The sequence below is a fragment of the Eucyclogobius newberryi genome, unplaced genomic scaffold, assembly GCF_026437365.1.
Source record: "Eucyclogobius newberryi isolate DKJ021-1_F unplaced genomic scaffold, fEucNew1.0.hap1 SCAF_2, whole genome shotgun sequence".
Lineage (NCBI taxonomy): Eukaryota > Metazoa > Chordata > Actinopteri > Gobiiformes > Gobiidae > Eucyclogobius > Eucyclogobius newberryi.
The window spans coordinates 15,923,762-16,067,940 of record NW_027315834.1 but is presented as its reverse complement, the minus strand read 5'-3'; the positions used below and the strand labels follow the sequence as shown (position 1 = coordinate 16,067,940).

The 144,179-nt window shown below is 40.6% G+C and overlaps 7 protein-coding genes across 12 annotated transcripts; 3 read left to right on the top strand and 4 right to left on the bottom strand.

Moving 5' to 3' along the window:
* Positions 1-23,932: 23,932 nt before the first annotated feature.
* On the bottom strand, positions 23,933-31,029 carry gata3 (GATA binding protein 3). 3 transcript variants are annotated; one of them, XM_072453760.1, is made up of 6 exons: positions 30,658-31,029; positions 30,182-30,536; positions 29,143-29,673; positions 27,682-27,827; positions 26,152-26,277; positions 23,933-25,211 (listed from the first exon to the last, which is right to left on the bottom strand). In XM_072453760.1, the coding sequence occupies exons 2-6, from the start codon at positions 30,414-30,416 to the stop codon at positions 25,191-25,193; spliced, it is 1,059 nt and encodes a 352-aa protein (XP_072309861.1). In that variant the 5' UTR covers positions 30,417-30,536; positions 30,658-31,029; the 3' UTR covers positions 23,933-25,190. The 3 variants fall into 3 exon arrangements, with proteins under 3 accessions (XP_072309861.1, XP_072309858.1, XP_072309860.1); XM_072453757.1 differs by having other exon boundaries at positions 23,933-25,206; positions 30,658-31,024; XM_072453759.1 differs by having other exon boundaries at positions 23,933-25,206; positions 29,200-29,673; positions 30,658-31,024.
* A 47,902-nt stretch (positions 31,030-78,931) lies between these two features.
* Positions 78,932-82,192, bottom strand: atp5f1c (ATP synthase F1 subunit gamma). Of its 3 annotated transcripts, XM_072453775.1 has the most exons (10): positions 82,069-82,192; positions 81,596-81,630; positions 80,775-80,906; positions 80,498-80,705; positions 80,273-80,416; positions 80,123-80,187; positions 79,863-80,018; positions 79,687-79,783; positions 79,205-79,231; positions 78,932-79,057 (listed from the first exon to the last, which is right to left on the bottom strand). In XM_072453775.1, the coding sequence occupies exons 1-9, from the start codon at positions 82,185-82,187 to the stop codon at positions 79,225-79,227; spliced, it is 963 nt and encodes a 320-aa protein (XP_072309876.1). In that variant the 5' UTR covers positions 82,188-82,192; the 3' UTR covers positions 78,932-79,057; positions 79,205-79,224. The 3 variants fall into 3 exon arrangements, with proteins under 3 accessions (XP_072309876.1, XP_072309878.1, XP_072309877.1); XM_072453777.1 differs by lacking the exon at positions 79,205-79,231; XM_072453776.1 differs by lacking the exons at positions 78,932-79,057; positions 79,205-79,231 and having other exon boundaries at positions 79,644-79,783.
* Positions 82,193-82,416: 224 nt separating this feature from the next.
* On the top strand, positions 82,417-85,040 carry kin (Kin17 DNA and RNA binding protein). Its single transcript, XM_072453749.1, has 12 exons — positions 82,417-82,672; positions 82,748-82,842; positions 82,913-82,956; positions 83,032-83,154; positions 83,222-83,406; positions 83,494-83,542; positions 83,625-83,673; positions 83,763-83,886; positions 83,984-84,112; positions 84,359-84,458; positions 84,538-84,638; positions 84,764-85,040. Exons 1-12 carry the CDS (start codon positions 82,559-82,561, stop codon positions 84,824-84,826), a joined length of 1,176 nt encoding a protein of 391 aa, XP_072309850.1. The 5' UTR covers positions 82,417-82,558; the 3' UTR covers positions 84,827-85,040.
* Positions 84,510-91,283, bottom strand: itih2 (inter-alpha-trypsin inhibitor heavy chain 2). The gene is made up of 21 exons (XM_072453748.1): positions 91,110-91,283; positions 90,967-90,996; positions 90,761-90,799; positions 90,376-90,548; positions 90,204-90,308; positions 89,977-90,139; positions 89,809-89,916; positions 89,614-89,739; positions 89,427-89,543; positions 89,163-89,331; positions 88,957-89,082; positions 88,650-88,831; positions 88,383-88,568; positions 87,979-88,118; positions 87,717-87,889; positions 87,502-87,630; positions 87,323-87,436; positions 87,030-87,228; positions 86,784-86,956; positions 85,450-85,561; positions 84,510-85,368 (listed from the first exon to the last, which is right to left on the bottom strand). Exons 1-21 carry the CDS (start codon positions 91,206-91,208, stop codon positions 85,221-85,223), a joined length of 2,811 nt encoding a protein of 936 aa, XP_072309849.1. The 5' UTR covers positions 91,209-91,283; the 3' UTR covers positions 84,510-85,220.
* Positions 91,284-92,534: 1,251 nt separating this feature from the next.
* On the top strand, positions 92,535-104,149 carry itih5 (inter-alpha-trypsin inhibitor heavy chain 5). Its single transcript, XM_072453747.1, has 14 exons — positions 92,535-92,716; positions 92,791-92,835; positions 93,228-93,391; positions 94,016-94,117; positions 94,958-95,223; positions 97,150-97,319; positions 97,583-97,699; positions 98,759-98,927; positions 99,014-99,323; positions 100,975-101,654; positions 101,731-101,775; positions 102,308-102,424; positions 102,599-102,976; positions 103,286-104,149. The coding sequence occupies exons 1-14, from the start codon at positions 92,609-92,611 to the stop codon at positions 103,537-103,539; spliced, it is 2,925 nt and encodes a 974-aa protein (XP_072309848.1). The 5' UTR covers positions 92,535-92,608; the 3' UTR covers positions 103,540-104,149.
* Positions 104,150-104,309: 160 nt separating this feature from the next.
* On the bottom strand, positions 104,310-108,812 carry tmem110l (transmembrane protein 110, like). The gene is made up of 8 exons (XM_072453745.1): positions 108,593-108,812; positions 107,212-107,260; positions 107,045-107,140; positions 106,316-106,437; positions 105,975-106,087; positions 105,699-105,782; positions 105,453-105,578; positions 104,310-105,042 (listed from the first exon to the last, which is right to left on the bottom strand). The coding sequence occupies exons 1-8, from the start codon at positions 108,768-108,770 to the stop codon at positions 104,923-104,925; spliced, it is 888 nt and encodes a 295-aa protein (XP_072309846.1). The 5' UTR covers positions 108,771-108,812; the 3' UTR covers positions 104,310-104,922.
* A 7,614-nt stretch (positions 108,813-116,426) lies between these two features.
* Positions 116,427-134,852, top strand: sfmbt2 (Scm like with four mbt domains 2). Of its 2 annotated transcripts, XM_072453743.1 has the most exons (20): positions 116,427-116,599; positions 117,133-117,227; positions 118,945-119,185; positions 121,150-121,170; positions 126,849-126,937; positions 127,067-127,316; positions 127,396-127,493; positions 128,185-128,286; positions 128,430-128,660; positions 129,052-129,178; positions 129,302-129,415; positions 129,502-129,544; positions 129,710-129,777; positions 130,412-130,551; positions 130,932-131,041; positions 131,483-131,658; positions 131,807-131,973; positions 132,842-133,102; positions 133,913-134,035; positions 134,116-134,852. In XM_072453743.1, the coding sequence occupies exons 1-20, from the start codon at positions 116,512-116,514 to the stop codon at positions 134,254-134,256; spliced, it is 2,685 nt and encodes an 894-aa protein (XP_072309844.1). In that variant the 5' UTR covers positions 116,427-116,511; the 3' UTR covers positions 134,257-134,852. The 2 variants fall into 2 exon arrangements, with proteins under 2 accessions (XP_072309844.1, XP_072309845.1); XM_072453744.1 differs by lacking the exon at positions 121,150-121,170.
* Positions 134,853-144,179: the final 9,327 nt, after the last annotated feature.

Sequence of the window (144,179 nt, the reverse complement as noted above, 5' to 3'; positions counted from 1 at the left end):
AGGCCCAGTTTTTATGTGTGTACACAGAATGAGGCGGAGAGCGGGCGATGCAGATGTAAACTCATTTCTCTCTATGAATACGTAATGGAAACTGATGAGGCTAATGACTCGTAGAGGTGACCTATTTATTTACGCACAGGCAATTAGAATGAGGGGTACTTTTACTTTGACTTCTCTTCATGTCTTTGTCTGTTGCACTAGTTTAATACTTTAAATTATGCTCGTTTTTCCTCAACGGGGTTTTTGTTGTTGGTTTATGCAAAGGTACTTCGGACATACTTATTTTAATTTGTTTTCCTTTATTTATAACCAGGAAAGTCCCCTTAGGTTCAGACTCTATTGTTCAGTTGAGTCCTGGCCCTGAGGGGAACCGATGTATACTGTACACTTTTTTTAGTGTACAGGAGAAGTTGGAGCAGCAGGAAAATATGCAGACATTGGGAGAAACATGCAAACTCCACCCAGAAAGGGCCCACATCTCCCAGGAGACAAATCCTGTGCTAACCAAGTGCTAACCACTGTGCAACTGCGCAGTTGTGAATTGATGTCTAACTTTATTTTTGTACTCTGTGATGGAGTTATTGCAGTTTGGTATAAAGCAAAGTAAATCAAATTGTAAAACTGGCCTGTAGTTCCACAGCACCAGTCTCCACCTGCTGTCATTTACACAGTATACGTGTTTAGTAGTGTTATCTCTGCAACAACTTCCTTTGTGTGTGTCAGAGATTGCGCTCACTCTCTGCGTAGCTTATGCTTCCTGACCATTACTCCTTTATAACCGCTGCTCCTTTGTCAAGGTCACTTATTGGAGGTCAGAAGTCGTGCCCTCTACAGCCTGTGTGGGTAAACACTGATATGAGAGGCAGCGTTGCTCAACCCCTGCTAATAACATGTAACTATCTCAGCCCAGACACTCCCATTCTAGTCCTAATTTTGTCTCATTAACTCACCAGTCCTCCTCCCCTGCACTGCCCCCCATGTCCCCTATGAAGGAGAGCCATGATCCTATCTGTCCATCATATTGGTCTCCAGAGGCTGCAGTGGGACGCTGGGAACCGCAACTCCCAAACAGTTCTCTAGAGAAACACCAGTGACACAACAGGTTGGAATGATTCAGAGAATGACCCTTTAAATATCTGGATGCATCCTAGATAGCATTGTGTCACAGCCGGCCTTAATTAAAACCCAAACAAGCTGGTTGAGGGTGATAAGGATGATATGCTGTCATCGGTCTAGAAAACGTGTGTGAATGTATAGACCAAAGGTGTGGGAAATATGGGGCAAGCCATAAAGAGTGAATGGGAATGTAGTCTATTCTGTTTGATGCTCGTCTCAGGAGAGGGAGTGCTATTGATGAGCAGGCTGCAGATCCAGACAGATACAGGTGCCAAATAAAACGATTCAGACAATACTGGCAAGTGTAGACAGCAGAATGTTGGCAATGTTCATGTTTAGATGCAATAATGGCTTAATAAAAATTAACATGAAAAAGTAATAGAATAAAGTGTGACCAGTATCTCCTGACTTAGGAGAGGAAGTTGTGGTAGAAATTTTACACCCAGTAACAAGCAAGCTTTTTGATATACAAACTTTAAAATGTTTTCATGGCCTGGGATTACTTAGAAAAACCTGTTCCATGCAGATAAAGCTTTGATTATTTTAGTTGTATCAAGCCTTAACTTTTCTGTGTATCTCCATGAGACTCTGCTGATCAAACTCCAGACAAATAACACCTGAGGGAATGTGCGCCAATGAACAAGCATTAGTGCGAGTCATGATTAACAGTCACGGACTGTAAAAGGCAATTTGCCTTCAAACATTAAAAAATATATACCGGTATATAATTTGGCAATGCAAAAACTTTTGCCCATTAGAGACCTCATCACTGAAGACCCCTAATTATCTATATAAATAGAAAAAGATTATCTGGAACAGAATACACTTTATACACTTATAGGCCCAACTTTATACACTTTAAGGCCCAAAGTCGCTAGGTTAGGCTCCAGTCACCCGCGACCCCTAACGGGAACAAGTGGTAGAAAATGAATGAAAGAAAATGCTTTAAATGCAGCTGTGATTTATGACTGTGTGGCTAGTTAATCAGAAGAATTTAATATAAAGTGATCTATGTATCTTGGCAACAGCCGCTGTTGCTGCACACCTGAGCAGAGTAGGTAAATTTCCATTCATACATCATCCCACCAACCCACATGTCAGTTTTTATTTACTGCTCTGCTCTGCAATAACTTATGCAGCTATCTAGCTGTTTGAAGACGTTCAGGGCTAGACAGTGGCTTAGTACAAAGTTTTGATCCATACTTTCACAATCAGGTTTCCTGAGCAGCCAGTCGCAACTGGATATGATTGGATATGGATTGCATGTATACATGGGTCTGGAATCAGACAATATGAGGGCCTCATGAAAAATGTCTCCAAGCATGGGCCGGTCCAACCACCGCCCCTAATTTGTGTCACGTGTCTCTCAAATGCAGAAGATGTCTCCTCTCAAATATTTTCAGAACATTCAGAACAAAATATAAAACTTAATTTACCTCAGATTTATAGAATTTAGGACTGCAGAAATCTGCAAAGTTTCTCAGTCCTCTGCGTTATTTTCATTTTATTTTTTCCTCATAAGCTGCCATGTTTGTTTAGACACAAACAGACCATGTGTTTCTCTGATTGGTTAATCCGACTGTCAATCATGCCCTGTTGAAATCGGAGCCATTGGATATGATTCCAGACAAAAACGTCTTTGTAAAGTATTTTCAAAGCGTGTGGTCTTGGCTGGGGTGCTCTCCACATTAGCTTTTCCTAGAAAAAAATAGGTTCTCAGAAAAGGCAGCGAATAAATATGAGGATTTTTAGGGAACATATTTTTGTGTGAATGATCTGTGCTGCGTATTTGACTCCCTTGCAAAAACGACTAGTAATCTCAATGTGTCTTTCCTGGTTGAATAAAGGTTGAATAAAAATAAATAAGATAACTTTCTGAATAAATGCTGACCCATAACAAATTACAGTATCATAGCACTCTAGAAGGCTGCATGTTTGACTCTCGGCCGGGCCTTTCTGAGTTGCATGTTCCTCCTCGTGTCTGGGCGGGTTTCCTCCGGGCACTCCGGGTTTCCCCCATCAACTCAAAAAACATGCGACAGGTAAAATCCTCCAAGATCTGGAGATGGGTCCTCCGGGCACTGCACTGCAGTGACCACTGCTCAGCCGCATTGAAGGATGGGTCAAATGCAGAGGAAAATAAAGTGTACCTTAATAACTATTGCTATGTTGTTTTATTCAAATAATGCAACATTTTGTGTATGTTTTTTATGTGTTTCATAGCCAAAAATAGGCTAAAGTTAGCTTTTATCACAACATTGAAACCAAGTGTTTCTGCCCCCTTGATTTTCTTCTGATCCTGGCCCATAAACAGTTTGGTTTTGCTGAGAGCTGAAGTATATCTGCAGCGGAGAGCAATCCACTACATCAGTAGCACAGTATTGCTGCAAGAGAGTGAATGTAACAATGGACCCCTCGATCTACTGCTGACCAAAAGATTGAAGTGATGATGCTCATGTTAGCTCAGCTCTGCTATCATACCACTAAGCCCTTGAGCATATGAAATGGTCGCAAAGTCCCTCCCCCACAACACACAAACCCAGTTAAACAAACATGAAGAGATTACATCTGAGCTGGCTACTGTTGGCCTCCTGCTTTGATGAGCCAAGGAGCCAAGAGTCTGGGTGCTGGATTAAGATGACCGAAATAGATTCACGCTGGGGGCTAAACTGGTCATCGCTCTCATTTACATTGAGTAGCCTTTTTCACTAAATACATGTTACATACAATGGTTAAAAATCCACCTTTGAGATTATCCACAATGAGCAAACACTGTCACCTGAGAGGAGACCTTTAACCTTCCGATCCATCAAACCCAACAAACTAGCCAGTGGTTTAGTCCAGGCCATTAATAAATTATATCCAAGCTGTAAAAAAATATCTATATGATTAGAGTGTGTATGGGCTTGTGTTTCCTAGTTGTTTTAAGTTACAGCACGAGGCTCTTCAGTTCTCACTGTGAGTGACTGTGTATGGAAGATGATGCCAAGACAATCATGGATGGATCGGAAATGCAGATTGATTTACAAAGGCACATTAAAAGTAGGACATGTTGTCTGTGCTCTTACTGGTTGAAAAAAGGGACTACCAGTACAATTACAACTGAACATGTGCCTTAAATAAAGCAGTTTAATTTTCACTCATTATATTGTTATGAATATGCCATATCTCATGTGAAAGCTCAAAACCTTCATAATTCATTGCATTATGTTAGGTTTTGATTCAGATTTCAGATCAGAACGAGTCATTTCAGGTTTGGGCCCAACTGGTTTTAGGCATTGAAACTGGGAACTCAAATGAGAGACTTATGTGAGGCTCATTCTGCTTTCTGCTCGCTCGGTTCGTGTAATTGTCTGCGCTGGAGGTTTTGTCTTTTTGACATTCTACCAAATGTAATTTGTTCTTATAGCAATAATGTTTGTTTAAATCAAAATCTTCTGATTGAGAAGATTGCTATGGGTGTGTACTTGTCCTCTGTCCTTTTCCTTTTTGTGATGTACCCACATTACAAAGCAAATATAATGTGGTGAAGAAAATACAAAAGATGAGACATAAAACCAAGTGCTAAGCTCCTCACACCTCCTCTGCCCCTGAGCACAGATTTATGCCTGTCATTGTGCAGGCATTTCATATACGTATTGTCCTGCTCCCAAAAGATTCATAGTGCAGAGACACATTAGTCAACAGACATCATGAACTCTTTACACTACCACCAGTTTTGACAGTCTATGCCTGCTATTCAACATAAGGCCCAGGGGCAAAATCAGGCCCTCTAAACAATTTAATCTGGCCCGCAACCCATCTTTTAAATATGAAAAAAAAAAAACTTGGTTAAGACTTGGTTTGTACTTGTCTAGTCCTTGCAAAGCCCTATGTATATCATTGTATACCTCCAGCCCAGAGTATATATATATATACTGTGTATATGCAAGAAACAGCACATTGGAAATGTACGTTCTGAACCCTTCCTATTCAAAGGATAGGCAGATTAGAAGTTAAATTGTTGTCACGTGCATCCAACTGTAAAACAAATTAAGTTAAGTAATTGGAAGATAATAAAGCACTTAAACTCTACACAAATATGTCCTTAAGGCACAAAGGTGCCGCAGAAAAATGCAGTCTCATTCATAGATGGTTGGGATAACTTGCGTTCTACCTCAAGGCCACTTTCTCACCAGCATTTATGAATCTTCAAACTGGCCTTCTTCCAAAAGAGCATTCATTTGGAAAGATTGCTACACTGTATTATTGCTGTGAAAAATGCATTATTTATTGTTTGATTACATAATGCAATACAACATTTCACATACCTTTTCACTGTACACACTGCAATTAAATCATTCTCATTACAAAGATAAGGAGACATTTGTGTAGGTGAGTGTGCCTGTGTAGCAGAGCCATGGTTGGGCCTGAGTGGTTTGGATTCATCCATGGCCCACATTCTTATCCTGGCTTCTCTCCGCTGGCGTGCTTGTCTGTGTGTGTGTGTGTGTGTGTGTGTGTGTGCGTGTGCGTGTGCGTGTGCGTGTGCGCGTGTGCGTAGTGTATAGGTATATTTCGGCTCTCGTACCCGAACTGGTTCGCCTGGAAGCTCTTTGGCACAGTTACGTTTATGGGTTTGCTCCAGGTCCAGAAGCAGAAGTCGGCTGCGCAACATAAGACATTTCTTTTTTCATGAATAAAATCTAAATGTCACCTTGATTATACTTTTTGTTGTAAATATTTTTCTGCTTTTATTTTACACCGCATTTGAATTTCTCTTTGCGTAATGCATCGGGTTTGGCTATTGTCAGATGCCTCATGCTTTGGAAATATCATATTGTTGATCCTGATGGAAGTGCTATGTATGGACAAATTGGGAAAAGCTGTTGCTAACATGTGCTAGTTATATTATACTAAGCTCAACATACAAATTACTATCACTGGAAATATGTGGTTTATCACAAGTCCGTGTTTTCTGACATCCCTTTATCTCGGTGCACTCTTCCTTAGCTAAAGCAGACCTGGACCAGAACAGGGCTTGACCTCTTTGGGAGGTAGTACCATGTGCGGGCCACTTAGGACCCCTCAAATGGGCCGATACGGTTCACTTAAGACAGTGGAAATACTTTTGGACAGTACCGCTCCGCTCCATAATGAACGAATGGAAACATGGCTAATGTGTGTGCTGGCAGGAGACTGGCAGTCAGTGGAGCCACAACTGGCACCGGGCCACCCCAAAACCCCTCCACCTCCCCCATCCCGCCCCCGTCTGAGAGCACAATGGCCGATCCAGTAAAACAATACAGGCCCCGGAACAAGGCCCTCCATACAGCCAGTGACATCCTATCCCTGAAAGAGAAACACTCTAAAACTTAGGGAAATACAAAGCCAATTATTGGGCCTCCTCTAAATACAGCTACCTGTTACTGCTAAACCCACGGTGTCTACTTCGACAAATTATTCATCTTAAGATAAATTGTTTCATTTAAAGCAAGAGTCTTGGTTAAAAGACTAAAAATGCCAAATAAGATAAGAGAGCTATAGACCTATCTGCTTTGACAAGTCCCTTCATTTCCATGTGGCTTTTGTTTCAGTAAATCCTATGCAACCTAGACAAATAGGCTTGTTGTTGATGTAGTTATCAAATGCCAATGCATCTTCACCTGCTATATTTTGCAAGACCCAAATGCTTCAAATGCGACAGTATGAATTAGAAGTCAAGTCTAAAAAATAAAATAAAAAAGTCTGATAACAATGTTCTCCTATTTTACCTTTAAATATTGTCTTCTCTGTTGATGTTGTGGAAATCCAGAAGAACAAATGCTGCTCTGTGGTAAACCTGTGGAAATTTGGGAATAGTGTGGTTGACATGCAAATTTCCCAGCATGCAAATCTAACTCCTGTAACAGTTAGGCTTGAGCCTCTACTGATCTAAGATGTACACTCAGCTCCATAGAAACTGTGCTCTGACCTGGTCCTGTAGCTTTGGCAGGGAAAGGAGAAAAGCTGAACAACCTGTCTCTGCAAGTAGAGAAGCATTCCTTATAGTAGCTCCACACAAACACACAACAGACAAAGCTTCAGCCTACAAGAGCAGAATTATAAGTTGTTGTTCTCTGTTCTTCAAATAAGATGGAGCACAAACAAGTAACGTATAACCATTTTAAATACACTAGTTAGGTTAATTACTTTATCTGAATATTTTAATGTATGTATGTGTTTATATGACCTGTAAGTGCCAATTTAGAGACTTATGACTTAACAGAAATCAATACTTTTACCTTCAAAGACACAACCGTCTGACACACTGGCCCTGTAACCAACCCAACAATCTTTGTGTTAGCAGATGAAATCTCTCCATATTTATCCAATACATCTCTTCTTCCCTGTTCTTCCCTGAGGCCAGTGAGCGGATCAAAAATGATTGGCACATCGACACATTTATCACACTTACAGCATCGGCCTCACCATCACTCCAACATGCATCCAAGTTGCCACTTATGACACATTACACAGCTGATAAGATCCCTGTGCTGATATTATCACCTTGCCCCAGAAAAGCTGGACTAAAAGTATTCAGAAAAGTCATCAATGCGCACGCAGGGAGTTTTTACATAATATAATTTGGTTGTGTTGACTGATAATCAAGTGGTAAAGCCGGTGCCTGTATAGCTTACACGTGGAGTTAATTGGAATATCTGAGTTTCTTTTGCCCAATCACAGCTGACACATGTCACTATGAGAGGTGATGAGCAGAGAGGCCCTGGGGCAGAGCTACTTCAACTCTTTACCTTACCCTGTGCGGAGGCCGATGATTAAGAGTGTGAAAAGAGCAACTGCAACACCTTTGAATGGTCTGAACGGTACACAAAAGTTCAAATGTTTCAAGACGAGCCTCTGTCTCTTGGCACTTGTATTTTTCATGTCAAATCTTGTCTCAGTGCTGACACCGCTGCAGGAATGTGAGGAGTGTCTGATATTTGCAATTTTCACACGTTACTTCATGTATTGCATCAAAACTTGTTCACATTTTCAATAGACAATTTGTGAATATTGAGATACACTTGAGTGTGAGTTGTCCTTGATCTCATCTCTAACTTTGAACGAGTCAGGCATTATGTATATTCTGCCTACACGTGTGTGCACCTGCAAACGCCTGTCAGAGCTGAGTCCTTGTCAGAGCTTAAGTATTAAATGAAATTGCACCTTTCAATGTGCAAAGCTCAGTCATATTGGATGAGGAAATACTTCATGAAGCTTGTCCCTGTAATGAATATTTTGTTTATGTATTTGTTTATTGTGGAAATGTTGCTGTGTGGCTCTGAATGGGTGATACCAGTGGTTTTAGTTTTGTTCCAATGCAAAGAAATACTAGAATTAGTATGGTCATATCAATCTGATACCATTCTAAGTGTGAAATAGGGATTTTTTTGCTTTGTTGAGATGGTATGTCATCTTATGCTCCTCGCGGGTTTCTTGGAGTTCATGTCTCAGTCACTAAAAGGTCAAAAGAAGTCACAATGACTAATGCTTTTTCTGCATTATCTTACATGATTCTATCATGTTTGTTGTAGGTTTCAATGACAAGCAGGCTAAAACACAGTGCATAGAAATTACAAAAAAACCCACCTCTTTGGCCCCTCACCTTGGCTATAGAAGAAAGTGTGGACTTGTATGAGTCGTGACTTCCAGCCGGTGGTCACTGCTGCTTTGACCTCTCCACAGTTCTGCGAAGCTGCTTCCAACAAAGATCTTTAAATGAAACCTATTATCTTTAATCACAACCCTTCAAACTCTAGTCCCAAGAGGCGTCACCTTTGGGGCTACATGGGGTGTCCGTTGTGGGTCTTCAGCCAGGAGTTAAAGAGTAGAGGGGCATCTATTACAGCTCTGAGGGATGTAATGTCCAGATGGCCAGGTGCAACAGAGGAACCTGGTCCTTTACCCCAGAACAATCTCAGCTTTCATCCTGAAGTTACCTCTGGCCTACGCTGGCCTGGACCTCCTGGATACACCAGGCCAGTCAAGCAGAAAGAGGGAGAGTGACTCAAAGACCATTTTTATTTACTTATTCTTTCTTTTTTCTTTTTCTTCTTCTTGTTTTTCTTCTAAACAATGCAACTGTGCCATTTTAATATTGACATCCACACATTCCATAATCGTATCGAAAGCTGCATAGTACAATGCAATGTCCTTAGAAACACACAGTTCACCACTCAATCAATCTCAGCACTGTGCTATCCCAAAACACACTCACATATTAAGTGTTCACACAACAAATTTTGTTCATGACAAATGTGGGGAGAGCATGCATTTATGGAGTGCATCACTTTGCCCTTAGGGGACAGGCCACAAAGTGCACATATAGGATTACCAAAATTGACCCTTCAGTCTTTCCATTGTGGATGTGAAAATCCAATGAAGGGGGCTCTAAGTGGATACATTCACACAGAGAGTGTTTTCTAGTTCCACTAATTAAATCCAAACAGTCGCTGACATTGATTTGAGAGACTCACCCATATGGTGACTGAAGAAGGGTTAACAAGTGGGAGGCCAAAGCATCATGGGTAACGTAAGATTCAAATAAAGTTCAAATAAAAGTGGATAAACCTTTGAACACACAGTGACGATAAATGATTTATTGTCGACCATCTCCTGTCAGGTGTGTCACCAATCCATCAGCGTTTACCTCCAACTGCACTTTAACACGAGTCTAACATACCTATAGCGTTGTCATGCCATCAGAGTAATGTCTAACTGAGAAAAGGACCACAGACTCTGAGATGCATGTCAAGAAGCAGAGCAATATATTATTTAAGAAGAAAAGATGTGGAGCTCTAATCACAGGGACAGCCAAACAAACAATCAATTTACTTCATCACTTGATTTGATGTGGAACTAATTCAATTAAACTAATAAACCTATGTTGTATGGCTGTGAAAGCTGAAGGAAAGCAAAAGAGAAAGTATCTGTATGAAATGTTCATAAGTCATAATAGTCCGCCCACCCCCTTCACACTCTTCACCGGGGAGACTGCTGCAAGGCATCAACGTCCGGGTGAAGCAGAGTTCAGAGAGGCCTGTTTTCCCTGACTTACATGTTTTATAGAACACGCTCATATGTGCTATGAGCAAAACGATGATTTATAGATTCATTACTTATCTAGAATGATTTATTTTGTATAGACTCATCAGAAAGTGAGACAATATATGAAGTGAAGGCCGATAAGATTAGATTCGATTTATAATAGATGAGCCTTTATTTGTTACTTTGTCCTCTGCATTTGACCCGTCCTTCACCCAGTGCGGCTGGGGGCAACTAGTCAGGATCGAGGACTCGTCTCCAGATCTTTGTGCTAGGCTTGGTCAGGTCTGCCATAGCTGGAGTATTTTACCTGGGTTTATGGGGAAAACTGGAGCACCCGGAGAGAACCCACCCAGACACGGGGAGAAACACGCAAACCCGACACAGAGAGACCCGGTCTGGCCTGGGAAACGAACCCGCAACCTTCCTGCTGTAAGGAAGCACCCAGTAAAAGGTTTTATCTTAATACGTTGGCTTGAATGTAAAATATTGATGGAGATATTAAGCATGAGGTGCATTTACTTTTTGCACCAAACTTTAGTTTAGTTCAGATTTTACTTTATTTTTTTTATTGTGGAAATCTTATTAAGGAAATTATTACATTATTTTATTGCTTTATTTACAATATACAATTCACTGCTATGGGTAGGTTGAAATATTTAGTTAATTCAGTTTCTTTGTTACATATGTGGGCTCGTAATTTACTGTCACACCCACACCCACAAAAAACAACAACGTTCACCCTTGTGCAATGGCATGCCTGTTACTTGGAAATATTGGATGTTAGCCAACAGGTTCATCTGACAGGTTGGAAAAGCAAGCAGAGAGACGCAATACCTGTAATGGTGAATGAGAGATAGATTATACTTTACATTGTGATATTCAGTGTGTGGTTCAATCATATGATTAATGAGTTACGGTGACTGTTTTCTGTCCCAACACTGACTTGTTTGCTCTCTCCACTTAAGGTTTCTGTTCCCTGGAGGCTCCGCAGCATGTCCAGACGGGCTCGGGCTGGTCCCGGGTAAAACTGGTCATCCGAGTCCTCCTCTGCATGTTCTCCACCTCCAGCTCCCCTTTAGCTCACCTGCCCCGGGGCCACCATCCCCCTCTCTTGTACTGGCACTGAGTGTAAGAACAGGAGAAACCACACTCGCAAAACATCACATAAGACAATGCTCCCACTGTTAGGAGTTTATGAGGAGACTTTTCCACTAGATTTACAGCCACATTGTTGTAAAATCTATAGTAATACTTTACTTAAGTTCAATTTTCCTGTAATTTCTACGTTTACTCAAATAGTATATATGTCGCAATATATCCTATTATTAACCACAACTTTTGTATATTTTAATGTTGTGCAACCCTAGTTTATGTTTTTTCAATATACATTTTCTTTCATGTTTTGTCTACAATCGTCCTAGTTTTAAAAGAGCATTTTTTTGTATTTATTTACCTTTTACATTAGATATTTGTACTTTTACTCAGGTATCAGTACTTTCTACTCGCCAAGAAGTACTTTTACATTGGGTTTGAGAATAAATGAAAGGGCCATGGTGACATCCTGTTGAAAGATTCTGAGTTAAAGACCGGGTTTTGACAAAAAAATATAAATCAAAAATTCTAGATAAATCAAGTTATCTATTCAGTTGCTTCCTTTGACCAAAAATCAGCACAATTCTTTTTCAAGATCGCTGCATTTGAAGTTTTAATAGTTCTGTGTGAAATACTCCGCCACTGCAAGATACAAAGATGTATTTTAAGACATTGGAATAAACAGATGAGTGACTAACATTGAATGAAAGGAATAGAAGCGGAGGGAAAAGCTAATTTCTTCCGACATGGACGGGCTCATACACAGGACAGTGAGCCAGGGCAGTGGAGAGTGACAGAGCTACAATAGGGAACACAATAGAGAGTCTCCTTCCCCAAAGCTTGCCCTCTCTCCGTTGGATTTTCCCCCCACTGTCGCCCCTGCCAGGCACCAGCACACAGCAGCCATGTTCATTCGAGCCGCAATAAGACAACACTAATAAAAGCCAACTTTGGGGGTGGAAGAAATAACAAAAAACAGCTTACACTTTAAAATTTTACACTGAACTAGTCAGGGCTAATTCCTTCACTAATGTTTATAATGCAACCCACACTCACCATTTTGCATTCTCTCTTTCCCCCTCAATCCTGGCCCAACCAGTTCATCCACTGCTGACAATTCAGGGCGGCCGTTGGAGCGAGGCACCTGCCACTTCCTGGTTCACGGCTGGTGATCAGGAGGCGTTCAGATAAACAAACTATGTCTCGTTTGGTCCGCATGTTGACGGAGATACATTCCTGCTTTTCATTGGCTCTTCTTACACAACCCTATCCTGCACTGGTTCCCGGCAATGCTTTCTGACGCTTTCCACGCTAAGGTTAAGCGTTATTGTCTGTGTGTATGTCTGCAAGACTTTACTTTGCTTATTGTGCCATTTCTCTTGATTGTATGGGAACAGTCAGCTCTCCACAGGATTCAGGGCGGATGCAAATGGAAAGTTTAAACCACCATAAGAGGTGCCATGAGGGGGAAATCTTCTAGTTTCATACCATACAAACTTTGTTTCACTGCCACACGAATGATCACAATGACCATAATCCAACTTGAAGAAGAACGTGGACAATGAACAGAACTTTTACTGTGGTTATCTGCTTGCTTTGTGTTACTGTCACCGAATGTCCGTTAGCAGCATTCTTATCTCTTTCAGCGTTTGGAGGACACTTAAGTAAATAAGGCTGGTGATACAAAAGGTAGAGCAGGCTATGTCACATTACAGTGTTTTCTCCTTTTTTATGCTCAAAAGTAAATATTTTACATTGACTGTGCAAATACATCATTTGCAACTGAATTGATGACATAAGCAAATTTTATTTCCACTTTTGGTAATGGTAATACTATGACTTAGAGGTAGATACCATTTGTGAGAAAATACATTTGACATAAAATGACATTTTACGCTTTATAAAATATCAGTTTGTAAAGAGCAAAACAAAAATCTCAGTGATACTGTACCTTATAGTGCAGAGTAGGACATCATCAAGAGAAAATAAAAAACACCAACAACTGTCGGTGTCATTGAACAGTGCAGACAGTTGTCCATATGCATTTTTGTGTTTTTGAATGTTTTTAGACAGTTTCATGTCCCGGACACCATTTTCACTCCGAATCTGGTCTGTAGATGCAGTTTTGAAAAGTAAACACGGAAAACAAAAAAGAGCATTAGCTTCACTGCAACCAACCAGCTAAAGCCTCTGGTATACGAAGATGCACCTTTGTCTTTTTTAACCTCCTGTCTGGCCTCATAGGATGCTGGTCCGGTCCACTTTTACTTTAATTGTTTCTTTCAAAAGGCTTCTGAAGCAGAGATCGTACTGTCACCTTCCCTAACGTCGCCATGATCACGCCTTACCCTTTGTCTGCAGCCTAGCTCTATGGCGTAAACACTATGCTTAAATGGGCGGTGAAGCAAAGTGTCCATTTTTGAAAGTTTTACTGTGGCTTTTACCATAATGATGTTGTTTTTCTTGGGATTTGATTGGCTAAAGATTCCCATTGCTTTTCTAACAGGCTCATGGGCAATTTTCCAATAGCCCACAGCGTCCGTTGAAAAGAGATGCAGGCTGCGTCACGCAGCAGACCGCAGACAATGTATAATATATATAATTGTTTTTTAATTCTTTTAGATATTTAAACTAATTATAAAATAACATAATTCTGAATAAGATATAAGAATAACAATACTTTTCCCCCTAACTAAAGCTTGCATGTGTTAAATATAAACATTTATTGGTCAGAGTCAAATGCTTTAAACACAGATCTGGTCAGTCAGGTAGCAGGGGGTTGTAAACGGGTTGTTAAGTTGGTGTTGGTTTTGATAAGATAAGCTAGCCTTTATTTGTCCCACAATGGGGAAATTACTGTGCAACTTGCAATTTAGATTAGGCCTAGAAGAAGAAGAATAAAAACAAATAATTTAAATAATCATAATCGTGATTAATAATAATAATAACACTCTTATTTACAGCTGTTATATGGATTGAAAATATTGCACAGGGATTATTGACATTATGTCAAAGTATTGCACATCGGTATGAAAGTATTGCACATGATTATGAAGCTGAATGACACATGTTCAGGGCTAACAGTGTTTGTTGTAAAGTCTGACAGCAGCAGGAAGGAAAGACCTGTGAAACCTCTCCTTCACACAGTGAGGGTGGATCAGTCTGTCACTGTGTAATAAGTCCATCCAGTTTGTGGTTCAGATGAACACCCAGGTACTTGTATGAGTCCTCTCTCTGTAGGTGAAGGCTTCTGACCAATTTATCAGACCTATTTTTTTCGAGGCATTTTTGTGCTCAATTTGCATTTGGGTGGGGTCAGTTGAACCCTGCAGAGGTGGCTCAGGCAGTTAAAGTCTTCCAGGATGTGACCTTAACATATTCCTTTGTCAGAAGGAGGACATGATAGTGCCTGTATCGTTCACCATGAGCTATTTGGTGGTACTGCCAATACTGGTCTGAAAATAAAAAAATAAAACACAACGCCCAGAGAGTGAAAGTGATAATAAGAACACAAGCAGACATCAACTAAATATCAATAAAAATCAAGGCACATTTAGATTAACTTCCAAAGTCTGTCAAATTTGTCATTTCCAAATTAAGTCTGAATGTCAGTTCGTCTAATGTCTGTTACTATGTCAGTCCTTGATCGTCGGCTCAGTTTGTGTCAGCCATTTCTTTGAGATGGCCTCTTTTCCTGCTGCCAAAAGTACGCTCCAAAGGTATCCATTTACAGTGTCCATGGCAGGAGTTTTGAGGCCAAAGTACAGGTTCTAAAATGGAGTGGGATGGCAATGTCTGCAGTGCAGTTTCTGTACATTATTTTTGATCAGCAGGACAGTTCCAAAACACATGGTAGTGGATGGCCTCCAGGCTTTTGCAGTTTCTCCAGCCATTAGTTTTTCCTTATGAATAAAGAGCCCTTTGACATGGTGTTGTGAAAAAACATTTTCCCAGCAAAGTTCCCTCCAAACATGTAATTTTGTGGTCCTCCACTGGGATGTACACTCTTCGTCTGTCTTACCTTCTCTTTCCCATTTGTTTTAAAACTATTTTAGTAAAGTAGCTGTCCAGATTAGTAATACATTGATATAATCCCCTTGAAAGTTCTGATTTGTAAGCCTTGATAAAAAGGGGTTATAATTGTTACCATTACTTTGATTGATTAATTGCATGGTTATAATAACTACTTAGTTACTTTGTAAATATCTATAAAAGTCCCATTTCTCCAAGCCAAAGCATTTTAAGTTTCTGACAAATGTACATTTTTCAAGATCTTTTTTTATAGTAATAAAAAGAGCGGTATAATCTTTCTCCAAAACTGCACCTAAATATCTTAGAGATTCTGTTTGCCATTTTTCTAATGTTTCTAATGCTTAGTTCTGCTGTTTTTGTATATGATTAATTATGTGTAAGGATGGTCATATCTTTATCTTTAACTTTTGTTTGTCGTCTATTAATAAATCCAGATCATTGTGAATTAAATTTGGGAGTATTTGTTCTATTCTTTTGAACATAATTGAGGTGTATATATATGATCTTCATTCTAAATAGAAATGGGTCTATATGAGGCTCAATAGGTCCTTCCCTTCTTTAAGTATTTGAGATACAATGGCCTCTTGGGGGGCCAAATTTTAATTATGTTTTTATTTTCTTAAGTATTCCTGTCACCTTGCAGCATTAAATGTATTTATTTGACGTGCATATGGATAGAAGTAATCCTCTCCACTAGGGCTATTTCAAAAGGTTTGTGATCGGATTTTGTCATTCTAACAATATTTAACTTGTTTCAAGTTTAATTTTAACTGATCATTTTGTCATCTTCTCCAAACCACTCAATAGATGCCAATGTATTCAATGCCACCATTGTTCATTATAATTTGATCAGTTTGTCAACATATTTCAAGATATTTCCACTTTTATTGCCAAATTGTGAATATTCTAGGCAAAACTATTATATTTCCATAGAAACAAGCAGGTGTACCACCAAAAGAAACTTATGCCAGTAATTCATATATTGTATTTTGCAGTTGCAATTACTTCTGCACAAGACTGGATTTGCAGACGCTTCAGGGTAAAACACTGAAAATCATTTCAGTCTTTTATCCAATAATTGCTTTCACTTATGGTACATAATTCAACACCATCAAATCCATATTAATAATCTAGTCTCTTGTGTAATGTTATACTATGTGATGACTGTGATGTTTCAAGCATCATAAATATCTGAAGCATGGACCAGCTAGAGCAAAGCAGTTAACACTCTTGCTTCACAGTAAGAAGGTCTTTAGTTCGACTCCCTGGGTTGTGAGGTCTTTGTGTAAAGTTTCCTTTGTCTGCATAGGTTTCCTCTGGGTGGTTCGGTTTCCCCTACCACTAAAAGACATGGACTCAAAAGAACAAACAAAAGAAAGCAACCTGAAGTGAACCCCTTTCAGCTATATAGAGTATTGTTTTATCATGTGTATTGATTTTAAGCTCAAAGTCACACACATGGGGCTGTGGCACTTCTACCCCTCTATGACATAAAATGTAGGCTTTGAATATTTTATACCTGACAATACCCTTTTTCAACCCTGATCAGCAAATTCTGCAAACATTTAAGAATGCCTGGAAAGTTCAGAATGAGTCCAGAATTTCTCTATATTTTCATACAGATTGATATCAATCCGGTCACTGGTTTCATCTCTCTAAGTTCAGATGGCCGTGATTGACAGGTGGATTAGACCAAACATGGTCCAGAAATATCAAAACAAATACTGCTGCTTACGAGTGGAAAAGGCGATACATATTATAGGGGACTATAGGGGACTGAAAGCATTCTGGATGTATGTGGAATCAATGAGCAAAGGACAAAACATTGTTAATCTGAGGGGAGAAGTTTGTTTCATATGCATCATCATAAATGAATACATCTGATTGCTTGGATTTGTTTGAGTTTGGCTTGACAATTATGCAGACGACACTCAGATCTATGTTTCACTATCGGCAGGTGAATATGGACCAGTGGATTCACTCTGTCACTGCATCCAACAGATCAGTTTGTGGATGCAAAACAACTTTCTCCAGCTGAACTCAGACAAGACTGAAATCATCGTTTTTGGCCCACAGAAACAAAGAGAAAGTGTTAGTGGTCACCTCCAGAGTCTCGCTCTAAAACCTAGGATTCAAGTTAGAAATCTGGGGGTAATAATGGACTCAGACTTGAACTTAAACAGCCACGTCAAATCAATAACATCAGCAACTTTTTACCATCCACTCAAAAGTATATTGTCTAAACCAGACTTGGAGAGACTTATCCATGCGTTTGTCTCCAGTAGATCAGACTACTGTAACGGCTGCTCACTGGCCTCGCCAAACGAGTTGTAAAACAGCTGCAGTACATCCAGAACGCTGCTGCTCGGGTCCTGACTAGAACCAGGAAGTTCCATCACATTATTCCTGTTCTCAGGTCTCTGCACTGGCTCCTGTGGCTCAGAGAATAGACTTTAAAGCAGCTCTGCTTGTGTACAAGTCTCTCCATGGCCTAGCACCAAAGTACATCTCAGACATGTTAGTGACATATGAACCATCTCGGACTCTGAGGACCTCAGGGACCGGCCTCCTGCTGGTGCCAGAGTCAGGACTAAACATAAACCGGCCTCCTGCTGGTGCCAGAGTCAGGACTAAACATAAACCGGCCTCCTGCTGGTGCCAGAGTCAGGACTAAACATGGATCGGCCTCCTGCTGGTGCCAGAGTCAGGACTGAACATGGACCGGCCTCCTGCTGGTGCCAGAGTCAGGACTAAACATGGACCGGCCTCCTGCTGGTGCCAGAGTCAGGGCTAAACATGGACCGGCCTCCTGCTGGTGCCAGAGTCAGGACTAAACATGGACCGGCCTCCTGCTGGTGCCAGAGTCAGGACTAAACATAAACCGGCCTCCTGCTGGTGCCAGAGTCAGGACTAAACATGGATCGGCCTCCTGCTGGTGCCAGAGTCAGGACTGAACATGGACCGGCCTCCTGCTGGTGCCAGAGTCAGGACTAAACATGGACCGGCCTCCTGCTGGTGCCAGAGTCAGGACTAAACATGAGGAATCTGCATTTCAGTTTAATGCAGCTAAAATCTGGAACAATCATCTTGAAGATGTGAGACAGGCTTCTACTCTGACAATGTTCAAATCTAAGCTAAAAACAGTTTTGTATATGCATATGACTAAAATGATTTAATGTGCGTTCTTCTCTTTCATGTCTTAAACTGTGATTTGTGATTTCTGTCATGTCTTTGAATTGCCTTGTGTACGAATTGTGCTCTACAAATAAACTTTCCTTGCCTTGCCACTGCAGTTTGAAAGTGTTAAAGGTGTGACTGAATAAAAAGTTCTGTATGTTGTCTTTTTGTTCATCAGTCATTCTCATGGAGCGATATAGCCGATCCACTTTGAGTTTGTATGCCAAAATATTTAAAGCTGTGTAGATAATCCATGCTAGACGCGATATCACACTCTCATCAGCAAGATACAATGACACAAATTATGTCTCATTGAGATATGACATAGATAGTTAGTAGTGGAGATAACATATCAAGCTTCTCATTTCTTCCACTTCCTGAGGTGGTACAGATAATAAGCTTAAATCCAAATGATCTTTTTCACCACTGGCTTTGGCTATAGTGTTTAGCTTATTAATCCACTCTTACTGTTTGCTCCCATACACAAACCAGCAAAACTTTATCTTGCACTGGGACTAAACTAAATTAAATTCAGACTAAACTCAGAAATAAACCTGAACTAGACCCGGACAAAACCAGCACTTGAACGAGACGAAACAGGGCTGAGCGATTCCAACAATTTGCCGAATGTGCTCCCTGCTCTCACCCCCATGTCACGCTACACTGTCCTGTCTATTGAAGGCTATAGGCCCGCACCATCATAGTGACATTTCACCGTAAAAAGCAGCAGATTTTTCTTCACACGTTTTTACTGTTGAAAATGGCCAATGACAGTTTGAATTTTGTTTAATTATCACAAGTTAAAACAGAGGAGCGGGCAGTGACAGGGGGCAGTGACAGGGGCAGTGACAGGGGGAGGCTGGAATCAGAAAATTCCTGAGCACTCAAGCTTTGATATTTGATATTACTCAAACATGTAAAACTTGTTATCGTTATAACATGGCAAAAAATATTATTTACACAATGTCCCCTCCAAACTAATAATTTCTTCTTATACAGTAGTTGGGTTAAAGTTAGTATCTCTTGTCCATATGTAAAGAATATTCTGAAGCAATCATAAAAAATAGGCCATGTATGGTTGTATGTTATGCTAAAGGTTGAGGGGAAAAAACATTGACTCAAAGCAGATGATCTAAGAATAATCCACTCCTGTGTTCAGAAATCATCGTCATTCATCACGGTGATTAAGCAGCCGCATGGTCCAGGAATAGCTCACACCTTAGTTAAAATCATGTCATCAAACTGCTCTAATCCACCGCACTCAGGAGATCACCACAAACGCTTGTCAACTTTACTTCTCTCTGGGAATTTTATAAACAAACCAGTTATGCATCTGTCAGATTGTTTTGTTATTACACAGTTTTAGTCACACTGTTGGGTAAACCCCGTTGACAGTTTGTGGATGCACGCCAATGCAAATAACTTTTACTCTAAAGTTTGACAGGTGATTTTCAGTTTGGCCTATGGGCTAAAGGCCAACTATCCATTACAATTATGGGACAACACAGTTCAACATGTCATTAACGTTGCATTTACTGACTCTCTTGTGGTTGTGTAGTATCCCTCAGTCTTACTTAGCTTGACTTGGTACACCGTTACCTAGATTTTCATGTTTTTACGCTTAGTCTGACCTGGGAGGCTGTACTTTTTTAATACCTGGTTTCAAACAAGCCGAGACTTTCCTAGAGTTCAGTCATGGCCTAGAAGTTATAGAATGTAGTTGTGGAAAAGGCCTTATGTCACAAAGGGGGACAGGAGCCAGTCATTATTTCAATGGCTATTCTAATATCATTGATTAGCATTTAACATTAGAGTCTCAAAAGCATTGGCCATTACATTTTACCCAACCCAGAACTACGGGTGGTTAAAGGGCACGTCTCAATCTTGTTCACTCGGCAATTCCTCAACAGTAAATCCCTCTCACTGAAGGGAAAGGGCCATAGAGGAGAGAGGCCAGTTGTTCCCAGATGGCTCTTCTCAGCCAGCGTTATTGACAGCTTAGGAATCAAGGACTCGAGGGTCCGAGTCAACAAAATGATGTGTACTTTTTGTATCAGCAGTAACACCCATAGAAGTGGTTTATCACTGAATGTGTATTACGAGAATCCATACGGTGATTGTGAGAGTTAAAGCACTAAAAACGTGCACTTGCTTTTAAACTAGTTTGGTAATTAGTGTAATGCTGGCCATCTGTACATTCCCCTCCCTTCCTGCTATCTCCTGATAGGCCTTAAGCACACTGCTTTCTCCCCAGTCATTAATCTTTATGGTATTTTCTGTCACTGTCAATGCATGCTGTACTTCCAAAATGAACTTTTGAACTGACACACCCTTCATAATAAGAATTCAGGAATACGGTTACAAAAAAGGTAAAAAATGTAATGTAAAAAGGTATAATTTTTTTTACCGTGGATATGGAAATGTAGAGTTTTCCCAGTCAGTTTATGTGAGAGACAGAGTGTGTGTGGGATGCGATGGTTTAGGCATGTTGTCTGCAGCGCCGTCCAACAAGCCCCAGGGCACCTCAGTAAAAGAGATAATTATCTTTTATCTGCAATGTTGTGACGGGAGATTACGCTTCAAATTTACGATTGTTAAGGAGACAATGCAACGTGAGGCTTGTTCTTTTCAAAAGTATTGAGGCGGTCTCAAACATGTGTGAGAACCCCCACAATGCAAGAGCAGCTCACCCCCCATGTTCCAAAACAGAAGATGAATTTTATCAATGTATCATTATGTTGTATAGCTGAAATCTAAATAACAGGAGTCACTCTGTAATAAACTAAGGTTAAGGAATACATTTCATAATTATAAGGTATAAATGAATAAATTATCTGCCATTGACCCAAATTAGGGTTGTACAAGTACCTACCCCCAGATCTTAAGCTTGGCTTGGTGCACATGTATAAAAACAAACCCAGCCTCTAAAATTATATCATGAAAGTTTTCTTTGTATTGTTTTACCGTCAAATTACTAGGTGATTTGGCATAGGGGGGTTCTTGTCTTTTTTTTATCTAACACCCAAAAATGTGAAAGAAAAACATTTATCATATAATTTCTTAGAATAAATATTAGAGTAAAAAGTCTCTTGGTGTGTATGAGTTGAGCTTCCAGAGTCTTGTAAAGTAACCCCTAGTCTGACCTGGCCGCTGCCGCTGATGCTTCAAACCAATTACAACCACCGATCTGTCATCACACTCACCTGAAGATGAAGCCAGAGCGGGGGAGACAATGTGTCTGCGACCAAGCCAAAGAAGGGGTGAAGAGGATCGATGACACTACGTCAGTCAGCCCACCACACCTGAGCTAGCCACTGCACATGCACTCACCCCTGGAATACGTCCACAGCAAACACAGGGAGTAGGTCAGCCAGAGGCCATAGGGTCCCAGCACAAGGCAAAGCTCCCCTCAATCCCTATCTATACAAACAGAGCCGCGCACTACTGCCATTCTCATCCATATGCCCCCTTGACCTCATTATTAAAACACAGGAGCAAATCTCCTGATTGGTCGCAGCGGCTCAGAAACAAATGATGCCAAATACCTGACTTCTCTGTGGCCTTTCTGCAGGAAGCCCTCGGACGACTGCTTTGCCTCTTCACTTGAGCAAAAACATTCTCATATTAGTGATGGAGGGGGAGGTAGAAGTGAAAGTGCACTTTAAGGTTACAGTGCTTTGGACAATATTGTGAAAATATGTTTCAATATGTGAGATTCATATTTAAAGATACTCTATAGCCTTTGACAAATGCGCTGAGTCCTCGCCAAGTACTTCTACGTTTGACCAACTGGGTGTGGGTGAAAAGGGGGGGAAAGGGTCCATCACCTTACCTGATCTCCCCCCTCTCAGCCGACACAAGTGCTGTGCAGTGCTCGGGCGCAGCAAGCTAAAGTTGTTGAAGTTTATCAATAATGAGTTGAGTTGGAGCATCAATCCTGCATTATCGAGTGTAAAGCCAGCGACTATATTCACAACTACGATCTGTACATATTACTGTAACTGTTACCTTAGTATGTGCTGATGTCAGGCCGACAGCACCATTGCTGGACAGGCTCAGGCATTCAGGGGCTACGATGCGGCTGGTCGGGGGCGGCATGAGCAGTAGGTGCGTCATAGCACCACCAAATAGCATCTCTGTCATTTGTGCATTGTATATTGTTTTTGTAGAGTGCCTATGACATCAACACATCCCCTTTTTGAAGTTTCTACTTCTGGATGGTTACAGCTCAACTACTACTTCTTTAGCTCTTGCTGTAATTAGGCCTTCTGCTGCTGCCTCTGTGGGCCTATTGGATCATTGTGCACTGTGGCTTATGCTCTTTTGTGATGTGTAATGTCACAAATGTATCATTTTAAACTTAAATTCTAAATAAATGAATAATACTTTTTGTTAAACCACAATGTCTGTCAATGTAACATACCTGTTCATCATGTTTCTTGTATATGGTCTTGGGCCTATACAGGTGGCCTTGTTGGTCTCTTTATTTTATTTAGTATATTTTCAGATAAATATATATTTGTACACAGTTATTTGTACACAATCACACCTACTATTCACACCCAGTTTTCATCTGCATCTGGTGCCAATGAAGTGCACTGTGCGCAAAGCTCCGCACGCTCCACCACATGCTTTTGGTTCACTTACCGGTAGAAAATAGAATTACTGTAGACTTTACTGACATCTATGAACAGCAGAGAATGTGTAACTTACAAGCAGCTGTGGAGAGCGACCCCATTCACAGTTTAGTGTCATATACTGTGGAACATCCCAGGCCAAGCAATAACTTTATGGAAACAAGCAGGTGGAAGTCTCCCCACCAGAATAAGATACACAGAGCACCTGTAAGTTAATGCATTTCTTCTAAATGTGAAATTATTTAAATAAAAAACTTTTACAAACAGTTTAAAGCTTTTCTTCAAAAGGTTGAGGTTGGTTCATTCATATTTTTGACAATTAACCACAATGTGTTATTGCCCTATGTGTTTGTAAAGTCTATGGCGATGGCTAAAAACTCAGTGGAAGTGATATGAAAGTTAGAAACACACATGAATCTGCAATTAAACCTCCCTGCATGTCATTGAACGTCTTAGTGGTTGAAACTACTATTTCCTGCTCATTTCCTCTTTCACAGTGAATTTGATCACAGGGTTGTATACAAATCTCCAGCCCAAAACATTTGTTTTTACCTGATAAATCTTGTACGTTGATTATTGCATGGAGTGGCATGTTTGTCAGTCTCTTTTTGGTTATTGGAGATGGATGAAGGGCTGTGAAGATCTTGGTTATGTGTGTGACTCAACCTTTTGATTTGTTCCCCAATTGCCACTATTTATTTCTGCTCTTCCTGTTTCCTGTGTCTAACTGACCATGACTTTCAAGTGTACAAGAACATATAGTGTCATGTCTAATGACGTTGATAAAAAGGAGGCGCAGCCACAGCACGGACATGTCAACAGAGATTAAACTAGTTTATTTATTTTCAAAGAGGAAACGAATTTACAAAACAAAATGCAGTCATATTTTACACTAGTGATTATTATTAAATTTTTACAACCATTCAGTCTGCATAACATAAAGAAATAATTCTACATCTTTGTTTCTTTCATATTTTTGGTACTCTGATTTATACATACAAATAACAAATACAGGAACCTTTTCACAATGCATATAATCTGTGGGCAGGAAAAAATCTTTCAAGTGATGTGTTTATCTATGTCGGTGTGTGTGTCAGTGTGTGTACATGTTCGCATCAACACAAAGCACCCGCCCAGACCTATACCACATCAGAGACTAAACGTAGAGGGACACTGCGCTCAGAGCTGCCACTTTCAGTTAAATTAATGCATCAGGACAAACTATGAGCCTGTCCTTCTGACAGTCTGATCCACATCTGAGTCCTGTCTCTGTACTTCTTCTGCTTTCTTGTACCTTCCTGGTAATTAGATGCTCAGCAACAAGTTTCCTTTTTTTATGAATTAAAAGTCTTTCTTAAATGTATTGTATTTCATACAATTTGTACAAATATACGTATTCAATGTCTGCTCCTCATCAGAGGCAGAACGAAAGGAGTAGGGGATCCTGTTACACAGGTGCAAGGTGGGGCTGAATTGAAAATCAAAAAAATGTTGTATAGTTGATGGAAAATGGCTTTTTGTACATAAATGAAGGGGGCAGCCTCAGTGTAGGGCAAATGTCTCTCTCCTGGCTGAATGTCCCCAGAGGTCAGTGAGCCATAGTACAGTCTGCAAAGCCATCACATTGCAGAGGTGTACTGTCATACAAAAATAAAATACAACTCATAAAAAGAGCCAAAGTCTGTGGTCGTCCCATCTTAGATGAACAGTGAGACTGTGAGCTTTGTTTGGGTAAGTACACTGTCTTTGCGTCTGTTAGAAAGCAGAGGTACCATTGGGTGTGCTGAAGTTCAGTATGGGACTAGCCCATGGCTGTGACCATACTGGAGTGATGTGGGAACTGGAGACTGGAAGAGGGGTGCATGGGTGTGGGCGTGGTCAACATGTGGCCGGAGTGTGAAAAGGGGGGGAACGACGACATGTGGCGAGACAGGGCTGCGGGGCTGAAGGAGCTCTTGTCCATCAGGCTTTTGGAGAAGTCCTCCATGCTATCTTGAGACTTTTTGCTCTTTTTTGACTTGCTGGACATCTTCCTGTTTCTCGTCTGGATGCCTTCCTTCTTCATGGTCAGAGGTCTGTTGATCTGCTCTCAAAAAAGACAAAAAGATGGCAGATTAGTATTTTCGTCACATCAAAGTAAATGCAAGATACACAACTTCTAAAAGACTCTTAGATGAGGATCTATTTGTTTTACTGACAATTTTAGATTTTAATCTTATTCTTAACAGGCAAAACATAAAACATACAGCTTAATTGCTGACTACACTCAAACGGAAAAGAAAACATAACAGAGATTACTCAGAGACATTGAGAGGTATAGTGAACTTCAGTTATAGGGCAAGTCACCCACCGCATTTGAAAACAACACAACATGCGGCCGGTAGTATATCCTGTGTTCACCAGTGACTATTAATGGTACATTCATTTGAAGCTATTGTGCCAAAAACAAATAAGATGATAAATAATCTTAAAAAGGAAAAACTCTTGTTGTCTTGATTGTTCGTGTAGAGTCACCTACTATGAAGTATCACCTGGTGTGCTTTTGCAAAAGACTGAGAGTGGGTGAGTTTTTATATAATGGGATGTTGATTTTTGTTTTCCACCAACACAATGTAAAAACAAGAAGGAAGGAAGGAAGGCATCAGAACATAAATATATTGTGAAAACTAATTTGTTTTCGGATATACAAAATATCTTGGCCTATTTGGTAAAACACAGGGGGTAGAGCCTCAGTAAAATATATGAGTTTGCCAAAATCACCTAAAGGAATCACAGTGAGTGGTCAGGGACAGGGGTCCCTGGAGCGAATGACAAGGCACAGAAATTACTCAGAATAAATCAATTTTATTTTTTGGGAAATAAATATTAAAAAAATATATTAATTCACATTTTTAAAGTTAGATTTCAAAGTTTCACTCGTTCTTCTCAATGTGGCTCAAAACGCTCTGCACTACATGGAAAGGAAAAATTCAGAGAAACTCATTATCGAGCTTATGGGAGCAAATGTATCATTAGCAGCATTACTTACATTGTGAAGCTTATAGTAGAGGCCGCAGGCGTTGCAAACCGGGTCGCCATTGGCGTTCCTCCGCCACAGCGTCGTAGTGGTCGTCTGACAATTTGCACAGGACGTTCCTGCTCGCCTGGCAGCGGACTAAACACACAAGAGAAATAACATCGTCACGTGAGCTGGCCAACAATCACGACAGTTTTATTTTAGGAGTACGGGTAATTCTGCACCCAAAACATGCGTAGTAATATATAGCCTAATCTCACTTGGCTGAGCGGAAGGGTTTAAATTCACATTTTGACAAAAATAGACCTGGTAATTTAATTCAGTATACGTAGGTCAAAAGATTATGCAGACATGATTGGATAAACAGGCCTTAGGCCAATCATTTGTATGGAGACCAACAAACCCGTAAAAGAAGCCCAGATTTGATTTTGTTTTTTAGTTTGTTCTTATGTCAAAGAAATTCAAATGTGAGCAAGCTAAAATACAAAAATACAGACACAGAGAAAACAGTAGGATATTAAATATTTCTGCACATCATTATACGTGGTTTTGCCTTCGAGAATAATGTGTTTATGGATTTAACATTGTCGAGGTGTCGAGTACCTGTCAGAACTCGGCCATGATTAAAGTCCCAAAACCCGTGAGCGCAAATGACCAGCAAAATGTCCCATTACGCACACGCAGATAAACACATAGGTGGGATATAATAGTGACCAGTGCTGTCCTCGTGGCTGTAGCCAGTGTGTTCACTGCACTCCTTTGTTGCCTTGACATTGATGTTATAATCTCTAAAATAAATCAATAGACAAGTTACCATAGCGGATACAGGGCCACATTATCTTTGAGATTTTCATTTGTTCATGTGTTGGGTCTTGATGACACCCGTCGCTGATCACGCGCACAGAGAATTGCGGCCACATCTCATTAATGTTTGGGATTTGAATTTGGCCCATGTCGTAAAAAAAAGAAATGAAAGAAGCCGGTCTTCTGTTCGTCCATTCTGCTGAGGACAAGGTCAAGTGTGTCATGGCCATTAGCGCGGCGTTGTAAGTGTTTGGAGCGCTAAACAAACGTGAGTTGCGCCTGTGTGCTGGCATGCCTCAGACTCCACCGCCTGCATGTTATGACTGGGGAAGCGGCCGGTGTTGTTAGAAGAGACTTATCTGCACTGCTCAGATATCCGGCAGTCCTTTCCGGGAAAGTCGGCTTTTCACATTAGACAAGCATGGAGTATATTGACTCGTGAGTTTATGGATACTCATATAGCCCTCGAAATAATGAATCGAGAAATCTGACTGATTTTCTTTTGTAAAACATCTGACTTAATGCGCATAGGCCTAAATAAAACACATGGGTTATTTTTCTTGTCTACTTGTGAAACGTAGAGCCAACAGATTTAAAAAAAGACAGCTAGACAGATGAGTGAAAGTCTAATGTTTTGCTCTCTTGTGAAGGGAAAAGGCAGAAATGAATCACAGAGAATATTAAAGAAAAGAGAGGACGTTTGGCGAGTGGTTTGGAAGGTTTTGGATAGAAACGTACCAGTCTCCGCTTGGGTTTGATCAGGGGACGATTTTGCCCGTTCATCTTGTGATAGAGACCACAGGCGTTGCACAGATAGTGCCCCGTGCCGTCCCGCCTCCATAACGGAGTCGACGTGGCTCCGCAGTTCACGCACTCTCTGCCTTCTGCAAGCGCAATAGACACAGCGCAGGTTAGTGGAGAGTGGAAGGGATCGTAATGACACATTTTACTGACTCCATTTGCAGACAAAACAGTGGAGAAAAATATCACTAGTTGCAAAAGTCAGGTGTGATGGAACTCTCTTACCAAACACACATTAGGCCTATTGTTCACTCATGCAATATGAACCAATAACAGCAATAATAGACCTTTGACAACAATACCAACAACAACACATGAGCATGACATAGCCTCTTAGATATATATGTGTTATAGACACAATGGGCAGCATAATAATAATAATAATAATAATAATAATAATAATAATAATAATAATAATAATAATAATAATAATAATAATAATAATAATAATAATAATAATAATAATAATAATGGCAGGGGCTCTTTTGGCTGCACTTCCACAGTGACAGGTGAAAGGCGCGTTGGCTCGTTGACACTGAAACATGTCACACAGATTATTTGAAAGCAGAAATTCACACAGGGTTTTCGTGAAGGGCTGAGTACGTTTGCATTTTAAGCAGCTACACTTCCCCTTTTTGCAAAAGCACAGGCGCGCGCGCGCGTGTGTGTGTGTGTGTGTGTGTGTGTGTTTGCTTTTTTTTCTGTGACATCAAGCTTAGAGTGTGTATATAAGAAAGGGCTTCATGCTTTCTCTAAACATAAATACAAATAATAAAAGGGTTGATTTTGAAAAACGTATCTACTACATATAATAACTATGTGATGGTAATTAATTCTCAACTATTACTATAGGCTACACTGTGTGCGTTGTTTATCACGCAACTATAGCCTAATCCTGTGCCTTTTGTTTCCACCAAATAATCAGTCTCTCCTTTCAAAGACTGCAGCACTTAAACTTTCAAATTATATTTTCGCCTTCTCGGTGCAATTTGGAAATACTTGTGTGCACCCCAACACACCGGCAATTCACAAGCGTTTTCCCCGTGAATGAACGAGCAGCATCCGGCGCTGAGTAAACAAAGCAACTGTGGCGTGCACTGGTCTGACAGTAATAGGATTATGTTAAACATATAAACGAGGCGACACAGCCCAGAGAGCTGGCTTGCCCAATATTACCAATATTACCCTGGTTTGGGTTAAGAGAGCAGTCTATTATTAATATCATTGTTTTTTATTATTATTATCATCATCATCATCATTATTATTATTATTATTATTATTATTATTATTATTGGTGCCAGCTCTAATAGATAGTCTTAATATTGTATGATAGCTCATTTTGAAGGAGCTGGGGAATAATGTTATGTCAAAAGTGAATGTAATAAAGCGCACGCCTACCTGAACAGGACCTTGTTTTTGGTCTTGTTTTGGAACCATAACTAGAAGATGACCCACCTATCAGGCTACTTGGTGGGAAGAGGCCTGGGCCGTATTCGGGGCAATAGGATGGGTATGTGGCGATGGGATGATGGGCAGAGGACCCTGCTCCGAGAGACGACACACTCCGGCTGTGAGCGGACTCCAGCTTCATGCTCTCTGCCAGGGAAACCTGGTACTTTATGCACTCTTTGTCCTCCTGACGACCGGAGCTGTTGGAGCCCGGTGTAGAGAGGCCGGGGTCCGGTGAAACGTCTTTAGGAGGGGTCGGCGGAAACGTAAAGAGGTGCGGACTAGAGTGGCCGTTGGACAGCGAAGATGAGGAGGCCGGGGGATAGACGGAGAGGCCGGCAGGGGAACCATGGTGGAGAGGGTTCTTGGGGAAGGGGCTTAGGTTCCAGGGGGAAGTGCTGTGATGTGGAGCGATGCCTTTGCTCCCCTCCAGCCACGGCAGAGAGCCGTGTAGTAACGAGGGACGACACACCTGGCTACCTAGAGCAAACACAAAAACACATTAGCACTGCATTCAATAATATCACTCACTTTAGTGCGACTGATTCAAAGTGGGCTCCTAACAGCGGGTGAGTGATATATGTAGTGTATGTATGTATCCCACTCAGAAATGTCTTATCAGTGTAAAATATTTCAATCAAGACTCAACAAGAGCACTTCTCTAATTCCCACTGTTCACATAGAATAAGCTTAAAGAACAAAAAAGACAGCTCTCAATGCATTTTGCAATTAAATGCGATGCTGTGCGCAATTTTAGCAGACGCACGCTGACAGAAATGTGTGATGGAACAGGCTTTATTAACATTGGCACACAAAATAAAAATGGCTATATTTGAAAACAAAACTGGGTCAAAATTGACACTTTTTTATGTCGTTGTGCCAACATTCCATAACCCCGGCGCATTTGATCTGCAGAGCTGAATTACGCGCAGACTAAATAGATAATGTGGCCCTGATTAAATAAAGGCCTGAGAGGCCGTTTACTTACTGTGTGGAGGAGGAGGATACCTCTGTACGGCACGGACTGAGTTCCCATAATATGGAGAGACGTGGTTGCCTTGTCCATCGATATTAAAGAGTACATCCACATCGTCAGCGAGCTGATACTGCGAAGGGTCCATATATGAGTGGCCGAGGCCTGGGTGATGTGAGCCGGGATGCTGCTCGTTTAATACAGCTGGATGATGGCTCATCCATCGGGGCTGGTCCGCGCTAACTTCCATTGTGTCGCTTTTAATTTAGTCTATGTTCATGCACGGCAGGCCACTTTATGCAGTTCACAAGAAAGAAAGTCCCAAATCCGTTTGGTTAAATCCACAGGTTCCGTGCGCGCTTCCAATCACCTGGACACAGGAAAAAAGGTGTTAAATTCGGACTTTCCTGTTGAACGCTTCACAATAAATATCTGACAAAAACACAGCGATAAAGTATCAACATACACTATAGATTAAATAGGACACATACCAAGCATTACAAACTCTGTACGATCGTCAATGAAATACGTCCAAAATGAAAGAAGCGCAGTCGCAAAACGTGTTCCTATTTGAAAAGTTTGAGCTGAGCCCAACACTCAGCCTGATACGCGCGGTTCGTTTGCAGTAGTCGGCTTCAGTGCGCTGACCCAGCGGGTTCAAATCACTGTTCAGGCGTGTGTGGGTGCGCTGGAGTTGTTGTGTCCATTAGCTTCTGCTCTCAGTCCTCACTAAAGTTCTGGCTCTCTCGCCCCGTGCTCCTCGCTCACTCCTGCCCTTTTTTTTTTTTTTTTTTTTTTTACAGTGAAGGCATTCTTTCAGGATGGCGCCAGGCAGCTCAATGCTCGCAGACAGCTGTGGCGCGACGCAACTTAAGGAGGGTCTGTCAGTGTCATCAGTTAAGGGGAGGGGCCTGCCCTAATTGAATAGAGCTGCGCCAGGAGAGGTTCCCATCTAAGGTAAGATTTCTTTTTTTTTACTCCATACTGAGTCATCATCAACATATAAAAAATTCGATCATGTGTGATGCTTAGTCACGGGTAAAAGGCAGAAGTAACGAAAACAACAATTTTATTTAGGAAACTCAAATAGCCATTGTTGTTATAATTAGTCAGAGTTCAACAAATTTAATCACATAGTTATTTGGTTCAGTATCTGGTGAACTGCAGAACTGTGCAGGCAGTCAAGCCTGTTGCTCTGGGCACCGCATGTTTCCATTCTTAAAATTGTGACAGTGCGTCCTCTCGTGGTGACAGCAAAATTGAGCAGATTTCCTCCCTCTGTAGCAGGAGTTCAGTGTGCTCGAATCGACTTAACTCTCCTTATGTAGTAGTCTATTACTGTCTGTCATTCAGCGTGTGTTATTTCTGTAATAACCTGCCCTCTGCAGTAACTCAAACAGACAGGCAAAAACGGCTTGTGTCATTATTTATTCAAAACATTGCATTAAATGTAAGACAATATCTCTCAAAGGGCCTGATCATGTTCATATCTTTCATCTTTTTGTATTATTTAAAGAAAGGTCCAGTCAGTATAGGCTATGGCGTGCGTGGAATGGAATGGAGTAAAGATGCGCCTCGCGCACGCTCACGCAGCGGAATTACGCCGCGGAAAAGGGTTTTATTTACTCCCAGTTTGGGTTCATGTTATAGCACTGAATGTAATAGTAGAAAGGGGGTGTGAGCGGATAGACAGCCCTGCCGACGCCACTGGATGTGACGTAATCACGGTGTTAGTAAAATGCGAGGAAATAAACCCAATGGAGCTTATGTGGCTTCTAAATGTGCTGCAGCTTCGTGAGTCAATGGGCTCATGCTCTGTTATCGTCTGCAGCCATCACACGAAATATTGCTGGGCATCAGGCCAAATGTAGGCTACTCTTTAAGATATAGCCTATATTGCATATTTTTAAAGCTCGTTTATAGACCAAAGAGACACGTGATCTTATCAGCTCTGATTCAAATCAAGAAGATGCATGTTTTACGAAAAAAGCTATTGTGGAGAAAGGCTTTTCTATTCTTTCTTTATCAGGCTAATTTGCAGTATCTATTTAGGCTATTTATTATGTAGCATATCTGTGGGCTTATTAAATTATAGCCTGTTTTTAATTGGTTTAATTTATAAACCGTATTTTGTGTCATTTCATACAATGGATTTATAATAGGGCTTTCAATTTACATCTTGGTATGAAATCATTACAAAAGTGCACTTTGTATACACGCACATCACCATGGGTGTTTTGCTACACACTTTCATGTATTGCATTAATTTTCGACAATTTAAAAACGTTCCCTTTCAAAGTGGAGCTTCCTCGGGTCATACACAAAATGCAGGCAGCAAAAAAATAATAATAGGCTAAAATAAAATCGTCAATTTGAAACCACGCACAGAAATGTCGAAAGTTGTATAGTTATTTTTGAAAGTTTACGGCTTGTCCATAAAGCCTTCTTTGTGTGAGTCATTCTTCACTTCTCTAGTCTTTAAAAAAAAAGTGTATTCTACTGTAAACCTACTTGCCTTCTTAGAACTAAACGAGGGCGTAAAATGATGCTGAGTGAAACTCCGTTGCATTACCCTGAATTAAATGTCACCGGTAAATACAACATTAAAATGAGAAAATGAATAGACACGCTATAAAACACTGGCTATAATTATTTACAGCAATAAATGTAAAACAAAACGTTTTTAGAGAATCGTGATCGTTATCTGCGTCACCAGCAGACGCACTGATATAATCTTTGAGGCAGCGTCCTGGGCCTTTTCACCTTTCTTAACACGGGCAAAGCTTCCACCTGCCGGAAATATGAGTGAAAAGAATTTAACAAAATATCATATCAATAAGTGACATTTCAAAATATAAAAAAGGGGATGAGAAACAGCAACAACAAAACAGAATAAAAAAAAATATAATAATTTACCGAAGAATCTGGCACAAGTCTTGTATTTTTATCTAGGCTATATTTTGAAGATCTATACCACAGTGTGCTTTGTCCTGATGGCGCAGGGAGATGCTTTATAACTGCCCCATCCAAACGCGTCCACTCTTATCGACAGTGGTCTAGATGGAGAGAGTTAATACCTGGAGAAGCGCAGTCTCAGCACGCCTGACTCCATCGCCACGAGCCGCGGGCAAGGTAATCACATCAATTTCACGCCGCGTATGAGATTCTGCCTATAGGTCGACCACTAACCTGGGTGGTAATGGGTAGTTAAAACGCATAATCTTGCCATTTTTTTTCAAGCAGAGAAAAGATTGTGAGCTGTTTTAAGACATGTAGTCAGACTCATTTGGAGCTTAATAATTGTGTCATCGCCACTTTTACGCACGAGCCTGCAGTGTGGTGTAAAGACAGCCTATTGTGTTGTTCTTGGTGTTTTGTTTTGTGTGTGTGTGTGTGTGTGTGTGTGTGTGTTGCAAAAAAAATAACAAAAAAATAACCCAGAGTTGTGCGCCAAGGTTGTCCCAGTTCGATCGCGGAATAAGCATTATTTTGTAAGCTCAAGTGCACGCGGACAGAACGGCACGTCTTCTCTCCATCATAAATCATATCAAAAGTGGCAAAGCGCCAAATGGATCGTTTTAGAAGATGCGGTTGAAAAAGGGTTTCTGCCTATCCTGGGCAGATGCTGCTATTGCACACCGCGATCAGGATGTAGGCTTCAGAGTAAATATTTACTGACCTGTAAATGACGCTGGACCAGTTCAGGCTTTTCCCCCACAGATGAAAAGAGAGAGGAGCAAAGAAATGGATGCGCCGTGGGCATTTACAGAACTGGACTGAGGCAGACTGACAGAGGGCGAGCGCGGCGGAAGGAGGGAACGCACTGCTGCTACTGAAGGAGTCGCACTGCGAGAAGAGGCGGCCGCACAGGCGACCGGGCAGGACGCACGCACGCGCACGGGCCAAACAAAGACGACCTCTTTACTGTACTGTACTGTGAAGGCGTCGCGAGCTTCCGGGTGTAAGTGAGGTGTCACAAGCTCACGTAGCCTACTATACAAACACTGTTCAGTTTGATGTTGGCCAGTTTATCCCTCTGCACATCTTTGCACGAGATTTTTAAATTTTAGGTTTAGTTTAGCTTGATTCAATTGTCGTTGGCGTTTTTTTTCTATTGGCCCCTAATTTGTGTTATTTTTAAGACTGTCCCTCTTCTCAATAGCTTATTTTGTTTGGTAAAGAGACTGACATTGAACCAACACGCGCTCTCTCTCTCCCGCTCTCCCTCTCTCTCTATCACACACACACACACACACACACACACACAGTCATTCTCTCTCTCTTGTCAGATGCGGGCTAAACCACTCAAGAATCAGAACGTCTCACTATGAAGAAGGCAATGATTAATTAACTGATGTGTATTATTTTTAGGATCATATTGGATGCATTAAGGCCTGATGGCTTCAGATGTTGTTTTAAGCAGCTAAAGCTTCTAAACAACAGGAGTAAAGGCCTGTAGCCTTTTACTTGCACCACGGTTGATTGAAAGAAGCACCCAGCAAATCCGATCGTTTCCCTGTGGAACGCACTGGTGAGCGGAGCATCTCTCATGTGCCCAATGAGGATGTAAAGTGATCACACCCAAATCTATCTTTGGTTGGGACTGAATTAAGTTATAATATAAAGATACCCCAGATGTGGCCATATAAACCTACTGCATAGACTGCAGCCAAATATAGGTCTTTCTTTTTCATTCCAATGAATATTTTTACTCCTCCAGCAGGATAAGCGCAGATTTTCATTCATGGAATTAATATAATTATTAGCCTATAACACATGGGGCTTGACGGCGCATCAATCTGTTATTGACGAGAACAGAATGTTATTTGTTTGGTTTTATTTTTATTTATTTTTCATGGGAGGGAGGGAAAGGGGGATTAGCCCATTAATTTGATACAAATAGAAAATGAAATGCAATGCACAATGGCATTGATGGATTTGATAGTCTATTAGATAACAAAATTGCGTTTCTAATTAGCGTAATGCACATTAAGAAATCCAAAAGAAAACGAAATAATATTTAAAAAATAGGAGAAGTTAGCAATCTCGTTGTTATTTACATGTATTATCATCCATTTCCGTGTAGAGTCTTAGATGTGAATTACGTCTTTGGGAAGTCGGCATCTTTGTTGTAAAGAAGCAGATTCACATGAACACATGACACTGGATCTCAGAACAGAACTCACGGAATTCCACAGCACATCTGAGCTTGTCCTGCACATCTCATTAATGCAGAGGTTGCGTGCAGGGCTCACGGAGGACTGGGCCAAAAGGAAACATGGAGCCTGTGCGCATGCACAACCTTCTCACTTGAAAATCCACTTATCATATTTTTTTATTTGTCCATAGAATTTTACCAAATAACCAACTGGTGAAATCCCATCTACCGCTTACAGGTTTCCATCCATGCCATTAATCCAATCCCTGGTTTTGCCATATGTAAATAACTTAAACCTAAACGTTCACGTATTTGTAGCAAAAAGCTCAAGTTTTATCCGCCCCTCCCACTCCAAATGGAATAATTGCTGCAGTTGGCTGTATAAAGCCTTCGTCTCAGCCTACACAATTATTTGCTGTAAATGTCATTTAAGATGATCTTAATTTCAAACAAAACGCCTTCAAAATGTATGGGTTGCGTTTTATTTATACCCTGATTTATTTCATCAATGTGTTTTATTATTCACGCCCTGTGCATTCGCCAAGACGATGCGCTTTTTCACTGGTCCTTTCGATTTTATTTTAAAATATTAGGCCGAGGTGGGGAGATTTATAAACGACTGCGCTCTTATCTGCTCTCTTCACGTATCCAGGATCACAGAAGCTGATTAAGAAAGAAGTCACAGCCAACGCTGGATTCATAATGATTTGGAATAATGAATCCTTATCTCTCCTCTGCAGATTATCAGCCTTTCAGCTCGCCATGTTTTGTTACATGGGATAATTTATTGCATCTAATACATTACAATGAATCTGATGGGGGAAAGTGATGGCCATGTTAGGAGAGGCTGCGTTTTTATCCCGGGGCAATGAAATGCCTTTACGATTTTTAATTGGTAAAATATAAAGGCAATCTGATAAAAAAAATGGAGGCACAGAGGTATAATCTTGGCTGTTAGTGTTCCAGCAGCTCTCTGCATATACGCTGTAATTAGTGTGTCAGTTTCAACCTAAAATTAACAGCCTCGACCTGCCATCTCTGTTTACGCTGAGAGTCAGCGAGTTCCTAATTTCGCATGATTTATTTTTCTCCAAGAAGAGATAATTAATCATAAACACTGAAAACAGTGCAAAGAATGGAGATAACCACATATTTGCATCTTTCCTTCCTTGGCCCTCCCAAACCTCCATAAAGCACCTGATTTAGCTACTGTTGCACTTCTACCAAGTTTTTAATTTTCCGTGATTAATCTTGGAGTGTTGCTGTCTCATTAATCATACAAACCAAAGGATGTGGGGGCGGGACAGTGACGTGTGCCTCCCCCTGCAAAGCGCGCGCATCATAAATGTGGAGCAAGAAATTCGGCACTGGCATTGTGTATGTGCCATCGTGCGCTCGTGCGCTCGTGCCACCAATGGGAGGCGAGCCATGTAGTAAAAGGATGTGGTGCCAAGGCACATCATAAAGAAGAACTATTTTGATTTTTTTTTTGTTTGACGTGTATTAATTGATGAATATCAGCTACTAGTGCAATTGTTCTGGATATATGTAATTTTCCTGTGTTTTAATTGCTTAATTGTGTTTAAAGCAGAACACAATGCTTGTGCCTCACGTGTTTGATTGTATTGGGTTGTTTTGTGAATATTTGTTTTTGTATCCTAATAATAATAATCATCATAATGATAATAATAATAAAAAAATCCAACTGATAAGAAATAGGTGATGAAGGCTTCTTTGCTGTTGGTTAATCTCTCCAGTTGAGCTTTGCTAAACGTGTATTCAATAATATTTGTTTATTCTCCTAATCATTCCTTTTTGGACCGTGAAGTCGACTTGGGGTAGAGATATCTTTTGTGAAAAATTAAATTAAATTAAAACGCAACGGCTTCATTGTCTTCACAAACACAAAACAGGTCTACTCCGTGTCTGGCGACACAGTGGCGCTGTCCGGGCCGAGCCGGGTTAGACTGTCCTGAAACCCTTCACAGGGGCATGTCTTCACAGGGGCATGTCCCCCACTATCGGGTTCTACAGATTTCCCTTAAATTACTACTGAATAGGTGGCCGCTATCAAATTGCGCAAAGTCTGAGTTTCCTGCCCTCCCCCGCTGTTTCAATAGTAAAACTCGTCGCTAAAAAAAAAAAAAAAAAAAAAAAACATTTATATGCTTTAGGCCAAGATTCAGTTTCTTTAAAAGTCTAATGCAATGTTATAAAAGCACAATAACGTTCATAAAACTGCAGTAATCCCTCTGAACATTTCAATCAGCTGTTGCTGACAATAATGAAAAAATATATCAAATTATCATAGAGAGCTTATAGCTATTAGGCCAGTCATGTGTCAAAGTTGTGCTGAAATAAAGCCACGTTAAGTCGAAAGTCATTTCTAAGCACAACATTGGCCCAAGGTTTTGCCAGCACCTGTCCACACATTTATCTGGATGCTGGGATAGATTGTGGGCCATTGGTCATTTTATTTGGTGTAAAAGGCCACATAGGCTTTTATACCTTTACTTTCAATTTCACCTCAAAGTTGTGCAAATCAGACATGCAGGCTCTCTTTAGCTGCAACAGCGTTATCTATAAGGCCTTTGCATTGTCATTAATCTTCAGCAGGCTAATTAAATTAATCCATCGCCTCTTGGCATTGGAATGGCGACTATCTTTAAATCTGCTGCAGGAGGGGGCATTTATTTTAAACGCAAATACTTCTCTGTGTTAAAGCTTACACAAACAGGGTCGTTTCCTTCTTCGTTTTGTCATTATTTGGCATAATGAAGGTATACTTCCACAGGACGCGTGAGACGGGTGTGTTATGTGACCGGAACGAGGCGGAGAGTCGGGACTGTGATTGACAGTTGGTCCGCAGGATCATGTTTAATCCGTGCCTCTCTCGAGCCTGTTCAGAACTCATTTCTCCACCGCGAGATGGAGACTCAGATGGTTGCCCGGGTAACGGCGATAGTGCTAAGCCATTTCCATTTTCTCCGAACGAGGGGGAGAAACATTTGCAACAGAGGTCGTCACAAAGTCATTCACAAGCGACTGGAAGAGCTCGGTGTATTGGGAGGATCTGGGCACTCGTTACTGTCTGATGTCTGATTATTTTCAGTAGGCAAGATACACTAGAGAGGTCTGCATCATTGGACAAACACATGGCCTTTTCCACTTGAATATTTAAAAAAAACTCCACTTCATTAAACATAAACTTACCTCAGTGTGTTACCCATGTAAATATTCTTAGGCCTTTAGTGGTGTTATTATTTTATTCTGCTGTTATTTTATGTGTTTTTGTGAAGCACTTTGTGACTTTTGTCTGTGAAAGGTGCTATACAAATAAAATTGACTTACTTACTTACTTACTTACTTACTTACTTACCTTGACCGATCAACCAATTACACAAACTGTGCTTTAAAATGCAGATTAAAAGAAAGATCAAAGCATTTATAGTCTCATAGGCTTTATCTCTAATGCACAGATTGCATACACACAAAACTTTTTTTTTAAATTTAGTATCGGTATTAAAACAGTAATAAAGCATGCTATTACATTTATCTTTCATGCAATTTAATCCATCCCAGAAATGCAAAAAGTAATTCATGGCACAAAGTTATCGTAATTAAACTGTATGTTGACAAGATTTGGTATGTTAAAAAAATATATATATTTATGCATTTCCCCTCTTAACTTGCAAATTGCAGCATTTTTTACAAAAGGCTAAGGTGATCCAGGGTTACAGATGAAAGCTACAGCTCAAGTCTGGGCTTCCTTTGCTGGTCTGTCTTCTTAATTCTCTGTGCGCCAAGCAGATACACTTTACCTTCAGTCACGCAAACCTGCAATCTTTCTTCTTGAAAGTTTGGTGGTACACGTGCATCTGCACCCTTCTCCCCAGTTGGAAGTTATGTGCGTGTGTGTGTTTAACATGTGTGCAGTTAATTTATTTGTAGCCTAACCTTAGATGAGACAGATCAAGGCTGGTTGCTTAAATGAGAAGCACAACAGACTAAATTGCCAGCATTGGCTGCAGCTCTGCCTCTTTCCCGTCACCTGTTCTCATTAATTCACGTGTCTTTGCCTTTCAGTCAAACCACCCCACCTGTCAGAACAGAGCCCACTCCTCACTCAGACCTGGCATCGTCATCCTAATAATTGTATTTTCGCAAGGTTTTTACTAAAGAGGGCCCCTGGTGTCTGTAGAGTTTGTGTAGCCTGTGTTTCTACGATAAACATGTAAAGTTTGGTGAAGGACAACAATCTGGCGGAGGAGTGATCAGGAGCAATAATGATAGTACAAATAATGTATCTGTCTCCAGCACATTGTTTAAAGTATGCATATACTGCCTATGAGGCGGCTTAAATTAAGACAGATCCAGCAGGTTTCCATATACTCAATATTCTAGCAGTTTTAACAATGAGTGGTGTAATTGCAGCTTGTGCTCAAGGCCACAAAAGACGTTCATTTCTCAAATTGTGCTCCTTTCTCAACAAACCCCAAGCCACTTTTGAAAAGAATTGAGAAAGGAACAGAAAAGATCCGGGGGAGGCCAAGATGTGGGTCTGTGAAGAGGGGTAATAATTGAGTAGATTTTCACACTTGTATTTTTACTGAGAATTTTGTATAATTTTAGCCATGCCGTACAAAAGTCACTGTATCACCTGCTCTTATTGGAGCTACGAAAATACACAGATTGTGGTTTAAAACAACTTAATTTGACTCAAAACGGTTTAAATAATCACGTCAATTAATCAAGACTGATCTAAAATGCTAAGATTGAGTAAAATACTACTTTGGATAGTATTTTTCATGTGTATACATACTACTGGCATACAAATTTGGCAGCAGTATTCATCATGCAACTGCACTTTTTTCCACCACTGACTGTGAACACCTCCAACCACCATCTGGAGAAACATTCAGACATTGTTTCATAATGTAATTTCATAATGTAATTTCATTTAGTTGGGCACATTTATTTAAATGACAATAAATTAATGTTAGATGTTCAATGCACAAAAGGAGTAGGAAGACGTGTACTACTATCATTTATTACATACAAATATTATCTAGTTCCGGTTAAATTGTTGTTTTTGTTTATTTTTATGGTAACGTTTACGTCCCAGCGCAATCCATTAGTTAAGTAGTGTGAGATGTATAGTTCCCCTTTTATATTTGATATTATTTCCTCGCAATATCATCATATTTTTAAAATGTATATTGGTTGTTGTATTGTTTGAAGTGAAGTATATTATTGCAACTCTTCATTTTGTCATTTCATCTATTCCATAATTAACCCTTGCAGTGTGTTATAAATATATTTTCATGTAGTGCAAAATGTCTGTTTGACAAAGTTGGATGATACTAGTTTTCTCAGTTTGGACGTCAAGAGCAACGCGTTGTTGTGGTCATAATACAGATCCATCCAGAATTCTTACTGCTTTTTTCTGTATTTGTTTTTCAGTATTTCCCCAAACCTCAGCTCCATAAATTATATATGTCAGTATTGATGGACTATAGATTACATATAAGGATTTGCACTCTAATAGATGTTTTGCTCTGCTCATTATTGCAAAGCTTCATGTTTGTTTTTGCCTTTTTTTTAATTTTCTATTCTGAAAATGATAAACACAGACAGATGGTCAGTTATATTAAGGATGGCGCCCTATTTGAAGTTATCCTGGTAGTTATTTTGGGAAGGATGTAATTACTGTAAAATGTATTTCTGAAGGTTTCTGTTGGTTTGTGTTGATGTTTTTGGAAGGTCAATATTGAAATCTCCCCAGATAAAAACCTTCTTTGTATACATTAGGTCTATGTACTCCTTTCAATGTACAGTTTATGTACAAGGCCACTCCACCACCTTTCTTGTGCTTTCTGTCTTATCTGTACATTTCATATCCTTCAGTTCCAAAATCAGCAGCTTTCTTCATGTTAGTCAGCTAGTTTCTGATATTGCTATAGCTTGAATTGAAAAGTCCAGCTTTAAAGTTAGTATGGAGACTTCTCCCATTGTAGGTGAATTATGGACAAATCATCTATCTTAAGTTGAGATGTCATGTATTCACGATATGTGCACTGTTTTTATGTGATTTTATTTATCATTAAGGATTAACTCTAAATAAATATGAATAACACTGGAGAACAGGGCAATACGTCCCTTTTAGTACTCAGTGTACTCTTATCGCTGCATGTGAGCATTTACACATTAAAACTTATCAAGTTTATCAAGCCTATCAAATGAAAAACTGGTACTAATATGTAGTTTCAATGGAGGAGTTAGCGTTAGCCACCAAACCATGAATAATCACGGCAGTTTGTCCCGACCACACGTGAGTAACACCAAAGTTTGAGTCCAGACAAATTGCTGGCTACGATAGTTCAACAACAAAAAGGTGGTTTTATTTCATCACGTCCACAAATCCTATATTTAAAGCAACAACCAATTGTTTGCACGGCACACAAACTTCAACATTTAGGTTTTTATTTGCTGGCTTATTAATCGAATGGTATAGAATGTTTGTTTCCACACAAGAGCCCTTTTCAGATGTTCACCTGAGCTTTGCCAGGGGGATGTATTGTGCCAAATCGACTTTTAAGAGCTTTTAAGAAAAACAAACTAAAAAGGACCAAACAAAGTAAAGAGCAATGGGCATGTATCTGCGATTGGTGAATTTGAACCAAATAACGATTACTCAAACTTGCATGAATCTCTATAACTTAGAGTGAGGGTATGATTACCAGTATGTGGTTTAACGGTGAAACGGTTATACGCGTACAGGATTGTGCCGTGTTGCACAGCCATTTTGGCACAAATGAACAGTGAAGTGTAACTCTGCTTAAAGGGGCCGTCAGCATGGTCCGGCAGAGCAGTGCTTTTCTGTGATGACCTTTACTGTGCTGTTCCAGTGAAGGGTCAGGTGCAAGTCTGTGGACTTGTTTATTTTATTAAGTTTATTTAAGATCAACATTACTTAAAATGCTCAAAATATAAAATAATTGTTTATGGGTGTCATATAATAGACAAAAGCATAATATGCTTTATTCAATGGGGAAACCCACAAACACAGAGAGAACATGCAAACACAATCTCTTAACTAACCAGAATCAAAACAGGACCTTTTTTGCTGTGAGGTGAAAGTGCTAGTCACTCTGCCAAAATGCTACCAATAAAGATGCAAATAAATGCAACTAAAAGTAAATAAAATGTCTATCTCACATGGTGCAGACACAAAGCAGAAAAAAAAACTGAAAAACTGAAATTTTGCTCACTAAACGGCCTCTTCTTTTATCCATAAACTCTGCCATTAGAACTGAGATCCCTGAACACAGATAATGTTAATACATCTCAGTGACCTGAAAGTATTTCTTCCAACAAAAACAGCAGGTGAGGGCTCAGATCTGTGAAATATGATGGTTTGTAAAAACAATAAAGTGTCTGATGAGGTGTTAACATTTAACCCCATCAAAGCAACCTGTGGCGTCGCAGGGCACCGTCTTCTCCAGGATGTCTTTGCTGATAACAGACAATGGCAGCAGTATTCAGCACTGGGAGCAGGAGCCAAAGTATGATGTATGGTGGTTGTATTATGATGTATATTCAAGCTCAAATGTGACCAACGCAACTAACATAGTGTAGTGTAGTGCTCATCAATAAGTTAAAGCAATGTGGAATTGTCTTTACAATTTGGACTGTTTTAGAACATCATAAAGTGGGCTGTTCTTTGTTTTGTTTTCTGAGACATAAAGTCAGTCAACTTGGATATATGTAGCTGCGCTCCATAGAAACAGAAATGGAGTGGATGTGTTTCGTGGTGAACAAAAGGATTTTAGCTTTTGCTGTGGCCAGTTTATGTGTTTTGGAATCACTTGGAAAAAAACAATGGCCGGAAATAACACAACTATTTTATTATTCCTCCCAATAGCAAGAAACTTTTTAGAACAAGGTCAGTATTTGTCAAAAAGAAAGGGTAAAAAAGGAAATAGCCTATAGATGAAGATAAAACCTAATGCCCTTGGGCACCTGCCACTCATCCTGTAGATCACATCTGATGTGAAGCCCTCATACTTGTTTTATTTGGAGGATGATAAAAAGAAATGTGTTTTTCAGCCTGAGAGCAGCAGCCTGTCAGTCTGTGCACACAGTGAATATGCTAAAAGGCTTTAGGAGCCGCTGGCACAAACACACAGATACACAGCAGATTATGCTTTATTAACTGTTCACGGGGGCTTAATTGGGAGATCAAAGTTAACAGTCTTCCATCGATATGAAGCAGAACTGATTTTATTTGGCTGAGCAATATCAGTGCAATAGTAATATCATCAGAGAAATTCAACCAAAAATAGATTTAGTCATTTTAAAAGTTGTTTGTTTCCATCCTATGCCACAATGTCGATGATACATCCAGTATTCTGGTTAAGCAAATATACATATATAATACATCTAAATCTATCTCTATAACAATGTAATCATGTTCTACCTTTGAACTATATCTTCCCACAATGAATCAATATTTTCATGCAAACAAGCTAAAACCTGATGTGGCACGATGGGTCTACATTTGAGTGGGTTGATTATAAGGTAAACTCCCTTTCATTGAACCTTTTTTTTTTTATTTTCAGCTGGTTACTCTTCATGCGTGCACAACAATGTAACAATGTCCGTCATGAAAGCAAAGGGTCTGCTCTCAATGTGGCTAATGTGTGGTGTGGGGCTTATTGTGCACATGAAATAGGTTCTTAGTTGTGAAGGAAACCAGGAAAATCAAACACTTCCTGGCTTTAAAGTGAAAACAGCAGAGACTTCCTCCCTCATATGCAGGTAGAAGAGCCTGCATCAGGGACGAACAAAGCCGTGGAGTCTAAACAGCAGGCTTTATGTCGTCACATTTCTGTCTTAAAGCACACAGGCAGACGTGTGCATATGTGCGTGTGTGTAAGTGAGCATTTAGTGAGCGCCTCTCTTGGGGTAGTAACACACACCGTGGCGGCAGGAGGGCCAGGGGCTCAGCAGAGATTTCAGTGCAGCTCATTCCTGCAGCGGTCAAAGGGTTAAGTGGCCTAGTCATACACACACACATACACATGCAGACGCTCACATATGAACACTGGAGCCATTGAGTCCAGTGTACACCACCAGAGAAGGGCTCCCGACACACACACTGTCCCAGACGTAAAGTAAGAGAGCGCCTTGACCACACAGGAGGCAGCCATGTCTTTGTATTATGTGCTAAAAACACTCCAGACAGTCCGTCTAAGAGTTTTCTTCATTTCTTTGTGGTTCTGGATTTGATGCATTTTAAAGTCTGTTTTCATTAGCTCTTGTTTACTTTTCAATCAAAATGTCTTTGTTTGTGAGGGCCGTGGTTTTGAAGAAACAAGGATGTCCACTTTAAATAAGATAAGATAAGATAAGATAAGATATTCCTTTATTGTCCCACATGGGGAAATTTCATTGGTGCAATGCAGGTAGATACAGAGGTAGATACAGAAGAACAGATCACTTATAGGAAGTCTGAAAAACACTTTCAGTAGAAGATCTCCTATAAATAAATAAAAACTCCCATAGACAAATAAATAAATAAATACCATTGCATGTGATCCCGACAGTAATTGCACATGAATATGTGTCACGACAGCACATAGATTGCACATGAATTTCACAGTAATTGCACATACGACAGAATTGCACATCAGTATTAGGTTAGGTCAGTATTGCGCCGGGATAACGTGACGATCTCCGGGTAAGACGACTGTTCTCCGCAGTTTCATGAGTTCCTCCTTTGTGGAAACGCGGTACGGCGCCGGCCGGGGGGCGGGGCCGGGGCCGGAGCCGGGGGGCGGGGCCGGAGCCGGGGGGCGGGGCCGGGGGACTCAGAGCCAAGACACATCGCAACGACACGACGAAAACACTCAATCCAGCCGAATAAAGTCAAAACAAGTTAATTTAAAGCGATTCCAGTGCGTGTCCCGATCGTTCGTGAAGTTCCTCTTTCATATAAACGTGTATATAAACGTGTACCGACGACACGCCGTACTTTAGCGCGGCCGGAGGGCGCGGGGGGGGGCCTGGTGGGCTCGCTCGGAGCTAGCTCACGTCTATGAAATACCCTTCACAATGGATGATAATGAAACAGAAACTTGACCACTCAAAATATATTTCAGTTCACGGGTCAAAAACAAAAGCACCAGAACCCCAAAGTCCAAAACACATAAGTGCCATTTGGACAGGCCCTGTCCCCCAGACCGTTTCACTTTGGAGCGTCTCAGCGTCTGTTAATGGTGGTCTGCATTTCCATGCAAAGGTCCTGGACCGCAGGGGTCATACGAGAGCAGCTGACGTCACCCAAACATAACACGTGTTTTCAGAATTAATCAAATCTAAATTGTGCGCCTAATCTGTGTCTCTCTGAAGCGCTTTCATGTGTCTTTATTAAATGCGTTAGATTTGGATAGTTAGATGCATCATGCACTGGAAATACACGTGAGTGCAGCGTGGCGATAAACAGGAAACAGCTGACGGCTCAACAAATAAAGTTATCATCACTGAAAATATGGCAATTTATCATGAGATCAAGATATAACTGTTTTTTTTGTTTTCAGAATCAGAATCAGAATAGGTTTAATGCCATTGTCAGTGAACTTGCTTTGGTGATTCAGTGCAACATACAACAATGAACAACAATAAAGCAAAATACATCAAATAAAGCATACATTAAAGAAAAACTATTTAAATTTACTAATAAGATTTAAAACAATAGACTTAGTATGTACACAAAATGTACAGTTAAATTTACAGGTGTAGTGTTAAGCAGTGTTCATGAGTCCAGCACAGAGGGAAAGAAACTGTTCTGGTCCGGATGGACCATAGCCTCCTGCCTGAGGGGAGTCCGCTGAGTCTGCATTTTCTTTTGTCCAATCATCTCATGCTAAATCGTTCCAGGAGCCGAAAACGAGCCAGCGTGCTCTCCGAGCTTATACCACTCGCAGCCCCAGTTGGACCCCTTAAACAGGCCCCTACGGTTCACAGCAGTGGAGACACTTTTGATCAACCCCAAAGTGAGCCAGTGGAAACATGTCTATAACTTCCAATTGGCTTTCAAATTGCAAAACTCAATGTCCCTTGATGCATTGCAAAGATGGGCAACATCCAAAATGTTATTTATTGAACTGCCCAAAGTTCACTCTGTCAGATTAAGATTGCTCAGAGAAATCGTATATTGAAGTCATGTTGTAATCTCACACAGAAAGGTATTTGGCCCCTCAGCTCACCATGTAGTGTGGTATATTGTTAGTGACCTACAGACATGTGGCTCCGCACTGTTCCAGTCTATCTAGTGTTGTACATGGTTTGGCTGGGCTGCCGAGCATCTGCCTTTGTGTCTTTGTGTCTGGGGTAAACCCCTGCTGCTGTTGGGCCTTTGTCTCATCCTGATCGCTTCTAATTCTGCAGCACTAATTGTTTAACACAGAAACACGTCTTTTCTCTCTTTAATGTTTTTGTTTTGATTGTTATTGATGCATTTATTACAAAACCTTTGTGGATTTTTAGAATACGCCTCTCTCACTCTTGCCGTCATCCTCCTCTCACACTCCCTCTCTCCAAAATGCCCGCCCTCCGAAAGAAAAAGGAATCTGTGAGCATCAGCAGGAAAGAAATGAATGTCTGGCAAGTTGCATCATTTTCAGAAACAAACAGTGTGAAACAGTGTTAGCCAGCCTATTAGCATATATACATAAAGACCGTGTGTGCGTGCCCGTCTCTAAATAAAAAGAAAACACAAAACCAGGCGAACGTTACTCTCGGCTAGCCGTGACGGCGGTTTCTCAAAGAGATAGCACTCTGGGTAAACATGTGATCGCCACAGATCCAATCAGCTCAAACAAAGGGGATAAGCGTCGGTGCCCGCTCAGTGTTATTGTGAGAGAGAGAGAAGTGTAATGTAGGTGTGCATCCCAACCATTATGTGGCGTCTTGTTCACCCAAAAAGTGCATACTAAAATGGAGGCATCTATATTATCATTTGCATCATAATGGTAAACTGATATGAATAGCGCTTTGACAAAGCTAAGCCCTTAACGTGCATGAAAATCGCTTACCTTCCAGAATATATTGGCATGTATTTGTGTTTATGGGTGCATATTGTTTTGCGGTTTCATCATACTTTTCTCACAGCACAAAAAAGTCTTACAAGGTATCGTAGGAGTGCTTTAAATGCGGTGGGGAATGGTGTATTTGTTCACAGATATAGATATCATGTATAAAATGTAGGTGAAGCAAGTTGTATTCTCCAGAGTGAGAACACAAACTAACTTGTGCACAATAGGGTTTTTTTTTTTTTGTATCCCAATTTAGTTATCATCCACACCAGCAATTCAATCTACAAACGAAATGAATATGGATGTTTGTTTTTTTGTTATGTTGTTTAATTTGATGGAAAAATCACATTTGGAACAAGAGAAGAAGGGAACGGGAATATGACGACATCACAAGGATTTTGTCTGTAAGATAAATATTACAATGTGAAAGATTTACATTTACAGTTGCATTGGAGGTACTGAACAACTCTTCCACCCTACTTATCGGTTTGTTACTTCTTATGTCGATAATTTTAACATCACCATGTCCTCTGTTAGTATTAATATATAAAAATACTACAACGCCACGTTCCCGGCGCACCCACCTTTCCCCGTGGCTCTTCAGTCTTCCCCCCAAGAGCCTCTGGAAGCCCTGTGCAGTTCTGATAAGACCTTCTCAGGGGGAGAACCAGGGGGGTGGATGGGTGGAGGAAAGAGGGTGTGGTGGTGGAGGGGCTTTAGGGTCACCCCAATGGCACGCTCCAGATATCAGCTTATGCTAATTACCCTCTAAGTATTTCAGGACAAGAGGGAAAGATGGGGCGCTATCCTAAAACATGCAGCTCCTACTTAACCTGCACCATATCGAGATGAGCCCAAAATCTCTCCAACAGACAGTGACTATAGTGACGGTAAAGAAAGGCAGCGGGCTAAATTGATTAATCAAGTCACAAATTGATGTTAAGCACCATCACAGATATGGCTTCCCCTTTTGGACCAACTTGGTTTTATGTGGCTATTGTTCTTTCAATAATGGTGCGGATGGGAGGGTGTCAGCGGCGCTTTGGATGTCTGACTGGATAGAGTGAATGGCGTAATATATGTAAGACACTATTGTTAGCCGGGCTTACTGTACATGACAGGTGAAAGATAAAGAAGTGAGGAAATCAAGCCCCTCTCAATATATTTCGAGATGAAAAACCGGACTGATGAGACGCCGCTCTGGAGCCAGCGATTTAGATAAAAGTCTCCAGAACGCCTTAGGTTCTGAGCGATGCCTTTACCTGCTGAAAAGAGAGAACGATGACACCTTTGACTCAGACAAGAGGTTCAGATTACCTCTCATTTATATTCAGCTACTTTTATTTGATCATAACTTTTGGGCTCAAATACTTTTTTTAAGAGATGAACTTTTGGAGTGGAGCTTTTTGGCACAGGCACTTAGTCAATCAAAGAGGGCTTCATATCAGTTATATTTCTTCTATGTGGAGTGATTAAATGTGGAATAATCAAAAAGCAAAGTGATAAACATCAGGTTTGCTCAAGCCCTGGTGCTTGTGACGATATATAATAAATGAGTGAACAAATGCGTAGTGAAAATGTGGGCGCACTGTATTTGTCTGTGGTTCAGTATTGTCTAAACCAGGGGTGGGCAAACTACGTCCTGCGGGCCACATGTGGTCCTGTCTTGTCGCTTGTCTTACTTGTATCCTTAATAAATATGGCGTGAAATGAATTAAATAATAGATTCGATAGCCTATATTTGACAGAAAAGTGATATTTTATTTGATATTTAATTTTTTTGATTTTTTTTTTCACACCAATGATCACGGGCCGGCCCTCCACTATTTGCCTGGATTCGAATATGGCCCACGGAGGAAAATAATTGCCCACCCCTGGTCTAAACTCTATTCTATTTCTTTACAAACTATTCTTGGCAAACCTTTCAGTGTAATTCTTTGTCTTCTGCAATATTTGTGGAAAACATTGACACTTGATGAACACTATGTATCTCCTTTGTTTTGACAACTGCACTTTCTAAACTAAAATGAAATTTAAAAAAAAATTATTATCAGGCAAAAAATGCTCAACACAGAATGGCCACAGAAAAAATGGAACTGTGTTGGGAAGTTTGGAGTGACATAATAATGCTCTTTCAGTCTTGTGCCAAGTGGCTTTCTGTAAACTCTGAAATTAAGTTTGGTCTGGAGCCATATCTCCGTGTTGTTCTCTTGTCCATCTGTGTCTCCTCACCTTCGCTTGCTCTCTTCTTGTGTACAGATACAGGACTGGGAGAACCTGGGGATCGAGGTGAGGTCCACAGATAGAGGACCCCATTGTGGTCCGACGGGAAACGCATTGTGGCTGGATTTGTCCAGTTTTATGTAAAAGCAATACTCTTTTCACCTGAACTAATACAAGCTGTAGCGTAAGCCCCTTACTGCCATGTGCTGCATTTTCCCCCTAATCTCACTGGATTCAGCAGCGTCCCCACATACCTCAGGGCACTGGCTGATAAAGCCTTAACTCCGTGCTCATCCCTCGCTCTCCCTTCTCCGCTCTTGTTTGCACACGCTCGACCGTCACATGCCCCTCTCTCCCTCTTTTCTCTTTCCCAAGACACCGACGGAGCAGCCGCGCAAAAAATTAAAGTGATCAAGAGATTTAGAAGAACGAGGAGAAATCACTTTGCGAGTTCCATCTGTTGAAGAAGATGAGAAATTTTGAGAGAGAAATGAACAGAGTCAGACAGGGATTTCACAACTTAGGGCAAATCTACTTCCACATCATCTACCATCAGGTGCATACAGGATTGTGTTGTGCCAGCGACTTGATTCAAACTAAAACAAGTCTATTGCAAACACCAACATTTGAACTAGCTGTGGATACACCCTCAACATTTAACTTGTAATGACTAAAAATATGCATGGAGTTTGTGGGATTAAAAGACAGAATATTACAATCACATAAAATCTTGAGGGTTTGACCATTGTTATTTTATGGCTCAGTGATGAGACCTGGGACCTCAACCACTCATGAGGAGATCAAAGAAAAAAAGGCATAAGAGTTTTTTACCAGATTGTAAAAGAAAATCAAATGAAAAGCTTTGACATGATGAAGAAACAAGACTTTTATAGGTACTTACTAATAAGGAGTTATTACAATCAAGATATTAAACAACGTAATGACCATAATAACCTCCTAATGAATCTTTATTAAGGCCTATAAATCAGAACTTTCAGGGGTAATAATATCTAAAGTATATAAATGTAATAATACACTTGACAGCCAATCTACAAAATATATACAAATTAAATGGGAGAGGTAAGTTTGCAAGGAATTCTGTTGGAAGAACGTGACCAAAATGCTCATTATGCACAGGGAAATGCTGAATGTTGGAGACATTATGGTTGCCAGGACACAAACCATTATCATGTGTTTTGGGACTGTCCTGTTGCACAAAATTATTGGACAGAAATTACCAAGGCGCTGCAGACTGTTTTTAACACCACCAACTCAATAGCAGAACTATGTATTTGGGCCTCAAAACCCCTGTGATGGACACAATGGATTGATATCTTTGGAGCATACTTCAAGGCCATCACAAAAAGTGCCTTAACTTTAAAGGTGCCTTAACTTAACACCTTCCTTAATTCTTATTTAAAAATGTGCCTATTTTTTTTTTCTTTCTGGTCTTGCCTTGTTTGATTTGGTTGTTTTATGTATTTTTAATCTTGAAAACTATATTAAAAGATTATGACAAGTTTTTCGTTGGAGGGACAATGTCTCTCGGCTGGCCTGGGAACGCCTCGGGATCCCCCCGGAGAAGTTGGAAGAAGTGTCTGGGGAGGAGGAAGTCTGTAAGTCCCTGCTTAGACTGCTGCCCCCGCGACCCGGCCCCGGATAAGCGGAAGAAGATGGATGGATGAATGGATGACAAGTTTTTCTTCTAGTGAGGTTTTCACATACAAATTAGGCATTTTATGTGTAAAATTGCCAAAATTGAACCTATTTGAGAAATTTTAATCTGAAAAAATGAACAGAACCAGGTTTAAATTTTGTTTGACATATACTAAACAAATAAATGGGAATTTGGGAATGGGAATTTTATATATTTTTCTGTCAACTTTTCTGTAACATTTTTTAGACTTAAAAAAAGTTTGGTGTAGGTGCTACTTTAAGTGGTGATCTTTATGTCCCTATGAAATGAAAATGCATTTTAAGAAAATGGCCTTTGCAGTTACAATGTTCCATAGAAATCTTGTGAAGTGGACTGACTGAAGTAATTTTTAAAATGTAGGAGCTTTATTTATTTCCACTTGAATGTTGAGAGAAAATCGACCAAAAAACTCTACTTTTGCGTGTAGTGTTGCGCTTTAAATCATTATGTACCGTATAATCAACAGGTCTTACTGACCATTTTTACTGTATAATTAATGTAATAAAATTGAAAGGCCATCTCATTTATTTGTTGATTGTCCTGAATCACTTATCATTCTAATGAATGCAGAGCTTTGGTTTGGTTCGTATTGGTTTGAAGTTTTAAGAGTGTGATCTTTTGCTGGAGAATCACAGGATTCCTCACGATTCAATATGATACACGATACACAACTCACGATACAATGATAGTAAGAATATGGCAAAACATGTAATAATTTATACATGCTGCACATTATATTGTAAAAAATAGAAATCAATAGATACATTTATACATTTAAGAAAAGGAAACGATACATATTTACACATGGACATTTTATTTGGTAAATACACTTCATTTAATAAAGAAGACAGTGCACATGTCAGCTGAATCACATGAATATGTTTACTTCATCTAAATACATTCAGATATTGATACTATCATCAAATGAAGTATCACAGTAATGAGCTTTTGCTTCATCCTTACTTCAAAGATCAAAAAGCACCTGCAATAAGAGCCTGTGACACCCTTCAAGACACCAGTATGTTTTCCCAGAGATTTTCGCAGATTTGAGAGTACGAGCAGGTGTATGAGCAGTCACAGCACTGAGCCGTCTCCCCTTGTCAGCTGTGATTTGTCAACGCACCGAGAGCTGCAGCCAAAGGTAGTGTAGGTCCTCCTCTTCAGCACCAGAAGCACACGGCACTGACATAATCTGTATTCAAATAAGATGCTGTCAGGAGAGATTAACTGTTCACCAGCCCACACACTCAGATCCCTGCCACAAACTGCAGAGATTGTACCTGACACGGCGCGTCCATTCGGGTCTTTCACATCTTTTTGATCGCACTAAAAAGTTTGACGTACCCTTTTATTTTGAGCATTCTCTTAGCTGGTGTAGTCACTTATGTTTGGTGCACCGCCGTCGTAAAGGTCGGGTAACACTCCCTGCAGCTGAAAGGACTTACAAACTGCATTTCTCTCTCTGAAGTTAAGAATGCCGTATCGTTTCTCCTTCACCTCGTCCTTCCTTTGGTCCAGCTCGTCCTGCTCGTTGCCACTCGGCTGTACACTGTTTTATACTGTTTTATCTCAACCTTGGAGCGTCCTCGTTCGCCGCTCTCATATCCTCAAGTGTCCTTTGAAGCGTCCTGCCTTTTCTCCTCTCGCTGTGTTTACATTTAACTTCAGCTATATTATATGTATCAGGCCCAAGCAGGAGGAATAAAATTGGGAAAGAGCAAACAGAGACAAATTATGAAAGAAAAATCACACAAAAAATACAGTCATTGTTTAAATGAAGTGACTAAACAAATAAATCAGGAAATATTTGTCTTTGTGTTATGGTAAAGTTGAACAGTAAAAAATATACTTTGTTGTTATGTAAACTATATACAGTTGTACAGAAATTGAATATTGGTGTGAGGCACTCTCGACTCACAGCATGAAGGTCGCAGGTTCGGTTTCGGAGGCCCCTGGCGAGTGAAGTTTGCATATTCCTCCTCGTTTCCGGGTGCATTTCCTCCGTGCACTCTGCTTTCCCACATCAACCTGCAGGTAAACTGGACCTGTGACCACTGAACGGGTCAAATGCACACAAATGAACTTCCATACAATAAAGTATAATCAAATCTACTAAAATGAATATATCCTTTATGGAAGATTTGACATTTTTCTCATCTCTAAATGAAATAAGCTGAAGCCATAATGTAAGTATTTGAAAAACACTGACAAGGCTCACAAACAGTTGGCTACCTGTTGATGAATTTTCTTCTCCGATATTTATGTGAGGGAGACAGTTAGTTTGAGGTTGCAACTTCCAAACACCAAACGGATATATGTGTGTTTGTGTTGGTAGAAAGCCATGCATCCACCTATCACTGCACTTGATCAAAAGTCGCTATCAGCAGATGCAACAAGGAGGAACAGCACCCCGAACAAGATACACCCACGCTAATCTCCAGCTCTCATCAGTGCTTCCTTCATTTATATCTGCTACACCAATGGCCTTTCCTGTAGCATTGTGTTCATTTTAATCATAGACCACGCGCAGTTACTCTCTCTCTCTCTCTCTCTCTCTCCTTAAACATACGCGCACATGTTCAAATATTATAGCTTGGAGCCGTGGACCCTCCAGAGCAATGTGCCGCTATGTGATACTGACTTGTTAATTCAGCCCATCATAAAGACCAGGTTATAATCTCCTCCTCCTAACGACCCCTCCGCGCGCCGCACCCGCCGCCACGCACATGTCCGCACGCGCGCGCTCCCATTCACGTGCGCGCTCTACCTCTGCACGCAGCGCCTACACACAGACCTACACAGAGACATGGTGACGACTTAAAGCTGCACCCGGGCTGACACGCAGCATTATAAATAGCCTAATCTATATGGTAATAGTGTTGTATTCTACAAGCACAGAATAGGGATAAGATAACATTGTGACTCCGGGGTTTGTACTGCCTCCTATGGTAATTGTTATCAAAGGTTATTTGGGATGACATCGGCAGCTTCTTGTGATTGGCCAGGCCTGGTTATTTACGATATGAATTATGATAACCATGATGTCTCAGTGCTCCTCCACCTCGCTGCTGCTGTGCCGGCCGCCAGATACAATAAATTGCTATCGTTAATCACAGGGCTTTGTTCTGCCATGATTACCCCTCCACCGCAATAAGAGTTTTATTTAAGAGAGAATATGGATTTGTCATCCTTCTGGCGGCAAAATGAAACTGACAATATTTTATGTTCTGACATTTAATTTGTAAAAGCGGACGCAGGCTGCATTTGCATTTTATGACACCCTCGCGCGTGTGCGCGCGCTCTCTCCCTCCGTTGACGTCTTCCTCCCTCTTTATGCGCACAGAGCGAGGCTGACATTTGTGGAGCAGGTCGGGGTTGCAACAAGAGGAGAAGAGAGTAAAAGGTGAAGCTATAAAGGTTTTGAGGCATAGGACATTATTGATTTATTTATTTATTATAACTGTGTTTGTTTTATTAGTTAAATGTTAAAAGAACAGTTTTCTAGAAAATTATCTTCTTTCTTTCTTTTCAGCAAAAATAGTTCCGAGGTAGTAAGTCAATTATTTTCAGTCAAACAATCTGGGATAAAAATAGAAAATCACCCTGAAATGTTTTATATGGATTTCACATGGACTACTTAACTTTATTCCAAGTTCCTAAAACTATTTTTTGTCAACTTAGCTACAGTTTTCAAAGATGAATTGTCAAAACTCAACAAATGCCCAAACTACACTCAATCAGACCATCCTCCAGACACTAGCTTTACTGCTCTTTATACTGCATTTACCAAAGGAAATCTAGGCAGATTTTAACATCTGATATTCCTCTGTACAGACCGTGATCACACTTCAAATCTGAGTAAATCAGACATCAGAGGGCAAAACTACAGAGGGTTAGCTTCAAAAAGAGTTCAGCCTAATGTTTGTACTCCAAAGGGTTCAAGAACAACTTCAGTTTGAAATGGGGCTTGATTCAGTCGGGCGTTTTGGGGAAAAAAGTCTCTATTTGATAAAGGATTTTGACATATTCTGCACAGTCAATTTTAATGCACTTTTATCCTCATCGTTGTATTCTGATGGATTTGTGCATATTTGAGTACTCCTGTATTCCCCTATTCCAGCAAACATACATATACTTTATAATTTGAAAACTGAAGGCACCAAGTGATACATGTAGTGTTCTGAAATATCACAGTGAAAATTCACTGCTTGTAACGGTGAAATGTCATGATGAAAAGGCGGGGCAGATCTGCAGTTTGAACAGGAAGTCACCTGTTTCTATTACAAAGACGTTTTACAACAATTTTGCAGTTTACAATGAAGACAATTTTAAATAATGATATAGGTACGTTACAGTTCAATGCAAATGACCTGAAATAAATGTGACAGGAACTAGTTTTATTGAATTCATTACGTTTACAGTTCTCAGTTGTTTTTTGTTGTTGTCTTTTTTGCATCTTTTTTGTCAGTCTTTTCAATGTTGTTATAGTTATTGTTTATCTGTCTCACTAATAGCACAAAAAAGGGGAAAAAAGAGAGAGAGGGATATGAGCATAAATGGCGATTTCCTCTTCCTGTTTGTTGGCCAGGCAGAAACAGGGGAATGTTGCTAATGCCGCCCCTCGGCCCTAACACAAATACACAACAACGACACAAGCGGACGACGCCCATTCGACTCCACACATGTCAGAGCCGCGGAGAAACAACTTCTCTGAAAACAAAAAGAAGACTTTGAACGACTTTGACCCGGACTTACTTTAACAGTGTCAGTGCTGCAGCTCTGTTCCTGTGAGCTCCACCTTTCCCTCACTGCCTTGACCTTCCCGTCTGCTGGGATAGAGAGGAGACAGCGAGCCCAGTGGAACCTTGGGCTGAGTTATGCAGGAGTGAGCTTTGAATAATTGTCCCGCAATATGAGTGTCTCTGATTAATTGCCTGAGATAAGAACTGCCTCTATCCCCAGCCCACTCCGCCTCCGCCTCCTCCTCCTTTGCCCGCTCGCCGCACCGTCCCGTGTGCACTGTCGCTGGGCTGCCAGAGCACCCGTAATCAGCCACTACACCACCGAGAGAGAAACTGTTTAACTGACCCTGTCATCTCCACCACGGCTGTCCTAATTACTCAACAATAACAAAGGGCCTCATTTAGCTCTGACGCCTGCATGCAATCACCACTTCTATGAATAACTTAACAAATAGGGGGAAAACATATACGGACACAGGGCCTAAAGACAATACTTTCAGCAAGGGATTCAGGTGACAAGCTGGAAATGTATGAACGTGGACATTCGGGCGTGTGGCTGACCGTATTTGTGTGTTCAAATCAGTTCAAGAATTTAAAAAAACAAGCAATAACTGAAAAGGCGTTCAAATATTCAGAGTAATATAAAGTTGGTCGTACTGAATACAATGAGTCCATGCGTTTAGGTCAGAGAAAGACGAGGTTAATAAAGCACTGCAGACATTTTTGACATTTCCCTCCCACTTCAGAGTGTAATTAGACCTCAAAACTCCTGCCATGGACACAATAAATGGATGTATTTGAAGCATACTTCTAGCAGAATGAAGAAAAAGAAAAGAAAGAAGAGACATGTAAAATGGGGGGGGAAATCACATTCAGATAATGGACAAAATAAAATACGTTGCAAAATTGTACAGACTTTGGATCAAATGGAGCATTGGACAACATGCTTAATTATTGTCTTTTATTTTATTTGTATTTTACTTTTTAAATTCTCTCTCTGGACATGTATTTTTTTCCTGTTTTATACATTTAAAACAAAAAAATAAGTTGAAATGATTCTAGCATATACAAATAGCATCAAAAGTTGCTTAACTTGCAGCCTCTGTCATGAAAATGCAGAGAAACATAATTGAAAAGTGACCATTTAATTTGTGACAATGTGTAATATTAGCCCTTTTACATCAGTGCTGTTTGTATTTTGAATGTTGACATGTTATGGACAAAACTACAAACTAGAATTGGTATTCAAGCACAGTTTGAATGTAGATTCTCATCTTTCTTTTGTTTTATGTATGTATGTTCATATTTAAGTTCAAATGACTAAATTGGCAACATGTTAAACTGTAAAACATTATGTGTACTTAAGTTAAACAAAAACTTTTTACTACTGCAGCTGGGAATGTTACAGACGACCCAAAAAAATACCTGTTGGCACTGTCGTGATCTGATTCCATTTATGAATAATCATTTTTTTGACTGTATAAACTATTTCCTGCCTTGAGCTCACCTTGTTTATTGTACACCCGTTTGGCAGAAGCGCAGAAGGAAGTCATCTTCTCCCCAAAGTATCGACTGCAGTGTGCACCGATAGCACCTGCTCTGTCAAACATTTCATTTACATATCAAACACACTGCTGTCTGTTGTTACAGAAAAGAGGGGCATTTTCCTGAAAAAAACAACACAAAAATAAACTCTGAAACATGGCAAAAGGAAAAACAAGAAAGTGGTATAATGGAGGCAGGGACACAGTGGCGCTCTGTTTGCAGATAAATACTGCAGGCCTTTGGAGAGTTACAATACAGAGGCAAACCTGGAAGCACGCGCAGACCAAGGCAGCCGACTACAAAGTTGGACAGGATTTTTCGAGGCGATGGGGAGAATGAGGAGGGACGGAGCTGGTTGTGCTGGGGGGAGGACGAGAGGAGAACCCAGCGTACACTTGACACTCGGCTAATGGTAAATCCTTTGCTTTATACTGTAATTTACTGCTGAGCCTTCGGGCCAAACTGCCTTTGAAGTGCTCCGAAATGTCAAATCAATTATTGCTTAAATAAAAAAGAATTCAATTTAGCCGTTTCATGATAATCTGTAACATTTTTATCAAAGTAGAAAGGCGAGGCAATTTGAGGCGATTTGAGCCCCGACTCTCTCTTTTTTTTGTACCATTCACTATTCACAGATATGCTGATTGGAATATAAATTTGTTGATGATTGCGTCTTCCCTCCGTCTTATCCCTTTTTGTGTCATCGTGATTGCAAAGTAAGAAAAATCAATTTGGTGCAGTAATACTCTTCATCAGTTGTGGCTGTGTCGTACACCTGGACGTGTGCGTGGCGGAGTGAGGAAGAGGAGCGTGGAACAAAACACTCTGTTCATGATTCATTACATCCTAATGTGTCGGTGTGAATGAGGCCTCTCGATGACACCGGGCCCACTCTAATAGCTCTGAATTAGAGGGGAAACCAGCCTCCACGTCCTCACACCGAGCTTTGTTCATTTTGTTCAAGGACAGGTAAAGCAGATGAGGCATGAAGTTTGCACCTCCGCAAAATGTGAAGCCAGTGTGAGTTACATCTGTATTACTGTTCAATGGATGTGGGTGGTGACATCATCATTATCTACAGTGCAGAATACTTCTAATATATTGGGCTTGTAGTATAGTGTGGACTACTGCAATGTGTAACTGCTTAGAGTAAATCAGTAACAACTAATACCATTTAATACTAATATAATACTGTATAAATGAGTTTGCCATACTCTTGTACCACTTTTCATTCAGAAATTTGGAGTTTGAGCTAAAGTATGTCAACCCTACTTCAATCCAGTGAGTTAAATGTAGTGACCTTGTGTGTGTGTGTGTGTGTGTGTGTCAAAATGTTTAAAAGATGCAAAAAAAATATTTAATAATAATTACACACAAATAAGTAAATTAAACTATAAATAAATCTGCAGGAAGACTGACGATTTTAGCTGCATTAAACTGAAACGCAGATTCTCCATGTTTAGTCCTGACTGTGGCACCACCAGGAGGCTGGTCCATGTTTAGTCCTGACTCTGGCACCAGCGGGAGGCCGGTCCATGTTTAGTCCTGACTCTAGCACCAGCAGGAGGCCGGTCCCTGAGGTCCTCAGAATCTGAGATGATCATGTGGCACTAACATGTACACAACACTTTAATGTGATGGTACTTCCTGGTTCTAGTCAGGACCCGAGCAGCAGCGTTCTGGATGTACTGCAGCTGTTTTACAGCTCAGACTGTCTCTCCAAGTCTGGTTTTGACTCTGATGATGAGGCTGTATTTTAAAAAGTTGATCATCGAAGTGTTAAAGTGTTAATAAATAATGAAAAGTATTGTTTGTATCAGACTCAGGCCATTCTTATTTCAAAAAACAAGAAATCTGATCTGGTGGCAAATTTGTTATATATGTGTTATGGAGCTTATTAAATATGTACAGTGAATTAAACTATATTATGCTATTTCTTATGATTATTCTACTTAATATTGTTAAACATTGTGTGGAAGTTGTTTCCTGTGCATTCCTGAAAGCGTCTGCATGCCTATAAATCACCAGATCAGCGTGAATGTTATAATTACCCATTAATGATTCAGTCCTGAGTCAGCAGTGCAGACGCCAGAGTGGAGGAGGTCAGAGTCGTTCAGAGGCAGAGAGGAAAAGGGGCAGACAGACCCTCATGTCGTTCACAGACTGTTCCTCTCTTTTGTGTGGCACCGTGTGGAATAACATACCTTTTATTCCCTCCGCCCTCCCAGTCTTTCTTTCTGTAAAGCGATCAGGGCCCCTGATAGTGATGGCGATTACAAAACCACATAGCAGCCTCCCCACCAAAACAAAGTGTTTTTTGGCTCCTGTTTTTTCAGGGCCTGGCGCCACCCGTAGTGCAGTAAACAATAAACATGGGGCACTGAAGGGCCACGCTGCCTTTACGCCGCACCGGACTCACAGCAGCATCACGGACAGAGAGCAAAGAAATCATCTCAGAACAACTATACAGTGCAGAAGATGTATAGCAGTCATCGAAAGTAAACTAGAAACAAGTTTTTAGACTCAATTTTAAAGTAAACTAATGTACTTCCTCCTATTAGTAGCACATGTCCACTACAAATCCCATTAAAAGGCTGTTGTATATGGATATTGTGAGTGTTTAAAAAGCATTAACGGCATTATCTTTACATCGACCGTAGCTGAGCCCTGTTTGTGTCTGAGCCGTGGAGTTAAAAGGTGGACTTGGAGCAAATTGACTATTACTTCAAAGTGGCCCGTGATTATGTTCTGAGTGATTAGGGGGCTGTTAAAGGAGACCACTTGAGCATTGGCAGTGAACCCGAGAAGGAATGCCGACTGGCGAGGGAGAAATCCACCAGAGACGGCGCAAATCACACAAAGGCAAACGGCCCCGACTCAGGAAACGAAAGATATTTTTACACTGAAATATTCAGAAATGTTCAGAAGAACGAGTCGACGGTGGCAGACGAAATTAGCCGTATTTGAATTGGGTTTTGTTGTTTAAATAAACGTGTGCATGCAGGACAGAGGAGGAGGAAGTCATCAAGATTATGAGAAATATGGAGTGAAAGCTACTATTACTCAAGTCAAGTGTACTTTTACCTATGACTAAAAGTATTCAGAAACACAATGGGCTTTACTCTACTGCTCATGGGACAATAAGCGTGACAATCATAGCACTTCTACTTCTATCTTAGTACTTTTACTGAAATGTACGTTACAATTCACACTTTACTCATATAAAAAAGTCTGTTACAGAAAATGAATCCAAAATAACTTGAACAATGAATTTAATGAAAGTATTTTGTTCTTTTCCTTCAATTTCAGACACAATCATCTGCTGAACGCATTCAGGGGACAAACCAAACCGTGTCACTTCAACTGCTCCCAGATTTCCCAACTTTTTAACATTAACTGTTCTCAGTTGGTCTTTTGCCTTCATCTCCACATCAAACCAACGGAGAGCCGAGGCGTGCTCAGAGAACAGAAGGACTGGCAGAGGAGAGACCCGGGGAGCCAGGCCCCGCGCGGCCCTTTTAATGGGAATAATAAGCTTCTATCTCAGGCAATTAAGTCTGCTTTCGATCCTTATCACAGAGCAGAGGTCCATCTAAAGAAAATGTTTGCGTTTGAAAAACTCCATCACATAAACAAGATAAGAAGGTGAACACGTATGCGCCGCCACATACCGCGTCCACCCTCAGCTTTGTTCTCGGGCGGATGAGTGTAAAGCAGGTTCTTGGACGAGCTAATGTCCTTGATTTCTCTGTGAACAGCAGGCACATGCGGACGATTTACTCAAAGGGAGCTGCAGATGTGCCATGGGAATTGCAACCACACAATCAAAGAATAAACTAATATACATTTAAATTAAAGCACCGTCATGTGTGGCTAAAAAGTTAATGGAAATATGAAACATCATTCGACGAAATGCCACTAATATTGGTCCCGCACACTCATTAAAGCGCATCCAAATAAACTAATGAGATTTAATACAGTTTACTTAACCATTACAAAGAGCAAACTACACTTCCTTTCTTTTTTTCACGACGGGGCTCACACCGCACACAATGGCGGCTTTCAGGTGTGGAAAAGTACAACTGGTCTCATGTTTTAGGTGGCAGACATGAGGAGTTTAGACGATAATGGCTTTGTTTACCGGCACAGACGCCACAATGAGGATGTGCATGCTGCGTGTTTTCATTCCTGGCAGTTGTCCTCCATGCATCGCGGCGTCTCCATCAGTGACCACATCTACAGTCAGGTGTCAACTGCAGGTCATGAACCGCTCAGTCCAGCAGCGGAACATGTGCTCGATGCTGTCCCTTCAGTTCAAGTATAGATACATAGATGCAAAACACTGATGTAAAGTATGTCAAAATCTACTTAAAGTGCGTATGACAGATTTAGACTACATATTTCACTCAAATGTAGTGAACTTGATCATATTTAAGATTTAGCTAAAACGTTTGCCTATTCCAGTTCGACCCTTTTGGTAAAGTTTAAATTGTGACATAGAGGTAATTCCATGACTGATACAAAGCAACCATATTTTAAACAAAGGCAAAAATATAACAACACAATAGTTATGATTTGACAAATAAGAATACAGTGTAACACCTTTATTTTTGCAAAATGATTGTTTATACTGTCAGAAAATTGTGTACGTTAAATTGATTTTTTGACACAAATACAAAGGTATTTTTGACATCATAGAGGGATTCAGCTTTATTTCCCGTGATTCTCAACTTTTATTTAAAAAAAATTCTGTAACAAATTTACTACAGACGCTATCCCACCAAATAAAGTTAGAATTAGAAAAACATGAGACCCTGTCATATGGTCTTTTAGTAAAAGTATTGAAGTACGTGTTTAATTTTAAAAAGAGTGAAAGTATTTTGCTCAGATTTTAGATTAAAGAGTAAAATGTGATGATCTTGATGAAGATCTGTCCTAATTTTTTTGTCAACCAGTTGCTCAGGTTTCTAGACTTTTTATATGTATATTTTTATTTGCCCAGAGCCAAGACTTGAACTCAAAGCCTTTACTCAGTAGGTCAAAAAATAACATATCAAGCAATACAGAAAGTACTATTTATTTTCCAGTCAGTACAGTAGATTGTGTATATGTTATAATTTATAGTGAAGTAAGAGTAAAAAATATCCATTATAAAATGTACTGATACGTAAAAATGTTACATGTTTTGTACTTTACCTTCCAGCCCTGCACAGCGTACACACTAAATGTACTCAGGTCCCTCACGTCACCATTTCAAGTTCAGCCCGTGACAAATGTGACACAGTCACATGTGAAACACTTTGGGCAGCTGCTGTTGTAAATGTGCTATAGAAATATAACTCACAGAACAGCATTATTCATTCTAATCATTAGTTCAATCTTTTCTTTCACAGTGGTGATTTAGGAGCAGTATATTACCAGTGCGTGAAAAATATCAGCTGAGTACACCTGGAATTAAAGTTAAATATAAATATACAATCAATCACAACAAACAAACTTAACAAAAAATATAAATTTCAAAAGCAATGCTTCTGTAGTGGAAATCTTACACTAGATACTTCCATAATGTATCATCAAATTAAATTAAATAACGTTTATAATATTTGCAAGAAACGAATCAAAGAACATTGTTAGTTACGTTCCTATAGCACCACCAGGTGTATGTTTTTCTATAGATCAACACGACACGCCGCAGCTCCGCCGCTTCAGGGTCATGACCCCAGTCAGACTGTTTCAGAGGTCAAGAGGTTAGGTCAAATAGAGGGGAATGTTATCCAAAGCAACAGAGTTTATTTGTTTAATTTTGTGGCGAACCCTGGAGTCTGCCTCTGATCAGCAGAGCTGTGGATTATAAGAGAGCAGAGAGAGTGAGAACTGATGAGAGAAGAGCCGGGCGAGCGCCTACTGCTTCAAATTAGACTGAAAAAATAATCCAGTCATCCTCAACTAAACAACGCACTTTAAACTTATTGTCAAAAGTCAAATAAGCTTTACAAACCACAAAAACACTTTGGGGCCCGCTGCCCTGCACACGGATTGGATTCACATGAAGGTCAGATCAAGTGTCAGGAATATTTCTACTTCACCGCTCAAATCACTATTTCCTTTTTTCTCCATTCGGTCGAGAATGACACTGGCTCTTTGACTTAGACATTAGTAAAGACAATTTTTTATTAATGTGAAGAAGACATTAATAAACACATTCTGTGACTAGAATAATAATCATTATTATTTAAGGTGAACTATAATGTGATGTCAATTTGACTTTTAAGAGCTTTTGATCGTGTGTTATAATTGTTTTCCTTCTCCTTTACTCACTCAAACCTGTAGATCCACCGACACCGTGGTCCGGCAGCACTTTGTTGTGATGATGTTCAAATGCATGCAATTTAAAAATGAAAAAATATAAAACAATGATCCACGAGTGTCATTATAAAGTAGAAAAGGATAACAAGTCTTCTTTAAGTTGCTTATTTTTATATAACTTTAGCATGATTTGTTACATTTATACAGCAGCTGTCCCGAGCTTTTACTCCCATGCCAGCATTGAGGTTAAATCTACCTTTACAATGACCCAGTAATGACTTTTAACCCGAACACCAACGCAACAATGCACGTAATTTCCTTTGTGATACCTGCTCTGCTTTGTATTTGTGAACGTGCGCGTGGACAGCGCTCGAGCCCAAACAGTGCGGCGCCAGCAGTCTGCCCTTCCCTTGAGAACGTAACGGCTCAGTGGCATCGGAAAGAGAGAGCGCCTGGAGGTGGGGTGAGGTGGGGGTGTCAAATCGGGGGTAAGAGTGTTGCTAAATTTCCCGTACCAGGGCAGGTAACAGGTAGAGCACTGCGGGATTAAAAGGTGAAGCTGTCTATGCGGTTTTGTCCTTCCCAGAATTGTGATGATGCAGCGAAAATACTGCAGAGTGACAAAGTGACTCAGGCTGACTAAGACATCCACGACACATTGGCGTTGCTCACGGGATACATGCAAAGTTCATCCTCGCCCCCGCAAGAAATCCTCTAAACACGAGTTTCCTTTTAAAAACAATCAATCAAAACCACCAATCTTTGATCTTCTTTAAGAGAATTTCCAGCGGTTTAAATGAAAAAAAAAAATCAAGCTCACTTTATCTGTGCTTTTGGACTTGAGAAAAACCCTCAGAGCCATACGATAATCCTACTGTGCAATGCGAAGGCAGAAGTGCTGTCTAAATTCTTATTTTAATCTGTGGAAGAGGGAAATGGATGTACGCGGGAATATGAAAATAGGGTGAACTCCAAAGCCCTCTCTGCTTACCCCATCAGAAATACATTCTGCTGCAATCGGCAAAATCCTAATGCCAAAACATTCAAGCTTGCTCTGACTCTTTACAACCCGGCTCCACTTTATTCTTTTTCAATACGAGTCTTTTTATGTTGTGTATCTAGAACAAAAGAAATAAACGAGACGAGAAGTTCAATCCAGAGCACAAGGTAAACAATGACTGAAATTCAGTCTAGTTTTGGGATATGGGCCATTATAACTCCCTCCAAAACAATTTCACTAACTGGGCAACTATGAAATGTATGAAAGAAAATACTACTTAAATGTTGCTGTGCCAGAAGCGTAATTTAAAAGAAGATGCATTCCGTGCATGCTTTATAGAGAGGATGCTGTACAGGGATGACAAATAAGAATTTAGTCTAATTCAAATGGTCTTTGTCCAAACAGTCCATACAAAGTTAAATATTTAGTATTTGTTCATCTTAATTGTTAGTTGGATTATGATTGTGATGGTCTTGCATTACACTGTTAGCAGAGTCTTGAAGACTTCAACGTACAGCATTAAACCTGTGTAACACAGGGCAGTGAGCATTAGAATTATCACTGTCCATGTTATAATGTAGTTTAAAAAAATAATCATAATAATTTTGTTCTTACCAAATATACAACAGTGTCGTACATTTGGAACTTGTCCTGAATTTGGTGCAGAGGCCAATAAAGTAATGGGACTGGAGCTGAGCATTTTGGTAGTAAAAATCAAATAGTGATCGGATCCCTATTTTGACAATTGTCACTTCCATCCGTCTGCCCCAGGGCAGCTGAGGCAATAATAGTTGTGAATGTGGTGAATGACTAATGGACTATAAAGCACTTTTGGTGTCATGAAAGGCACGATATAAATCCAATGATTTATTAATTGATTGATTAATGAATTAATTACTATGGTTATTGGAGCTGTGAACTATGATCTAAAAATGTTGATAGAAAATAGAAAAATATTGTGGTTGTTGTTGTTGTTGTTGTTGTTGTTGTTGTTGTTGTTGTTGTTGTTAAAATGATTATAAACAAATAATTATAATTATTTGTTATTATTACTTTTTATAGTTTGAGTTTAGTCTATGTTCAACTCTTACTGTAATTCCTTTTCGAGAAGGATGTAAAACTAAATAAACCCAACATTGTGCAGTCTGCAGTCAGAGCCAGTCCCACCTAAGGTCATTATGGGCTGTAAACACACTGTTGCAGGGCTAGAAAGTCAACACTGTTTGCCCTTGTTAAGGCACATAATCACCTCATTTACATCTCGTTTCCTCCCGAAAACCGGAAGCCATTAAGCAGCCCCACACTGGACAGCCCCTCCCTCTCTACACTGCAGATGATTACAGTCATCATCCAATCAGCTCCTGAGTTCAATGTTGAGAAAGGACCAGCTCCCAGGAGTCAGAGCAGGAAAAGAGTCAGGGTCATTCAGAATACCATTATAAAGAGATGCTGAGATACGGGTGTAATAGTTATATACCATAAATACAAACACAATAATAACTTTATTTTTAAATCAGAGTATTTGTACAATTAAATAAACTCAACATAACATTTGTAAATGTATTTGTAAGTGCTTTGGAAACTACATCTATGTGACAATTAAAATAATTATATTTATATACTATATAACTATTATTATAAATACAAATATTATTTCCAAAACATCCACTTAAGCACAAGTTAATAATCATCACAGCAATTATAGACGAGTAAAGAAACACGACAGCTTCTACAACATGTGACCTGATCTTTTCATGGGTCCTAAGCGACTCACACAGTCGTTACTACTGCCATCTTGAGGATGAAAGCGACATGTTCACTGTGAGCTTAGCCAACAAAATGTCTCAAAACAAAGAATTTCTCCTCTGTAACATTGCCAAAAACCATGTTGGTCATCAGATATGTATTACTAAGCTTAGATGGAAATGTCCACAAAAGTTTGTTGTGGCAAGTTGTTGCTGCTTTCAAGTGTCAGCCTCCCGCCGCTGAAGATAAGGATCAAAACCCCGAACTTCTGTCTCCATGAAGTATCAAACCTTTTCATTTTCCATGTCATCTTTTTCATGACTATCTAACAGCAGAGATAGGCAACAGCATGCGATTATGTCTTCAAAATGGCGATGACAACAACTAAGTCACGTGACTTGACCCCGTGAATAGGAGCTAAAGACTTAGATGCCTGATCCCAATCGCCTCACTGTAGATTGTGTAAAGACACAGCAGACAAAACATGCTTGAGTTTGTGAACCGTGCAGGGACAGGTCCGTGGAGCTCAATCAGCTGAAGCGATCGCACAGATCACATCGTCGACGGATCCGTGCTCCTCTTTTTAGGGACATCCGATGGCAACATTGACAAAACACAAATAGTCAAAACAATGTCACAAACAAGCATTTTATTTCACCATATTTAGTCTCTGCTTCAGCTTCTCTACTCCTTTACCTCCTTCCTACAAACTCTTGCTTACCGTTATATGGTGGGAGTTGTTGTGTGAATCAGTGTGTACGTGTTCACGCTGTATTATGTGTATGAAAACAGAAGATAAGAGCGGTGGATGATGAAATGTGAAGCAACAACACATGACCCAGCTTAAAGATCTCTGATAAAAACAAACATGCTGTAGACTTGTGCACACAGAAACACAGAAAAAAGCATAAACGATAAGTACACACCGCAGTGGTGCAAATGGACATGCACATTCATGGACAGAAAAGTGTGTAGTTGGCTTGCACCTCTGTAATGAAACATGGAGACCAGAGTAAATGAATGCAGCTGGATAAGATCGCTCAGACAGGACGGGTGACTTGTGGTTTATGGTGGGCCGCTGGGGACTGGGTGGGAGATTTTACGTTTTTTTTAAGGAGATGGACCTCAGGGGTCAAAGATAAGAGTATCTGATTTGCATGGTTATTCTTTTTATATGTTAATCCTCGATTGTGTTCCGCTTTTAATATTGCTTTATGTCTATTGTGTTTTGCTGTACCGCTAATTTCCTCTGAAGTACGTATAGATTTACATGAAGACTACCTGTGCATATGCATATTCAGCACTATCTTCCAGTTACTCTTTAACTCCATATGAAAGTGTGTGAATTGAATGAATTTATTTTTTTACTATAAATCTTTGATTCTTTCAATTGTGCATGGCATTGCCCAATCAAACAATACTGTTACAAAATAACTTTATTTAGATAACCAATTGAACAATGTGCCCAGCACATTATTGGAACCCGCCTCACGGCCCTTGAAGACATCCAGAGCAAGCGCTCTCTACATTATGAAGGACCTTTCCCATCCTGCACACCGACTATTTACCCTCCTGCCCTCAGCAGGCATTACAGGAGCCTCCAGGCGAGGACCAGCAGACTAAGGTTCTCAACCTTTTCAGTCTGGACCGTCATAATAACAACCATTGGTGTTCCCACCCTCAAACACAGAAAATAGACAACCTGCGAGGTGATAAAATAGCCTTATTTCTACTGATTGATTTTAGTTTCAGGACATAGGCCCAGATAAATGAATTTGGCAGCCCAGCAAGAAGGAATCTACATATACCACTGCATTTGAAGGGTAAGACTGCTGCAAGTTGAGAACCACTGGACTAAGGGACCATTTCTTTCCCAGGGCTGTCTCTTGACCTTTCTCTTTGTGTGAGTACTTTAATAGGAACTGTAGTTGTAAAATGTATTTATCACTACAAAATAATGATAAACTGCATTTTGTTGCACAGTACAAGAGTAACAACAACAAAATCAAACTTCTCTCACCTTGGACTAATAGAGTTTTTGTCTTCGGTCATTGATTCTGCAGAAATCCAGGATGTTTTTCATTTATTTATAACATTTTTTCCTTTTAAGCAGATGCTGTTTTGATACAGATAATGTGATATCAAAAAATAGTAGATAATAATAGAGTCCAGTTAACTCTCCGGCCTCTTTTCCAAAACTTTTCTCATTTTTGCATCATTGTTCTTCTTTCCATCATCCTGTAGAGTTCTGTATTCTGTACAGATGTGCTGCTCCGTCTAAAACAATCAGTTCCTCTCGATCTGATAGACACTTGATCACAGAGGCAGAGCCAGGGCCTCCACAGCCTGCACTCACTCATCTCCTCGCTCTGATAACAGCCTTTTGGGCAGAAAAGGGAAGTTGAGGGACAGATATGTTTTTCCGGATGGACAGGTATGGTTTTGGCCACGCTCTGCTACTCTGGTACACCTCTGTGATTGGCATGGAGGCTTGGTCGCCTCCTCCACTGACAGATTATTCATATCGCCTAGTTAGGTTTCATGAAGCAATTATATGTCTTCACACTTCACCAACTTTGGGAATGGCAGACTATAGGGACACACACACTATGTGGTCCTCGATGGCAGGAAATGTCGATCACTGGGGACAAAACTAAAAGACTAAAGGCACCAAAATCATATAATGTTTACAATAGTTAAGATAGTTTGTTTATGCATTGTGCCACTTTAGCCTTTATTGAGATCTTAAATAAGACAACAATAAAGAGCAAGTGACAATTGCTAAGATGAAGTAAGTTGGTGGCCCATATGGTTTACACTTTACCACATGAATGACTGCGGCCTCCCTTATTTCATTCTGTTATACAGTGAATGGTTTGTCCGGTCTGATTGCAACAATAAATTATAAATTCCTTTCAAAACAATGTGACCAAAGTTTTGTTAAACATTGGCTGCTGTATTTGATCCATAATTGCAAATTATTCATAATTTATATATATATATATATATATATATATAGTTCTCTTTAACTGTGAATAGCATGATGATGCTACTTTGAACATTAACATTGTTCTCCATTGCTTAAAATAGGTAAACTAAAGGTAAACACCTAATGATATTTTAATTTTGAGCCCAGAGCATAATTTCTACTTTTAATACCCAGATCATAAGTTGGGTTCATACAGAAGATAATCAGTATTTTTGCAGTGAGGTGTGCGTCTTACAAGCAATGAAATGAACATTTTGTACTGTACATTCTTGATGAACTGTTATACCTTCGTCTAAAAGGTCAAACTCATGTCAGCAGAAGACTGGTTGAACAGAATTTACCGGTGATTACCAAACCACTACTGCACAAAATCAGTGTAGCCTGACTGCCTCTGAAAACAAACCTGCTGAATGACATGCCTTATAGGTGAGCACGTAGGCAGCGGCGCTTTCAGTTTGGAGCTCAAATCAACTCTACATCAACTCCTGACGTGACATCGTGGAAACAACAGCTTTTTGTTTTTGGCCGTGCACCTGCTGGAGACATACACAAGGTGGACAGGGGTGATTTGAGCTCCTTCTGCCGCAGTCACAGCTCACCGTCAGCTGTGACCTGGTTAGCTCTAAGCCTCCGTTTGAGCCTGGCCCTTAGTCGAGGTTGGCTGCTCAGACAGGGCAGCAGTTAGCACACGCCGAGACCTCATACACACTGGTACAGACCACGGTGGCTAATTGAATGGCCAGGGCAGGAGGGCTAAGGCTTTAAGAGCATACCGAGGAGGCTATGAATAACTCAGTTTCATTTGGTGCCTATAACTGGAAAGGAAAAGGTGAGGGAGTGTGGGAACAAAGAGTGGATTTGAATGTTTACCTCAAAAAACAGCGTGGGAACAGCATGTAGTGAGATAGTGAGCAGAGGTGACAGAAACATATTAAGTCTGATCTGATTTTAATTACTCTTTTTTGTCTTTATCGTCTTGACACAATCAACTAAATGATGATCAATTATATTTCAGGGTTATTTTAAATGCAGACTTAATTATCCCTTATCCTGAGTTAGAGGTGTCTATGGTTTGAGGGTTAACCTACTTCAATACTTTATTATGGTCCTAGATATTGATTTATTGTCATTGTTGAAGACTTGGGATTGCTCTGAACAGAGAGTGTTTGAGATGATCATCTTAAATTATTGTTCTCAGAAAAATCTTTGTCCCTATAACCTCATGAACAGCACATATGTGTTATTTGTATGTGTTCTTTCGAGGTAAACTGCTGTAGCTTTCGTGACACACAAAGGCCAGCATAAACAAGCGAAGTGAGCAAGCATCATTAAAGTGGAGCTATGATTGTTTTCCAAGCATGTCCACACAATTACTCACTCTCAACTCTCTAACGCTAAATGGATTTGAAGGTTGGTCTAGTTGAATAGAAATGCAAAATGATTATTAACTAAATAGTGTAACTCATGTATAAGAGATTAATGAAGAAATAAATATAAGGATTTGTTTGTTTTCAAAATATCTCATGGTTAGTACAGAAAATAGTGTTTCCCCGAAGGAAAAGGTAAATTTAGTTCAGCCCTGGCCAAATTTGCCCTCTTGGGTACATTTAACATACTTAACTATAGAGTCCATAAACAAACAATTACATTGGTTTGTGTATTTCCTCATCTCTATTTGTATGTGGGGGAAGGAACCAAAGGAAAAGGATTTTATGTCTCAAAAATTGAGTTACGTGGACCCACAGACACGGAGTCAATGCATGTCCTCGCATGGGCATATGCCGGCCTAAACATAATTTCTTATAACAGTCTAATATGGTTCATTTTCAGCTATCAAAACACACATAAAAAGTGTTAACGCTGTCAACAAGCGAGCACGGCATGTGAAACCATCGTTTTCATTCTCAATATGTCAAGGTTGGGGTGTATTCCAGCGGGGGGAGGGGGAGCGGGTTAGAGGGGAAAAGAGTGTCTTCTCCATCCTCTGCTCTCCAGAGGATCCCATCATGAAACGCCAAAGCACAAAGAGCTCACAGCCTTTCCAAATGAAACCCTGGGACCTTTTATCCCAAATCCGGGAGTATGGTTGGAACAACAGCACCACCCAGCAAACCACTCAAGGTACTGCAACACAGCTCCATCATCTCTCTGAAGTTCCTTTAAAAACAAAAAGAAAAGAGTTTTTTTTTTTCTTCATTTGCTATTAATGCATTGATCAAAATACAACATGTGTGCCAGCTTAAAAGACATCCATCACAGGAAAGGTAATCAAAGCCTAGGTCTTCTTTCTAACCCTTAATAGCTGCACCACTGCCGGAACACACACATGCACACAAAATCAAACTAATTACAATTTGTCCTTTCTCTTTTGTCCTTTTCAGACTGTGCCTTTTTAATTCCAACCAAGAACACATTAAAATGGGGTGTGTGGTGGTGGTGGTGGTGGTGGTGGTGGTGGTGGTGCCTGTGGTGGTGGTGGTGGTGGTGGTGGTGGTGAGGGGGGCACACAGGGATTTTCTAAAGAGGTAAAATAACAGAGTGGAATGTATATCAGCTTCCCATTCTAGCTCATTTAAATAAGCGCCAACACTGATTTTCGAACAAAAATATGGTACTAGTGCAATAACAATGAAATAAGACCCTGTGAAAACTCGCAGCCCGGAGCTAGTATTTAAAATATCATTTAAAAGGGCTGATCTGTAATTCAGAGCGGATACGGTATCAGACAGCGTGCTTGTCATACCCGGCTATAATCTCCAGTGCGCCGGGGAACACACTGTCTGCTGGCATCACTCAGAGATCAGGGAGAAGAGGGAAGGATTTCACCAGATTTTTACCACTGCAATAGGTGTGGTCTCTGTGCTGGTTATCAACTCTGTGGATCTACAACGCTTGAAAGAAAATCACAGGATGGAGACTGTGGAGATGTGGATTTAAAAACCAAAAAGTGGAAGTGATCAGTCCTGAAAATTGCATTTGTTTAAAATCAGTGCAGGTCAATAAATAAATACACTGGCAAATAATCTGTCAAGCGGGGAAATAGCTCCTCAAAACTGTTCAAATATTTAGCAGCCGCAATTCAGAGGCTGATGATGAGGTGAGAGGCAGGAGGACCCATCCCATTCAGCACACAAACTATTCAGACCGATTCCTTTGGTCAGAAGTTATCAAAATGTTGCTCCTGCCAAAGCTCAATGACAGCAATAACTGACCTGGAGCCTCGTGTTACACATAGTAATGTTTTAATAGAAAATACAATTTGACTTCATAAATATGTCTATAGATATTTGCAATCTTTTATTTTGAATCCTGTAATTGTACAAATATTATAAAATGTATTCATGTAAGTTGTTTTGTTTTCTCCTGGGGTCAATAATAATTTAAAGACGGTCACTTTGATCCACTTTTACTCACTTGTGATGAATTTTGTGGTCCTCTGGTTTTTTTCATCCTACATTTTCTATCTATAATTATTATTTTTCTATTTATTGGAGTTTTCTGCTGTAGTTTTCTGTGCAGTACTTTGGAAACTTGTGTTAATAAAATAAAAAAGTGTTAATATCTTAACAATAACTATCCCCATGTACAATTAACTGGCCAATCAAGAATACTCTTCTCCACTATTTGTATAAAGAATATACAGAGAGATCCAGCAGTGTGTACAGCGGGGTAGTTGCAGTTTCTTCACCCTTGCCTTAGTAATACACACATTGGGTTTTGGTTAGCCGTGTGGTCTGGACAGGAAGGGGCTGGGGCCACCACACTCAGCAGGACACACACACACAGATCCGCTGCCAGGCCATCCTCCTGCACCCCCTGTTGCAGCGGGAGTCGGAACTGGCCAGGCGTCCCCCGAATCATAGACATCCTCATATTCCAAACATGCACCCAGCGCACAGACGGAAACTGGCAGTGACATGCTGTCCAGCAGCTCCGTCTCAGGGCGCAAGGTTGGCCTGAGCCATCTATCATACAGCCAGCAACACAGTAACCCAAGACATGAGTGGCAGCAACGCACACAGGCGCACACAGGCGCACACAGGCGTGCACAGGCGCGCACAGGCACACACAGGCGCGCACAGGCGCACACACAGGCGCACACAGGCGCGCACAGGCACACACAGGCGCGCACAGAGGCGCACACAGGCACACACAGGCACACACAGGCGCACACACAGGCACACACAGGCGCACACAGGCACACACAGGCGCGCACAGGCGCACACACAGGCGCACAGAGGCGCACACAGGCACACACAGGCACACACAGGCGCACACACAGGCACACACAGGCGCACACAGGCACACACAGGCGCGCACAGGCGCACACACAGGCGCACACAGGCGCACACACAGGCACACACAGGCGCACACAGGCACACACAGGCGCGCACAGGCGCACACACAGGCGCACACACAGGCACACACAGGCGCACACAGGCGCGCACAGGCGCGCACAGGCGCACACACAGGCGCACACAGGCGCACACACAGGCACACACAGGCGCACACAGGCACACACAGGCACGCGCACAGGCGCACACACAGGCGCACACAGGCGCACACAGGCACACACAGGAAGCACACACAGGCGCACACAGGCGCACACAGGCACACACAGGCGCACACACAGGCGCACACAGGCGCACACAGGCGCACACACAGGCGCACACAGGCGCACACAGGCGCACACAGGCACACACAGGCGCACACACAGGCGCACACAGGCGCACACACAGGCGCACACACAGGCGCACACAGGCGCACACAGGCACACACAGGCGCACACAGGCACACACAGGCACACACAGGCGCACACACAGGCGCACACACAGGCGCACACAGGCACACACAGGCGCACACACAGGCGCACACACAGGCGCAAACAGGCACACACAGGCACACACAGGCGCACACAGGCACACACAGGCGCGCACAGGCACACACAGGCGCACACACAGGCGCACACACAGGCGCAAACAGGCACACACAGGCGCACACAGGCGCACACAGGCACACACAGGCACACACAGGCACACACAGGCGCACACAGGCACACACAGGCGCACACAGGCGCACACAGGCGCACACAGGCACACACAGGCGCACACAGGCACACACAGGCGCGCACAGGCGCACACACAGGCGCACACAGGCGCACACAGGCGCGCACAGGCGCACACACAGGCGCACACAGGCGCACACACAGGCACACACAGGCGCACACAGGCACACACAGGCGCGCACAGGCGCACACACAGGCGCACACAGGCGCACACAGGCACACACAGGCGCACACACAGGCGCACACAGGCGCACACAGGCACACACAGGCGCACACACAGGCGCACACAGGCGCACACAGGCGCACACAGGCGCACACACAGGCGCACACAGGCGCACACAGGCGCACACAGGCACACACAGGCGCACACACAGGCGCACACAGGCGCACACACAGGCGCACACACAGGCGCACACAGGCGCACACAGGCACACACAGGCGCACACAGGCACACACAGGCACACACAGGCGCACACACAGGCGCACACACAGGCGCACACAGGCACACACAGGCGCACACACAGGCGCACACACAGGCGCAAACAGGCACACACAGGCACACACAGGCGCACACAGGCACACACAGGCGCGCACAGGCACACACAGGCGCACACACAGGCGCACACACAGGCGCAAACAGGCACACACAGGCACACACAGGCGCACACAGGCACACACAGGCACACACAGGCACACACAGGCGCACACAGGCGCACACAGGCGCACACAGGCACACACAGGCGCACACAGGCACACACAGGCGCACACAGGCACACACAGGCACACACAGGCACACACAGGCGCACACAGGCACACACAGGCGCACACAGGCACACACAGGCGCACACAGGCACACACAGGCACACACAGGCGCACACAGGCACACACAGGCACAAACAGGCACACACAGGCACACACAGGCGCACACAGGCACACACAGGCACACACAGGCACACACAGGCGCACACAGGCACACACAGGCGCACACAGGCACACACAGGCGCACACAGGCACACACAGGCGCACACAGGCACACACAGGCGCGCACAGGCGCACACACAGGCACACACAGGCGCACACACAGGCGCACACACAGGCGCAAACAGGCACACACAGGCACACACAGGCGCACACAGGCACACACAGGCACACACAGGCACACACAGGCGCACACAGGCACACACAGGCGCACACAGGCGCACACAGGCGCACACAGGCGCACACAGGCGCACACAGGCACACACAGGCGCGCACAGGCGCACACACAGGCGCACACAGGCGCACACAGAGGCGCGCACAAGCTCAAAAGTCTATGTGCAGCATGTGTAAGAATGTGAGGCTATACAGGTATAATATCTATGGAGCAACAGAATTATGGATTCATAGGCTTTTGCATAAAATTTATAAAAACATGATTTGCTGGCACATTACATTAATTAAAAAACATTTAATTAAACCTGTTGATCTACATTAGAGCTATTATTATTTTTAGTTCAAACTATTACAAAAAGCATATAATAATTTCCCAAAGGAAAGAGATTATTTGATAAAAAAAATAAAATTGGGTCTATGTCCATCACAGCAGCAATGATGTTATGTGTTTTGCTAAGTGTACTTTAATGTGCCATTTTTTGTAATAATCAATTATTAATATATAACTCCTAAATATGTCAATGCCCTTCATTCCTGTCATTTATTTCATAGATTGTTATCATTAATCATGTGAAGGTAAATCAGAATCTGATCTGATTCTGATTATATCAAATAGCATTTATTTGTCTTCAACTTCTCTAGCTCCTCTCATGTTTGATCAGAGACAGTTCAGCCTGCAATCCCCCTGTAATATCCAATAGACCCCCTAAGGCTCCCCTTACTCCCTCTGCATGGCTCCCACTGTTCAGGGCCCATCTCACCCGGGTCAGATTGATAGGGCGACGCCTTTCATTTGAAGAAAAGTGGCCAGTTAAGTATTAAATGAGTACAGAGTTATAGGGAAACGAATGCATCCTCCAGCGTCAAAGCCCAAAGAGCACGGGCGGATAAAATGAGGGGATGAAGGAGGAATAAATCTGCGTGTTGGCTGCCATCGATCGTGTCTCCCTCCCTCTGCCCCGCTATCTCATCTGCAGGGGCTGAAGGAGGCCGAACGGTTTAAACGATCCTGACCTTGTCCGACATAAATAGTCAGAAAAGTCCACATTGCAGATAGCTTTGTGTAGGCTTTAAGGGGCGAGATAACAGGAGGGGGTTAGATAATGCCCCGGTGTTACTACATCACAAGACACGCTGCTCCAGTCCTTACAAATACACGCGGAAACATCCCATTGCCAGACTTCCACCTAAAAAGTAGATGATCTTTCTTTCTTTCTTTCTTTCTTTCAAAGCTTTTGCTGCAACTCCCTCAAAGCCGAGAACGGAAGCGCTCAATTGGTTCCCTGTTCTGCGCCCCCGGAGCAGACACGAGTGTTTTAGAGCAAGAAAGGGAAAGGCTCTTTTGTGCGTCTTCTTTTGAGTGTAATGCAGCTGTACCTGACAGTGGCGTTGCCCCCAGGTAAAGCCACAAATCTCTGCCTCCATTGTCACCTGTTCCTCTAATCATTTCCCGCCCGTCATGCCACAATGGAGCGGGGCGATAACGATAACGAGGTGCGGCTAATACAGCGCCGCGCCGGGGCCCGCACAGAGACACTGTTCAGACGTCTTCACCGGCGCCTTCACACAGACGCCAATGCAGAGACTCGCGGGCGCGCGCACATTTGGCCTTTCGCTCAGACGCGCGCTCTTTAATGTTCACTTTTCATTTTATTCTAGGCGTGTGACAAGAAACTGGGCGTAGCTTGTGTAGGCAAAGTGTGTAGGCAATAACAATGACTTTATTGTTGATTTTATTTTATTTTTTTGGTGTTGCGTTGCGTTACAATTTGTGGGGGGGCTTGATTTAAAGAAATGTCTGAGGAGGGGGGAAGTCACCAAACCTGCAACTGAAGACATGAGATATGCCTGGGATCCAGATTGAGTGTCTCTGTATATTCCACGGGCCTAAGACGTCACATCTTTGTAAAGTAGCTATAAAGAAGTGTGCAGAAAGGGGACATTTTAATGTTAAATTGACTTTGATGAGGCGTTAGTTTCCTCAGAGTCGCATTTAGACTGATTTCTGCATGTTTGAAAAAAAATGTCCCGCAACTGAGGCTCGAGTGCTCTGAAAAGCCTGTTTTTAACCTAACCCCTATCCCCGCCCACATCCCTGTTTAAGACCCAGTGATGGAGGGACGAAGCGGTTTTGAACTGGAAATCAATGTTTCCGTTTCTAGCCTATTGGTCCATTTTTGATCAATATTGTAGTTTGCAATAAACAAAAAGGTAAAAATGATAATCTTTGTTGTAATAATTCAACACTAAGTAAACGGCCCTATAGATCTGTGGTCCTCGTGGTCCAAAAATATCTGCCAAAAGTTGTAAGCCTATAAGCTACCTAAAAAAAGGTTAGGTTGGTCTTCAGCCTGGTCCATGAATTGTGGATTGTGTGTCCTCGGCAGAAAGATGGAAATGTGGAGGCTGCATTTATCAGAGTCTGGCATCGCTGTAATTTCAGTGTTCAGATCCAATCGCACTCGCTTCCCTCAGGAGTAAACAATAACAAGCCCAGATACAATAGACAAACAAGGCCTGCAGGACTCGCACAGACTCACAGATGCACGACTATGCACCACGTCCCAACTCTATGGCTAATCAGGACCCATACGTGCATCCTAGGCCTACATTTGGCCCTTTGCAGAAATGTAAAGCCTCGATAGAAATGTGCAAAATGATAGATCCGAGTGCGCCATCTGGTGGATGTAGTGACTATTACATACCAACTGATTCCTTATTTACTTCATAAAATAAATAGAAACACTAGAGCTGCATTATTAAACGCTATCTAAATGGGACACGAGAAGACTTACTGGTCATCAGCCTGGTACAACGATAATCTTGGCTCTTCGTAACCAGGCAGTGTGATATTTATCCTCAATATGGATATGTAATGCTACAGCTACTACAAAGAATTTGATAAACAATTAAATTCATTTGCCATATTGCATTAAAAAAAAAAAAAAAAAGAACTGTCTCAATGAACGCAAGCATCAAGTGAACCTTAAAGTTAACTAATATTTATTAGGACCCAAGTCAACAGATACATGGCAGAGCAAGAGACATTTTTCTGTAAGATTTATTGTCTCTGTATATTTTACAAATAGATGCACATTTGAACATATTTAACTTCTGACAAGTCTGAAGCACAATGGAGAGCACTTGGTACCGGAGATGGCTCCCATTTATCTGCAAAGAAAGACAATATTTGTAAGCTCAAAAAGCAAGGACAGCAATTCACACAATAACTAGACAAACTATACTCTTTACTTTAGACCTCAATCTAAAACTATCCTAAACTTTCTACAAGATCTAGTTTTTATCAACTCGTATTACCTCTTCAGTAAAGACAAGCATCAGGTCCTTTGTTTTGAGCAGAGGATAGTTAACAGATTAGGAAGGGAAACAATAGTTTTTGTAATAAAAAATGTTTTAAGTTGATCAGAAAAGGAGAATGAGAAGTTTTGAAACCAGAAATAAAACGGTCTAAGACACAAACACAGTTGCATGAAAAATCTGAATGTGTAATGACGTAATAGTGCCCATTCAAAAATGCTGGAAATAATTCCTCCTGAACTACTTGCAGATCTGAGCACCACAAAGAACTTGGTTGAGCCGATTAGTGCCAAGGTCCAGTTTAAAGATTAATAATAAAAAAAAATCTTTTGTTTTTGAGAAACGACTGATTTAAGCAGTCGGGGCACATGTTAGTTACATTGTTGATTTGGAAGAAAAAAATGCATACAGAAATTAAAGTGACTTGCACACATTTCTTGCATCTGCATTGATTGTGTTGAATCCATAATGCTGAAACTTACAGAGCAGCAGCTCCAGAGATGATCTCAATGAGTTCCTTGGTGATGACGGCCTGTCTGGTACGGTTGAAGGTCAACGTAAGTTTGTCAATCATTTCAGCTAGAGGAAATAAAAGGCACCATTAGAGGTCAATATACAACAGTTTTACAACAAAAATGGGCAGGTGTGTAATCCTTACAAGCATTCTTGCTGGCACTGTCCATAGCCGTCATACGAGCGCTCTGCTCGGCGCAGGACCCCTCCCTCAGGGCCAGGTAAAGAACGTTGACAAGAGCAAACTCTTGGTAGTTCCTCAGAACATCAGCATCAATGTCATCATAGACGCCCATTGTCTCTACAATATACAGTTAAACATTTTGAGATTTATCCTGAATCAAATGTACATGTAATTCTATATCGGAAAAAGCATCTTCAGATCAGTTCTGAGCATTAACTTACCTGCGTTGGCAACAGTGTCCGTGGAAAATACCGGCTTTTTGTCAGTCTTGTAAGAAATAACAGACCTGTAGAAGTATGTAAATGTCCCTGAGTCCAATCACGTACAATAAGACAAGGTTTAATTTATTTTTGATCAGACTAAAAACCTACCTGAATCGGTTGAAGATAATAGAGCCCTGGTCAAACTCATAGCCAGAGTTAATCAGCTCAGTGGCAATAATGGAGGCATCACCAAAGCTGGGGGGCTTACGACCCACTTCCTTACAGTTCATCATAATGTGCTTTGAATGAGTTCTGGGAACAACAGGTATTATTTAATAGGAGTCAAAATTGATTGTCTTACATTTCATATTTATAGAAGCAAACTGGCTGTACCTGTGCAGAATCCCCCTCAGCTTGTCCCCCACATTCACCACCATGACCTCCTTGCCTTCAGCAGTCAGATTGGCGATTTCATGCTTGATCAACTTGGCCACTCCAGAGTGGATTGCTCCACACAGCCCACGATCAGAGGTCACACCAACGATGAGATGCTTGGCAGTCTTTCCTTCTGGTGCTTTGATCTCAGCCTTCTCGTAGAGGGCTGAAAGTAAGAATTATTGTTTGTACTCCGGTTTATAAAGCAAAATAATCTGCACTAAATGATACATACCCAGAGCACCAGATCCATACACACGAGCTGGCTTCAGCTGCCTCTCAGCACGAGCGTACTTGGCTGCGGCCACCATCTTCATGGATTTTGTGATTTTCTGGATGTTCTTGATGGACTTCAACCGAATGGTGACTAATTTGTGGAAAAAACAATGTTGTTAGTCAACAACAATGACATCAGCATTGAATCATTCAGGTAATTTAGATCTATTATATTTGATCTATTTTGATCACATCGTATTTATAGAACTTATATTTTCTTTTACTGGTCGAATGCATGTATGTAACAAAAGTAATGTCTTATTTTAAAAAGTGATTTGGAAATAATATTTTTAATTGCTAGTTAATATTTATCCTTTTATGTTTTTTGCTCATTTGCAGAAATTAAACTTGTTTAACAAAGTGTATTCAAAGTACTGCAAAAAAAAGTATATTTAGTGGTTTTATATCAGAATTTTTAAAGTCTGCTTTTACTTTAAATAATGCTTCAATATTGCTATAATATGATGGGGTCGGGTTGATGACAGTGAAGTATGTGATCAATATCACAGAATTTCAAGTTCCAGTCTTCACTTAAAATGTAGTTAACTGTACAGTGTACCGTTTTATGGTAAAACATTAAGTCTTCAGAGGCTAAACTGTATAAATGAAGGATTAATATGTCCATGTAAAGACATACACTTAGCCCATAATACCAATGATAACACTAGAGAGACTATAAAGACAGAGCTCTGTAAATGTTGGACCCTGCTGTGCAGAATAACTATATTCTTTACCTTTAAAAATAATTGAGCTAAAACTCAAGCAGAGGAAAGTACTTACTGTCCTTCAGGGTAGCCATGTTCCTGACCTGCCCACTGTGGAAACAAACAAACAATACATATGATTTCACATATGGCAATGTTATGAAATCATGTGAAAAGATGATGTTAATGGACAAACTGCTTTCATTGCTTTATTAAACGTTTTGATTAGACGAAACATTGAACTTAAGGACAATTAGCACATTTAAGTTAATTCTGTATGTTTTCGAGGACAAAAAGTGTGTAATTCAACGTGTCCTGCAAATATCTTCACATTTCATGCCATATAAAGTCTTGGCTCTTAATGTTAGAACAGCTTTGATCGGCTGTCATTCATTAGCATCGGCCTGCATGTTAGCACGTCCTTGTGCCTTTGCACGCTCTACAGTCAACGGCAGCAAGGAAGTCCCTCCATCACCCGACAAATAAAACATCACATTAAAGCATATAAATGAGGACAAGTCAGTATTAGGTTTGTTGATTTGGGTTTACCATTGTGGGGAGAACACCAACGCGCTGGTCCTGGCGAACATAGTTACTCCAATGAAGGTCAGGCGGGCAGCAGTGCGCAGGCGCAAGATTAGAGCAAAATGGACGAAAGGTGCGTTCATGAGAAACCGTATGTACTGTACTGAGTGTTTTTATATTAAGTTATGTACACAGAAACACTAATATTAATGCATATTAATGCATGTTTGAGATATTATATATATATTCATACGAGTTTGCTGTTTTAATTAATTTAGATAATACTTACAATGACAAAATTATCACTGAAAACAAAATCACAAGAATGCGATTCTCGCGAGTTTTGTGGATAATCGCGAGATCCCGTCACGCGGAAACGCGGATGGTCGTGGACTAAAGACTAAAAACGGTAAACAAGTGTCTTAAAAAATCAATAAGATTTGTGGTTTATGTCCACAAATATCCCTCTTTAGACACTTATTGATTTAAAAGTGTTATTGTGTGATTAGTCGAGATGGGAAAGGCGGATTTCCTCTCTCCAAAAGCTATTAGTAACCGAATAAAAGCTAAGGGTCTACAGAAGCTAAGATGGTATTGTCAGATGTGCCAAAAACAATGCAGAGATGAGGTAAGTCACTTTTCCTCTTCACTCTAAAGTGTATGTTTTCTTTTAATGAATTGTATTTCTTATTATTTTGTTCAGAATGGCTTCAAATGCCACTGTATGTCAGAGTCTCATCAGAGGCAGCTACTATTGGCCTCAGAAAATCCTTCCAAGTTTATGGATAACTTTTCAAAGTAAGTTGTCTGACGAACTATTTTAACTCTTATAGGAATAATATTTGACCTTAATAATGTACTTTTTCAGTGAGTTCAAACAGGATTTTGTTGAGCTTCTCAGAAGACGTTTTGGTAAGTTTTTAAGTTTTTTTGTTCTGTGTTTAGTAAGTGTTTCATTTGATCTGCATGTAATCACATTTCTTGTAGGAACCAAGCGTGTGCATAACAACATTGTGTATAATGAGTACATCAGTCACCGAGAGCACGTCCACATGAACTCAACAAGATGGGAAACTCTGACTGACTTCACCAAATGGCTGGGAAGAGAAGGTGAGAAACAAAACACTATGATTATATTGTTTTATTACAATACTAATTGGCTGTTGCCTGTTTCTAGGGCTGTGTAAGGTGGACGAGACTCCTAAAGGCTGGTATGTCCAATACATCGACCGCGACCCAGAGACTATCCGGCGCCAAGAGGAACTGGCCAGGAAGAAAAAGCATGACTTGGATGATGAAGAGCGGAGTGCACGTTTTATAGAGGAGCAGGTCCAAAGAGGTCGTGGATGCAAAGAGGAGGAGGTGAATGCTACCAGCAGACTCTAAAACACCCCAATGAACACCATTTAAGATTGTTAATGTTTTCTTTTATAATATGTTTGTATGTAGGACACCCCATCTTACACTGAGCTCAAAAGAGAAAGTGAAGAGGAGAAAGGTTTGGTTTTGTGCTTGGATTATTTCTCGTACATTTTTATATTAAATTAATGTTATTCTAAGGTTTTTTTTTTGTTTCACAGTGGCATTTAACCTTGCTGCCACTTCTGCTGCCGGACCGTCAAAGTCAAGGTAAATATAAACAATATTAACTGTTTAAGCTTATTCTACATTACTTGTATTCTATTACTTTTATTAAAAATGACCACATATTGCTTTAGTTCTTTACTGGGAGCAAGTGCGTTGAAAGCAGCTGCAGCATCAACTAAAAGAAAAGAGATTCCCTCCGGTTCAAGCTCCAAAGAAGGCAAGAAGAAAAAGTCTGCCCTTGAAGAGATCAAAGAGGTAGAATCTTACATGTATATTGATCCATCTATGCAAGAAATATATTAAGAAAAATATAATATTGAAGCTAAAGTACCTTTTTGTTTTGTTTTTTCAGATGGAAGAGCGGAGGAGGCCAAAACGGGAGCCTTTGAAAACGGACTACTGGTTACAACCTAACATCATCGTCAAAGTCGTTACTAAAAGACTTGGAGAGAGGTACCACAAGAAGAAGGCTGTTGTTGTGGTGAGATCATTTCACAATTTATTTTACAGGGAGAAAACTGTCAGCGCAGGGCAATACAAGAAAATATAGGGCACATTTATTTTCTCCTCATATTGATCGATCCAGTTTTTTATTCAATATTTATTTTGTTCTGTTTGAAACTACAAATGACTTCCCCTAAAGTCAGAACTCTTTACTGCTAGAGCTTATTGACAATTAGAAATGACTCTCTCAATAACTCTGCGACTCATCACATTTACTCCACAGGAAGTAAACGATAAATATACAGCTGTGGTAAAGCTGGTCGACTCCGGAGACAAACTGAAACTGGACCAAAATCATGTAGAAACGGTCATACCGGCACCAGGTAAACCAGTCCATCAAATTAAATCAGTAGCTGTTAGTTTTGCAAAGTTGTTTTGATTTTTATTTTTGTAATTGTACAGGCAAAAGTGTTTTGATTGTGAACGGTCAATACAGAAATACAGAAGCCATTTTAGAGGGAATAGATGAGAAAAACTTCAGTGCTACGCTAACACTTGACTCGGTAAGTTTGTGTTTCACTGAATTGAAAATGCTGTATCTGTCAAATTCTGAATGTGATGTGTAGTATTGTTAGGGCTAAATGATATTACAAAAAGGCATGATAACATATGTGTGTGTTCCCTCCAGGGTCCACAGAAGGGGCGGACGGTGCATAACATCGCCTATGAGGATTTCTCCAAACTGGCCTGATGACTGGCACATTAGTCTTTTTGAAGCCCTGAAAGTGTAGGATGCTCTACTGTGTCAGAGTTACAACCTCAATTCTTTCTCTGTATATTTTACATATCCCACAACGCCTACCCCAGAGACTCAAAAAGATGAGTTCAATTAGCTTTTAATTAATGTATTACCTGTTGATCGGAAAATACTGCTTTTTTTCTAATAAAGGATTTATTATGTTCTATTTTCTTGCATTTATTTACAGGCATTCATCAAATTTGTTTTTCTTTCACATAAAATCTAAAACTTCAGTGAAAATTATGTTTCTTCACTCTCTTATGTGTGTTTTTTTTTATACATTACACAAGTCAAGAGGACTAATAAAAGAGATGAAAGAAAAGAGTGGGGAAATGAGAGAGAACATCTAATTCATCTGGAGAAAACTGTTCAGATCTGGGACGATGTAATCAGTGTAGTGACCGTCAATGAATCCTTTCCCGCTGTTGTGCACAAACCAGCAGTAGACGTTTGAGCCATGTTTGGTTTCGGTCCTGTAGTCCTTCTGCCAGCCCCTGGTTCACACAGTGGATCAGTTTATTGTTAGAAACACTTAAGAGATCATTTATATTGCAGTTCATTATTTTGGTGATTACCTAGTAACCTGAAGTTGGTTTCCTTTCACTTCCATTGTAGCCTCCTTCTTAAGAGGGTCCACTCCTTCATGGATGTCATACACTCGAACATCGGGTTCTCTAGAAAACTGCCCTGTAACAACAAATGCAGACTTTGAATAATGTATGAAGCTTCAGAAACGCCTAGACACTTTTTATAGATACACTTGAATTTAGTTTGGGTTGTGTCTTTGTGCTTTAGTTCGGTGTCTGCTTTAACAACTTACACCAGGGAAGAAATGACCTATCCCACCAGGTCAAAGTGTTCATTACTCACAGGGAGGGGCTGAATGTTGGAGAAAACATGGTTGCCAGGAGGCACATCAGTATCATGTATTTTGGGACTGTCCTGTTGCACAGACCTATTGGACAGAAGGCACTGCAGACTCTTTTTAACACTAGATTATAGAACTATGCATTAGGGCCTCAGAGCCCCTGCCATAGACAATAAGAATGCATGTCTCTGGAAGATACTTCTGGCAGCCGGGGAAAAGGCCGTCACAAAAAAATGGATGACACAAATGGCACCAACAACAAAGGACTGGACTGTCATCATAATTGACATACGGAAAAGTGACAAAAAATCACATATAATACGGACTGAACTTGGAAAAGGACACATTTGACGTAAACTGGACTAAATGGGACTCAAATCTTGCACACGGTGGGCTTTAACCTTGTTCTTTACTTTCATCTGGATGCATTATTCTTAAAACAGTCATCTCAAATAATATACACTTAGTTTTTTTTTTTTTTCTGTCAATACTGTGGTTGTCATGGTTATTGTATCTTTATTTATACATACGTTTTGATTGATCTGTGTTTACTTATCCAGCTGTCAAGGGGATTTTACACTGAAGGCACCTTTTTTTAGTGCACATCTGCAGCAAACTGGATTTAGAGCAATTTTTTGGCCTCTTTTGGGTTAGTACTTGTTTAAAACTACTTTAGCATTTGCATAGTTCGAGTTGAGATCTATTGTCTTCGTTTAGACCTGCTATGGGTCTGTCATAGCGCTGGTCTCCCTACCTTTTTCTAGCTATATTATTATTATTTCTTATACATGTATTTGTACCGAGGAAGTCCATTGAACACAGCTGGTCATGGTTCTTTTGACCGCTCCTTCCTTCTATGTTTACTGTTTAAGAACCGCACTAGAAGGAAAAGGGTGGTTCCTAGTCTGCTGGATAGACAGAACATGTTCCTCTCACCATTCGTGGCCCTTTATCACATCTCATCTAATAAATATGTTCATAGTACCCTTGTGTCGTTGGTGTTACCTGGTCTAGGAAAAGAAATGTGGTGTGTAATGTTACCTATGATGCCGTGGACGAGTGGCGAGTACTGGTTGTTTGTAGGAATATAGATCCCAAGGAAGTCAACATTAAACGGGTGCTTTTTCCAAATCCGATGAAGCAACACTGTCACTTGAATGTTGTCATTTATTGTGATCGTAACATTGGAATTCTTCACAATGCGTATCCTCACACTGCAACAACATAACATTTCAAATACAAATAATCTGTATAGCCTAGTAGTGTATGAGTGATGTATAGACCTACCCATCCTGTGTGATATCTGTTGTGGCGTCCCAGGAAAAGACATTGGTGTTTCTTTCATCTGAAACGGTGATGTTGCTGGTGCTGGCGGTGACACTGACTCCTTCGGGCTGAGAGTACAATGAGATTGTCCCAAAATAAGTGTTGAGTTTGTTTTTATGCAGCTTCTTTGAGCCAATGAGCTGACCATTCACGACAACACCTGCAGAAAACAAGCACAACCAACAGTCAGTCAATTTGAGAGAATTGTACCTTTTTAATCTGAGGTTTGTGCAGATGTTAGGCGCACTGCGTACCTGTACCACTGTCCGACAGGAGATTGAGGATATGGCCTGGTTTGGAGTTGATATTGAAGCACACGTCCAGATTGCGTCTGGGCAGGTGGATGATGAAGTGAGGATCATTATCCACTGGGAAGAGCAAAATTGGATCATTAGGTTTCTGTTTTACCCTTTTTACACTGGACAGAATTTACCTAAATTGACTCGTTGGGGTAAAGCATACTCTTCTGGGCCCTTGTCCACAGTGCTAGGAGGAGCAGGAGTAGTCATCAGGACCCAGGGGGGATGCTGATAAACCAACGTCACTGGGGTCACACCTACGCCTATAAAAACATTGTGAAATAAAAATGATAATAGTATGATAAATGCAGCAGTGGTTTATGACACTAAAAATATGCCGCTTTGTTACCCGAGCAGCAGCCTTGTTTGGCGTCTTTTGGAGAATCAGCCAACAGTCTCTCATTTTCTTCTTCATTTTCCACCAGTAAAGCAGTGAGTGGAGTGACAAACTGATGCTCCACCGCCAGAGACAGGATGCGTTGAGTGATCTTTCGCTTTTTTGCTGCGGTTGGAGCCATAGCCCTGTGGAAAATACAGTGTGGGCAAAGAACATCACAATGTAGACGCTAATTGGACTGTGTGTTGTACATTGTGTGAACAGCCTCCCATACCGTTCACCAAGCAGCTGTTTGATGGTGAGGTAAGCCCACAACTGTCGGGCAAAACCTGGATACGAGTGGTGCAGCTTGGCCAGCCGCTCGTCCAGCTCAGTGGCGTCTGCTTCTGTCTCCAGAGTGAGATCCAGACGAGCCTGATTGTAAAAAATGGAGCTTGTTAATTGTTTAGGAAGAAGGTTCATTATATTAGGTTCAACATGACTGTCCACAGGTCTCACACATCATTTTAATATGCAGGTTTGTAAAGTTCCCTGGATAAACAACAGTTAAATAGTTAAAGAAACAATTTGTGTTAGATAAGAACAGCGTGGTTTAGATGATCACACAGACAAACTGCACATGCAGCTTTGAGGTCATTAGTATTAGTATTAGAAGAATATTCTGTGTCTGATACTTACGGCGGATGCAGTGGTAAAGCTGGTCAGAGTGTCTGTGTCGGAGGGGAGCACTTTGCCAGCCACCACCAATTCAGAGCCACTGAAGAACTTATCAAACTGATTCTGGGTGATGTCAGACACTGAATCTTCTGGGAACTGAACTGTGATCCTCCTCAGAAGCGGAGACGACACTTGGCTGTAAAATGCCTTTTGTGGAGAAAAAAAAAGTTATTAATATGGCAGAAACACTCTCTCTAAGACAGTCTTTTGTTTGAATGAAGTGTGTACTCGGAGTTGGTCAGCAGCGTCGTGATTTGCATAGATTCTCTGTGCCGTTCCTCGATTTTCCATAGCAATCCGCTCCAGGAAGTCATAGTCCACATCAAAGCCAATGCCCAAAGAGAACAGTGAAAACTCTTCTCTCATCACTCGCTTCACATTCTTCTGGATAGTACTGAGTTTGACCTCACCTGCAAAGATAACTCTTAATATTTGACTTTTCACAAAACACATTAACACATTACATTAAACAGTTGGAACCACCAGGGAACATCGTAAAAAGTAAATTTTGGAAATGTTGGGGAATGCTTCTCACCCACTGTAGGATCTCCGTCAGACACCAGTATTATCATGGACACAGACCGGGGGTCTATGAGCCCCTGGTGTGATGCTTTCACCAGAATCTGCACCGCCCTAATCAAGGCTTCGTTGATGTTTGTGCCTAAACACATGTGGAAAGCAGACGCAGATTAAGACGTAAAGTGGTCTCTAATTACATTTGTGAAAAACACATTGTGGTACCTCCATTTGGCTTGATGTCCTGGATATATTTCTTGGCATCTGCAACCTGTATACTTGAGCCTGGAACTAAGTCCTCACTCCAGCATCGTACATTATGGTTAAAGTCAATGACACTGAAATGATCGTCAATGGTCATGTCATCAAGAATAGCTTGCATGGCCTCAACTGTCTAAGAAGCAACATCGGGATTAAATGTATTCTACACAACAGCCACAGGGTGTCAGTGTGTCATCATTAATCAATAAGAAGTTCAAAAGCACTTACTTGTTTCATTTTGACCCCCCACATAGACCCACTGACGTCAATCACAAAAACAATGTTTTTCGGAAGAGGAGAAAGATTTGATGGTGCAAAGAAATGAACAAAGTGGCCATCGGAGACCTATGGAAAGGATAAATCTGTAAGATTAACACTAAAATGAAATGCTTATTAGAGGAATATGTTTACTAACTTGAAGTTCTCCATTGTTGTCCCTGTTCACGTCATATTTAACACTGAGGACACCATCTATAGCACTGCCAGTGCAGTTACTGCATTTCCTCTGCTGTTGCATGCTGGGTTTGAAGAATATGTGGACCTAACAACAAATATTTCGAAACAGAAGCTTCACATTTCTACTTAATCTTATAAGAGCAAAAAGGTTTACCTTTTCATCAGTGGTAGTCACTTTGATGAGTTCTGACAAATGACCACCAAGAGTGTCTGTTGTTTCTACTTTGGAAATTCCTTTTGGTTCAAATATATAGACGTCGACCTGGAGAGACATTTTGGTCATTTACTTTGAAATAATAACACAAAAAGATGATGATTCTACCTGAAACTGTGGCACCAGTCGGCCTGGCTGCAGGTAGAGCTGGTGCTCGTAGATGCCCAGTTTGCGCTGCATCAGCTCCTGATAGTTAAGCTCAAACTCAATGTTACTTCCAGGTGGCACATGAACCTCTGTTTTAAAAGTTTCCACATCTTGGGAGTTAGCCCTATGAATAACAACATTTATTTTCAATCCGCCATAATTTGACATAAACTCACTGTTTTTTGTACCTCACAATGCCAGCTGCTTTGCCTCTGGCTCTGGCCTGAGCGTAAAGGTTCCTTGCCACAGTTTTCTCTTTAACTGAGCCTTTAAAAACAATTCCATTCACATTCCTGCAGTAAGAGGAACATGTCAGTTGTGTGTCAAACTCAGGAAGATTGTTAAGTGATGGGGACCAACATGGTAAAGTTGGAGATGAAAGCTCTTTTGGGGATCTGGACATTGAAGCCAATGCTCTGGGCTTTAGCCCCAGAGTTGACCACATGGCTTCTGACAGAGGTATGAGCAAACCGGGATGTGACATGGCTCTCTATTCTGTAACTTTTGATAGTGATGTCTTCCCCACTGACAACCTATGGAAAGACAAAATCACAGACACACAGTTATGATTATGAAAGACTGAAAACATTGTTTGATTAAATGCATGAATTTGACCAAAAATATGTTTTTAGAGAAAATATCACAAGAAAAGTCAATAACCGGACGGTCAGGAGAATTTTGTCAAACAAGACACACATTGATTTCTAGATAAGCATAAACTGTGTCACAGTGGAAAGGGTCGTACCTCAAAGTATTCCTGCTCTTCACTTGTCAAAATGGCTCTCTGAAACACATATTTATTTGTGGAATTGTGAAGTTTAACCTCTTGATATATTCCTTCAGAGTGTCAACAATATTACTGCACAATTCATTTCATTTCAGTGAACCATGACTATTTCCAAAAAGAAAAAGAAAAGAAAATTGCAAGTGAAAGTAAGTGGAAAATCTTACCTTGTGTCTCTCATGTCTTAAATCTGACGGCTGAAACAAAGATAAGGTCATTTATAGGTTACTAAGATTTCAGATTTTAGGTGCCCATTGCTTTGGCACAGACTCTGCTGATAATCAAAAAACACTTATGCGTGTACACTCACCAAATCGTCCTCCCATTCACCATCTATAACAAATTCAAATCCATGGTTATGTTGAAGAAGAAGTAGCCCAAAGATGAGGACTAATGGTGGACACTTCATGTTGCTGTTCACACTGTCATACTGTGCCCCGTGGAAGCCGTGCAAGAGGTCAAAATACACTGTGCTGATTGACTCTCGGCCCAGTCAATATTTGTGGTGTTTCATGCGGCCCACGAAGAAGTAGGAAACTTTGAAACTTGACCCGTAAAATAGACTGGATAAATAGGACAGTTAAGGTCATCCTATAATCCGAAGTCGTCATATGCACTGTTTAATCTTTGTGTCTTTGAATATCCTGCTTTATCAGTATATACATTTACATTATATATATTACTTGGCTTTCTGTGTACCACCATATCAAACCCGACAATAAAGCTTAAAAAAAAGATCTAACCATTATTCAAATAATGATTAACCCAAAGAAGGACAAAATATAAAATATTGACATATCTGTCTCTAATTAAAACAAATACTCAACAAAGAAGGTTTACCCACCCATTGGTGGACTTTTCAGAGGTATATATACATTTACATTATATACATTACAGTTAAGGTTTGTAAACCCAGTAAGATGTGTACCACCATATCAAACCCGACAATCAAGCTTAAAAATGAGATCTAACCATTATTCAAATAATGATTAACCCAAAGAAGGACAAAATATTGACAAATACTCAACAAAGAAGGTTTCTCCATGTACAGTTGCTGGACTTTTTATACCTTTTTCCAATGTGCCAATTCTAACCCAATCTGTCTTTTGCTGTATTTGACTATTTCAGATGCCTCAGAGTTATTGTTCACAACACATAAATTATTTTTAAAAGTCACTTTCATTATATAAGTATTTTCTACAGTGGATACTTCAATAGGCTACTTACTAAAGTGGCCTAATTTATTGATAGAACAATTGCTAGTAGTATTGGAGTAATTATGTGTATGTGTGCGTTGAGTGGAAAGAGCTGCAAGACATTGGTTTGGTTTTGACCACTAGAGGGTAAACATGACCATGAGTGTAGCAGCAGAGTAAATACATGTTTGTTTGTTTTTATATTTTTTTTTAATGATTTTTTTTTTTTTTTTTTACGGGTAATATGTGTTTTGTTTTTTTGTTCGTTTCTGTTCTAGTTGTTGTGCCTATTGGGACAACCTTTCATAAGAATTAGTAGTTAGTTTAAAACTGGACCTATTGTAGCCTAGTGACCACCAATAGTTTGTTCTTTGTGTAATTGATATCCTCTGTTGTGCTTTTTCTTCACATTATAATCATCATCATCATCATCATCATCTTCGTCAGTGCAGCAGCAGCGCCTTGTTATCTGAAGAAAAGCGCGTCCCTCTTCTGTGGGTGGGCGTGCGCTTCAGTCCATGTGTCCCTGTGGTCACTCTGAGACGCTCTCAGCAACGCACAAGACTTGCAATGTCTCATGTAACTTCTTAATTTGGAGGATAAGGTCTCAAACATGTTGCGCATCACTTCAATATTTGTTTGTTTTCTGGTGGCTGCGGGGGGACCGAACTATACGCAGTTTGATGAAGATCTGGACTTAATTGACTTTGACTTGGGAATTGTAAGGAAAAAGAGCTTTTTATTTTAAACATACTTCCCACTTCCAGTTGTCTTTGATATTTCTTGTGTCTCCAGGCTCCACGTAGAGTCCCAAGACAGATCAAGACCATTCTAACCAAGGTAATCTTATCTTTTTCATTTATTTTTGAAACAACGCATGTTATAGAATGATTTTTAGGCTGTTTTAAGATTGTTGTGGGGTTTAAATAGAAAACAGAATAGAATAGAATAGACAATGCATGACCTATTTGTTTTTTTTTTTTTTATATAAAGTAACTAGGGAGTATTGGGTGTGACGCGTGAGAGTCCGCCAAGAACGCGCAGATGTGAGTGTAATGTACTGGATACTATCCCAGAATACTGGGGTTTGCACAGCTTGTGTTTAGATTTAGTCACTAACGGAGAATGAAACTTAAAATGCACTTGCCGAACAATATGAGTGAAATGAGATAATGTGTAGACTTGGCCTGCTTGCTTCAGTCCAACACTTTGAATGTGCGCCTCTTCCGCAGGAGACCAGACCTCATATCCAGGAGCTCTCCATAAAGACCACCATCATTTCCCGCTACGCCTTCACAGCGGTGCACTGTGCCATGCTCAACCGTCACTCCGCCGCCGCAGAGGGCGTCTTTCACTTTGCAATCCCCGCAAACGCGTACATCTCCAACTTCACAATGTACGCGCCTCACTCTCACGTGACCACAGACATTATTGATCACACTAGTCCTAATAGTCCACAAATAGGGCGTAGGTACAATTGCTTTGGAAGTCTAATGTTCAAAAACATAGTACACTTTAACGCAGGGGTGTGCAAACTACGGCCCGTGGGCCACATCCGGCCCACCGGGCCTTTCAATCCGGCCCGCCAAGCTTGTCCAAGTAATAATTAATTAAAATTGATTTATTAATTTTTTTCCTTTTTTGCCCTCAGGCATCTGTCTGCACTTGTATCCTTAATAAATATGACGTGAAATGAATTAAATAATAGATTCAATAGCCTATATTTGACAGATAAGTGATATTTTATTTCATATTAAATTTTGGGGATTTTTTTTTTTCACACCAATGATCGCGGGCCGGCCCTCCGCTACTTGCCTGGATTTGAATATGGCCCTCGGAGGAAAATAATTGCCCACCCCTGCTTTAACGCATACAACAGACACGCTCACATTCTTGTTGGGGGCTGTTAAAAGTAAAGATACGTGTGCAGCTTTGCAGTCTTTTGTAGGAAAATAACAATTTAAACCACAATAATAGATGTGACCCTGGTCTAATCCCTCACCTCTGACCCTTGAACCAGGATCGTAGGAGGTCGCGTCTACCAGAGTGAGGTTAAAGCCAAGGAGAAGAGGGTCAAACAGGAAAATGACAAAACACGAGTCAAGGAATCAGATGACTCAAGGTAAGGTAACCGTGTGTACCTGTGCGTGTGTGCGTGATTGGTTTTCTGGTCGCCCACCTCCTCCTCACTGGCGCCTGTCTCTATTACATAGACCTCCTGACTGTCCAGCTCTTTCTGGTCTCTCTAATTTAGCACAGCTGATCATATCCCACCTGAAACCTTTTACCACAAGCAGTCATCTGTGAAGATCAGTGTCATTTTAGGTGGATGTGTATGAAGACGATCTTGGCTGCAGAGACAAGGGCTGCCATATAACTCCTGACTTCTGGAAGGAGTGACATCATTTCCATCTGTAATGTGACATTTGAGAAAATGGGATTTTGTGTGGCCGTAACTGATTTAAATAACAGAGTGAATTATATGAGAAGTGAAAGGAAACTTTTAGATAAGACCTTTTTTATTAGGCTACACACTGTTTAGTTTTAATCAGGCCTGCTTATTGGGACAGGTCAGTTTCACTATGTAGGCCCAAAGAAATGATTGCCTTGGATTTATATCACATTTCTAGACTCAAGTGCATCATTCATTTACTTGGTAAGTGTTTGTAACCAAGGCTGCAAATCTGCCTCACCAATCATCAACCAGAAGTGTCTTGCCCAAGGACTGGTCCAAGCGGGATTGAACCGCTGACCTTTGACCTGGTGGATGAGAGCTCATATCACAGCCACTGTCGTTCTCATAATGTGTAGTGAATCTTTCTTTTTTCTTTGTATTTTCCATATTTTATAGTCTGGGTGTCCACAGAAGGCTCAGTCATTTGCCTTTTCATGCTACTCTCATTATCTGTACTTAAACATGTGAATTATTTCATAGTTACTTAAATGTTTTCTTCTTGCCCAGAGATCAATCAGATCTGGAAGTGTTTAGAATGGCGGTCAAGATCCCAGGTCGAAACCGCGCCATCTTCTTCCTCACTTATGAGGAGCTCCTACAGAGACGATTGGGTCGCTACGAGCATGTGACAAGCCTTCGGCCCCTGCAGCTGGTCAGTCGCCTCAGTTTAGACATCACTATTGTGGACCACTCTCCCATCACACAGCTGGAAGTCCTGCCTCTGCGCAATGGAAAAGGCATCGCATCTTCTGCCTCCTCCAACGCAAAAACAGGTTAAATCATTTTTTATAGTCAATCTCCTGTCTTCTGTGCAGCATGCGGCCTGCATTCTCTTTTTGTGAACTATCTTGATTTCATCCACACATTTTCCGCTATGGTTCTGGCAACTCTAGCCTCAGCGGCCTGATTTTAATCCACATTGAGTCCACATTAAACATGAGTTAACTGTCTATAGTTCTCATCTCTGATCTTATCCATCTCCAAAGAGGCCATTGACACTACATTCTGCTAGTTATGGCTCTCGTGTGACTTTGCTGATCTCTCTGCGCTTTCTAATTAGTTCTGCTCTTATTATGTACTGGCCATGTTGAAAAAAAGTACGTGCGTAAGGCAAGGCAAGTTTATTTGTAGAGCACATTTCATACACAAGGCAATTCAAAGTGCTTCACACAGCAGGAAAAATGCATTCAAATCACAAAGAAATTACAGAAACAGAAATACAATAAAATTAACTAAATTAAAAATTATCAATCCAACTGATTGTCTAAACTAATAAAATCACAAACAAAAGAGAAGAGTGCAAAGAAAAAATAGTTTCAGTCATATGCGCAGCTAAACAAAACTGTTTTTAGCTTAGATTTGAACATTGTCAGAGTAGAAGCCTGTCTCACATCTTCAGGAAGACTGTTCCAGATTTTAGCTGCATAAAACTGAAACGCAGATTCCCCATGTTTAGTCCTGACTCTGGCACCAGCGGGAGGCCGGTCCATGTTTAGTCCTGACTCTGGCACCAGCGGGAGGCCGGTCCATATTTAGTCCTGACTCTGGCACCAGCACGAGGCCAGTCCCTGAGGTCCTCAGAGTCCGAGATGGTTCATATGGCACTAACATGTCCAAGATGTACTTTGGTGCTAGGCCATGGAGAGACTTGTACACAAGCAGAGCTGCTTTAAAGTCTATTCTCTGAGCCACAGGAGCCAGTGCAGAGACCTGAGAACAGGACTAATGTGATCATACTTCCTGGTTCTAGTCAGGACCCGAGCAGCAGCGTTCTGGATGTACTGCAGCTGTTTTACAGCTCGTTTGGAGAGACCAGTGAGCGGCCGTTACAGTAGTCTAATCTACTGGAGACAAACGCATGGATAAGTCTCTCTAAATCTGGTTTTGACACTATATTTTTGATTTTGGCAATGTTTTTTAGATGGTAAAAAGCTGCTGATGTTATTGATTTGACGTGGCTATTAAAGTTCAAGTCTGAGTCCATTATTACCCCCAGATTTCTAATTTGGTTTGTAGGTTTTAGAGCGAGACTCTGGAGGTGACCACTAACACTTTCTCTTTGTTTCTGTGGGCCAAAAACGATTATTTCAGTCTTGTCTGAGTTCAGCTGGAGAAAGTTGTTTTGCATCCACAAACTGATCTGTTGGATGCAGTGACAGAGTGAATCTACTGGTCCATAGTCACCTGCCGACAGTGAAACATAGATCTGAGTGTCGTCTGCATAATTGTGATAGGACACATTTTCACTGCGTATCAACTGACCTAACGGCAGCATGTAGAGGTTGAACAGAAGGGGACCCAGGACTGACCCTTGGGGCACTCCACAGGTCAGGGTCATGTGGTCTGAGACACAGCTACCAATTTCAACAAAGTACTTCCTGTCTTCCAGATAGGACCTTAACCAGTTTAGGGCAGTGCCAGTGATGCCCACCCAGTCCTCTAGTCTCTGTAAGAGGATCCCATGATCGACAGTGTCAAAAGCAGCACTCAGATCTAACAGAATTAAGACTGAGGCTTTGCCCGTGTCAGTGTTCAGGTGGATGTCATTTGTCACCTTGACAAGAGCAGTCTCAGTGCTGTGATGAGGTCTAAAACCTGACTGAAAAACATCAAATGAGTTGTTTATTGACATTGACATGTAAAATCTTTTTTTTTATAAGAAATACCATTTAAACATATTTATTTTCTTCCTCGTCCAGCCAAACCTGCGCCCCCCGTCACAACTGTCATCAAAAGCCAGAAGAATGTGTGCAGTATCACGTTTAGCCCCAGCATCGTGCAGCAGGTCAAGATCAGCACAAGTGGGACCCTTGGAGACTTTGTAGTTCGCTACGATGTGGAAAGAGAGTTCGGAATTGGCGACGTACAGGTGTGTTATCAATAAAAGTGTTTTAAAGACTTTCTTCCATCTGATAGAATAGCTCAAAGATTTTATGTATGGTCACAATTCCCCTACGCTCTCCTTCACTCGTGCACTTTCGTCCAACCACCTGCTAGTCATTAATTCAGCCGGCTTCCTGCCACCTGCTCTGCTATTACGCCAAAACCCAGTGTCTGTCTTCAGGATAACCTTAAATCTTGACAATCACACGTACTGCAGCTGACCTCACTGTTGTGTGTGCACTTTTCCAGGTGTTAAACGGCCACTTCGTCCACTTCTTTGCTCCGAAAGATCTACCGGCTGTTCCCAAGAACGTAGTGTTTGTCATAGACACCAGCGCATCCATGGTGGGAAAGAAGATTAAACAGGTACAACCGGTCATTAGAACAAAGAAGTACTTTTGCTGAAGTTGAGTCCATTTGTTGTTGTGTTTCTTCTTCTTTTTTTTTTTTGTATCCTATCGAAGGTGGATAGGATACAAAGTGTGCTCAGGTAAGAGTAACATTACTCTAAAATATTTCTCAAGTAGAAGTCAAAGAAACGAGTGACCCAAAATAATTACTGTAAAAAAGTTTTTTAAAAAAGAAAAGTGTAAAAAAGTATTTGGAGAAACTAATACTAAACTGATGCTAATAATGTAACCGAATCAAAAAACAATATTCTGAAAAGTACAATTTAGTAAATGTAACCATTGCAGCCATTTGAACTGTATTTCTTTACTTCCTCTTGATTGTCCTGGTTTACTGTTGATTCGCACCTGACAGCAGTAGATTTAGTTTGACATTTAATACATTTAAAGTGACTCTCCGCATAGACGCCACATCAGGCATTATGGGATCCTTCTCACTTTTTCTGTAATCTAAACTAAACCCGGTGTTGTGTGTGTATAGTTCAGTAAATGTGTGCAGCATGTGTTTAAAGGACATTAAATGACTTCATCCAGTAATGAAACAGGCCTCTATCTCACTCCTACACTGGAATATCAGCACCAGAGCTTTCCCCTGCGCAATAGCATGAAATTCCCTTTCGGTCGGTCGCATGTGATCTGTGCAGCTGCACAGATCACTCGGTAGAGTCAAAAGGGGAAAACAGATTTGCTGAGCGCTCGGGACACAGTGCTGTGTTGTGAGAGTGGAAGGTCAGTTTGTATGGGGTAATGGAACGTTCCAGACAACAGCCCCCTTCGACCCCTGATCTCTCTCCCCACTTATCACAGACGCACAAACAAGGGATTTCTGATGTGGCTTCACAATAGAGGCCTTTATGATAGGTCAGCATGTGGTCCTAATCTTTCTGTGTATCGCCCATATAGACTTCTGTAATTGGTCCAGAGCCAAAATTATAGCTATGTTACACCCACACAGCAAATGCAGATGCCCGTCTACCAAAGCTCACGGGCGACTTTTCTTGTCTTTTCTCTTCTGCAGACCAAAGAGGCTCTACTAACCATCTTAGGCGATCTCCGTCCGAGCGATCATTTTAACTTCATAAGCTTCTCCAACAAAGTCAAAGAGTGGAAGAATCGCCTGGTGCCGGTCACTCCACTCAATGTCAGAGATGCCAAAAAGTTTATTTACATGATCTCTCCCACTGGAGGTGGGAACTAAAACAATGAATATGTTCAACTATTGTTACCAGATTCACTTTGATATAAAGAATAACGCATGCTTTTTTTATGACAGGTACCAACATTAACAGTGCAATCGAGACAGGCTCCTCTCTGCTTCGAGATTACCTTTCTACGTCAGAGGCCAACCCCAATAGTGTATCTCTCATTATTTTCCTGACTGACGGACGCCCCACTGTTGGAGAGGTTCAGTCTGTGAAAATACTGGGAAACACTCGCTCTGCGGTGCAAGAGAAGTTCTGCGTCTTTACCATTGGGATCGGAAATGATGTGGATTATAAGCTGTTGGACAGAATGGCACTGGAAAACTGTGGCATGATGAGGCGAATCAGCGAAGAGGCAGACGCTAGTGCCATGCTCAAAGGGTAAACTCATTTGTATTGGTTTTGAGTGTTGTAGAATTAGCTATTAAAGGCCAGCTCTTAATACAGTGTTTATAATTGCATTGGCCAGTTGCCCTATACTTTGGGGACTGATAGTTTAGTATCTCATTCCATTGAAATTAGAAAATTGAAAACACTTTTACGCGCCGCTTGTTGCCGAGTGGATGGCACTGATGCCTGCCGCGTGGGACAGGCCGCAGCGTCGTGAACTTGAATCCGGTATTATCCCCATTTCACGCTGCACTGTCCTGGTAAATGAAGAGTACAGGCCTAAAAAAAATCCTTAAAAAAAGAAAACACTTTTACTGTTTAGTGTTACATTCATCTATATCAGGCATGTCCAAACTACGGCTCGGGGGCCAAATGCGGCCCTCAGAACAATCTTTGTTGGCCCTCTGGCTTCTGAGACAAAGGAAAATCTCCCAACACTGCTAAGTTGGTCCAAACAACAAAAGTAGTACTTTTTACTGTCAAATTTGAAAAATTCAAGCATTTTGATGTTGTAACAACCTAATTTTAATGTTCCAAGTCTAATTAAACTATGTCAAATGCAACATTTCTCAAATTATTCAACATTGTCGGGTTGTGGCCCTCTGCTCTGTAAAAGTTTCAAAATGCGGCCCTCAGTGAAAAAAAGTTTGGACACCCCTGAATTGATTTCCATGCTCGAAAAAGATGTAGCCACTCTTAAAAAAATATCCGATCTTATTAGACTATTAGCTTTCCTAAATACCTCCTTTCTCTTGTGTGACATAAGCTTCCGTCTGTCATCACGTTATAAAGGAACGAAGAGCACAAATGTGACGGTGCTGACAACAGAGGTCTTTAATCAGCTGCAGCCTGTCACTGCCTCCCTATGTTTGGTACAGACCACCTTTCTTCTGTCCTTTCCAGACCGGCCTCTCCTCTCCCTAGATCCCTCTTCCGCACTTGGTCACACAAGGTGTTTGTTCAGTTGCTGGAATGTGTGTGTGTTGTAATACCTGTGTCTGAGGGGTTAGCCTGCACTGATAATGGGCCTCCTCCGGCTTAAACAAACAGCCTTGTTAAGGGGTGAGGGGGGGTCACTGCCATACAAAAACAGGACACAGGCTCTAGAAACGTAGGCATATATGCATGTATAAGAATGTGTGCACAAACCCTCAAGTGGGGTGACAAACTTAGTGAGGTTAGACAAGCAGGCTTATACCCGGAAAAAACATACCTGCAAAAATGTCAGTCCTAAGTATAGAAGCATCCTGGTTGAGCTAAGGACAGGTTTGTTCGAGTAATGTAAGAAATGTAAGTCTAGTTTTTAAATCAATATTGAAAAAGTAGTTTAATTATAGCATGCACTGTCATTTGTGTGTACAGAACATGAATATTCTTGTGTGTGCTATGCTTGTATGGCCTAAATTCTACATTTTCTGCTCTTCCCTGAAAATTCTGTAAAAATGCTACGAGGTATAATTTCCAAGGTATGTTGTCATGCGCATATCTTTACTGCATAGCATTTACTGGAGGAAAATAAACAGTGTTGGCTATTTGGAGAAGATAAGAATTAAATCACTAACTTCAAACTATTGCCTGGTAGTTTTCTGGCTGTACATGTATGTTAACCTTTCTAATTCTCAGTTTGTCTATGTTTTACCAGGTTCTATGATGAAATTGGAACCCCTCTTCTGTCTGACATAAGGATCAACTACACCGAGGAGTCAGTGCAGTATGTGACACAGCATCTCTTCACAAACTTCTTTAATGGCTCAGAGATTGTCATTGCTGGAAAGCTGACAAACAAAAGTGCAGAGTCTCTTCATGTGCAGGTCACTGCCACCAACAACGACAAGAGCATCATCCTGGAGACAGACGTGCCCTTGCGCCATCGCCAGCTCGAGACAGAGAAGCACGTCAAAGCAGCCACATTAGCACTGGCGGGCAGTGGAAGACCTTCAGCTTCTGTCAACTCCTTCAGATGGGACGTGGCTTTGGGAGCCATTGCTGAGGACTTTACTGAACGTGTGTGGGGTTTCCTCAGTGTTAAAGATGGTCTTCGGTCAAGGCTGAAAAGTCAAACAAGCAAAGAAAGAGAAGAGCACATCAAGCAGGCCACAAACCTGTCTCTGACATACAACTTCCTCACACCGCTGACTAGCTTAGAGGTGGAGAAGCCTGAGGTCCTGAATGACGGGACCATGGCACCGGCGCCCACCGTCTCCCCAGCTCCACTGGGAGGGGATTTGGCTGTCAACAGCTTGCCAGAGGACACAGAGGAAGAACAGCCACAGAAATCTGACCAAAGCTCAGCAAGCGCTTCTCATAAGAGCAACAGAGTTGGTTAGGGTCTTTCACGTCTGTAAATTGACAAAGAGCACTATTTGACAACTGAAACTGTTTTTCACTCTACTTTCAGGTAAAGGTTCAGCCAAGAAACCAATTACTATATCCAAAACATCAGGTGGGATTTAAGAATTATATTTCTCTCTAGTGAAAATACTACAATATGATACATTTTCTTCTGATACGGGGAATGTACAGGGCCCTCTTTTTCCTTCTAAGTTGAAGCTCTGTAATTTGGATTCTTGTCGAGTAGACAGAGGTGATCACACAGACAGTGTGAACAAACAGCTCAGGAATAGCTCTGAACATCACCTGGAAAAAGGAAGAACACAGAGGGTCTAATTGAAATACCTACAAAGGCACAAAGTGGTACTTTACACATGCAAGTGCACAGGGGCCGAGTTTGTGTCACAGCCAAGAGCCCCGCATCTCAGGCAGTTAGCCAAGGCTAATGACCCTGTCATTACCCTTACTCTATCATCTCTTGCCTCATCACTTCTCTTTTCATTTCTGTTGGCTCTCACAAGATCAGATTTTTTAAAAAGGTCTCCATTATAGCAAAGAATGTGTGTAATAACCACTTGTTTGAGGTTGTGTAGAGTGTACACATGTAGCATGTTGAAACTTACGTATGTCTCTCCTGTTCTTAGCTGATGGTGACCCCCACTTTGTTGTGGAGATTCCACTTAGCAAACTGACCGTGTGCTTTAACATTAACGGTGAGCCTGGACACATCCTGAGTCTGGTCTCGGATCACAAGAATTCTGGTATGTTTTTATCACAGACATAAACAACAGTTGCAAAAATACACATATTACTGGGTTCTAAACAGTAGCTCATGTCCTAAATGAGAGCAGCATTCTTTCCAAATATCTGGTTGAATAAATAAACAGCAAAAATATATGTACAAAGAAAGTTGACTTCTATTGTCTACATTTTAGGTGTGACAGTAAATGGAAAGCTCATTGGGGCTCCAGCCCCTCCAGGCAGCCACAAGCAGCAGCGTACATATTTCAACACCATAACAATTGTAGTGGACCAGCCCAAACGAGCTTACATCGAAGTGACTCCTAAGAAGGTCATCTTGGATGGCAAAGATCGCATGGTTTTGGGCTGTCATTCCACAGTCACTGTGACCAGTGGGGTCTTGACGGTGGCCATCGTAGGTAAGTCCAACGTGACCGTAACCGTGGGAGACAACATAAGCTTCATCATTCTGCTGCACCAGTACAAGAACCCAGCCCCCTACCAGAAAGACCATCTGGGCTTCTACATTGGCAACAGCAAGGGACTGTCTCTCGGCTGCCATGGACTTTTAGGTAAGACCAGACATTTACAATGTTTATCCTTTTCAACATAATCAACACTTAAAATGGTGCATCTTATTTCTGATACCTAACCTCAACTCTTCAATTACATTTTCAATTGAGGAGTCACATCTGTGTTCATTTTCCTTCTCACTGCTTCTATTCCACAATTCTTCAGCTGACTCACAGCCACTGAGGAGATGGCCGGAGCGAGGAGGTTTTCTTCTTGCGTCTCCTCAGTGGCATGCGAAACAGCTGAAGAATTGGAGCTTTGATAGAATGTGCAGACTCTTCTTTATTAAATACCACCTGCACTTCCAGGTCAGTTCTTACATGAAGAAGTTGGCCTTGCTGAGTCAGGAGCAGACCTGGCGCCCTCTACAGTCCTGAAAGTCAAGGAGCGCTTTGTGCCGGTGGTGCAGAAGACCAGGAAGATCTTGAGTGGGACACAGAGTGTGGACTGTTGGTTTGCCAGGAACAATGCAGCCAAGTTGATTGATGGACAATATGAGGATTATCTCATGTCTCACATGTTTGATACTGGACATTCGCCACATGGAACAAACAGACTTTAAGACAGCCATAGATTGAAGACTTTGGATCAAATTTGTTTAACACTAGTCTTTTTTATGGACTGTGACTTTTATGTGACTGTTGTCACACCTAATTTTATTTTTGTATCTCTAGAGGAAATGTGACCTTTTCTTGAAAAAATATGACTTTTTATTGTGAATTAAAAATACTAAATACTGTCGTCACCACAAAAACAGGTAACAGCCCTAGTCTTACCGGTTCTTTATTTTCAGCGTATGTGTGTCTGCATTCTGCAAGTTCACACCTGGTTTCCATGGATACCCGCTATAGTAAGTGGCCCCTCTACAGCAGTGACGGCTCACACAGCACAGCGGCCCGGGATCCAGACACAGGCAGAGCAGTGCACTCTGTCATCAGCTGCAGCTCGCTCCACCCACACAGGTGTGCACTGGTCCTGTCCCACTCAGAGATCTGTCGTCAGGCAACACTGCTCTGGCTACTACAGGAATCCACCAACAACAGTGCTCCATGTCAATCACCTTTATTTCAAGAGGAGATTAAAGAGATACATCCAAGAAGAAGCATCATAGGCATCTGCAGCGTGCTGGTACGCACTGTTCTGTTTGGTCAGATCAGTATATATGTATGAAATATTTAAAAACATAACATTGCAAAAAATTGTAACATGCCGTAGAACAGTTGTAAAACTGTATAAATAGAAACACATTACAGCTACATTTAATACTTAATACCTGGTTTCAACGCTTTTCACCAACTTTCAATTACCACAGAATGAACCTGTTTGTTTGAAGTAAATGATGAATATTCCACCACACATTATCTTCAGCTCTGAACCACTAGAAAAAAACAAATGACTAACATTCATCTAAAATATTGAGGAAGAAATAGTTTAAGGCCAGAAACGTTGTGCTTGTGTAATTAAACCTGTAACTTGACCACTATGTTGTTATATCTATAAAGGACCACCTGACGTCAAGCTCATCTAAGCAAAGGAAACACGTGCTATAATTACTGAAATTACTGTTTAATTAAAAAAGGTGAATTATGTGTATAAAATACTTGGCGATTTAAAATAAAATACACTCTTGACTTTTTGAAGTCCTTTGGAATTTGGTATCTTTTTGAGTAAAGCTTTGAGCACATTTGCCCTGCAGGTGCTGTGCAGGCTGAAGTTTATCTACACTTACAGTAGTGTTTACTCTGAAGTCATCTCACACATACACATTTATAATATCATACAGCCAAAGCTCTTATAAATATATAAACATACAATAGTTCATTATAAAAAGCAAATACGTTTTGACGTCAGCGACAATCAACCCTAATTGAAGCCTGACAGGGTCTACTCAGACTCTAGTGAGACGTTTGTGCACATGTGGATATTGGACTGAGCAGCTACAGGTTTAAATAGTGACCCAGCTGGGCCTCAGAGGTCCTCCTGAATATTGCACTTGAGGAATGGATTCATTTTCATCCTCTTCACCTTCTGAAGCCTCTTCTGTGTCCGTCTCTATTAAAAGCTCCTAGAACAAGAGCACATGTCACATTTGTAAAGCTGTAACTGCAAAAATATACACTATTCTGCAAATGCATTCATTAATATGAGTTGTATCTAATATTCTGTAATAACAGAGAGGGGCAGCAGAACTCTGAAAGGTTTAGGAGCACATTTCGAGCAGTGTCCAGTAATACTGTATTTACTGTGGAACCACCAAACAACTGAGAAAATTATAATTTAATTCAACTACATCAAAGCATATGTCCATTGGACTGTTATATTGTGACATAATATTACAAACTACAGCGATTTACTGTTGTAATTAAATGATAATTTTGCCATTCCACATTGCATGACTATGAACGATGTGTTGTTTACATGCATGATTTATTACATATTTAGTAAAAAGATTGCTTAAACAGTTTTAAAGCTCACCTCTGTCCCGTCTGAGTCCAGCAGACACTCGGCCTTCGTCACAGAGCCGTCATACGTGTCGTCCAAACTCTTCATCATCTTGAACTTCCTCATCATCAGACTATCCACCACCCAGAACATGATTGCCTGCACCACAAAGAGCATTGGATAATATTGATCATTACTAGACATGTGGGACAATAAAGGAATATCTTATCTTATCTTATATTGTTTGGGATCAATATGTTAACCTTAAATACCACTCACGTTGACAATGAATGGCACAATGAGCATGACCAGCACCAGCTCCAGTTGTGGGTTGGCGATGTAGTCTAAAAGCACTTCCTGCAACTAAAACAGATAAACAAGTTGTAATTTTGCATCAAAATAAATGTATTCCCTATATATTTGAGATGTCTCTGCTAAAATGTCTATGCTAATAATGGAAAATGCTACAAGTACCTGCTGCTAAATAATAGAACTTTGATTATGGACCTAATTATTTTCACTGATTGGTTTAAACAGTAAAAGCTTAATGCTTACCTCAGACCATCCAGGGATGAGCAGCACCAGGCTGACAACTCCTTTTTCCAGCACCATAATAAGCAAATAAATGCCACACTGACTAAGCCATGCAGCAGCTTGTGGAGGGTCACCTGAAAACAGAGTCTGATTATTAGGAGGAATGTCACTGCACTGAACAATAATGTAAACAAAAACACAAGAGGCCACACCTATGTATACTAGGAGACGTGTTTAACTGTAGTAAGAGAGGATCTATAGTGCCATCTACTGGCAACATTGAAAAAAATACAACCCAACACAAACATTTAATACAAAATAATAGATTTATTATTGATATAAATTGTTATGTTTTTACTTACCATATTCTCCAAGAATGAGGAGTGTCCATTGTTTGTATTCCACAAGTTTGGAAACTAACTTCAGAGCCATCCAGATAACCAGCATCCCAAGAGTAGCATCCAACAGGAAGTTCATAAGATACCTTTTGAAAAAGCAGGAAATAGCATTGATTATTGTGACACTGATTACTGTGAAAAGTTACACTTTAATAATCCCTCAAGAGGGAAATTAAGTCTCTGCATTTGAGCCATTCTTCAATGCCACTCGTCTTGGGACCTGTTTCCAGATCTTCAGGACTGTCGCTGGAGAGTTTCCTGTTGTGCGTGTTTTGGGAGGATGGAGGAAACTGGAGCCCAGAAAAAACCCACCCAGACACGAAGAAGAACGTACAAACTCCACACAGAAAGGCCCAATTCAGCCCACAAGTTGAACCTGTGACCTCCTTACCGTGAGGCCTGAGTGCTTGCCACCGTGAAACCATAATTTAGGATTATACTTCGGGATGGAACAAGATCTGGTGCCACAAGTTGTGTTTACATCTGGTTCAGACAGAAAAGGGCCAAGCGCTGGTGAGTTTCATTTTCAGAAGTCACAGTTGAAAAAAGCCTTGTGGGGCCAAAATGTCAAATGAAACATGCAGTGAATTTATGATACATTATGTCTCATGTCTCGTCTCTTGGGAATTGTATCTCGTCCCATCCCTAATTGTACAACTTGTTACATAATCATAATATATTCATGTGACTCACAGGGAGCATGGGTCCTCTTTAGTGAAGGTGGACAGGCCGACGTTGGAAAAGTGAATGAAAAGCGAGCCAATGGCCTGCTTTGATGTGTCATAAAACCTACGACAGAAAACTTGATGAGCCAAAAACATAATGTCATTTAAAACAATTTGTGGAGGGAAATGTCTCACCAAATTCTCCAGGGTCGTCTTATTCCGGCTGGTTCTCTGCATCTTTTCACTGCAAGAACACAAATATTTAAAATGACACAATGTGACACGGTTATATGACAGTTATGATCTCCACGTTGCTTGCTTTTTACTTGTTTTTTGTACAGAAAAGGCAGATAAAATGAAAAGTCCTCATTGTTTGTTGCAGCCACAAGTCTTTATTTGCCCTGAAGGTCATGCCAAACAAACACACCTACTCTTCATCTCATGGGACAAAAGGAATGTGGCTCAACATGTGAAACAGGAATTCAAAATACTTAAGGGCACTGAATTTATACATTTGTTGACTTTTGCACAGGTTCCTTTACAATAAATGTTGACAGGACAAACCTATCTGAAGAGTCTGGGGCATGAAATGGAAAGTCCCACTATAAACTGTGGATATAGCTGTGTTTGTTTGTCTACTCAGCTGACCTTTGACTCCCACAGCTGAAATAATACAGTACTTCAAAACTAATCAAACGCATCAGTGCAATGCCTGCAGATTTTGCACACAAATCGATCAGATCAACGAGGGTCTCCACACAGTCAAAAAAGAAGCGGGCCCCCCACTGTGAGCTCGCCGTGTTTCTTGGAGGCAGGCACTGACCCAGATGCAGTGATACGTGTTCATTTCTCTGCACCGCGCCGGGAGGAACGTGGTTAAAACGTATAGATGCCAGTGGCGATAGCAGTCAACAGGTCAGCTGCCTCCGAATCACAAGGTTACTGAAGAAGAGCCATTGTCCAAGCAACCAAAGTCCACACTGTCTCGCAATGAGCGGTCAATTTTGTTATTGAGCACTCACCCAAGACCTACGCAATGTTTTCCTCTTTGTTAAGATTAAAAATAACCTTCAGGCTGCATCATGTTTTATAACGTACCGGCAGTTTTAAATGTCATTGAGGCTTTGTTGTCGTTTTATCCTGTTTTATAGCTGTTTGAGAATTGACTTATTGGCTTGCAACATTTTTAGCATGATGAGGTCATGTGTGAAGGCTTACTTGGCATTATTTGTCCCAAAAAATAAATAAATCACACACTAATGGTTCTTGTGATGTGATTATAATGATTATTTTATTGATTTGATGATTTATTATAAGTTATAATCAGCAAATCACAGCTAAATATTTACGACCTTTGAAAACAACTAAATGTCCTAAATATTCCGTGTAAAAGAAGCAAACCCTGCACACTAAACCTCTGCAAACATGTTCTGAAATGCATGGGATTCTTCTTACATTAGTTTATCAGTTCATATTTGAAAATGTCAATGCTCTTTGAACATAATGCACATTTTAAAACCATTCTAATCGCAGTCGTAAAACTCGAGTGTGGAGGAGGAAAGTGTGTGGTTCTCACCCATCAGCGTGCTGAAGGCCACGATGCCCAGCAGCCCCTGGATCAACACACCGAACAGGTCCGTGAACGCGCCGTCGTTACAGCCGTGAGGACCCGCCACGTTCATGTCCGTCATGTTGGTCACGTCAGTTGCGGACCCGTCCAGAGCCCTCATCACAACGCTGTATGCCGTGTCCATGTCGACACGACGGCGACGCCACGACGACGTAGCAACGAGGATGCGAGAGGCGGATTTGGCCCTAAGAATATGTGACCGTGAGAGTGTCGCGCCAACTGGACTGGAGGGCCCCGGACACGGACATCCTACTCAGGGAGCTGGGAAGAAACAACAACACGCCACAATGTCATCCATCTTTGAGAAAACGAAAACATTAACGTCAATGGTCGTCGCTAAGACAGACATCCGGGTGTGGTTGTCAAAATAAAAGCTTTATTTTATTTATTTTTTTTATCGATTATTGGTGTCAATTAATGTTAACTTTTTCAGTCTCTTTCTGGCTGTTTTGGTACAAGTGTATTTTGCTCAGCTCTTTTGGTTATCATCCTTCTGATGCAGGTTTGAGAGCTTGATGCATCAGCGATCAGATAGGGGCCCCTGATGACGCACGTGCGCACGTCCTCTCAAATCGGGAGGCAAAAAGCAGAACACATCTGTCTGTAGAGATGGGCATCCTCTGGGAATAGGGGCGAATAAATGGCTCGCTTGGATTTGGGTTACTATAGTGGCCCGTTTCTGCCACTGCCTGATCCCGTCTGCTCTCTGAAGCTGAGCAGGGCCAGGCCTGGTCAGTGCTTGTGTGGGAGACCAGAGACCACAGTGGGCGGAGGTGGCTAAAGTAAACTGTTGTTGTGTCCTTAGGCAAGTCACATCACCCACAATGCCTAGTGAGGAGCTTGGTGGTAGTCGGAAGGGCCAATGACGCAGATTGGCAGCCTCGCTTTGGTCAGTCTGCCCCAGGGCAGCTGTGGCTACAAAAGTGGCTTACTACCTCCAAGTGTGGAGTGAATGAATAATGCAATGTGAAGTATTTTTGAGTGTCCAGAAAAGCCATTGCACGGCGTCTAGTTATTATTGAGCGACTGCTTAAACTACAGCAGTCGCTCAATAATCTATGCACAGTCTATTTACAGTGGTTCTTTATTATTACAGTTATTCTTTATTCGATATTGTATTATACCAACCCCAGATCGCATCCCTAGTCATTTTTTCTACGTTCGTTTTGTAGATAATATTCGTCTGATTTTTGCTATTCTTCTTCTTTGGTGTTTTATGGCGGCTGGTATCCAAGCGTTACATTACAGCCAGACTTTATTCTTTAGACTTTATTCTTTAGACTTCATTATTTAGACTTCATTTAGACCGCCTATAGACTTTATTCTTCAGACTATTCTTCAGAATATGCGCGGTCATGTCGTTTTTTCGTGATTCAGAGTCAAAGTTGCAATTTTCCCCAATATCTTAGAGTGGCGGAGTGTTTGCGCTTGGTGACATCATATAACGACATATAATGACCTCATCGTCATTGCAACTGTACAGGTGGACGACAACAACAACAACAACAACAACAACAACAACAACAACAACAACAACAACATGATCATCAACAACAACAACAACGGCTTTGATCTCATGGGCTTTGAAGACAATTAAACGTCTTCTTCTCTGGTGTTTCATGGTAGGTAATACCATTTTTTTTTTTTTAAGGAATAAAGTCTGGCGGTAATGTAACACTTGGATACCAACCACCATAAAACAACAACAACAACAACAACAACAACAACACGCAGTCACTCGCGATGGCTTCTTGCCATTGCACCGGGTCTAGTTCTGCTTGTAGCCAAAGGGGGACACCCAGCAGCATATTCTCCTGCCTCCTCAGTGACGACTCTGTGAAGGAAAGTGTAAATTGCAGCATCGTGACTCACTCGCTTGTTGCTTTTAGTCTAATTGAAAATATGCAGCATAAAAAGAAGATAATTGTCCAAGCAACTCGTGGACTCGCAAATGCGTGTGCGTGAAAGGTAGACATAATCCCTTCCGCGCGCGCGTGGAAAGCTCCTTCTCTGGCAGATTAATGAAGCGCGGCCGCTCTTGGACCATCTGTCTGAGCGCGTCTGCGCCTCTTCGCCACGTCTTCATCACTTTTTGGCATAAAGAAGTTGGACTACTCTGGCGGGACGAGCACCGATAGGCATGTCCACGTGAAAAGTAATATTATACATAGGCTATAATATTTAACATTTAATCATTTAATAATAGGCCTATTTAATAAGGCAATTGTGACTCTTCACTGCAGAGGCCTGTGCAGACTCAGTGTGTAATAGTTTAGGATAACATAGGTCAAAAGGCCTGGGGGGGACACCGAACCTTAAAACTCTTCAAAGGCTACATTTGAATAAAACCACAAATCTGCCTTTGTGCAGATCGAAGACACCTTTGAACTTGGGGAGATGTGCTCAGACTGCACACAGTGGTGAAGTGTGCTCTTACCACTAGAGGATACTGTTGACTTTAAACGCACAACTATGAATTAGTCTAGTGCCTTTTGCTTTTTTGTTTTTTTGTTTTTGTTATATTCTATATGTTTAAAATAAAAGATGATCCAAATATTACAAGGACAAAAATGGCACTCCGTGTAGCTCAATAGCACCTTTTTTGTTTGCTTACACCAGACCACATTATATTATTAAAATAGTATTTTAATACAGTTAATACCGTATGGCTGATGCACATTAGCCCTGTACAAGGCACGTTAAGTGTATCCTACCTTTTAGGCTATTAAACATCAAACGTATAGATAAACCCTTCCAGACGTGTCAATGTAATAAACAACAAGCAAAATAATGTAATTTTCGCGACACACTCGGGGATATTTGGTTCCACTCAAAGGTCAGTGAAGGAGTTGGGTTGGAAATATGTGTATGTTGTTTGGACATGCGCAGATCACAGATGCCATATTGGAACGGGGGCAGCAGCTGAAAGACGTCGCCTGCGCTGCACTGATCGGACTCGCGACCGCGGAGAGGAAACGGCCAGAGCCCGGGGACGCGGAGGGGACTGTAACTTGGACAGGTAAGACAGGTGATGGCCCCCGCGTGTGCGCTGTGCCCACACTCTGTTACGTTTGCTCTTATGGCGGAATAAAGACGGGGATTGAGTTGGTTTTCTCCTCCTCCGCTTAAAGCCTGAAGTGCTCGCGACGCTGTTTCTGTAGAAACGCGAAAATAGTCGTGAATGTTTTTTTTTTTTTTTCCCACAGCGCAACTTGCTCAAAGTGTCTCACGCGGCACACGCAGATCGGGCCAGTGGACATTGGAACAGAAGACACAGGGCAAGGCTTCTTATCATTTAGTTTAAGTGCCGTCTTGTCCATTAGTGAGTATTTTTTAAGTTCATCATTTTCAAAGCTAAATCTATAGAATGATTTGGGGAAAAGGAACCAAAAGGGAAACATATAAAATGTCTAATATTTAGAGTCATTTTTGTTTGTTTTGTTTGTTTGTTCCACGACAAAGTGGGGCATACAGCAGGTCTAAAATCTCCAGTTTCGTGCGCTTTCGTTTTGAAATGAGTTGACTTCTGTGGTGTTTTTGTTGGTGTGTGAAGCCCTCAGAAAACAGCTCACACTGCCAAAATGTCAAAGCACTTTCAACATGGCGGTAATGGTGTTCGCAAAGGAGAAACTGCGGCTTAAAATCTTTGAATGAGGAAAAAATACAATGATAGTTGTTACCGTGATCAATTCTGTTTCGTTTGGTGGAAATACACAATATTTATTGAATTAAATCCATTGTGTGATTTTGGCGGCTTGGTGGGAGTTTTTTTCCGCTGCAGTTTTGAGTGTGCAAAGTACATGAGCTGTGCCTGTCAGCCGGCTGTTCTGCTGCCTGCACCCCCTCCCTCTGCCTCCTCTTCCTCGTGTGCACTTAAACGTTTCCTCTTTCACTTTTATCTCAAAACCTTCCTCTCGCCCTCACATTTTTATTTCACTATCAACAAACGGAAGAAAATCTATCTAAAACACAAGAAGTTTCAGCTTCTCATCTTTTTTTTCCAAACCACGCTCATATTTGTTTGAATCCCACGATTTAACAAACCAATTTTCTGCATTGTCGTGCGTAAATTTCCTCTAAATAGACAAATCATTGGATGGCATCTGGTCCCTTATTCTGTGGCTCCGCTTTGTGAATCTGGGCTTTGCAAAAGGCTATTATTCTCAGGGAATCCTCAGATTTGAATTGGCACTATAATGAACTCGAACAATAAAATCCCCAAAAGGCTCTTCGAATAAGTCATACTGATTTGTTTGTTTGTTTGTTTGTATATGCCGATACCAGAAAGGATGAAAGCACAGTGAAGAATGTTTGGTGGACAAACACAGGTTATTCTGAAATGATTTTCTTTGCTGGCCAATCCAAGAGCTTCTGTTTATTTTATTCTTAATGTTTCTTGCAATGACAGGCAATCAAAAAGCAAAAAGCGGTGCAAGGGTCCTCTATCTTGTCTGTCGGGCTCACATATGGGGGCTTACATGTTCAAACTGGATTTAATATCAAACAATAATTGATTCTGATATCATGTTTATATCTTGTATTAAGAACTGACTGTGAGAGGTGCGCCAAATGGGGAGTAATGCAATAAAAGACAAGACCGTGCAGTGGTAGTTAATCTCCTAAATCCCCCATTAAATCGTTGGCAGGATGGGTTTAGGGAAAGGCAGGACAACACGTGGATGGCCAGCGCTCCCATTGGGGGCTAATCAATAAAAGCCTCTGCTCAGTGAGGACCACGGGGGCACAAATGTTCTGTATTTCAGATTAACCTTCCAAGAGTTTAATCCCCGGTGTCCAATCTGGGACGCTTCTGTAATTCCCTGTGGGCAGCTGATCTTTACCTAGTAGAAGTATAGTGTATATTTTATGTCTCTTGTACTTATTTTGTGACTTCAAGCCAACTGGAGAGCAGGGTTTTAAGTTCAGTGTTTGATTTCTTATTTTGTTGTATTCATCATCATTAATTGACTGGTTAATTTACTATAACCAGAACAATTCCTTGAATAATTTTATCCGTAGACTTTTCTCAATGAAGAGAAAGGACATGACTTAAAAGTTAAACTTAAAAATGGACATTAATTAAGTATTAAGTTATTGAATTAATGAAGTGTTTTTAATCAGTCAAAATGATAATGAACTAAAATGGTGTATTGGAATGATATGGCCACGTGACTAAAGTATGATTTAACTGCATAATCAGGATTTCCAAGAGATAAAGCATGTGACCTTTCTGTGTTTGCGAAGCAGGCAAACGCATCATGGGGATTTTTTTGTCAGTAATATTCATGTCCATGGGTATTTTGAGAGTGACTTATTTCCTTTTTAAGAACAAAAGAGAAAACCCAGGAAGTTGCTCATGCGATTAATAATATCTGTGAAACATGCATTCTGTGGGTGTATGTTTATGATACTTATTGAAAGAGTTTCAAAACTTTTGGGGGAATCCCTTTTTATTATAATATAGATCATTTTTATAATTACTGTGAGATACTGAAAACTATAGGACACTTTGGCAAGAAAAAAACCCTGAAAGGCTGTGAGAGGGGAGAAGGGCAATGTGCAGCGTCATGTGAGCTAAATTAGCTCAGCTTGTTGTTTACGTAATGGATGTATGCTGTAGCCACAGAGGGACAGCAGGGGGGTGTGAGGGGGTGTGTGGGGGTGTGAGGGGGTGTGTGAGGGTGTGAGGGGGCGGGGTGGCACACAGGCAGCACACTGGGGAGACTGTCACAGTTTGGACCTCACTGGTCTGTATTGTAAATATCCACAGACACACACTGTCTTTAGGCTTGGGCTGTTTCCTCGGATCTTTTTTTCCCTTATACTTTCCCCACTTGTCATCGTTTTTAACCTGAAAACCTTTTTGTTGTTGAAAACTTGTAGCTTATTATTACAACTTTTTTTTTTTCATTATTCCAAAATATAATAATGGTAGGGATTAAGGCAGGGCGATAGAAGTTTTTTTTTTTTTTTTAATTGTCCGCTTGACCAGGGCTGGGAATCCCAGGGTCCCTCATGATACGATAATGTCACAATTTTTGCGATACGTGAGATAATCGATTTATTGCTCATGATATTCTACTACATATATATCACTATTTTTTAAACAAACCGATACATTTTAACACATTTTTCTTTGTTTAACACATTTTTCTTTGTTTAACCATGGCCTGCACAAACTAAAAAAGAAATACACCCATTTAAATATTCAAAATGCAAAGTAAACAAGTTTCCTTTCTTTAAACAAGCAACAAATTATAGAGCAGTCAAAAAATAATTCGGGAATATTTACCAAAAATGACTCATGGCGATGTATGGATATAGCAGCCCTGAATCACCAAATTTAGTATCACAATATATTGATATTTCTATATTTTGGCACACCACTAATATTGACTGTTCATGATTTTCAATTCAATTTCATGTTGTCTTGTTAAAAAGAAATAAAATGGCTTTCATAACAACAACAACAACAACAACAACAACAACAACAACAACAACAACAACAACAACAACAACAACAACAACAACAACAACAACAACAACAACAACAACAACAACAACAACAACAACAACAGTAGACCCACGGTTAGTACTCAAGTGTTAGTCAGAGCTATTCTATTCTTTAAAGCATTTTGGCTTTAAACTGAAACAGAAAGAACTGTTAAAGCCACAAAACCACAAGTGATATGCGTTTTAGTGATTCCTCTAAAGTGTTTGATTATGTGAACCATGAAAGTTATTTGATACATCCTTTAAGAGAGCTGTCTCCAAATGTTTGATAAGAATCCTGCCCAACAACCAATGTGTGTAAAATGGAATCTGGCTCCGCCCCATTTAGTGTGTCGAATAGAGTGAGGCGCAGCAGCATTTTGTCTCCATTTTTATTTCATGTTTATTTAAATGATTGTGGAGCTGTAGGGTTGGTAACAAAAATAGTTCAACGTTTTCTGATGATTTAGTTATTCTCTGATAAAAGTACCATTGTGATTGTCCGGAGCAGGAATAACTCTAAACATTCCTTTTTGTCTGGCAAATTGGCAATTGACGGGATGTTACTGATGAATGTGAATATCTGGGACTGAACATCGCTGACTATAAATGTGATGATCAGCAGTGTCGAACGTCTAATGTGCAGAACTCTGTGAACGTTACTATTTTAACACTGACCAATGTACGAAGCTCAGTACGTGTCTAGTACATGGAGTCATTGGCAGCCGAGCATCTACAGGACAGGATGAAGTACTCCGTTGTTCATTGAATGTTATGTATGTGTCTGAAGTTTATTATGGATATGTTGATGAATTTTCTAAGCACATAAAAATACAGACATTTACTAACTGCCATTTACCACAAAACATTCTCCAAAGTCAGAACTCATTTAGCTCCAAACTAAATGATTTTACGGACACAAGATTGTCTGTGGACCTCTGTATTAAAAAGTACCAACTATTGATGATTAGAAATGACTCAATCTCAATTAAAATGTTATTTTTAGTATTTTTATTTATATGACAATGACATGAACCAGATCTGTAATATCAGCTTTCCATCATCAGTCTCCTTTTTCTTTCCCACGGTGTTACACGGTTTAATGTTCGGCTACAAAAACAGACATCATTTACAAAATAAAACCAAAGTTGTTAGATCGATAGAGTGCGTTTTTATCTTCCATGGATGCAGATACGCTTGCAATTAAGTTTAACGACTCCACGATCTTTTGTCCAATTTACTACTCATATTTGTAGCTAACTCTTTGTGTTTTTTTGTTTTCTTCCAGTTGCCTCGAGGAAGTTAAGAGATGAACTAAACCGGATCTGAAGAAGCCAGAGTTAGAGGACCTGCTCTTCAGGACACATACAAACATGCAGTCTCTCCCTCAGGAGCGTAACGCCTTCACTGTGGTCAAGTCTCACAGTCCAACCAATGGCAAAGAAGAGGCAGTGAACACAGGTACGTTGTCCTATTGATGCATTCTGAAAAGTAAACCGGAGGCTATTTTTTAACCCAAAAAAGACGTGCTTATGTTGATGAGATGTGTCCATTTACACACAGAGAGCAGGCTGGAGGGAAGGCTGTTGATTAGTCTCAGGTTTTGCATTATTCTATGATTGAGTCACTTAATTTAATGGGATTAAGCCGTGTTGTGCTGCGTTGGTGTTGTATACTGTAGATTTAGAGCCTTAGGCGAGCCTTAGTGGAAACGCCTTCATTCCAACTACAAAAATGCACTTCAAACAAACTAACTACAAATACAAAACGATTACCTGCCCATAGCAATGGATTGAATGAATGAGCTGAGTAGAACATTCATCAACTGTTTTATCACAGTTTTGTTTTAATAAAAATACATCTTTTGCCTATGAAACATTTAGCAATGTCAGAAAACAACATTTGGGAAAAAAATGAGTGAATATGTCTTTTCAGGGAACTAAACTATACGTATTTGTTATGCCTGTCTAAGATGATTTACATTGTGAATGCAGATGCAGATTCCATGGAGGAGGAGTCCGAGTTTAACTGGGAGGAGTTCATCGAGGAGAAGGGCGGGAGTGCAGCCCCTCACACCAACTTCAAACATGTAAGACACACTAGCCAACACCACTGCGCCTTTAAACACACCCCATGGAGCAGGACAATATTCAAAATCCTTTAATGACATACTGAAAGAGTCAGGCTTTGGCAGGGCTGAGATAATGCTGTGACAGAGACTCTGATTGGCTCTGCCTCCTGATGACACAAGTTGTCTTACAAATCTAGTTTTTTTTTTACACTAATACACATTTTGTTTGTTAATTATGCATGAATAAAAACGATTCTGTTTGACATTAGTAATTGTTATGGTTAAATAAATCTCACAAAAGAAAATATTTTTTATACATGGTAAATAACATTACATACATATTAAGAGTATTTTTTAGAATTCCCATTTAAAAAAGTTGGTTTCAAACAATGGCTATTAGAATATGACAAACAATTGAAAATGCCACTCCACCATCATGTTCTAAGGTGTGTGATAAAATATACCAAAGTGTTACACAGCATTACCTTGTTACATCAGAGGACAGATGGGAGGGGGCACTGATGATGCAAGACTTTATCCATCTCAGCTTCCTGTGTGACCCACAGAGGCTTTTGCAGCTCCAACCGTGTCCGAGTGGGGAGGACTTTAATTCAACACTTAAACAAGTGTGCCAGCGTTTCAGCTCCTTACATCAGTCTGGAGTGATGAATGTAATGAGGTTAAAAGATATGTTTTATGTCAATCTCATTGTGCAGCGCTCTGAGCGACTGCGGCCTCTCAGGAAGCCAAATTGCTTTGTTAGTAAGTGGATTGAGTCAGTGGCAAACAGACCATGAATTCCCCAGAAAATGTGATTCAGTAAAGTGCAGCCCTCGCTCTCACTGGACAAATTGAAACCGGGATTTCTTTTTGGGCCAATACACACTGAGGCTGGGGCTAACCCTAACTGTGTGCTCTGCCTCTTACATAAGCGGCCCAGTCTGGTACAGCCCGTTTGCATTGTTGTAGCAGGAAATCACAGGGACATTTGCATTGTGTTTATTTCTAAGATGTTAGCTTTTCTATGTGCTTGTGTGCGTGCATATTGAACATGAACATCCTGTTGGTCCCAGACGTGACCTATATGGCTGCCTGAGGCTTTGCTGGGAATGCACTTTCTATTTATTTCAGTTTCATTTATTCTCTTACATTCCACACTACCGCATAGTATATAAATCAACCAGGCGACAGAAATAACACTTTAGGACAGGGGTGTTCAAACGTTTTTCACCGAGGGCCGCATTTTGAAACTTATATGGAGCAGAGGGCCACAAACAACCCGACGAATTTGTCGAAGGACAATGGGAATTATTCAAAATTTTGCATTTGACATTGAATCGATGAGCCTCCACACCTTTTAATAAGACTTGGAACAATATTGTTAGGTTGGTATGACATCAAAATGCTTTAATTTTCCCAATTTTACAGTTAAAAGTACCCATACTATAAGTCGTATGGAGTATGAATTGCTGTTGCAAGTGTGAAAATAGCAAATAATATCACGTAGTCGCGGAGTATAAGTATGTAAGTATAAATACAAGTACAAGTCGCACCCCGGCCAAAACTACGAAAAAAGGTGCGACTTATAGTCCGGAAAATACGCTACTAGTTTTTGTTGTTTGGGCCAACTTTGCAGGAAGCTGGAAGACCCAAAAATTGGTCTGAGGGCCGCATTTGGCCTCTGGGCCGTAGTTTGGACATGCCTGCTTCAACATGTGCCTTTCTACATTTATAGGTGGAAATTAGTCTACAGAGCAGTTTCCAGCCTGGAATGAAGTTGGAAGTGGCCAATAAGAGCTCCCCGGACACATACTGGGTGGCCACCATCATCACCACATGTGGCCAGCTGCTGCTCCTGCGTTTCAGTGGCTACGGAGAGGACAGAAAGGCCGACTTCTGGTGTGATGTCATGACCGCAGAGCTACACCCAGTGGGCTGGTGTGCACAGAACAACAAGACCCTTATGCCCCCAGAAGGTAAGCCCAGGTCTGATCGGGCAACCCTTGACTGAAAGATTAAATTATAATAGAATATGAATAAAAAGATCCTCTAATAAGCAATAATCCACTCTTATGTTGAATTTTTAAGTTTCATTTAACCTTATTTGGCAGGAAAAATAAAGGATCTTACACTCTGTACTACTTTGTTTGCCTGACCAGCCGTTCCCAACACGTTTTGACAGACTACATTACAAAAACGTGAGGGTCTGGGATCGAACCCAGTCGCTCCAATTTCCAAAGGGAGTGATTGACAGGCGGATTAACCAATCAGACCGCATTGTCCCTTCGTGTCTAAACAAACATAGTGGATTACAAGGAAAGAATAAAAATAACACAGACTGAGAAACCTTGCTGACTTCTGCTGAGTCAACAAGCGACGCACTAAACTCTGTAAATCTGAGGTAAATTAAGTTATATATTTTGTTCTGAATGTTCCGAAAATATTTGAGAAATGTCTTCCGCATTTGAGAGACACGTGACGCAAACTCGTTCGCATTTGAGAGACACGTGACACAAATTAGCAGCGGTGGTTGGACCGGTCAATGCTGGAGAGGTTTTTTGACCGCCCCAATGGTCCGAATCCAGACCCTTCTGCATTTGAACAGAATGTGGGAGGGACTGGCTGGTCAGGTAACTACTTTGTGCTATTAAACACTTATAGTTATTTAGATTAGGCAACCAGAACGTATCAGAAACGTCCCCTCCCTGATCTAGGATACAGGTAAAGATGTCCACACAAGTTAGTGGTGACATTTTCCAAGAATTTGTACCTTTGTTTATGGACTGGTTTTGAAATTTGGATGTAAGTGATCAAGTCTCTTTTATGATGTCAGGACTAAAACCAGGCTAACTGAGGCTTACAAGGAAGTTTAATCATTCAAACGATGAGTCATACATTGTGAAGAGCAGATATAGTGCCATAGTATGTACTAAAATAGTAGTAATAATAATATACCTGTATACTGTGCAGCAGTATAGTAAGTGTTATCTTTTTGTTCCAATGAATCTGTTTTTCTTTTAAAAGACTGTTAATCACAGTGACTTCTGCCTGACATCTTTGCTGCCATACTCTGGCTGTACATAGTACATGTACATGTGTTTTTCTTGACACTTTTTCGCTGATGGATGGATAGTGTGCATCTTGGTTGTTGTGGAGATGACCTGGATCTGTTTCCATCCGCCTTGGTTGTCCTTGTGCTCACATATCCTCCTTAATCATTTATGGTATTTTAACTACTTTCCTTTTTTTGGTTGTTCATGATGAGATTCACTAAATCCCTTTTCAGTTAAGTTTTTTATCATTCCAGCCTTCTTTTTTATTATTATTATTATGTTGTTTTCAACCTTTTATATAGAAGGAAAACTGATCATGACACAGAGAGAATAAACAAACATAAATAGCACAAGACATCTAAACACCGTCCTTCACATGTGCTCCAGCAAATTTCAACCATTTAGTCTGTCAGATGTGTCCATTTTTAAATTGAATGCATGAGTTATTTTTTTGAACGTACAAGTCCTTAATTGTTGGTTCCAGCATTCCAAATCATTTAGTATAGTGCAGGGTAATATTAAAAATAAAGATATTGTGCACCATTGCATAAGGTTTGTCAGTGTCACTGTTTTTTAAATGAGGGTGTATACAGACGGCTTCCGTTGCATGATTCATGGTACAAATTGTTTGGATGTAAGTAAAATTTTGGGATCTTAATTTAGAAAAGAATTGATCATTTAATGAAATTCAATATATTTTGTAACCCATAACTCACAACAGCAGTTGCCTTGCAACTGATAAAGATGATGCTGTTTTGAAGTTATTGCTGCTTCATTTCAAGGGTTTTCAGTATATGCAATAACATTTTGCAAGACAAGCAACCAATGTTTATTTTTAGTCCCTTATATCTGTTTTATTTGTTTCATTTTGTGTGTTTTTTTCTCAGATAACATTTACCTGAGAAAAGGTAAGCGTCTCTTACGCTTTAAGTGGCTCCATGTTAATGGTTGTACAATGTGCTTCCTCCTCCCCGCTTCACCCCTGAACAGGAAGTGACCTCACAGCTCTGTGACCGTGTCGCCTTATGCTGCATGTGACACACTTTGAAACTCTCACAAAGCTGCACTCCACAGATAACTCGCATGCACAGACAAATGTAATGTCTTGATAAAAGCATGTGTGATAAGTAAACGGCAAACACTCGCACACCTTAAAGTTAAGAGGAGAAAAGTGTTTTGGTGAAACACGTGTGTTTTTAGTCCAATAATGCACATTTTGTCTCCTTAAGATATACCAAGGTAATATAATCTCCTAATCGATTGTCTTTAAAAAGATGTGTTTGGATACTTTCCAATGTTTTAATTTTACTGTATGAATAGTATCCAAACACTGAGAACTAGAACATTTGACATATTAATGGCTGATGTTGCCTTTCTTTTCTTTTAGTTTTTTTTCTTTCTTTTTTTTGTAGTTTTAAGTTTTATAGATCAGATTTGTGGTGAAAAAGTCATCATAAATTCCAAAGAAATCAATGAAAAACAGTACCGAAACAACATTGTTAAGCGTCATATTGACTCATACTGTCATACTTTATTTTACATTACTAATACATAAAATGGTGATGCATTTCCAAAGAACCGTCTCTGCTTCTTCGTGCCAGTTCAGACTCACGTTTCCTGCAGTGGAGAGCAGTGGAATCTGATGACTCACATAAACAAACAGGCCTAAATCTCTCATTGAACTTGCACAGTCACTGTTGCCTCCCACAGTCCTTCTGAGCTCCTACTTCCAGAGCCCTCCTGCTAATGTGATGGATTCAGCCTGTGTGCTCTTAACAACAGCTCCAGCATGTGCCAGCCCCTCTATCCATTATGTCTGTGATCGGATCAATAGTCCAACTTAAACCACAGAAGAACGGCTTTTTGTTATTGTATAGGCTGTTGCTATATATTATATTTCAATGTACTAACAACCCCTGCAACTTAAATATATGTACTTTGTAACTTTTCTGGTGAAGGGTTTGCTTACTTTGCCGTAAACGTTCCACAGAATGGCAATAAACACTCTTGTTTCAATGGAGACAAGACAACCCTTCACCAAGTCTTTTTTTATTTTTTATTTTGTGAAGCTTAAAATCACAACAGCAAGTTAAATCTACAGTTTTGCAGATTTCAGAAATCAAGCATATAGATAACTGTCCCAGATCATCCCCTTCATTAGACTCTCCTCCTCTGCAAGGAAAAACTGCAAAAATCTTGAGTAGGAGAACCACAGTGAAGGAGAGATCAACTCACATCGACGGACAAGTTGTAAATGTATCCAGGACGGAACCAGGACAGAACCGGGACGGAACCAGGACAGAACCAGGACAGAACCAGGACGGAACTAGGGCGGAACCGTGACGGAACTAGGACAGAACTAGGGCAGAACTAGGACAGAACCAGGACAGAACCAGGACAGAACCAGGACAGAAACGGGACAGAACCAGGACAGAACCAGGACAGAACTAGGGTGGAACCGTGACGGAACTAGGACAGAACTAGGACAGAACCGGGATAGAACCGGGGCAGAACTAGGGCAGAGCCGGGACAGAACCGGGACAGAACCAGGACAGAACCAGGACAGAACCAGGGCAGAACCAGGGCAGAACTAGGGCAGAGCCGGGACAGAACCAGGACAGAACCAGGGCAGAACCAGGGCAGAACTAGGGCAGAACTAGGGAAGAACCAGGACAGAACCAGGACAGAACCAGGGCAGAATCAGGGCAAAACTAGGGAAGAACCAGGACAGAACCAGGACAGAACCAGGACGGACGGGCTGTAGATGTGTCCAGGACTGACACACATCCATTTGCAGAAAGACACAGAGTCACAGTCCACTCGAGACAGAGGGAGTGAGTGGCTCATCTGGGACGGGGGGAGAGTCCTCCAGCCTGATGAGGGAACGGGGCGTCCAGGTCCTCCTGTGCTACTGAGTCCAGTGGTGGGCAATATTATTTCAGAAATGTCTTTAAATGTATTCGTTGAGATTTAATCAGACAATTGTGAAAGTGTAAAATTACGTTGTTGTTTTTTTTGGTTGTTTGTTTTACAATCATCATTCACAATTTGCGTTTCTTCAAAACACCATTCGCAATAGTCTTGATTTGATTTGATCATTTGCCCTCCTCTAACTTGGTCGCTAAAGTAAGTTTTTAGTCGTCCTCATCACAAGTTTGGTCATGTGGTGTAGGTGCTGCTGGCTGCACAGATCCTCTCAGAGATTATTTGCATAATGAATTCACCACACTGCTTCCTGTCGAAGTCTGTTGCAAATGACACTGCTCTCCGTCCGATCCGAGTCAAGTGTCTGAAGGTTGCTGTTGTATTTGTGATCCAGGTTGGGGCTCATGTGCTGTTATTCCAAAGGTTTTGAGTGACATTTAAAATAGTTTTGTTTAACTTGATCCTGTTCACATAATAGTAAATATATTGCAAATACTGTAAAACACCTTACAAATCAGACAGTCAATTGGTACTATACTTTGAGTGAAATACACAGGGTACAATAGCCACATTTTTTTTAGGCATTTAGAAATATAATGCATTATTTAAGAACAATATGCATAAATAATCTTTTACACTTGGTCGGGGGCTGCAGTTGCTCAAAGATTGGGTTAATTATGCACTAATTGTTATGTGAAAGTCGAGCCTTTCAGTGCTGTATGAAGCTAATGAACAAAGAAACAGATTCTACGCTCAAAGCACAAGCATATTACACCTGCGGAGAAAGGGAGGAGAAAACCACAGAACAAAGAGGAGCGTGCTGGAAGGTCAATGCTGTATGTTTTGGCTTCAACTCTGAACCACTTCATGACTAATCCGTGGAGGATCTGTAAAAATAGTTCATCTATTTCTGCTGGAGTCTGTGAGCTCTGCATTTTCGCAATTGTCCGGTCGAAACGGAAGACAAAATAGTCTCACAGGAAAACACTAATATTACCATTTAGTGGAAAGAAGAAAGTTTTCCGGGAAAGCTTTTGAATGGTTCAGTTTAGTAAGAACTGGTAGAGCTGGTAAACTTGTTCTAATTATCTTTTAATTGCCTTATTGCTGATACTTGGTGTTTATTTGGTTCTATATTTGAATTGTTTTTGGTGGTTCGCCTTAAAGGGATTTATTGATTTTATATTATCATTATTTGTCGTATATAAACTCTAAATTGTCTCAGTTGTGTCCACTGGCTGTTCATAGTTCTACACTCCGTCATCTTTCATTAGTCTTGTAGCTAAGGTAAGGTGACTTTATTCCCCCCAAACTTTTTCCTCTGCATTTGATCCATCCTTCAACGCCATTGGAGCCGCTCCTCAGCGCAGCTCTCATGTTAGGCTTGGTCAGGTTTATCGTAGCGGGAGGATTTTACTGCTTTGGTGCATGTTTTGGGTTGATGGGGGAAACCGGTGTGAAACCCATCCAGACATGATGAGAAAGGTCGGCCTGAGAGTCGGACCCTTCTTGCTGAGAGACGAGAGTGTTGTGCCACCGTTCCACCCTGCCACTGTGCCACCGTGCCACCGTGCCACCGTGCCACCCTGCCACCGTGCCACCGTGCCACTGTGCCACTGTGCCGCACCATGTTGTTTTTTATGGCCTCTTGATATTGGCAATAATAGATGGGACAAGATTGCGTGAGACAAAATTGCCACATGATTGGAGGATATTTTGATGATATGCAGCTCATGATACAATATTTATTGTGGCAGCCTTTGGTACAAATAAAAACTGATATTCCAAAGAATTACGTTTTAAAAGAGCTGAATAACAGTTACCTTTTCCCCCCCGGACTACAAGTCCAAAAAATGCATATTAGAGAAGAAAAAAACGTATAAGTTGTACTGGAGTATGAAATGTGTTTGCAAGTGTGAAAATAACAAATAATATCACATATCTGCGACGAGTTGGCCACTGTCCAGGATGTACCCCGCCTAAGGCCCGAAGTCACTGGGATAGGCTTGTCACCCGCGACCCCGAAAGGGAACAAGCGGTAGAAAATGGATGGTTGGATCACATATAAGTCACCCCGGGCCAAAACTATGACAAAAATGTGTGACTTATAGTTCAGAAAATACTGTATTTCTATTTGTATGAAATGTGATCATGAATTGTGGTCTTTGGTAGTTCTCTGTTTCTTTAGCTGTCGCTGCAACAAAACAATCCATTTACGCAAAGGTGACAATATTATTGCTAAACTTTGCACACGTTTATTTTATATATAACCTTTATTTATACAGGGAGGGGCCCTTGAGTGAAAGCGCTCATTTACAAGCGCGCCCTGTTTGCACAAAACATTTACACAATTACATTAAACAAACAGGATATGTAGAAATTCAATAAAACATTAAATAAAACAATAAATAAAATGCCCAAATACTTAAAAACACACTTTTACAAAATTGGATCATCAAACAAAGCAAGAGCACTGACATAGTGGGTCATTTTAACCAGTGCTTTGAGTTCTTTAAAAGGCATAAAATCATCTAATTTAAAATGTGGAAAATGACCTTGTTACGGTGTTACGCCTCTTGAGAAGTGGTTGTTCCAAAAAGCAGTGCTACAAAGATAATGAATATATTACATTGTGAACTGGATTGCACAATGTATTTATTACAAACGATGTCAAAATCTTGAATTGTGTCTCATCCCACTGCAATGACAAGCATTCGTTTTCAAGAAAATTATATCATCACAATATGTAACAAAGGCTTTATCTTGCTTGTTTCCCTAATATGTAGCTCTGCCGTACGTTAAAATGAATATATATTTCCTCATTTACCTTCACTCTGCCTTAACGCTCGTCTTTCACTTCATTTGTTTCCATGTTGTAGTTATTTTGCAAATGTGGCTTTGGCTGTGTGTCAGTGACTTCAACAAGTGTCTGTCTGTGCACGGGTTTGTATGTGAGAGGTTTTTGTGTACATTGCTGACTTGCAGAGAAAACCTGCAGTGAAGGCCACTCAGCACCTTTGCCTCAGAATAGACTAGAGTATTTTTGAAAAGGAGGAAGATAACAAGGAAGCACTGTTGGACTGTTGTGTGTTGTCTCGGAGGCTACATTATCAGCTCTGAAAATGTTGAATAGGAAGATAACAAAACATATTTTTTTAAGTAACTTGACTTTTTTGTGTAACTTTGCCGTAAATTGACTTCTTAGGTATTTTTACTCTTATAGATGTACTCCTTAGCCTCATTATGGTAATGACACACTATGCTTTGATTTACATAATGTGTTATTAAGATCCAAGCATGCCATCTTTTTAAAGATAAGTTAAATTAATAATGTAGAAACAATCAAGTCTTATTAATCAGAGGTGGGAGTAAGTCTAAGTCACCAGGTCACGAGGGTCAATTCGAGTCAGTGTTTTTAGTACAAGTCCGATCGAGTCATCATGCATGTGAATGTTCATGCATGCGAGTGTTGCCTAATCTTCCTAAACTCTTTACGTTCAGCACCACACAGAGCATTCGACTTAAAAAAGCAAATAGATTGACGAATCAGTCAAGTCGAGTCTCCCACCTCTGTTATTAATCTCATTTATGTTTTCCTTCTGTCAATCAATAAGTTAAAAGACTAGCCTTTTGCTCATTTACTGTGCTCTCCCTCTTTCAGCCATTAAAGAGAAGTGCAGTGACTGGACGGAGTTTCTTGTTCAGGATCTAACCGGCTCCAGGACGGCACCAGCCAGCCTTCTGGAGGGGGTCAGTGTTCAAATACACACACTGCACATGTGTTTTTATACAGATCCAATTAGGACATTTTTTGTTTTAGCCTGAAATTTGAAAACAACAATATTGTAATATCTAATTCAAATATATTTTTTCCTCCAGCCTCTTAGGGGGAAAAACACAGTTGACTTGATTGTAGAAGGATCAGTGTTAGAGCTTCAAGACACCTGTACCCCTTTCCTCTACTGGCCGGCCCGGGTCGTTAAGAACATCGGGGGGCGGCTTTGTTTACGTTACGCCGGTTTAACCGAGGAACATCTGACCCGGGACATTTGGCTGTTCTACCTGAACGTGCGGCTGCGACCCCTGGGGTGGGCCAAAGAAAACTGCCTCACAATAGAGCCTCCCACAGGTAACTTATTTTGGTTTGACTTCCTTTGATGTTTTATCAAAGTCATTCTAAGGATGATTCTCATTTGTTTCCATGACAGAGCTCAGGAGTCTGCAGAACACCTCAGAATGGCAGCAGGCTTTAGAAGAAGCTCAGCTTGAGGGACAGAAGAACCCTCTGCCCTTGGAAGTGTTTAAGGTAAGCTTCCACATTGCTTCAAAGTTGTTTCTAAATTCAGGTTACATTATTATATATATATATATATATATATATATATATATATATATATATATATATATATATATATATATATATATATATATATATATATATATATATATATATATAATAAAGTAAAGAAAGTAACTTTATGCTTAAGAAGGTAAAGTCATGTCAAGTGCAGTGTGCAGTCGTCAAAAAGTCCAAACCCAAATCCTAATCGATGATGAATCTAGTTTTAAAATAAAACTTAGATGCACGAATACAAAAGAAAAATCACAAATACTTACATTGTTCTGATATTGCTCAAAAATTTCAGGAAACTTCCAATTATTCCTCAACATGGTCCAATAATACAGAGAAACTACGGTACTACTATTTTGTATTGAAAAATATATTTTTATTCTATAAAAAGTGCTTCTTTATCATCATGGTTGCATCAAAACAGTTATCATATTGTATTCCCCTTGGGATCAAAATTGTATCTAAGTATTGTGTGAAAGTTTATTGCCGTGACCACACTAGTGCAGTGTAGACAAAACGTGATCTTTGTGGTTTCCATGCTCAGTGTGGCTTTAACATGCATAGAAGAAGGCTTCCGGTGCCTTTTTTAAGTATGTCTGTGAAATGGGAGTTCATTTATCTGTAAGTCTTGACTTTTTTGTGTCAGGACCATGTAGACCTGCCCAAGCACTCCTTCCAGGTGGGAATGAAGCTAGAGATGATACCTTGGTGGGATCAGATGCAGATTTGTCCTGTTTCTGTCACAAAGGTGAGTCGGAGTCTAGAACAGTCCCTCACAAAAATAACCAAGAATCTTCCCCCATACTTTCCCCTAATATAGTATCTAGTTTTTACCATTATCATGTCATTGGGGTAAAACAAATAAAATGGTGTTCCTTGTGTTTATCGCAGGTCTACAATGAGCACTACTTCCAGGTGACTGTGGATGATCTTTCCTCTGAAGCCAAGCCCTGGTCACTGGTGTGTCATGTGAACACACCAGGCATCTTGCCGGTCCAGTGGTGTCTAAAGAACGGGACAAGTCTAGAGCGACCCAGAGGCTATGAGGGGCAGGACTTTGACTGGGCCGACTACCTGAAAAAGAGCGGCACTGAGGCTGCTCCAGACGCATGCTTCCCTGACGTAAGTTTGGAGTCTTTTATTGATTACTTTCTTTATATTCTTAAAATGTACTGACGTTCTTAAAACAAAAAGATAGGATATCAGGGACTACAGATTGAAATTAGCGATTTAGCTACAATGTATTGCATCTGTACATTGTCACTTGAAATAAAGACTAAACTAAAATCATTGTAATCTCATTCAAATTACTGTATGCTTTTTTATGTTGAGATAGATCAAATTTAATTTGTGAGGAACAAAAGATGTTGTAAAATATCGTCCCAAACCCCGACTGGAACCACAGTGTTGATTCTTTGTGTATAATGTGTGTTCACACTTCAAGCACGCACATTTTACACATATTTCACATATTTTAGGAGAGTCTTGTTACAAGCTAAATGTGTGTGCTTAGACGTGGCAGACGAGGGGCTTTGCCAAGGACATGTGGCTGGAGGCAGTGAACCCCGCGCAGCCGTCAGAGGTGTGTGTGGCCCGGATCACACAAGTGTCAGGCCGCCTGCTGTGGCTCCGACTGGAAGGTACGTTCATCCCAGTGTCTGTGGTAATGTGTGTAAAAGTGAGAGCGCTCCTGCTGTTACTCGGGTTTGACACAAAAGCTCGCATTAGCCATTAGCGTGACAGCCCTCTCCCTGCTCCCTCAGGTGTAGTGGAGCCTCTGTCCGAGTGCATTGTGGACAGCGAGTCTACGGACATCTTCCCTGTCGGCTGGTGTGAGGCGAACGCTTATCCCATCACGCCTCCGCTCAAACCCGCCCGTACGTACCTGCGCATTACCTTCATCGCTGCTTAAATTACATTGCAAAGTGTTGATAGCAAACCATTACCTCTGCTTTTTCTCCAGCATCCAAACAGAAGAAGATAGCAGTGGTTCAGCCGGAAAAACAGTAAGACACAGTCCACATCAGTATGCGATATTGTTTTTTGCTAAATTAAATGCACTATACACAGACAGAAAAAAACAGTCCAAATCAACATCTCATCATCACCTCAGCGAGTTAAACGTCATAAAACATTTTGAATAGCGATACTCTTTACATTTATTTACGCAGGTTTGTTCAGTCTCAGCCAGAAGACGTTCCTCCTGTCAACCAGTGCCAGCCTGTTGCTATGGATCCAGGTAACTCGGTGCATCATTTCTGTACAAACAATAGTACCATAGTATACCTTTTACGCCCTTTGTTTCATTGCTCATTTGTTTTGGTACCAGACTCTGTGCTTTGTCTTGACTGCGTATTTAACAATGGCTTAGGAGAATGTACTGTAAGACCAAGAACTCACTGCATGCGCGTTCCGCCCTACGCATTCCTTGGATTAAAAGAATAGGGAGATTTGTATTGTTTCCTAAAGAGCCGTGCCCTCTTTTCCAAGTGTCCTATTTAAAACCACCCACTCTATAGTGAATATTCATGACTTAAGCTAATTGCTATTCACCCTGTGCGTGGCGGCTCCAGGTGCTGGCAATGGTGGGGGGCAACAGAAAGGGCAAAAGAGTGGCCTTGTGCTGCACATCTGACCAACCTTCAGTGATCTCTGTTATAATAAAGCCTTATACAAATACTAATATGTGTGTAAAATGATAGACAATATTAATTCAATGAAAACTAGTCTATTTCTGCCCAAACAGGAGTGCGGTGTGTAATTAAACATATGAATAAAACATATTTCTGTATCAGCCAGGCATCCACTGTCCAGGGTGTACACTGTGTAAGGCCCAAAGGTGAAAGTCGTAACACTTATTTTCATTTCTGCAGGCGCAGCGAATGGAAGGTACTGCTGCTCAAAGATATTTGTAAACCACCGCTGTTTCTCGGGGCCGTACCTCAACAAAGGGCGCATCGCCGAACTGCCGCAGGCGGTGGGGCCTGGCAAATGCGCCCTTGTCCTGAAAGAGGTGAGCGTATGTTAACAGTTTACGGTTCGGAACATACAACAGGTGTAATGAAAGACACATTTTTAAGCGATGGGGCGTGAGAGAGGGTGATATGTTGTCTTGTTAACCACCTGCAGTTTCCCAGCAGTGTCTTCATCCTAACGTGAGAAGCTGTCACTCAACTGTGTTTACATTCAACCATTGCACTCCAGTTCCACCGTTTAGCTAAACAACCACTTAATTTCTCTCGGGACTTGTGTGTTGTGTGTTTTTACTGTGTGGACACTTTAGCATCAGTGGAAAGGTGTGGTGTGAAGCTATCCTTGTCCTTTTGCTGTGATCTTATGTTCGAGCTGCTATGTTATGGTATTTTTTTTATGCGCGACGTGGTTTGCCTTTAGCTGCTGACTATGCTGATCAATGCTGCCTACAAGCCCGGGCGAGTCCTGAAGGAGCTGCAGGAGATGGAGAATCACAGCTGGGACTGTCAGGAGGAGATCCTCAAAGCCAAGTGAGCAGCTTAATGCGCGTATATATACTTACACGGCACACAGAAGAGCTGCTCCAAAGCTTATGTTTGCAGCTTTGTGTTTAAATGAAATGCATTGAAAAGATTGAATAAATCAAACTACAGAAGTAGCTGGTGTTAATGCTAATTTTTAAGACCCACAATTCCCATGGACTGTAATTGGAATATGTAGCGTAGGAGTATATATTCTGGGTCACAATAGGAATCAAACCGGTCAAACTAAATTACAATTTTTTTTGCAGTCTTCTTGATCTAACTGATTACTAACATGTTATTTACAATTTATTTTAAACTATTGTCATAAACATCATTTATTCAGACATTTATCTTTCGCCGTCAAATAGATCACATGTAGTTATAACTTTTATTGTTCTCATAAGTACACTTAATAATTTCACATCCTCCCCACGCTGTCTTTTCCAGATACAAAGGAAAAACCTATCGCTCCGTGATCCGGATCGTCCGGATTGCAGAACAAATCCCTGACTTCTGTCGAAAAGTGTGTCTGAAGCTCCAGTGTTGTCCGAACCTCTTCAGCCCGCTCCTTGTTACTGATAAGTGCCCAGAGAACTGCTCACTACAGACTAAAACCAAATTCAGTGAGTGTACATGTAATTAAAGGCATTGCTTTTCCAAAGCCACAGTTATGAAAAACCCCAAATGAAAGCATGCACAACTTCTTAGTGTATAATTGACTTAATTGTTGTTTTTGGTATAAGATTTTGTACATCTGCTGTGCACCCTCAGCTTACTACTATGGGAAGAAAAGGAAACTGTCCAAGCCTGTGGGAGGAGAGGACACGGAGGGCGAGCAGACCAAACCTGCGCGACGGAGGAAGAAGAGGAAAGCTATCTTTGTGCAGAAGAAACGCCGCTCCTCCACTGTAGACTACACTTATGCAGGCTCGCCACAGGTGAGACACTTTCACCCACACGTTTCAGTTTGTGCCTCACTTTGAAGAATGGTTTCCATAAAACTTGCTATATTTGGAGACATTGTGGAGACAGACATTCTAAGCATAGATTAAGTGAAAAGACTTTGCATGCTATTTTTGTAATCAGTGAATAAGGTGTTAGTTCCTGCTACGTACTACATGATTACTTCTACAAATATAATAGTAAATGCACAACATTTTAAGATTAATTACTACACTTTTCAGCTTGCTTTTAAAATAACAGTTTAGCAAAAACACAAAGCAAACAAACTGAAATATTAGATTTAGATTTGATAGTAATTGTAGTCGAAATAGTAAAATACTTCTTTGGTTAGTGAGCAAAAATATAATTATATTGAACCATATCTTTGCAGATTTTAGCAGGACTAGTCCACAGAAAATGAATTCCAATTTTGGTGTGAATGTTTCTGTGGTTGTCCTAATGTGTCTCTAGGGAATGTAGTGTGTGTGTGTGTGTGTTAATGACTGTGTTGTGATCATAACAGCAGATTACAGGAAGCGCTGTGTTAAACAGGACAGTCATGGCTCTGAGGTCCTTTGTGACTTCTGTTTGTGGGAACACCTTTCATCAGAAAGCGAAAACACACCAAACAACAACACACTTGAAATGATTGTGTGTATGTAGTTTTACAAAGATGAAAACTATTTGTTTATTGGTTATTTGTTTAGCCACTTCAACCAAGACCTTAATAGATTTAAAAGAAAATGCCATGTACAGGATTTCTCTCATCATTATAATTTATTTTAAAATAGTTTTGGGTTCGGTAATAAGGAAACGTTTCAATCTGGAGTGCATTAACGATATCCGTGTATCTTTGTGCTCCAGGACAGCGATGAGGCAGATGAAGATGAAGACTTCACTTTGCATTCGGGCAGTGAAGGCACCAGCTCAGAGCCCCGGGACGACTCGTCTGTGGCCGAGGTGAGCAGCAGTCGTCCGCGTCGGGCTGTGACTCTCCGCAAAGCTGCAAACTCGGGACACAGCCGCCACGAGTCCACAGACCGAGGGCTGAGGAGGTCCACGCGCTCCCTGTCTGCATACAACCAGAACAACAAGTACCAGCCCCCCAAAGAACAGGACGTACAGGTCAGTCCAGTGCATTACCTCAGCTTATCCCTCCGATCACTAAATGTGCATTTTTAAGTTAACTGCAAAGGTGTTTTTTCTTCTGCTTTTTTGTTCTGCTTTTATAGAAGTCCATTGTTATTTGAGCCGAGCATTTGACAGTTAGTTCATTGTTTTTCATTCGCCAGATTCAATAATATGAAACTGTCTATGATTAAATTGAGAGGTCTGGAGCCGTCTGTCCAGTGCCGCCGCTCCCATTATGCACATAATGCTCCTGGAGCCTCGATCTGTGCTGCAGAAGAGCAGGAGAAGGGCTATTAATATTACATCTAAAATGCACCAGAAAACAGGGAATGATGTGATCCCTGTCCCACTTGGGATTGTGAGTCAGGCAATATATTAAATTAAATGGCCTATAAAGATAATAATAATAATAATAATAATGAAGATACTTGGGGGGTTGGGGGCATTTCTGCTCAGGGATCTGTTTCTGTCACTAAAAGCATGTGGTTTGGTGTCTGGAGCTCAGACTTTTTTAACTGATTTTGTGATAAATGGAATTGATTACCACCCATGGGACGCCAAAAGGATAAGAGGTTAAAGTCTTGTTTGTGTTCATAAAATAACTATCTAAAGCCATTTTATTATTTGTTATTTGAGGGAGAAAATGTGTAATTTTTTGCTGCATGTATTTATTATTTATTTAATTACACTGAATTAAAACTTGCCAGAATGATAGTAGTTAGAACATGTAAAGGCCATAATGTCACTAAGGTTCTGAAGTCCTCTCTGACGTCGTACACTGTTTGCTGTGCCATTCTTGTGCAGATGGAGGCAGAGGAAAGTCAGCTGATTCTTGACAGAAACCCTTTGGAGTGGACCGTGGACGAAGTGGTCCAGTTCATTAACTCCACGGACTGCGCATCTCTGGCCAATATATTTCAGGAGCAGGTATACAAAAACCAGCATATCAAGAATGACAAAATACACATTGTAAAAATAATACTAATATAAAATATGTCTTTGTGTAGGACATTGACGGTCAGGCCCTTCTGCTGCTGACGCTCCCCACTGTCCAGGAGTGCATGGATCTGAAGCTCGGTCCTGCCATCAAGCTGTGCCACCACATAGAGCGTGTTAAAGTTGCCTTTTACAAACAGTATGCGAACTAAGCTACGTACAACATGGTCTTGCACAAAATGTTGTATTAATACTTCTTGTTGGGGGGAAAAAAAATCCTATATATTTGGACGTTCGCAGAAATTCTGATGGATAAATGTGACCAAATCAAATAGTGTGAATATTTTTTTCTATGTACTTTTTCTGCTGAGGCTGGAGTCTGTGAAATGTGAGCTACAGAATAGTACAACTTTGTGACCCGTCTTGAGAAGCAGATGACCCATATCGTAACACACTTTGTGTTGTTTGTTGCTTAAAAAAAAATATGCTTGGATTGGTCCCTTTTTGGAATTTGGAATTTATTTATCAAACCAAAATTTAATATATGTGGATGATTTATTCTTGTCCTAACTTATAAAAACATAATCTATTCACAAACCAAGGCTGACATTTAAGTTAACTTTAAAGATATTAAGTCAACTGCTTCTTTAGAGATTATATTTCAGATTCTGAAAGTAAAAGTTCGAAAGACCCAAGGCAGGGAAATGTTGAAACCACAGGAATCAATTGTGTAAGCTATTTTGTGTCATCTATGCAAATGTCTGGAGATATTTTTGATAAGAAAACAATAAATTTATACAAATTTTTATGTGTCATGCCAGTTGTGAAGTGCTCTTTGTTGCCATTGGTTGTCTAACTAAATATCAGTTGACTTGAAGTGATTTTCCAGGCTCTTCTGCAGTTTAAGGAAGCATTGTTTACAAAGAACACCGGAAAGACTGGTTTTACTTTAGTGGAGAAGCCAAAAACACATGCCAATCAATTAAAACAGCAGAGGAGTAATAACTTGAACGTTATTACTTACCTTACTTACACACATTTAATAAGTTGTTTTATAGTTGCTAAAATAATCCCTTTTAAACTGAGAATTAGCATCAGCTTGGACTGACAATGCTTCAATTAAAAATAGTTTCACTGTACTCTGTATAATTCTGGCACTGCCAAGAAAGATTCACACAATCTATTCACTGCTAAAACAGGAAATGGATGAGTGGTGTACATATTTACTTAATAGATGCGTTGTGCATTAGGAATGGAAATGTTCCTGTTGATGAATGATCTGTGTTTGTTCTAATGCATGAACAGATGCTTTGTGTGCATCCGAACAGTAATGAATATAGTACAAAGCCTATGTGGGTAATTGAAAGCCCCTTAAGTAAACCCGTCGCTGCCACACAGCTGCACTAGTTAGAGCTGACAAACACATGACCCACTGTAAGACGCTGGAACATTTCTACTGTTTTTGGTGAAACACAATCATACACTTCTATGAACAGTCTATGAACACAATCAAAATCACACTTACTCCTTATACGTTTCACTAGTTCTTGTCTTACAATTCCTCTTTTACTAGCCCTGTTTCAAAACTGTTTTAGTGCAACATAGCATTATAAAATAACTGGAATTAATATGTTTCAAAAGAAGAAAACTAAACATTTCTTAACAAAAGTTATCTGCAAATGAACTCGTGCAGTGGTATTTTTACTACAGTGTTTTGTCCTCTCGTCCACACAGTGTGTGGCGTCGTAAGCAGTTGCTAGTCCATCCATTGCCTGGCAACCCTGTGGAAAATATGAGTGGGTGTAAAATTTTGTTCTAAATTTTAACAACCCTATTTTCTCCCATCCATAGGTTACTCTACAATCTATTTTAATTGAATATTAAAGATAAAATAAGCCAACAAATAACAAATAAAAAAACAATATAAGCACTTGGCTGGCTTGTGATGCTGCTCCATCTATTGCTTTTACTCCATTACACAAGAATAGGGCTATTAGGGTTTATTAGGGTTTAGGGTAGGCTTTACACACTATGAAGTATTAAATATGTTGTTCTCTAAAGATCCAAAAAATCCACTGGAGTTGACACTCTTGAATCTAGGTTACTTTCGTTATCAGCTCCACTAATAGTTGCTTATTGTTTTTCTTGTGTGTTTCAATCCAACACTTCAAACTGAAAGTATCCCATTACATGGAAAATTGCTTTTTGTTCTCCCTTTGCATAAACGAGGCCAGAAAAATGATTTGAATAATATGCGTCCAATCTCAAAATCCAATATCATGCCTTGTGAAACTCTTTGACCAGATGTGTGCTTCCTTAACCAAATATTCAATGAATTCAGGTAGAACAAAACATGCTGTTCAAAAAATGTATCTATGGTAATTTGTGATATGGTACTTTGATTGTACCTTTATTACAAATACTGCATCTGAACGTAAACTCTCTTTCAACAAACTCGTACAAAAGCTGACAAATCATCTTAAAGCCAGATTGTCATTCTTCTATAAGCTCCCGGCCTATGGAACAATTTCATTTAATTTGTTTAAAATGAAATGATTTTATGCCTTTTACTGAATTCAAAGCTCTGGTTAGAGACTTCCCACAGAACCAGAGCTCTTGTTTTACATGATTTTATCCCATTTTGTTTTAAGGTATTTGTAATTTTATTGATTGATTGATTTATTATTAATATGCATTTATTATTCTCTGTATAAATTAATGATGAATAAAAAAAAAATGATAAGGAGCATTGCGAGTAACATTGCTATTGAATGCCATTGTCTCATTGCTGAATGTGTGTTCTTATGCAGGGGCCACCTTCTTTCACATGATCACTTTCACTGTTAAGACCCCCTGGTGCCTTTTCTTATTTCATTTTATTTGACCTGAAGAAGACCAAGACATGATCCAAACTTGTCAGTGTGTGAAGAGCTTCTATTTTAAACCAGAATACCTCGGAGCTCCTCTTCTTCTTTGCTTTTAGGGTGAAGTCCTAATTTGGTAGACAAAGGGACACATTCTCTCATGTTCCTCCCCAGATTGAGCGCTGCTAAGAGGCCTTTCATGTGCCGCGCTGACAGATGTGACGCTGGGCCAGTATTAACAGAGCATCACATCCGTGTCAGTCATTGTGTCAGTCATGTTGTCAGCTGCTCTCTGATCAGAGCTGCTGTTCGTTTTGTTAAGGCACCAATCCATCACGTGGACCAAAGAGCTGATATCTCTGGGTCAATGCATCACCCGTCTGCAGAGCTGCCGGCCTGGTCCACAGTCTGGCACTGGATCAATTCAAACAAATGTGGAGTTTGAATATGTTGTGGGAGGAAAAATCTCACTTCGATTGACAGAATTAGTTTAGTTTAGTTAGTCTAATTTTTTTATTGTAATTATTTATTTATTTTATTTATTTTATTTATTTTATTTATTTTATTTATTTTATTTATTTTATTTATTTTATTTATTTTATTTTATCATCATCATAATGAACAACAATAATAATAATAATAATAATAATAATAATAATAATAATAATAATAGATTACTTAGTGTGGTTGCTGAAGCTACTGTGCTCTGAATTAAAGCTATGGATCTAAATGAGTTCACTCCGATTGGATGTTTGACTTCGATCCCGGCACATTGGCTGGATTAAAGTGAACAGAGGTGTGTGATGAAGCGATACTTACAGTGAGCTGCACGGCTGAAATGTAGGTCACCTCGCACAGCTGTAGCGGAGCACAATGAGCTGCACGGAGACTGTCGGTGGAGCAGTGGTGGAGGTGGAGGTTACCATCCTCTTCGTCGGCCTCGAGCTGTGACCAGTTTGTCTCGTCCTGCTGCTCACAAATGTGCTCATCGGCGAGACAGAAGTGCGACTTGTTGCAGTTCATTGTGAGAGGTGTGACACGCCACTTTGTTTTTGGTTTTTCTCAGTAAAAAATAAAGGCGTGAGGCAAGACTGTAAGACCACTATTGTTGAAAATGAGAGGAAGAATAGTGCAAGATGTGCTGGTATTGGACTTCTGTATAGTTTTCCATCATAATACTGTGTTAATTCACTGGTAAACCAATAAAAGTCCAACAAATAAAAGGATATATTTGTTTAAACAGTTTTAACATCTTTTTAACACTTTTTTTAACATTGGACAAATGTGGACATGAGCCAGATTTCAGAGCATAGAATCAAGCCAAGGCAAGGCAAGTTTATTTGTAGAGCACAATTCGTACACAGGGCAATTCAAAGTGCTTCACACAACTGGAAAAAATCCATTCAAATCACAAAGACATGACAGAAATCACAAAACAGTTGAAGACATTAGACGCCCTCTGACTTTCTGATTTACAAACCTGTCTAACTCAGAACTCCACAGTTAAGTCATGTAAACACTCTCTCCATCATCGCACTGGTTTTGGGACCGTTTCCTTCATTTGTTCATTATTCATCAGACGCGTGGACCGCCTCTGGGACCGTCTCCGTCTGTCACGCATCCTCTTCAATACGCCAGGCCCATCCCAAACACGCTCTCCTCTCCGTTCCAAATGGCAAGGCGTTCAGTATTTTTTTGTTAGGGGAGAGCTTTGACAGATATGCAGTGAGATTAGATGTGTACTTTGGACAGAGAGCTGGACTGGGCTGCTGCTGACTGCGTGGTGATTGGGCTTTTTAATGTAAAGTGATATACTAAACTCTGTATGAAGAGCTTTTTATGGTCGATCTGTGGTTCAATCATAACCTTTGTTTATTGCACAACGCGAAAAAAGATCCAAGTTCACCACAGCAATTCACTTACTGGCATGGTTTTTTAGGTCAGATGCCAGATAACTTCAATTTATGAGGGTGGGACTTGACAGAATATAGTTGATTGTGGTTTAACTTTAACACTATAACACTATTTGAAGCTAGAATATTACAAAAACTATCTGATCATCTGTTTATATACTCTATAGAACAGGCTGAAATAAAACAGACTATTTGAGGAATAAGTGCATGGCAATATTTGGAATGTATTAATACCTTAGCATTGTTGCTTCTATTAGTTAGCCAATCCACAACTTTGTATAGGCCTTGAAAAACACAAAACCTTATGATTTTGTAAGTACTAAACTGTGCTTCATTCATACATGATTATATGTCCTGAAAAAGGCCTCGGCCATCATGAAATAAAGTACATCTGATTCTGTGAGTGATGTATTCAAATATCTGACTTGTATTTTCCAGTTGTAATACAGTGACACAGAATAAATACTCGGTGGCTGGTTTACTGTAATCTATGTGCTGGTATGCATTATGATTGTGGAAAAAGGGAGAGTGGTGTGTGTTGGAGTGGAGGCGGGAGATGGTGAGGGGGGTCACGCAGCAGCTGGTTGGCTACTGGGCTGGTTTCCATGGAAACCCGTGTAAAAAGAGTACAAGCTCCATCCCCGAGTCCCGTATCGATGCTCGGTACAAAAGAATACCTTTTCATAATCACATGGCCTCCACTCTGCGCCGCTGTGTATGGCTCTATCCTCAAGTCTTTCTTCTGAGAGCAGTAAAACTCACAGAGCTACAGTGGGAATAAAAGCACAATAAGTACAATCATGAAGCGTGACATAGGATTGTGTGATACAATAAGGCAAACGTGTTTATACCATTTAACAAATGGTTCAGGGTTGAATGCTGGTTGGACCTCGTCATGATTTTCCTCTTTATTCTCTAAAAACAAATAAGAAACATTTTTGTTTTTACAGACGCTTTTGTTCACTTGGATTGTATAATTAGGAAAATGCTGCAGCAGATTGGAAAGGTGTATTTTACATTTTAACAAATGGAAACATAGATTTTTGGGGGGCTGGTTGCAGTGGAAACATTAAGTTCTATCTTTCACTATTTTGTTTCTATGGGACAACAATACCTTAGTTTGCCATTTTCAATGCAACTCACTTTTGACACATCAATTGGAGTTCACAGATTATCTGCACTGAACAAACATACACAAATTAAACCTTTAGTATAAGAAAATAAGTTTCTGTTGCACAGCATCTCCCTGGATAGGTGAGTTTAACACTCTACACATCGATGTAGATATATAGATGTAAGCAAAGTATAATGTTTTAGGATGATATTTCTGATATTTCTGTCATTTCGACATCTTCATTGTGTCTTCTACGTCTCACATATTTAGAAGACAAAAAATGTGTCTAGGGCAGGCTTTCCACTGCTTTCATTACATGATGGAACCAAAAGCCATCAAGCGATTACTGGCTCCTCCTGGAGGCCTAAAGAAGCAATTACAATGTCATATTCCAACCATTGCGGGCTCTTTTTGCCCCATTACGTGCACACTTAATTAGCATAAACTATTAATAGCTGTTTGACTTACTCAACTGAAATATAATCAACGTAGTGGGACAAAATGTTGGCCTTGAAATGTGCCTGGTTTCTATGACTACCACAGATCCACTCTTCCACAGACTCTAAATATACTACAGTCTGTTATATTTCTTTTCTAAAATCAGTAGCATTTTCATCTAAGTAGTACACGTGTTCTTGTTACTTTCCTGTGTCAGAAAGTTTCGATTATACGTGGGAGTGAGACGTTCACGGCGTCATGGACTTGAAATTATATATATCCTTTTTTACGTGTTACATTTTTGGGGGGGATTTCTTTGATTTCTTTTATGAATGTCAAGTAAACAGTGGCATGTGTCAAATCTGTACCCCTAACTAATGTATTTTGTAGTCATAATTCACCCCTGTGCATGTGATGAGGGGGAGTTTCTGCCCGACTGTGAACGCACCACAGGGTTAAGCGCAGAGACTTGACAAAGCGCCTCAGACCAGAGTTTGGATGGAGCGGATGAAGGGTTCAACTGTGGGCTGTCCCAGGTGAGAAAGAGTGCTCTTCTCTTTTATATTCAGTATATTTATAAGTATGTTTAGGGATCTGGCCAAGCTGAATGTATCGTGCTCATTCAGACATCAGTCATTTCAAAAAACAGTTGGAGGTGCATTAATGTAGTGCTACTTTATTTTATTATCTCATCTTACTTTGTTATGTTGTGGAAATTTATCTTATTGTATTATCTTTGATTTCATTAGCAGTGCAGCCAATCTACAGTAAATCTCTATGTCAGATCAGTCATTTAATTTAAATGACTGATTTTTTAAGTTTATTTAAAGCCATAATACATTTAAGTAAACTACAACCCATTACATTACTAGTAAATACACAAACATACTTTTATACTATTTCTAAATACATGATGGATTTTATTACAGAAACCTAGATCAAGATTATACTGTCAATACATTCATGATTATTTTTTATTTCATTAGTATTTTGGGATATTTTACCATAAACTCTAGCCAACTGAGTTTATGGTTTATGGTCATGTGTTGAAAGGTAAGGTAAAGGTAACTTTTGACTGAGTTAGACTTTTCCATCTTGTTCTATCTTTGAACAAGTGACCTCTCAAGTGTTGCTTTGGAGTGAGGGGCTTGTGTCAGGCACATGAACGGCCCCTGTCAACAACAACAAAGACCTCGCTCCACTCACACCGGGGCACTTCAGAAACACTGCTTTGATTGAGCTTAATATAAAAAGGTCAGGTGGGCGTTTCTCTAAAGGTCTCCCAAAGGTCTGAATTTGATCGTACTGACTTGTGTTGGTGGGAGTGGGACGATGGGTGGGGGTGGTATTTAAGCCGGCCCGCTGCACCAAAGAAAATCCCCCACAGCGTGAGGTCTTTGCTCATAAAAACATGAAAAGCACGTTTGCTCTTTGCAATCATTCCTGGGAGCTTACAGTGGTCTGAAGTGCGCCGGCTTCTTTTCACTTTTTAAGTTTGCTCTCGAAAATCAACAACTGCTGTGAAAATCTGTCCTCGCAATGTGCAGCTCTAGAACCTCAACTCTGCACTTTTAAAGTTTGTCGATGGACCACAATGACCCTTGTGTTGGCCTAATCCACTTATGTTCATTACTGCTGCACAAAGGAAAGTTGGAACGTGGACTTAGTGGACTTAGTGGTAACCGCAGGAGTTGGTGGATTAATTAATTGTGTTTTTGTGCCTTTGGGCAAGACACACGTCCGGTCAGTTCCATTTGCATGTGATTAAACACTATTACCCTTAGCCCTACATTGGTTAGTTCTCACTCAGTACACATGGGCGTACATTTGTTAAAGTTTACCACCTGTGTCGGAAATTTGGCTCTCCAAAAGACAGGAAATGTGGTTACAGCGTCACAATTTGAAGACGTTCTGTCAGCCTGCAGAAACGTACAGTTTGCAACAGCTTCGACGTGCATTTGAATTTGAACCAGAAGAGTTTGTGGAAGAGTAGGTGTAATAAAGTGACTGAAATGTTAGGATAAAGCTTTAGATTTGGGTTAAATAACAGAAAAAAGATACAGAAAGGAACAGTAACGCCAAATGTTGATGGCTGAAATAGCTTAGCAATATAAAACTGTAGTAATAACTGAAGTTAATGTGAGATGTGTAGAAGTTGGGGCTGCACAGTACTTTGATTCCATTGTTTATGTACAATCAAACTTCACCTACAGAGAAGTAGAGACGTTTTATGTTTCGCGACGCATGTTTTAAAAGCCACTTTGTTCCAGGTTTTGAGTAGCAGCTGTTGAACCGGTGCAAATATGATTCAGTACAGAATTTAATCAAAAGTTCTATGATCGAAGCAATGATTGTTACTAAATTTACCACACAGCCTTGGTAAAAGTCTAGTGTTTCAGTGCCTGCTGTGTAAATCCAAACCAACTAATTCCCTTTATTCAAAGTAATTACATATTTATTATAGTTGGATTGTTTTCCAGGCCAGAGGTTACAGTAAAGCCTCAGGACGACTGCAGACCCTGGCCCTTGCAGTTGAATATTACTGATTAAAGTTTAGTATTTCAGCTCTAAGAATAGATGCAGGAGGGAGAGGGCGTTTCAAATAACACACTGGCCGATGCAGAGTCACAACCTGCAGTGCTCAGGGTTCAGAGGAGCTGTTGTGTGCAAAAGAAGAGGTTTATAGGTGCTTGTGATCAGAGCGGCTGTGGACAGGCACGAGCCCCAGGATTCTGCTTGTGGTGAGTTGGATTTGTGATAGTTTTTCATTGAAGCGGATGTTTGAGGGGTGTCATTTGCAGAGGAGGTGGGGCGCGCAGTTATTTACTTTGATTTTCCATTTGTTTCAGCACAACAAGCAGTTTTAAAGACAAAATGTACACAGTGGTGAAGTCCAGATTGTTCTGTTTGTAGATTGTATTATTCAGGTCAAAATATAATCGAAAGGACTAAAAACGAATAATCGTGACTGTTTTAAAAGCAAAATTAAGTCATTTCAATTCAATTTGTACGCCAGAAAAGTACACCTAGATGTATTGTGCTTGTTATGTGCCTGTTTATATCATAATCTTATATACCTTTATATTACATCTATACATAATATTAATACATCTTTAATTTTGCATTTATTGGGTCAAAAAAAATGTATAATTGAGTGTCTGCGTGAGACTCTATATGTTCTTGTATTTCACGTATTTTTTATTATTATATTTTCCATGATTTTCCATTTAGTTTCAACTCCTTAACGCTTCAACCGATTTCAACATGTTATACCTCATTATGATCGCTTTCACAGTAGTACGTGTGCTATTACTTTTGACATTTGAACAACTTGTACTTTTTGCAGAATTTTCAAAAGTATTAGTACTTTTTCCCAATTTAAATGAATTTGGGCATTATGAGTGTCTGCGGAATTCTTTAGACTTTATTCTTTAGGCTTTATTCTTTAGAATTTTGTGACGGAGCCAGTCGAGCGAGAGAGAGCGAGAGTGAGAGGGGGAGGGAGAGGGAGTGAGGGAGAGGGGGAGGGAGGGAGAGACGCAGACACTCCAGCAATGGCTTCAGCCAGTATAATTGTTATATTATACTGTGATGTTGCTTCTCACAATAATTGTAACTCTAAAATATGATGTTGTGACTTCTCCAGCACCAAAATACCAATATAAATAAATTGAAAATTTGAAATTTTGAAATAAATTGAAATTTGTTTTAAATAAAGGAATTAATTCAAGTCTAACTGCAGTCGTAGAAGTCATTTTATCAGTTTATTTATCCTATTACACGTTGAAATGTTGTATTAAGAAGTG

What these genes read in the sequence shown, in the direction of transcription:
- gata3 (XM_072453757.1), bottom strand. Translation starts at nt 30,416, where the DNA reads ATGGAAGTTAGCGCGGACCAGCCCCGATGGATGAGCCATCATCCAGCT. An exon ending in AAAAACAAGGTCCTGTTCAG is followed by an intron (nt 27,828 to 29,142) that starts GTAGGCGTGCGC and finishes TTGCGCTTGCAG; the next exon opens with AAGGCAGAGAGTGCGTGAAC. An exon ending in TCTACTATAAGCTTCACAAT is followed by an intron (nt 25,207 to 26,151) that starts GTAAGTAATGCT and finishes TTTTGAGAGCAG; the next exon opens with ATCAACAGACCTCTGACCAT.
- atp5f1c (XM_072453775.1), bottom strand. Translation starts at nt 82,187, where the DNA reads ATGAACGCACCTTTCGTCCATTTTGCTCTAATCTTGCGCCTGCGCACT. An exon ending in GGACACTGTTGCCAACGCAG is followed by an intron (nt 80,019 to 80,122) that starts GTAAGTTAATGC and finishes TGTATATTGTAG; the next exon opens with AGACAATGGGCGTCTATGAT. An exon ending in CAGTGCCAGCAAGAATGCTT is followed by an intron (nt 79,784 to 79,862) that starts GTAAGGATTACA and finishes TATTTCCTCTAG; the next exon opens with CTGAAATGATTGACAAACTT.
- kin (XM_072453749.1), top strand. Translation starts at nt 82,559, where the DNA reads ATGGGAAAGGCGGATTTCCTCTCTCCAAAAGCTATTAGTAACCGAATA. An exon ending in TTTATGGATAACTTTTCAAA is followed by an intron (nt 82,843 to 82,912) that starts GTAAGTTGTCTG and finishes GTACTTTTTCAG; the next exon opens with TGAGTTCAAACAGGATTTTG. An exon ending in AGAAGAAGGCTGTTGTTGTG is followed by an intron (nt 84,113 to 84,358) that starts GTGAGATCATTT and finishes TTTACTCCACAG; the next exon opens with GAAGTAAACGATAAATATAC.
- itih2 (XM_072453748.1), bottom strand. Translation starts at nt 91,208, where the DNA reads ATGAAGTGTCCACCATTAGTCCTCATCTTTGGGCTACTTCTTCTTCAA. An exon ending in GTGAATGGGAGGACGATTTG is followed by an intron (nt 90,997 to 91,109) that starts GTGAGTGTACAC and finishes TCTTTGTTTCAG; the next exon opens with CCGTCAGATTTAAGACATGA. An exon ending in GCTTTACCACTGCATCCGCC is followed by an intron (nt 88,119 to 88,382) that starts GTAAGTATCAGA and finishes TTTTACAATCAG; the next exon opens with GCTCGTCTGGATCTCACTCT.
- itih5 (XM_072453747.1), top strand. Translation starts at nt 92,609, where the DNA reads ATGTTGCGCATCACTTCAATATTTGTTTGTTTTCTGGTGGCTGCGGGG. An exon ending in CTCCTCCAACGCAAAAACAG is followed by an intron (nt 95,224 to 97,149) that starts GTTAAATCATTT and finishes TTCCTCGTCCAG; the next exon opens with CCAAACCTGCGCCCCCCGTC. An exon ending in CTCGGATCACAAGAATTCTG is followed by an intron (nt 102,425 to 102,598) that starts GTATGTTTTTAT and finishes TCTACATTTTAG; the next exon opens with GTGTGACAGTAAATGGAAAG.
- tmem110l (XM_072453745.1), bottom strand. Translation starts at nt 108,770, where the DNA reads ATGGACACGGCATACAGCGTTGTGATGAGGGCTCTGGACGGGTCCGCA. An exon ending in AGACGACCCTGGAGAATTTG is followed by an intron (nt 107,141 to 107,211) that starts GTGAGACATTTC and finishes TTTCTGTCGTAG; the next exon opens with GTTTTATGACACATCAAAGC. An exon ending in TGGACTCAGACGGGACAGAG is followed by an intron (nt 105,043 to 105,452) that starts GTGAGCTTTAAA and finishes CTCTTGTTCTAG; the next exon opens with GAGCTTTTAATAGAGACGGA.
- sfmbt2 (XM_072453743.1), top strand. Translation starts at nt 116,512, where the DNA reads ATGCAGTCTCTCCCTCAGGAGCGTAACGCCTTCACTGTGGTCAAGTCT. An exon ending in TAACATTTACCTGAGAAAAG is followed by an intron (nt 121,171 to 126,848) that starts GTAAGCGTCTCT and finishes TCCCTCTTTCAG; the next exon opens with CCATTAAAGAGAAGTGCAGT. An exon ending in CACAATAGAGCCTCCCACAG is followed by an intron (nt 127,317 to 127,395) that starts GTAACTTATTTT and finishes TTTCCATGACAG; the next exon opens with AGCTCAGGAGTCTGCAGAAC.